We start from the raw sequence: 104543 nt of genomic DNA on the forward strand, positions 1-104543 counted from the left end.
GCGCCTGGCCAATTTTTGTATTTTTTTAGTAGAGACAGGGTTTCTCACCTGTTGGCCAGGTTGATCTTGAACTCCTGACCTCAGGTGATCTACCTGCCTCGGCCTCCGAAAGTGCTGGAATTACAGGTACGAGCCACTTTTTTTTTTATATAGACAAGGTATCACTCTGTTGTCCAGGGTGGAGTGCAATGGTACCATCATGGCTCACTGCAGCCTCAACCTCCCAGGGCTTAGGTGATTTTCCTACCTCCACTTCCTGAGTAGCTGAGACCACAAGCCACTATATCTGGCTAATTTTTGTATTTTTTGTGCAGATGAGGTGTCACCATGTTGCCCAGGCTGGTCTTGATCTCCTGACCTCAAGTGATCCACCCACTTAATAATCATGCTTCATAAAAAAATTTATATATGTATATGGGGGGGCCACTTGACAGAGTGAGACAAAAATTAAGTATAAAAGAGTGGTGGAATTAAGATTTGAAATAGGGTATTCTAGGCCAGGCGTGGTGACTAACACCTGTAATCCCAGCACTTTGGGAGGCCAAGGCAGATCATGAGGTCAGGAGATCGAAACCATCCTGGCCAACATGGTGAAACCCTGTCTCTACTAAAATTATAAAAATTAGCCAGGTATGGTGGCAGTTGCCTGTAGTCACAGCTACTTGGGAGGCTAAGGCAGGAGAATCGCTTGAACCTGGGAGGTGGAGGTTGCAGTGAGCCGAGATTGAGCCACTGCACTCCAGCCTAAGTGAGACTGTCTCAAAAAAAAAAAGTAGTGTATTCCAACTTTCTCTCCATTTAATCATTCTCCAAAACAGCTTAATACAAAAATATCTTAATGAGATATATATTTTATCAGATTAAAGATGAGGTAAAAAATTATAGTTGAAAGTTCATTTAGGTCAAATTGTATAGATCAGGGCTATTTCCAAGTGCAGCTAACTAAAACAGCCACAGATAGTTGTTTTTCTTTTCTTTTTTTCTGAGACGGAGTCTTGCCCTGTTGCCAGGCTGGAGTGCGGTGGTGTTGTCTCGGCTCACTGCTAACAAAATTATCTCCCCTCCCTTTTTTTTTTCTGAGATAGTGTCTCCCTCTGTTGTCAAGGATAGAGTGCAGTGGTACAATCATGACTCACTAAAGCCTTAACCTCTTGGGTTCAAGCAATCCTCCCATCTCAGCCTCCGAAATAGCTCAGACCATAAATACACACCACCATGTCCAGCTAACTTTTAAATTTTTTTGTAGAGATGAGGTCTAGCTATTAATATGTTGCCCAGCTGTTCTCTCCTGCACTCAAGCAATCCTTCCACCTCAGCCTCCCAGTGTTGAGATTATAGGTGCAAGCCTAAAATTGCCTTTTTTTTTTTTTTTTTTTTTTGTCGCCAGGCTGGAGTACAGTGGAATGATCTCAACTCACTGCAACCTCCACCTCCCAGGTTCAAGCGATTCTCCTGCCTCAGCCTTCCAAGTAGCTGGGGCTACAGGCGCGTGCCACCACACCCAGCTAATTTTGTATTTTTAGTAGAGACGGGGTTTCACCATGTTGGGCAGGATGGTCTTGATTTCTTGACTTCGTCATCTGCCCACCTCGGCCTCCCAAAGTGCTGGGATTATAGGCATGAGCCACCATGCCCAGCCACAAAAGTTACCTTTTTTGAAAAATAAAAGATAAAATAGCAAATTACCACATTTTCTAATATCATGGCCAAACCATGGAGCTATTATAATTAGTTACAATCTAATCCAGATCAAATATTTGCTTTTACCTCGATTATCTGTCTCTGTGATTATCATTGAGGGTGACTACCTCAGTTTTTGTTTATTGTTTCTGTTTTTGTTTGAGACAGGGTCTTGTTCTGTTGCCTAAGTTGGAGTGTAGTGGAGAGATCATGACTCACTGCTGCCTCAACCTTCTGGGCTAAATTGATCCTTCCACCCCAACCTCCTGAGTCACTGGGACTACAGGCACGCACCACCACACTCAGCTCATTTTTGTATTGTTTTGTAGAGATGGCATTCTACCATGTTGCCCAGGCTGGCTCAGTTTTCAATGTGGGCTGGTTAATGAGTACTGGAAGAATAATGTTGGGTCAAAAAAACAAAAAACCCAAATTAAGCTCTTTTAATAGTAAAGAATAGCCTCATGTAATATGACAATTTAGTAGTAACAACAACAAAAAAATACTACCTGATCTGCTAAGATGTTTTACAGGCAATAGACAAGGTAGCAGAAACTCTCACACATGTATTTAAGTCATGACTGAAACAGAGCTTCAGCAGAGGGTTTTCTAGGAGGCTTCAAAAATTCGGTCACAATCACCAGAGGCTGAGATAGAGGAGCTGTGGCTGATGTATAATCTTAGAAATAACCCTTACCAGCATTATCTTCACTCAAAAAAACAAACACACAAAAAAGCTTGATGGCTCTCCTTGACTTCTTTTATAATAAAGGAAATTTTTGCTCATTTATTTTTAATTGTATTCAACTCCTAAGCAGTGTGACCTTCTGGTAGAAGAACAACCAAGCATTAGGAAGCTCGCAATTGACAGCCTCAAGCCTGTCAACCTTGCTGAAGCTCTGCAACCGTATCAATTTCCAATGTGAACTTTTTTTTTTTGAGAGGGAGTCTCCCTCTGTCTCCCAGGCTGGAGTGCAATGGCACAATCTCAGCTCACTACAACCTCTGCCTCCCAGGTTCAAGAGATTCTCCTGCCTCGGCCTCCCGAGTAGCTGGGATTACAGGCACAGGCCACCATGCCTGGATAACTTTTGTATTTTTAGTTGAGATGAGGTTTCACCATGTTGGCCAGCTGGTCTCGAACTCCTCACCTCAGGTGTTCCACCCACCTCGGCCTCCCAAAGTGCTGAGATTACAGGCGTGAGCTACTATGCCCTGCCCATCGTGAACAATTGAGAACACTGTTGACCACTTGTGTTTGAGGTTTGAGACAGAGTTTCGCTGTTGTTATCCAGATTGGAGTGCAATGGCAGTATCTTGGTTTACCGCAACCTCCGCCTCCTGGGTTCAAGTAATTTTCCTGCCTCAGCCTCCCGAGTAGCTGGGACTACAGGTGCGCACCACCATGCCCAGCTAATTTTTGTATTTTTAGTAAAGACGGGGTTTCACCTCGTTGACCAGGATGGTCTTGATCTCTTGACCTCGTGATCCACCCGCCTCTCCTCCTAAAGTGCTGGGATTATAGGTGTGAGCCACCGCACCTGGACTTGAGGCCTTTTCAATAATAGTCTCCACTATTCCTGTGAGCATGGAGGGAGATTCCAAAAAGAAAATGACTTAGTATGTCAAAAGGCCATATTTTACAAGAATATCTACTACAGCCATATATTTAACCTGCAGCTTGATGAAATATTAAATGCTAGTTTCTCCAGTTTTTTTTTTGAAATGGAGTCTTGCTCTGTCATTCAGGCTAGAGTGCAGTGGCTTGATCTTGGCTCACTGCAACCTCCGCCTCCCAGGTTCAAGGGATTCTACTGCCTCAGCCTCCTGAGTTGCTGGGACTACAAGCACATGCCACCATGCCCGGCTAATGTTTTTTATTTTTTTTGCATTTTTACTAGAGGTGGGGTTTCATTATGTTAGCCAGGATGGTCTCGATCTCCTGACCTCATGATCTGCCCGCCTCCGTCTCCCATAGTACTAGGATTACAGGCATGAGCCACCACGTCCAGCCTCAGTTTCTCCAGTTTCTAAAATCACTTTAATTCTAGGGCCAGATGGAGTGGAAGCAATTATATCTTATAACTTTTTTTTTTTTTTTGAGACGGAGTTTCGCTCGTTACCCAGGCTGGAGTGCAATGGTGCAATCTTGGCTCACCGCAACCTCTGCCTCCTGGGTTCAGGCAATTCTCCTGCCTCAGCCTCCTGAGTAGCTGGGATTACAGGCATGCGCCACCATGCCTAGCTAATTTTTTGTATTTTTGGTAGAGACGGGGTTTCACCATGTTGACCAGGATAGTCTCGATCTCTTGACCTCGTGATCCACATGCCTTGGCCTCCCAAAGTGCTGGGATTACAGGCTTGAGCCACCGTGCCTGGCCTATATCTTGTAACTTGTTCATGGGATTCTGTGGGAATGCTGATACTTTTTTGAAATGAAGTCTCACTCTGCTGCCCAGGTTGGAGTGCAGTGGTACAATCTTGGCTCACTGCAACCTCCACCTCCACCTCCTGAGTTCAAGCGATTCTCCTATCTCAGACTCCGAGTAGCTGCAACTACAGGCGCCTGCCACCATGCCCAACTAATTTTTGTATTTTTATTGAAGACAGGATTTCACCATATTGGCCAGGCTGGTCTCGAACTCCTGACCTCATGTCGGCCCACCTCAGCCTCCCAAAGTGCTGGGATTACAGGTATGAGCCACTGTACCCAGCCGACAGTTTTAATTTACATACTAATGCTGAAAAACATTTTAGGAGGCAAAGAAGAACATTTATTGGTCTTAGCAATAAACACAGTACCAAAGAAAAACATGGACAGGAAGGTGTGAAAGGCTCTAGACAAAATGGTTTGGGTTGATTTTTTTCTCTAAGAATTTCCAATTATCCATCATTCACTGTAAAAAAAATACCATTTCAGTTGTGGAGTTGCATAGTCTTTTATTTTCCTAAAGATGACCATTCCATGTTTAATGTCTTCAGTAGAAGATCTGAAAATCAGTTAATAACCCATTTATTCCAACTCCACCTCTTCCTGGCAGTAATTCCTCATTCTGTTACTGGATTTCTTCCTTAGCCACCCACCTAACATGTCTTACTGTTCAGAGGATCAAAAGTAAACAAAACAAAACATTGAAACATCAGAGTTGTTTAAAACACTAGATTTCATTCAATGGCCCAATTGGACACTTGCTCATTGAAACTTATTTCTGCTTCAGCTCTAGTTATTTGAGAATTACAGGAATTCTTTTCACCAAAATATTAGCCTGACTCAAGAATTTTGAAAAGTTAGCTGCCTTAGCATTATTGCTGCCTGTAACCTCCAAAGACATCTGAACACCTAGATTTTAAATGTAGCAAAAAGTGGAAGAGAAACACAGTTTATAAGTCATTTAATAACTATAATTGCATAGAATTTACTCACTTTTCAACAACTTTTTCTGAATGAATACCAAATTTGTGAAACAAAATATATCCAATGGTGCTTAGGAGGGCTGTTAAATGGTGAGTTAGCTTTCCAGGTAAAAACTGTATCTGCATTAACAAAGAGAGGGGAATGCACAATAATCCTTGAGGTAGGTCCTATTATCCCCACTGAGTAAAAAAGGAGGCTCAAAAGTTTAACCCACAAAAGGTCACACAGTTGAGACTGTCAATGTCTTGGTGGGCAACGCAAACTAGGCCACTTTTAAAGCAAGATAATTTTTTTTTTTTTTTGAGACAGGATGTTGCCCAGGCTGGAGTGCACTGGCATGATCTTGGCTCACTGCAACCTCTACCTCCCGGGTTCAAGCAATTCTCCTGCCTCTCAGCTACTGTAGGCTCCCACTGCTACGCCCAGCTAATTTTTGTAGAGATGGTGTTTCACTATATTGGCCGCACTGGTCTTGGACTCCTGACCTTGTGATCTGTCCGTCTTGGCCTCTCAAAATGTTGGATTATAGGCGTAAGCCACTGTGCCCAGCTGATGGGAAGAATCTTCTATGGCTTAAAAAATAAATGTAGCAGTTGGGCGTGGTGGCTCACGCTTGTAATCCTAGCACTTTGGGAGGCCGAGGTGGGTGGATCACCTAAGGCCAGGAGTTCAAGACCAGCCTGGCCATCATGGTGAAACCCCATCGTAAAAAAAAAAAAAGAAAGAAAAAAGAAAAAAAAAAAAAAAAAACAAATGTAGCAATCCCATTCCTAGATATACACCCAAAATAATTAAAAACCAGTATTCAAACAAATGTTTGTACACAAATGTTCACTGAAGCATTATTCATGATAGCCAAAAGAAGGAAACAACCCAAATCATCAACAGATACTGGATTAAACAAAATGTGATATCCATACAATGGAATATTACTTAGCTGTAAAAAGGAATAAAGTACTGATACATGCCATAATGTTGATTAACCTTGAAAATATGATGATGGCTGGGCGCAATGGCTCACACCTATAATCCCAGCACTTTGAGAGGCTGAGGCAAGTGAATTACTTGAGGTCAGTTCAAGACCAGCCTGGGGGCCGGGCGCGGTGGCTCACACCTATAATCCCAGCATTTTGGGAGGCCGAGGCGGGTGGATCACGAGGTCAAGAGATCGAGACCATCCTGGTCAACGAGGTGAAACCCTGTCTCTACTAAAAATACAAAAATTAGCTGGGCATGGTGGTGCGCGCCTATAGTCCCAGCTACTCGGGAGGCTGAGGCAGGAGAATTGCTTGAACCCAGAAGGCAGAGGTTGTGGTGAGCCGAGATTGTGCCATTGCACTCCAGTCTGGGTAACAACAGTGAAACTCTGTCTCAAAAAAAAAAAAAAAAAAAAGACCAGCCTGACCAGCTGGGCACAGTGGCTCACACCTATAATCCCAGCACTTTGGGAGGCTGAGGCTTGTGGATCATTTGAGGTCAGGAGTTCGAGATCCAACCTGGTGAAACCTAGTGTCTACTAAAAATACAAAAGAAGCCAGGCATGGTGATGCATGCCTGTAATCCCAGCTACTTGGGAGGCTGAGGCAGACTTGCTTAAACCCGGGAAAAAGAGGTTGCAGTGAGCCGAGATCATGCCACTGCATTCCAGCCTGAGTGACAGAGTGAGACTCCATCTCAAAAAAACAAAAGACCAGCCTGACCAACATGGTGAAATCCTGTCTCTACTAAAAATATAAAACTAGCTGGTCATGGTAGCACATGCCTATAATCCCAGTTGCTTGGGAGGCTGAGGCAGGAGAATCACTTGAACCCAGGAGGCAGAGGCTGTAGTGAGTCAAGATTGTACCATTGCACTCCAGCCTGGGCAACAAGAGTGAAACTCTGTACCAAAAAAGAACTTATGCTAAATGAAAGAAGCCAGACACATAAAAAGGCCATGTATCTTTTGATTCCATTCGTATGAAATATCCAGAATAGGTAAATCCATAAAGATGGGGCAGATTAGTGGCTGTTAGCAGACGGAGGAGAAGGAACTGGGGAATAACTGCTTAATAGCTATAGGGCCTCCTTTGGGGGTGATATTAATGTTCGGGCACTAGAGACTAGTGATGGTTGCACAACACTGGGAATGTTCTGCCACTGAACTGTACACTTTAAAATGGTGACTCTTATGATATATGAATTTCACCTCCTTTAAAATAAATATAGAAAAATGAAGTAAGGATTGACCATAAAGCCTTAGATGAATAGCAGGTAATTTTCTTTTTCTTGGTTTGTCACAATTTCAGTGAGTTTTTTGTTTTTAATTTTAATTTTTGAGATGGAGTCTTGCTCTGTCCCCCAGGCTGGAGTGCAGTGGCATGATCTCGGCTCACTACAACCTCTGCCTCCCAGGTTCAAGAGATCCTCCTGCCTCAGATTCCTGAGCAGCTGGGGTTACAGGTATGCGCTAGCATGCCTGGCTAATTTTTCTATTTTTAGTAGAGACGAGATTTCACCATATTGGCCAGGTTGGTCTTGAACTCCTGACTTCAGGTGATCCACCTGCCTCGGCTTCCCAAAGTGCTGGGATTACAGATATGAGCCACCACACCCAGCCTGAGTTTTTGACAGTCATAAATCAATATGTAAAAAATAACCTGCCGGGTGAGGTGGCTCATGCCTGTAATTCCAGCACTTTGGGAGCCCAAGGCGGGTGGATCACCTGAGATCGGGAGTTCGAGATGAGCCTGACCAATATGGAGAAACCCTGTTTCTACTAAAATTACAAAATTAGCCAGGCATGGTGGCACATGCCTGTAATCCCAGCTACTCGGGAGGCTGAGGCAGGAGAATCGCTTGGACTCTGGAGGTGGAGTGGTGGTCAGACGAAATCACACCATTGCAGTCGGGCCTGGGCAAAAAGAGCAAAACTCCATCTAAAAAAAAAAAAAAACCCACTAAAAGTTCCAAATAAGGCATCAGTGGAGCTGAGGTCCTCTAATCTGTCTGGTTGGCAAAGCACCTAATAGTTTACAGTATAGAATAAGCTTTAAAAATGCTTTTAATTTGTATAAAGTACAAAACAAAAATATTGAGAAGCACATGATCCCCAGAATACTTAATTAAAATAAAGAAGGAAAAAAAAAAAAAAGAGAAGCACATGAAAGGATATAAAATGGCCAGAGCTTAAGAAATAAGCTAATATACACGCATATGGACATATCCACATATTTGAGCAAGCAGAGACATGTAAATACTCAGGAAATTTGCTTTTCCTCTTATTTTGTGTTTCTCCAAAAACTGAAGAGTAGATAACAGCTGACAGTTACCACCCTCTGAGTGTGACAAGAGGTCACACACAGGGAGGGCCTCTAGCTGCCATTTCCTATTGCTTCCCTGGTGAAACAACCAGGCTGGTAAGTCACTTTAGGAGACGCTCAACAGGGCTCCCATTGTTTCAACCTCAAAATTCTGAGATACAAGGGGCCCCATTCATACAGACAGCTTACAGGCTGGGGGATGGTCCCTTCATGTGCAGTCAACTTTTCAATGGGACACTGAATTTTCACAAACACTGACTTGCACAAATAGTGTTATTTTTTATAAAATGGTACAGAAATAAAATTCAAGATACTAAACTGGGAGCCAGGACACCTGAGTTTTACCTGTCAGTTCTCTAATGTAACTTTAAGCAAGTCACTTGCTCTTTCTGGACCTGTTTCCTTGTTTGTAAAAACAGAAATGATTTCTAAGATCCCTTGGAACTCTAAAATTCTATGAACACATATGAAGTCTACTGAGCTTGCTTCACTGTTCACTCCAATGAGTGGGGATAAGTTACAAGCAGAAAAATATCATTACTACACATCTTTTCATTCACTATCAACACTTAAACAGCCTTAATAAAAGCCAAGTCCACTTTGTTTTCTCTTTTAGACAAATCACAAGGAGCAGAGTTCAGTGAGTCCCTGTCACAGCAAGTTCAGGATCACTCAAGCAGGTAACCCCACACAATGCATAATGATGAAGAGCATAAACACAAGCCATAAGTATACTTTTATGTCACTTTTTCTTAGGTTATTGATGCATTTCCAGAATCTCTTCATTTCTTTGCATAACTGAAAACCCCCAGAGGAAAGACACCATTTACAATAAGAATGTGATCAATGTTACAAGCTTCTGCACCAGGTCATTTTTTTGTTTTTTCAACCTCAAAACTTGCCAGAGCAAGGACTTTGTCTCCAGAGCCTAAGAAGAAAGACACATAATAAACAAAAAGATTATTCAAGTGCAGTACAATTCCTAGTAAAGTGGGAAAAAAATCTATCATATAAACCAAAAATATAATTAGCCTCCATTACCAGTATATTAACGCCTACACGCTCCCATTGCCATCCCCATTTCCTTTCCTCTGCACAAACAACCCAGCTATAAAGGGAAATGTATTAGTTATAAATCCTTACTCCAGCTCTAGCTATGAAATAGAATATGTAAAATTTTATTTTAAAAATTTTTTGTGGTGGAGATAGGTCTTGCTCTGTTACCCAGGGTGGAGCAATGGCGTGATCTTGGCTCACTGCAGCCTCAGATGCCTGGGCTCAAGTGACTCTACTGACTCAACCTCTCGAGTAGCTAGAACTATAGGTGCATGCCACTACACCTGGCTAATTTTTTTCTTTTTAATTTTGTCGACAAAGTGTCTCACATGTTGCCTAGGCTGGTCTAGAACTCCTGGACTCAAGCATTTAATTTTAGTTTATTGTTATATTTACATCTATGTGACAAGTATTTTAAAAACATTAGACTGCATTAATTTATTTTTTATATTGGGAAATAAAACCAATACAACGGATTTATAAACAAAACAATTCTGGTTTCACTCTTAAGCTCAAGAAAAGGTTATTACATTATTTCGACCACACTCTCCATCAGTTTGGAGCAATAGCATATGACCAGCTTTCAGAAATATGAGGGCACTCACCAAGGTCTGTAGAGACTTTCTCAAACTGGCTGAGTATAGCACCTGCATTTGCCGACAAGAAGGCCTCATCATCTGCAGTCAGCTAAACAAAATGAAACAAAGTCTAGTTGAGTGAGTAAATGTTACAGGAGGTTCTAGAAACCAGTTAAGAATGTCTTAGGAGGCCGGGTGCGGTGGCTCAAGTCTGTAATCCCAGCACTTTGGGAGGCTGAGGCAGGTGGATCACAAGGTGAAGAGATCGAGACCATCCTGGTCAACATGGTGAAACCCCGTCTCTACTAAAAATACAAAAAATTAGCTGGGCATGGTGGCACGTGCCTGTAATCACAGCTATGCAGAAGGCTGAGGCAGGAGAATTGCCTGAACCCAGGAGGCGGAGGTTGAGCCAAGATCGTGCCATTGCACTCCAGCCTGGGTAACAAGAGCGAAACTCCGTCTCAAAAAAAAAAGAATGTCTTAGGAGGCTGGGCACAGTGGCTCACACCTGTAATCCCTGCATTTTGGAAGACTGAGGCAGGTGGATCACCTGAGGTCAGGAGTTTGAGATCAGCCTGGCCAGCATGGCCATGATGAAACCCCATCTCTACTAAAAATACAAAAATAAACTGGGCATGGTGATGTGTGCCTATAATCCAAGCTACTCAGGAGGCTGAGACAGAAGAATCACTTGAACCCGGGAGGTAGAGGTTGCAGTGAGCTGAGATCTCACCATTGGACTCCAGTCTAGGGAACAAAAGCAAAACTTTGTCTCAAAAAAAAAAAAAAGAGAAGGGGCCAGGCATGGTGGCTCATGCCTGTAATCCCAGCACTTTGGGAAGCTGAGGTGGGTGGATCACCTGAGGTCAGGAGTTCAAGACTAGCCTGGACAACAAGGCAAAACCCTGTCTCTACTAAAAATACAAAAATTAGCCAGGCATGGTGGTGGGCACCTGTAATTCCAACTACTTGGGAGGCTGAGGCAGGAGAATCACCTAAACCCGGGAGGTGGAGGTTGCAGTGAGCTGAGATCACACCACTGCACTCTAGCCTGGGCAACAAGAGTGAAACTCTGTCTCAAAAAAAAAAAAAAAAAAGTGTCTTAGGACCACAAACTAGACCACAGATCAAAATGTTCTGTATGAAAAATTCATACTTTTTCTTTGTATCTAATATATTAAATACTGGTACCTTTTCTCCAAGTTTCCTGAGAGCTGTTAGTATCTCCACTTTCTGTTGAGTGTACAGGTCTCTTTCCAGCTTTCCTACCATCAGATCTCTATCCATCTAAGATGTATGAATGCAAGGCATATGTTACTTAAGTGAAAAACATTCTATATACAAAATACAGCTTTCAGACCTGCTATTTTAAAAAAATCCTCTGTCTGATTAATATTGTAAAGAACTACAGGAATAAGCCAAGGCAAATATAATAGAAAGGTTAAATGCTTATCCAGTGTGAATATCCTTATGGAAAAGCAAAAAAAAATAAAATAAATAAATGTTAAATGCAGTTCTAATAAATTATCTAGTAAAATATCACCCCTTCCACCTGAAACAATAGCGTGTACTATACATTGGGATTATCCAAAGCACTTTTATGCCTATTACTTCACTTAATCCTCATAACAACCATAAGAGGTAGGGACTATCATTGTCACCTTTTTATGGACAGAGAAACCTAGGCACAAAGGGGATGAATAAAATAACTTGTCCAGGCCTCGTGCAATGACTTGCACCTGTAATCTCAGCACTTTGGAAGGCTGAGGTGGGTGGTTGCCTGAGCTTAGGTGTGTGAGACCAGCCTGGCCAACACGGTGAACTCTGTCTCTATGAAAAACACAAAAATTAGCCAGGTATGGTGGTGTGCACCTGTGGGCCCAGTTACTTGGGAGGTAGAGGCAGGAGAATGGCTTGAACCTGGGAGGCGGAAGTTGTAGTGAGCCAAGATTGCGCCACTGCACTCCAGCCTGGGCAACAGAACAAGACCCTATCTCAAAAACAAAACAGAACAAAAAACACAAAAGGCTAGGCGCAGTGGCTCACACCTATAATCCCAGCATTTTGGGAGGCCAAGGCAGGTGGATCACTTGAGGTCAGGAGCTCAAGACCAGCCTGGACAACATGTTGAAACCTTGTTTCTACTGAAAATACAAAAATTGGCCAGGCATGGTGGTGTGTGCCTGTAGTCCCAGCTAGGGTCTGAAGGAGGCTGAGGTAGGCGAATCGCTCGAACCCGGGAGGTGGAGGTTGCAGTGAGCCAAGATCGTGCCACTGTACTCCAGCCTGGGTAAGAGAACAAGACCCCATCTCAAAAAAAAAAAAAAAAAAAAAGGAACAAAAAAGCCTATAAGCAGACTTCTGGAAGTATCAGGTTCATAAAGATACTTGAAATTCTTAGATGAGATAGGCCACACATGCATATAAGCAATGTTGCTAATGAATTCTCAATGTGATTTCAAATTAGAGCTCCAGAAGTAAATGGTAAAACATTAAAGGTGGAGTCCAGGCAGAAGTGGTCAGTGGCAATTTAAACTGCTATATGTTGTTTAAAGCCCTACATTTCTTATCCACCATAATTGCTCTAAGTACTAATTTTGTCAGAAAATTGTCAGTTGTGGCTCTAAAATCAACTGGCCAACTTTTAAGCCATAGGATATCATAATGAATTGGCCTAGGAAATGAAACGAACACAGCAACTGAATCAATTTAAAGAAATTTTACCTCTGCTAACCTTGTCCGAAGCTGACCTGGTTGTTTCTTTGCAAATAATCTGATGACTTCTGGGGTTTTAAAGGCCTGGCTGATAGCTGCCTGAATAGCCTAGAAACACAAGAAGGCAAAAACTAACCAAAACAGTCAAACAAATCAGAAACTGCAATAACTGATAGATGGCTGTTTAATCTTTGTTTATCAAGGTTTACTGGTCCCTGTCACTGGAAGCAATTACATAACTAAACGAAGATCTGGAAGGATATGTTGTTTATGCATAAGCAGACACTCATGTAGAAATTACGCCTTGGGTGGCCAAGGCAGGAGGATGGCTTGAGCCCATAAGTTTGAGACCAGCCTTGGCAATGTTGCAAGATCCTGTCTCTAAAAAAATTTTTAAAAATAGCCAGGTAGGGGGCCAGGCACGGTGGCTCAAGCCTGTAATCCCAGCACTTTGGGAGGCTGAGGCAGGTGGATCACGAGGTCAAGAGATCAAGACCATCCTGATCAACACGGTGAAACCCCGTCTCTACTAAAAATACAAAAAATTAGCTGGGCATGGTGGTGCGTGCCTGTAATCCCAGCTACTCAGGAGGCTGAGGCAGGAGAATTTCCTGAACCCAGGAGGCAGGGGTTGCGGTGAGCCGAGATCGCGCCATTGCACTCCAGCCTGGGTAACGAGAGAAACTCAGTCTCAAAAAAGAGAAAAAAAAAATAGCCAGGTGTGGTGGTGCATGCCCGTCGTCCCAGGTACTTAAAAGACTGAGGGGTGAAATGCACCACCCCAGCACGCTAGCCTGGGTGACCCTGTCTCTTTAAAAAAAAAAAAAAAGGCAAAGTCTGGTCACGGTGACTTATGCCTGTAATCCCAGTACTTTGGGAGGCTGAGGCAGGCGGATCATGAGTTCAGGAGTTCAAGACCAGCCTGGGCAATATGGTGAATTGTAGTAATACAAAAATTAGCCAGATGTGGTGGCGCATGCCTGTGGTCCCAGCTACTCAGGAGGCTGAGGCAGAATAGCTTGAACCTGGAAAGTAGAGGATGCAGTAAGCTGAGATCACGCCACTGTACTGTAGACTGGGTGAAAGAGCAAGACTCCGTCTCAAAAAAAAAAGAGCCAAGCGTGCTGGCTCACGCTTGTAATCCCAGCACTTTTGGAGGCTGAGGCAAGTGGATCACGAGGTCAAGAGATCAAGACCATCCTGCCAACATGGTGAAACCCTGACTCTACTAAAAATACAAAAATTAGCTGGGCTTGGTGGTGTATGCCTGTAGTCACAGCTATTTGGGAGGCTCAGGCAGGAGAATTGCTTGAACCAGGGAGGGGAGGTTGCAGTGAGCAAGCCACTGTACTCCAGCCTGGCGATAGAGCCAGACTGTCTCAAAAAAAAAAAAAAAAAAAAAATTACATGCAAAATGTAAAACATGGTATATTTTCTATCAGAAATATACTTAATCTATTACTATTATTATTTTGTATTTAGAGATGGGGGTCTCAATATGTTGCCCAGGCTGGTCTTGAACTCCTGGGCTCTAAGAAATCCTCCTGCTGCATGCCTCAGCCCTGGAGTAACTGGGATTACCAGCAGGCACCACCACACCGGCTTGAAATATACTTATAAAAAAGCTGGGTATGGTAGTTTATGCCTATAATCTTTGGGAGGCTGAAGCAGGAGGATCACTTGAGCCCTGAAGGACAAGGCTGTAATGAGCCATGATCGTTTCTCTGCACTCCAGCCTGGGTGACAGAGATAGAACCTGACTCAAAAAAAAAAAAAAAACCGGCCAGGCACAGTGGCTCATGCTTATAATGAGCACTTTGGAAGGCAGAGGTGGGAAGATAACTTGAGGTCAGGAATTCAAAACCAGCCTGGCCAACATTGTGAAACCCCACCTCTACTAAAAATATAAAAATTAGCTGGATGTGGAGGTGGACACCTATAATCCCAGCTACTTGGATGGCTGAGTAAGAAGAATTGCTTGAACCCAGGAGGTGGAGGTTGCAGTGAGCCAAGACTGTGCTGCTGCACTCCAGTCTGGGTGACAGAGTAAGATCTGTCTCAAAAAAAAAAAAAAAAGACAAAAAACAAAGTCAGGCCTCTCACCCATATGTTATACTTACCAACTGCATTCCACTTAGTTCATCTACCAAAGTCATATTTCCGGACATAATTTTCTTCAGTGAATCATTAAATTCACTTAGTTGCTCCAGAGTTTCCTTTTTGGTTTCTTCATATTCATCTGTATCAAGTTCCTCTCTGAAGTAGGTAAACATCATGATATGGAAAAATATAGAGTTCCAAGTGAAAAATGTAATCTTTGTACTTGTACATTAGAGAAAGGCTGAAGGGAAATATCAAAATGCTAACAATGAATGTGTTCACATAGTAGCAGTATGGGCATTTTCCTACAATATGGTTACTTTGATAATTAAACATTTTTCTTTTACCAAAAGGAGGCATACTAAAAGAGACCACATAATAAGGTCATGTGCCTTAGATCACACCTGTAATCCCAGCACTTTGGGAGGCTGAAGTGGGCAGATTACCTGAGGTCAGGAGTTTGAGGCCACTTGGCCAACATGGTGAAACCTGTCTCTACAAAAAAACACAAAAATTAGCCGGGAGAGGGGGTGGTAGTGCATGCCTGTAATCCCAGCTACTTGGGAGGCTGAAGCGGGAGAATCGCTTGAACCTGGGAGGTGGAGGCTGCAATGAACTGAGATTCGCCACAGCGCTCCAGTCTGGGCAAGACTCTGTCTCAAAAAAAAAAAAAGTAGTCCTTTGTGCAAGTAAGGCCGAAACTACATTCCAGAAGTTCAAGTAGTACCTTCTCAGCCTGACAGCAGGCAGGGCTGTTTTAAATACTAAAGATAAGGTAGGTGTTATTTCTACCTCAACCTCAAGATTAAGTATTTTGCCCAAGTTCACAGGTACTTGGTAATTAACTGAATGAGTTTCATAACCCAGCCTTTATGACTCCAAAGCCTGCAATGAGTTTACTTCTCTATAGACAAAGCACTGTGAAGAACACTACAGGGGAATGCAGAATCACAGATGGGGCTGCATCCATGGAGCTAGCTGCAGAAAAAAAGCCATTTTGGCTGGGCGTGATGGCTTATGCCTGTAATCCCAGCACTTTGGGAGGCCGAGGCAGGTGGATCATGAGGTCAAGAGATCGAGACCATCATGGTGAAACCTCGTCTCTACTAAAAATACAAACTTGGCTGGGCACAGTGTCTCACGCCTGTAATCCCAGCACTTTGGGAGGCTGAGGTGGATGAATTGCCTGAGCTCAGGAGTTCAAAGCCAGACTGGGCAACACGGTTAAACCTGTCTCTACTAAAATACAAAAAATTAGCCAGGAATGGTGGCATGTGCCTGTAGTTCCAGCTACTCAGGAGGTTGAGGAAGGAGAATGCTTGAACCTGGGAGGCGGAGGTTGCAGTGAGCTAAGATCATGCCACTGTACTCCAGCCTGGGTGACAGAGCAAGACTCAACCTCTCCAAAAAATAAATAAATAAATAAATAAAATACAAAAATTAGCTGGGCATGGTGACATATGCCTGTAGTCCCAGCTACTTGGGAGGCTGAGACAGGAGAATCACTTGAACCTGGGAGGTGGAGGCTGCAGTGATCCCAGATAGTGCCATTGCATTCCAGCCTGGTGACAGAGCCATCTCAAAAAAAAAAAAGAAAGAAAGAAAGCAAGCAATTTTACAGCTTAACAATATACAATTAAACTCTTACCTGCATTCCTCCAGATCTTGTAATTGCTGCATTAGTCTATCCAACTGTTCTTCTAAATTCTGCTTTAATTTGCTTGTCTCTGTCTTTCCTCTGGAAGCCATTTTAATCTCTATGTGAAACAATAAACCCATATACTATATGAAATTAACATAACAGTGCAATTTTTTTAAGTTTTACTTTTTGTAGAGATAGGGTGTCGCTATGTTTTCTAGGCTGGTCTCAATGTCCTAGCCTGAAGTGACCTTCCCATCTTGAACTCCCAAAGAGGTGGGATTATAGGCATAAGCCATCACACCCGGTCCTCAGTACAATTAAAAATAGGCAGCTGGGTGCAATGGCTCATGCCTGTCTATAATCTCAGCACTTTGAGAGCCTGAGGTGGGAGGACTACTTGAGCCCAGGAGTTCGAGACCAGCCTGGCCAACATAGTGAGACTTCATCTTTACAAAGAATAGAAAATCTTAGCTAGGCATGGTGTTGGCTGCCTCTAGTCCCAGCTACTCAAGAGGCTGAAGTGGAAGGATTGCTTGAGCCCAGGAATTTGAGGCTGCAGTGAGCCATGATCTTGTCACTGCACTCTTGCCTTGCTGACAAGAGCAAGACCCTGACTCAAAAAACAGACTATACTCTTTCTTAGCTACAGGCGTGTGAAAGATAGTTATAGAAAGAAAATCAATTTAGATATAAAAGTTTACACTCATATAGTAATAACAATCCATAAAAATGCCTGAAAGCCTTCATTATGTGACTTGACAAATTAATTAGAAGTCTTCATTATTGGTCTATCTTACTCTAAACAAATTTGATAAATGGAAATACAGGTATATAAAGAAGTAGACCAAATGTGGTTTTGCTTTATGAAGTGAATCACTATAGCTTTTTTTTTTTTCATTTTTATAAGTATACTCCAGGACCCGAAAACTCCTGACATTATCTCATTGGTCTTATGTATATTTACCAAATTACTTATGAGCATGAACATCCCTTTTTTTTCCTGAGATAGGGACTCACTCTGTAACCCAGGCTGGAGCATAGTCACACAGTCACAGCTCACTATAGCCTCAACCTCTCGAGCTCAAGCCATTTTTCCACCTCAGCCTCCTGAGTAGCTGGAACTACAGGAACACGCCGTCATGCCTGGCTAATTTATTTTTTTGTAGAGATGGGATCTCCCTGTTGCCCAAGCTGGTCTTTAACTTCCGGGCTCAAGGGATCTTCTGACCTCAGCCTCCCAAAATACTGGGATTACAGGTGTTGAGCCTCCAAGCCCAGCTGATGAACATCTTTTTGGTGGGTGGATCACCTGAGGTCCGGAGTTTGAGACCAGCTTGACCAACATGGAGAAACCTCACCTCTACTAAAAATACAAAATTAGCCAGGCCTGGTGGCGCATGCCTATAATCCCAACTACTCTGGAGGCTGAGGCAGAAGAATCGCTTGAACCATTGCACGCCAGCCTGGGCGACAGAGTGAGACTCTGTCCCCCCCACCAAAAAAAAAAATTGGCGCAAATCATCAATGATATGCAAGTATAAACAAGTATTATATCCTGAAGTGTAATTTATTATAGCTACATTTCATGTATAATAGTTTAGTGCATTTTTCCTGGAAATTGTTCATTTTAATATTTTTCTTAAGTCTGTAGAACTGGCCAGGCACGGTAGCTCACGCCTGTAATCCTAGCACTTTGGGAGGCCGAGGTGGGTGGCTCACCTGAGGTCAGGAATTCAAGACCAGCCTGGCCATCATGGTGAAACCCCATATTTAAAAAAAAAAAAGTCTTTTTAGTAGAACTTTCCAGTAAAAGTTGAGGCAAATCCAAGATGCAACTGACAATGTCTTTTCAGATTTAGTTTCCTACAGTCTAACAACACTGGATGACTTGCTGTTTCAAAAATGTCACACGCTGGGTGCGGTGGCTCACACCTGTAATCCCAGCACTTTGGGAGGCCAAGGCGGGTGGATCACGAGGTCAAGAGATCGAGACCATCCTGGTCAACATGGTGAAACCCCATCTCTACTAAAAATACAAAAAATTAGCTGGGCATGGTAGTGCGTGCCTGTAGTCCCAGCTACTCGAGGCAGAGGGAGGAGAATTGCCTGAACCCAGGAGGCGGACGTTGCGGTGAGCTGAGATCGCACCATTGCACTCCAGCCTGGATAACAAGAGCAAAACTCTGTGTCAAAAAAAAAAAAAAGTCATGCATTCTTTTTTCGTTGAGACAGAATTTCGCTCTTGTTGCCCAGGCTAGAGTGCAGAGGCACTATCTCGGCTCACTGCAACCTCTGCCTCCCGGGTTCAAGTGATTCTCCTGTCTCAGCCTCCTGAGTAGTTGGGACTGCAGACATGCGACACCATGCCTGGCTAATTTTTGTATTTTTAGTAGAGATGGACGGGGGGGTTTCACCATGTTGGCCAGGCTGGTCTCAAACTCCTGACCTCATGATCTGCTCACCTCAGCCTCCCAAAGTGCTGGGATTACAGGCATGAGCCAGTGCGCCTGGCCAGTCATGCACTCTTTTGAGCCTGCATTGTTTTTTTTCTACCTACGAAGCCCAGTTCATTCATTTTTCAAAGTTCAAGTCACCTTTTCTACAAGGCCTTCCTTGATTTCCTCCCACTCGCTAGGTAGTGAATCATTTGAGTAGGGATTTTACCTTTTCTTTATACAGCAGTATCTAGCACAATCTTGAGCAGACAAAAAGTTCCAAATAAATAACTGGTAGTTGAGTAATGAGAATTGACTGCTGCTTCTTTAGCATTCAAATCTCTTTTTTTTTTTGAGATGGAGTCTCACTCTGTTGCCAAGGCTGGAGTGCAGTGGTGCAATCGTGGCTCACTGCAACCTCCGCCTCCCTGGTTCAAGTGATTCTCCTGCCTCAGCCTCCTGACCAGCTGGGATAATAACAGGCGCTCACCACTACACCCAGCTAATTTTTGTATTTTTAGTAGAGACGGGGTTTCACCATGTTGGCCAGGCTGGTCTCAAAACTCCTGACTTGTGATCCACCTGTCTCGGCTTCCCAAAGTGCTGGGATTACAGGTGTGAGCTACCATGCCTGGCCTTTTTTTTTTTTGAGACAGAGTCTCACTCTGTTGCCCAGGCTGGAGTGTGCAGTGGTGTGATCTTGGCTCACTACAACCTCCGCCTCCTGGGTTCAAGCAGTTCTCCTGCCTCAGCCTCTCCAGTAGCTGGGACTACAGGCATGCATCACCACACCTAACTAATTTTCATATTTTTAATAGAGACAGAGTTTCACCATGTTGTCCAGGCTGGTCTAGAACTCTTGACCTCTGGTGATCCACTCGTCTTGGTCTCCCAAAGTGATGGGATTACTGTCCTGAGTCACTGCGCCCAGCTCAAATCTTATTCTCTATTTAGCACTTATTTCTGCCTTCAATTATATGTGATTTTATTATAATACATTATCCCTCTCTTAACTAAACTCTGGAGAACAGAGTATGACTCTGATTCCTCTCTTAGCTTTCTCAGTACCTAATACAGAATAGAAATTCAATAATTTGGTCAAATTTATAAAGGCTCAATATATTTTTGTTTTTTGTTTTGAGATGGAGTTTCACTCGTTACCCAGGCTGGAGTGCAATGGCGTGATCTTGGCTCACTGCAACCTCCGCCTCCTGGGTTCAAGCAATTCTCCTGCCTCAGCCTCCCGAGTAGCTGGGACTAGAAGTGCGCACCACCATGCACAGCTAATTTTTGTATTTTTAGTAGAGACGGTGTTTCACCTTGTTGAGGTGATCGATCTCTTGACCTCGTGATCCACCTGCCTTGGCCTCCTAAAGTGCGGGGATAATAGGCATGTCCCACCGTGCCCGGCCAAGGCTCAATATATTTAAGGAGCTAAAGCTATTCTGAATACATTTAGGTAAAAATGTTTGTACTTTAAAAGCCTTAACCTGGTGCTACATTAATTGGGATTTACCCCAGAAAGATTAACTCATTGGCACCACCTAGTAGTCACTAATGGTGGTGCTTTTTTTTTTTTTTTAAGCTGGAGTCTTATTTTGTCACCCAGGCTAGATAAGAGTTCAGTGGCAGGATCTTGGCTCACTGCAACCTCTGCCTCCAGAGTTCAAGCGATTCGCCTGCCACAGCCTCCCGAGTAGCTGGGATTACAGGCGCGTGCCACCATGCACGGCTAGTTTTCTTGCGTTTTTAGTAAAGAGGGGATTTCACCATGTTAGACAGGATGGTCTCGATGTCCTGACCTCGTGATCCACCCGCCTCAACGGTTGTTTTTTAATTTTTTTTTGAGACGGAGTTTCGCCCTTGCTGCCCAGGCTGGCCTGCGATCTCGGCTGAAGGCAACCTCTGCCTCCCGGGTTCAAGAGATTCTCCTGCCTCAGCCTCCTGAGTAACTGGGATTACAGGCATGCGCCATCACGCCCGGCTACTTTTTGTATTTTTAGTAGATACGGGGTTTTTCCATGTTGGTCATGTTGGTGTTGAACTCCCGACCTCAGGTGATCTGCCCGCCTGGGCCTCCCAAAGTGTTGGCATTACAGGTGTGAGCCACTGTGCCAGGCTAAGGTGGTGCACTTTTACCGAAACTACAGAAACTGCTCTCAGACACTGTAATCTGGAGTGGAGGGTACTGTATTCATGCTCACCTGTCTCTTAGTACTCTGATCTCTGCAGGGTGCTGACCAGTCTCAAATTGCAGAAACCTCCAGTTTTTGACGTTCCGAGTGTCATAAACTTGAGGAAAATGAAATTATTCATCAAGAGTACAAAAGGCTCAAAGTTCAAACCACCTGGGGGTGGAGATGGCTGGAAAAAAGGAAACCATTAACAAGTAATTTTATTTGCTATAAATAAACTTGCCCTAAGGCAGTTCAGATAACTTCCACTAGAGCAGCCCGAGACACCACCGGCGGGGGCACTTTCTCCCCCGACTGCGCCTACTGCAGCCTTTCTGAGGTTTTTCCTAGCGAGGCCGAGGTTTTTGAGGAAAACCCCGCATCCGGACACGCCTTCAGGGAAGGCGTCGAACCCAGAGGTATAGAAAAGGTGAGGGCGGAGAGCACGTCTCTTTCTAGCTGAAAGTGAGCAGCGTTTGGCCCAGCACCAACCGGAATGGGTGAAGAATCAGCTCCGGCCACTGCAGCAAATCCCACCCTACGCGGGCACTTGAAGCTCCGGCACTTACATCCCGCGGTGGCGGGGCTCCACCAGGCCCCGGTTGCCACCAGAGGTAGCCGTAAACGCATGGTCCCCGAAACGCCTTCCGGCCCTCCCAGACAAAAACTGGAACAACCTTCTTAGGTCCCCGGGATCCCCGCTGTGCCGCCGGCCCGCCAGCGAGTCGCAGAGTTTGGGGCCAGGGGCCCCGCCTACCTGAGGGCCCCGGCCTAGCGGACCGCGCCGGAGGAGCACTTCCGTCGGACGCACGCACTTCCGGCCTCCTGGAACCAATGAGAGTGCGGCCGAGGTGTTCCCCTCGCTGGTGTCCGGGCTGCGGGTGGTCTCCGGGAGCATTGGGGCCGGCGGACAGTGAGGGCGCGGTAAGCTCCCCGTAAGGAGTCCCTGAGAAACTGGTCTCTAGGAGAGTCAGTCCAGGACCCCTTTTCGTTCCAGACATCGAGGAGTACAAGACAGTGGAGTCTTTAGGGTAGAACATGACCCCAGGCAGGCTCATATTCAGGTTTGGGGCAAGGAGCATTGATTGACCCTTAACATTTTTTTCAGTGGAACCAAAAACTTCGGTAAAATTGCTTCTGACCTTCGGAACGGATGGATTCACCTTCGGTAGGAAAAATCCCTTTCCAGAAAAGTCCTGAGGTCTGGCACCCTTAGGCCTAACGGGGGATGGCTGGGCGTCAGAGGAGGAAATTCTTCATTCTGAATGACTTCCCTTTCCTCCTAAATCCTTCTTTCCAAGTCTGTAAAAGAGCACCTCCGCGTTCCTGGAAGTGGTTTGCCACTCATGCTCCTTGAGAAGGAGGTAATGAGTTGTTGGGCAGCACTTAAAAAATTGCCCTTGACCAGCTCAGTGGCTAACACCTGTAAACCCAGCACTTTGAGAGGCCGAGGTGGGAGGATCGTTTGATCCCAGCCTGGGCAACATAGCGAGACCCCCATATCGAAAACTTAAAAATAAAGTTACTCAGAAACTGGGTGGAAATCATTTAATGATGTTCTCAGTCCATCTTCCTGAAGTAGTCCACAGGACATCAGTGTTCATGGTAGAATTGTTCATAGGGGCAGTCTCATTTTTTTTGAGACAAAGTCTCACTCTGTCACCCAGGCTGGGGTGCAGTGGCATGGTCTCGGCTCATTGCAACCTCTGCCTCCTGGGTTCAAGCAATTCTCCTGTCTCAGTCTACCTAGTAGCTGGGATTATAGGCGCGTGCCACCACGCCCAGCTAATTTTTGTATTTTCAGTAGAGATTCGGTTTCACCATGTTGGCCAGGCTGGTCTCGAACTCCTGATGTTGTAATTCGCCTGCCTCAGCCTCCCAAAGTGCTGGGATTATAGGCGTGAGCCACCGCGCCCGGCCCAGCATGTGCAGTCTTAGAAGCAATGGAGATATCTGCGTCACTCAGCAGTTCTATGCTAAGGGTGTTTTTATATACCTTTAGGTTCTCCATAGAGTTAATGGATAATGAAAACATATTTTCAGTGCATAAGAGAAATTCATTCTGAAACAAAAATAGAATATACACCTTCAGACCGAAGGCAGAGAAGAAACTGGAGAAAAGAGAAATAATATTAGGAAACCATGGGAGAGAGCACTGGGGAAAGTAACCTCCAGACTGGGAGTCACTGGGAAACCAGATAAATGCTCCTTGGCAGCTGGTGGAGTTGAGGACACTTCAGCTTGGACTTGGGATGGGAGCCCAGAGAACCCAAGTTGCTCCAGCTAGGCAGGGAAATTGCTGGCCACATGAAACTTGAGCGGCTAACAAGAAGTACCGGGAGCCAAAGACTCTCTGAACAGTTGGTCCTCTTTTAAATGTCTGCCTTAAATAGCTTGTACCATTGTTAAGTCTTGCATGAAGGGTAAGAACATGAACTTTCAGAATCAAAGCTATTACTCTGGGTGTAGTTGTTTTGGAGTAAGGAAGTAATTAAGGTTAAATGAGGTCATAAGGGTGGGGCCCTGATCCGATAGGACTAGTATTTTTTTTTTTTTTTGAGACGGAGTTTCGCTCTTGTTACCCAGGCTGGAGTGCAATGGCGCGATCTCGGCTCACCGCAACCTCCGCCTCCTGAGTTCAGGCAATTCTCCTGCCTCAGCCTCCTGAGTAGCTGGGATTACAGGCATGCGCCACCATGCCCAGCTAATTTTTTGTATCTTTAGTAGAGACGGGGTTTCACCATGTCAACCAGGATGGTCTCGATCTCTTGACCTCGTGATCCACCCGCCTTGGCCTCCCAAAGTGCTGGGATTACAGGCTTGAGCCACCGCGCCCGGCCTAGTGTTCTTTTTTTTTAGAGAAGGAGTTTCGCTCTTGTTATCCAGGCTGGAATGCAATGGCGTGATCTCGGCTCACCACAACCTCTGCCTCCTGGGTTCAAGCAATTCTCCTGCCTCAGCCTCCCAAGTAGCCGGGACTACAGGCATGTACCACCATGTCCAGCTAATTTTTGTATTTTGAGTAGAGATGGGGTTTCACCTTGTTGACCAGGATGGTCTTGATCTCTTGACCTCGTGATCCACCTGCCTCGGCCTCCCAAAGTGCTGGGATTATAGGCGTGAGCCACCATGCTGGGCCTGAGCTAGTGTTCTTAACAGAAGAATTAATGGAGAGCTTGCCCTTTACTCCTCCATACTGAGGAAAGATTATGTGAGGACATAGCAAGAAGGTGGCCATCTACAAGACAGGAAGAGACCTGCTACCACAGACCAATGTGGCCAAAAGCTTGATCTTGGACTTCTAATCTCCAGAACTATGAGAAAGTAAAATTCTGTTAAGTCACCCAGTCTGTGGTATTTTAAATATGACTGCCCAAGAAGACAAATCCACCATCTATATGCAGATATATCCAAATCTCTAGTCTGTTGTACGTCTGTACCTCTCCCCTGAACTCGGCTTGTTCTCCCATTTGCCTATTTAGTATCACCACTTCGATAGATATCTAATAGGTGTCTCAGACTTAACTCGGTAAACTCAACTCCTAATACTCCCCTCAAGCCTACTCCATAGCCATCTTACTCTTCTTTTTTTTGGAGACGTGCGGGCTTGCTCTGTCGCCCAGGCTGGAGTGCAATGGCATGATCATGGTTCACTGCAGCTTTGAACTTCTAGACTCAGGTGATCCTCCCACCTCAGCCTTCCAAGTAGGATGTGAGGGCAATCTGGCTGTGACATCTGTCATGCTGTTGATCACCAGGGTTGATCTGGCTGGCTAGGCGGGTGTCCCCTTCCTCCCTCACGGCTCCATGTATGTCCCTCCTGAAGCTGCACCCTCCATCAAAGAGAATGACCGTCCCCAGTAGAGGAGGACTGGTCTTCGGTCGGGGTATATGAGTAGCTGCACTCCCCTGCTAGAACTCCAAACAAGCTCTCAAGATCCCAGATAGCTGGTACTATAGGCATCATGCTTCACTATCATTCCCTTCTCAATTAAAGATAGTGCTGTTCTTTTAGCTGCTTAGGCCAAAAACTTGTAGAGTCATCCTTGACTCTTTCTTTCACAGCCCACATTTCCATCCATTGCAAATCACATTGGAGGTATGTTCCAAATACACCCAGAATCCAAATGACTCTTACCACTCTGCTGCCACCATCTGGGCCAGTCAGCATCACCTCTCACATGGATTATTGCGGTAGCCTCCCATCTTGTGTCTTCACTTGCCCCCTTGCCTCTCCCTGCGCTTTGTTTTCAGCATCAGCCACCAGAGAGATCCTTAAAAATATGTCAGATCATGTCACTTCTCTGCCCAAAGCCCTGCAGTGTCTTCCTCTTTCCTCTCTGTGTCTGCTGTTTCTCCTCCTTCAGTTCTGTTCCAGGCATGCTGGGCTTCATCTGTTCCTGCGGCATGACAGACCCGCATCTGCCTTGGGACTCTTGCATTACCTTTGCTTAGAACATTCTTGCTGGATGATGTGGCTCATGCCTGGATTCCCAGCACTTTGGGAGGCCAAGGTGGGCAGCTCACTTGAGGTCAGGAGTTTGAGACCAGCCTGGCCAACGTGGCAAAACTGTGTCTGTACTAAAAATACAAAAATTAGCTGGGTGTGGTTTTGAGCACCTGTAATCCCAGCTACTCAGGAGGCTGAAGGGGGAGAATTGCTTGAACCCAGGAGGTGGAGGTGGCAGCTAACTGAGATTGCACCACTGCACTCCATCCTGGGCAACAGAGTGAGACACTGTCTAAACAAAAATTGGTTGATGAGGTCTAGAGAATGTAAAAGCTGTGTTGTTTCTGAATCATTTCTATCAATCATGGTAATAGAATTACTTCAAAGGAATTTCATTCTTACTGTGTGATTGCTCCAGTTTCTAATTCCTAACTTAGTGCTGTGTCTAGGATGTGGAAGGTGATCAGAAAATATTGGTGGCGTCAAGGGATAGTGGGTATATATTAGGTAACTTCCTCTCCAGAAGAGAGCAAATGAACAGTTGTTTCCACTTGCTCAGGTGCTATGCCTATCATAGATGCTTTGGGAGATTTTATACTGAATATGTTCCTCTTGCCCATTAGTACTGTTTTTTGTTTTTTTGAGACAGAATCTTGCTCTGTTGTCAGGCTGGAGTGCAGGGGCACTATCTTGGCTTACTGCAACTACAGGCACGTGTCACCATGCCCGGTTAATTTTTTGTATTTTAGTAGAGGTGGAGTTTCACCATGGCCAGGATGGTCTCGATCTCCTGACCTGTGATCTGCCCGTTTCAGCCTCCCAAAGTGCTGGGATTACAGTTGTGAGCCACCGAACCCAGCCAGTACTATTCTTTTTCTCAAGAAATGGAGTTCTACAGGCAAGGTGGCTCATGCCTGTAATCCTAACACTTTGGGAGGCCAAGGCGGGTGGATTGCTTGAGCACAGGAGTTCGAGACCAGTCCAGGTAATATAGTGAAACCTTGTCTCTACCAAAAAAATTACAAAAAAGTAGCCAGGTCTGGCGGGGCATTCCTGTCATCCCAGTTTCTTGGGGTGAGGGCCGAGGTGGGAGGATCGCTTGAGCCTGGGAGGGAGAGATTGCAGTGATTGTGCCATTGCACTCCAGCCTGGATGACAGAGCAAGACCTTGTAAGAAAATGAAGTTGTATCCAGTCCTTAATGACACTGAGCCCATCTGTGAGTAACTAGTCCCTACCAAAAATACTTCAGAATTTTTTTATTATTATTATTATTATTATTATTTTTATTTTTAAACAGAGTTTTACTCTTGTTGACCAGGGTGGTCTCAAATTCCTGACCTCAGGTGATCTGCCTACCTCGGCCTCCTAAAGTGCTGGGATAATAGACATGAGCCACCGTTCCCAGCCCCACTGCATTTTTAAAGAAGCAATAAATTGATTTTGTTCAAATACAGAGTCTGAATTACTGGGTTCTTTTGAAACTAAACTTAGTTGCTAAGATATCTATTTTCCTTTCTCTTTTGCAGCACTTATTTCTATGGCAATCTCCTAGCTGATGCCAGTAAGCTTCATTGAACAAAAAATGAGGTTTAGAAAGTCAAAATAATCATTGTGAAATAATCTCCTGTTTGTTAGGAGATCTTTATTTGAGGGGAATTTGGTTATGATGTCAGTCCTGTGATTTCAGCAGGACTGTTCTTTTTATCTGTTGTCAGTGAGTGTTCATTAATACTTAAATGCAACTTTCTTTTTTTTTTTTCTTTTGGGACAGAATCTTGCTCTGTCAGGCTGGAGGGCAGTGGAGTGATCTTGGCTCACTGCATGCTCTGCCTCCTGGTTCAAGAGAGTCTCTGCCTCAGCATTCCAAGTAGCTGGGATTACAGGCACCCATAGCCACACTTGGCAAATTTTTGTATTTTCAGTAGAGATAGGGTTTCGACATGTTGGCTAGGCTGGTCTTGAACTCCTGACCTCAAATTATCAGCCCACCTTGGCCTCCCAAAGTGTGGAGATTCCAGGCATTAGCCACCGCGTCCGGCATAATATAATTTTCTACTAAATGACTGGTTTTGACATGCTTCATGTCATTGGCTCTGCTGTTCAGCTGAAATAGCAGGATAGGAGATGATCATGTGATTGCTGACAGGTGGCAGTGCTGCTGGGACAGGCCCAGCCTTCCAGAGACGTGTATCTCAGGCAGGAAACACAGGACCCAGATGGTTCAGACTGCTGAGTTAGCCTCTGGCCTTCGACAGGTCACCCTGACCAGCCAGATCAGCCCCAGGCCTGAGAAAAGCACTGCAGGATGAAGAATGGGATCTCATTAAATGCAGGGAGGTAACATGAGAAGGATGGCTTTTCATAACCCATCCTAACCCTTCCTTCCCCTATTCGCTTTGCTTTGCTTTTCATACTTCTTAGCTTCTTGGATCTCTTGCTTTAAGTGGAACTAGAGTGGCTGGGTGCGGTGGCTCACGCCTATAATCCCAGCACTTTGGGAGGCTGAGATGGGCAGATCACTTGAGGTCAGGAGTTCAAGACTAGCCTGGCCAACATGGCAAAAACCCGCATTTACTAAAAATAGAAAAATTAGCCAGGCGTGGTCTTGCACGCCTGTAATTCTAGTTACTCGGGAGGCTGAGGCAGAAGAATCGCTTTAATCCAAGAGGAGGAGGTGGCAGTGAACCAAGATCATGCCACTGTACTCCAGCCTGGGCAGCAGAGTGAGACTCCGTTTCAAAAAAAAGATAAAAGGGAACTGGAGCTTAATATTCCCCTTGCAACATCACAGTGCTGGTTGAGTAGTTACTTGCCTTGAAGGACTGGTAAGCCTTTGACAAGGACAGGTTACTTGGGAAGTTTTCTTGCTTACCTGAAGAAGCTAAGCTGCTCACCGACAGCAGCACAGACAAGTAGGAAAGTTCAGGGGTTGTTTTTTCCTATAGTTGAGAGAGAAAAGACACTGTAAGGAATACTTGGTCTTTTAATCGGAATGTGTTAAAAATATTTTGCCACAAGGATTTAAATGGAGTTGCCAATTTAGTATGAGAGAGAAGTCTTGCTGTTTACTGTGTCAAACCCAACCCGGCAGCTTCACTGTTTGTTTGTTTGTTTCTTCTGATACAGGATCTTGCTTTATCACCCAGGCTGGAGTGCAGTGGTGTCAGCATGGCCCACCGCAGCCTTGACTTCCCCAGTTCATGTGATCCTCCTGCCTCAGCCTCCCAAGTTGCTGGGACTACAGGCATGTGCCACCAGGCCCAGCTAATTTTTTTTTTCTTTCTTTCTTTTTTGTTTATTTAGAGATGGGGTTTTTCCATGTTGATCAGACTGGTCTCAAACTCCTGACCTCAGGGGATCCACCTGCGTCGGCCTCCCAAAGTGCTGGGATTACAGGTGTGAACCACTTTGCCCAGCTGTTCCCCACTCCCCCCCCCCCCCGCTAATTTTTCATTTTTGTAGAGATAGGATTTTGCCACATTGTCTATGCTGGCCTTCATCTCCTGGGCTCAAGCAACCCACCTGCCTTGGCCTTCCAAAGTACTGGGATTATAGGCATGAGCCACTGTGCCCAGCCTCAGTTTCACTGTTGATTAATATCTTAACTACTTTTCAAAACTCTAGTAAAGTAGAATTCACCTACAAAAAGAAAAATCTCTTGTGGAATTTTTAAACTTTCCCCAGTGAAATGTTTTACCGGTAGCACGTGCCTAATTAGGAATTTCATCTCTACATATTTCTATTTTTGGTGTCAATAGAAAATAAATATCGAAGGCATATTATTTATAGCCAGACTTTCAGATTGATATGAGCCTTCAGAAATTCAGTATTTAAAAACATACAGAATCTGTTGCCAAAAGTGTTAACACCACCGTGCAGACTCCTTCACTGAAGGATCCTACAGCAAATGCAGAAAATATCCCCTTCAGTGCCTGTGGCACTGGCTGCATCTGAACAAACAGCACAGTAAACCCTGAAAGGACAGAGGAACAGCATCAGTTTTTAGGTTTAATCATCTCAGAAACCTTTTAGGTTTAATCATCTCGGAAACATTCTTTTTTTCTTCCTTTTTTTTTTTAGACAGGGTCTCACTCTGTCACTCAGGCTGGAGTATAGTGGCTCAATCTTAGCTCATTGTGACCTCTGCCTCCTGGGTTCAAGCAATTCTCCTGCCTCAGCCTCCCTAGTAGTTGATATTATAGGTGTGCACCACCATGCCTGGCTAATCTTTTGTATTTTTAGTAGAGATGGGGTTTTACTGTGTTGGCCAGGCTGGTCTCAAATTCCAGACCTCAGGTGATCCGCCCGCCTTGGCCTCCCAAAGTGCTGGGTTTACAGGTGTGAGCCACTGTTCCTGGCTAGAAACATATTTTTGAATGCAAACCTAAATACAGTTTGTTTCCTTACTTTCCTACTGTGGAACAGAAATGCCCAGTCTAGGCAGACTCATTTTTCCTTTGACATAGGTTGTATGCTTTTTTTTTTTTTTGAGAAGAAGTCTTGCTCTGTCACCCAGGCTGGAGTACAGTGGCATGATCTTGGCTCACTGCAGCCTCTGCCTCCCAGGATCAAGCAGTTCTCCAGCATCAGCCTCCCTAGTGCTGGAATTACAGGCACATGCCACTATGCCTGGCAGAGTTTTGTATTTTTTTAGTAGAGACAGGCTTTCCCCATATTGGCCAGGCTGGTCTCGAACTCATGACCTTGTGATGCACTCGCCTCAGCTTCTCAAAGTGCTGGGATTACAGGTGTGAGCCACCGCATCTGACCTTTTTTTTCTTTGAGACAGGGTTTCACTCTTGCCCAGGTTAGAGTGCGGTGTCGTGATCTCGGCTCACTGCAACCTCCATCTCCCAGACTCAAGTGATTCTCCTGCCTCAGCCTCCTGAGTAGCTGGATTTCAGGCAGGTGCCACCATGCCTGGCTAATTTTGTATTTTTAGGAGAGACAAGGTTTCACCATATTGGCCAGGCTAGTCTCAAACTCCTAACCTCAGGAGTGAGGTCAGGAGCATTCATTTATAGTCATGGTAAAGGAACCAAGGTTCTCAAGAGAAGTGAGTTGCCCAGAGCAAAGATGAATCCAGTGCCAGAATAAGAACTGCTCCACCTGCCTTGGCCTCCCACAGTGCTGGGATTACAGGCGTAAGCCACCATACCCGGCCCTATTTTTTCATTTTTAAAAATCTGAACATAATTTTTGCTGAAATTATACATCACTCCTGGAAGCACATTCAAAGAAAAATATAACTAAGATCCATTAGCTAAAATATTTCTCAAACTTCTCCACATTTCAGAATGTTGAGAATGGAGACCAACTCTTCTGTGTCTTTTTGGTTTTTTTGGAGATAGGGCCTCCGTCTGTCACCCAGGCTGGAGTGCAATGACATGACTCACTGCAAGTTCCACCCAGGCTTAAGTAACCCTCTTACCTCAGCCTCCGAAGTGCCTGGGACTGCAGGTGCATGACACCTTGCCCAGCTAACTTTTTCTATTTTTTGTAGAGATGTCTCACCATGTTGCCCAGGCTGGTCTTGAACTCCTGACTTCACACGATCCTCCCACCTCAGCCTCTCGAAGTGCTGAGAGGGGTTATAGACATGAGCCATTGGGCCCAGCCCTATATCAGTTTTTGACTTCAAGTTGTCATTGTCCTTGTTTTTCTACCCAGAATCATCTCTTGATCAGTAACTATTTATTAAATGAAAACTAAACCTGATTCTTTAATATTATAACTGTAAAGAATTTTACAACAGAAGGAATTTGTATTTAACTTAATTTGGTTTCTTACTCAAATTATAGAACAACTAAAAGAGAGGCTGGGTGCAGTGGCTCACGCCCGTAATCCCAACACTTTGAAAGGCCAAGGTGGGTGGATCACCTGAGGTCAGAAGTTTGAGACTGGCCTAACCAAGGTGGTGAAACCCAGTCTCTACTAAAAATACAAAATTAGCTGGGCATGGTGCACATGCCTGTAATCCCAGCTACTCGGGAGGCTGAGGCAGGAGAATCACTTGAACTCAGGAGGCAGAGGTTGCAGTGAGCTGAGATGGCACCATTTCACTCCAGCCTGGGCAACAAGAGTGAAATTCCATCTCAAAACAAAACAAACTAACTAACTAAAAGAGATACTTATGAAGTTTTTAAAGATTCCCTTCACCTGAATTTTAGATGTGAGTTTTGTTTTTTTTTTTAAGTTTTAGTCTGTGAGTTCCTGAAGAGCAGAGAGCCCTGTCCTAGAATTTTTGTTCTAGCAGTGTCTGGCTACTATTTGTAGTAGATATACTTACCAATTGTGAAGAAGGTAAAGATGATATTACCAACCAGGCAGTACAGGAGAGGTTGGCTGCAGTATCGGGAAGATCTGGGCCTAAAAGTCCGTACACTGGGTGATACATTAATTTACTACTTATTATGAGAAATCTGTGGCATAAGCCTAACACCAGAAGGTGCTAATCCTTGAACTGTCATTCTTATTCTGGCACTGGGTTCATCTTGGCTCTGGGCAACTCACTTCTCTTGAGAACCTTGGTTCTTTTACCATGACAGTAAACGAATGCTACAAAAACAGTTCAGAAGTAATAGTAAGAGTTATTAATGTCATCATTGGTAGATAAATAATGTTTACCATTTTTCTTTTTCTTTTCTTTCTTTTTTTTTTTTTTTTGAGACAGAGTTTCCCTCTTTTTGCCCAGGCTGGAGTGCAATGGCTGATCTTGGCTCACTGCAACTTCCGCCTCCCAGGTTCAAGGGAATCCCAGCCTCCTGAGTAGCTGGGATTACAGGCATGCGCCACCACACCTGGCTAATTTTGTATTTTTGGTAGAGATGGGGTTTCTCCATGTTGGTCAGGGTGGTCTTGAACTCCCAACCTCAGATGATCTGCCCACCTTGGCCTCCCAAAGTGCTGAGATTACAGGGTGAGCTACAGCTCCTGGCCTTGTTGACTATTTTTAAAATTCATGTTAATTTGCAGTTTTGGTGAAAAAATATTTCATTGGAATTCTGACCTGTAGTAAGGAAAAATGACTTACTATGCGCAGACTTTCTGTAGTAGAAGCTGGTAAGTTTGAGTTCAGCGAATTACAAGGTGTGTTGCAGCTTCCTCTCTTTCCCCATCACTTAAGTAGATTCTCAGTTTTCAAGTTGTTTTAGAATTAAAGTTATTAACTGACTGTTTCTGCTAAAAATAATTTCCAAGACAGAATCTGAAATAACATATTAAGTAATAATCAGGTTGGGCATGCCTGTCACCCTCAGCCTGCAGTTATTAGTTAATGCTAGACTGTTGGGACTGGTCTCCAGGGAGTCTGTAATTTGAGACATTGGTCCCTTCATTGTCTCCCATTTAATGGCTTCCTATGGCAGAAGAAGTAAGTGTGGATTAAAAGCTAAACTCGGTGTACCCATGGCTATCTTCACCGTATTAAGATTTTTGGCTTTTCAAAGAAGTGAAGTAGGTGATTGCCCTTGATAATAGGGCAGAAAAAATGGGGCAGGCTGCAATTAAACATATAAGAGGAATCCCAGAGAGCACTCAAGCCATCTCCACAGGTAAGAAATGCACGTTGAGCTGCCAGGTATAAGAACCTACCTTAGTAGAACACAGAACTGGAGAGCCAGACTGGTAATCCCAACCAAGAACACTGTCACTGGCTGCATGGAACACATTGAATTACATTTTACATTACTCGCTTAGTGATGAAATAGCTTCCAGAAACCAAATTCAGGTCTGTTTGGTGAAAATGTTACATTTAACTACAGAGATTTAAACAGAATGAAGATGAATTGAGATCCATTGCATTCTAACAAAACTACATCTAATAATACTTCAGTAAGAATATTAATAATAGCTACCACTTATTGATCTCCTGTTATGTAGAAGGCTTTGTTGGTACTGATTTTTCTGAGACGGAGTTTTGCTCTTGTTACCCAGGCCGGAGTGCAATGTCACGATCTCGGCTCACCGCAACCTCCACCTCCTGGGTTCAGGCAATTCTCCTGCTTCAGCCTCCTGAGTAGCTGGGATTACAGGCACACACCACCGTGCCCAGCTAATTTTTTGTATTTTCAGTAGAGACGTGGTTTTACCATGTTGACCAGGATGATCTCGATCTCTTGACCTCGTGATCCACCCGCCTCGCCTCCCAAAGTGCTGGGATTACAGGCGTGAGCCACCACGCCCGGCCTGATTTTTTTATTTTTTGAGAAGGAGTTTCGCTCTTGTTGCCCAGGCTGGAGTGCAATAGTGCGATCTTGGCTCACTGCAGCCTCCGCTTCCCGGGTTCAAGCAATTCTCCTGCCTCAGCCTCCCGAGTAGCTGGAATTACAGGCACGCACCACTATGCCCAACTAATTTTTGTATTTTTAGTAGAGATGGGCTTTCACCATGTTGGCCAGGATGGTCTTCAACTCCTGACCTCAGGTGATCTACCCGCCTCAGCCTCCCAAAGTGCTGGGATTATAGCTGTGAGCCACCACGCCTGACCAAATCGTTCCCATTTTGACTAATCATTCTAATTCCCTTCTTCACTCCAAACTATTAAATTCACCTTATTTTATTAATTGGGTTTAGCCCTGAATAACTTTAGGGCATTCACAGAAATCAGATATATCCTCCAAAGACAGATTTATCCCCAATAAATATGCAGTTTCAAAATATATCCCCAGGAGTATTTAATGGCAGCATTGTTGGAACAAGAACATAGTTACATACTTAAAGGTACTGTTTTGAAAGAAATAGCATCCTTTTAGAGATGTAAATCCTGAGAGGTGGTGAGGTCAGCCTCATTATTTAACTGTTAACCAACATAGGTTTAATACTGAGCATCCCGAAATATGTGACAGGGAAAGCCAAACAGAATTACTTATTGTTTTGAGAAGTTATTTTTAACAAAACAGACTTTTTAGCCAGAAGTGATGGCGAGTGCTTATAGTACTAGCTACTTGGGAGGCTGAGGTGGGAGGATCTCTTGAGCCTGGGATTTAAGGGCTACAGTGAGCAATGATGGTTCCACTGTACTACACTGCTCTGTACTAGGCAGCAGAGTGAGACCCTATCTCAAAAACAAACAAACAAAAAACCTGGCTTAATGTTTATAAAATGTTATGTTAGGGCGGGGCGTGGTGGCTCACGCCTATAATTTCACCACTTTGGGAGGCCGAGGCGGGCGGATCACGAGGTCAAGAGATCGAGACCATCCTGGTCAACATGATGAAACCCCGTCTCTACTAAAAATACAAAAATTAGCTGGGCATGGTGGCACGTGTCTGTAGTCATAGCTACTCGGGAGGTAGGAGAATTGCTTGAATTCAGGAGGCGGAGGTTGCGGTAAGCCGAGATCGCACCATTACACTACAGCCTGGGTAACGAGTGAAACTCCATCTCAATAAATAAATAAAATAAAATGTGATGTTCATATTTACACCCCTATGTTTTTAAAGCTTAAAGATCAATTATTTTGGCCAGGTGTGGTGGCTCATGCCTCTAATCCCAGAACCATGGGAGGCCAAGGCGGGAGGATCGCTTGAGGCCAGGAGTTTAACACTAGCCTGGGCAACACAGCAAGACCCCATCACTACCAAATATATATATTTAACCAGGCCAAAGTGCAGTGGCTCAATCTCAGCCTCCCAAGTAGCTGGGATTCCAGCCACATGCCACTGTTCCAAGCCCAAGATTAGTAAATTTAAATTTAAAAGTAAAATTTAAGCCTCAAGACTGCCACAGAAATAAATGGACTCCTTATTGTCACAGTGAGCTGGGGAGGGACACTTGCAGCCTGAGCTGGTGAGTTCTCAGCAGCCAGCAGTGCAAGCAATAGGCCGTGTGGGCCAAACAAAAGTGAATCATGGTGACACTGGGCCCAGAGTACCTGGAGCAAGACAAGAAGGACCCAGGGCAGTCCCATTAGAGTTTCCAAACTACTACACCCATTCATCACAGCCCCCCCAGCGTGTGCCCTGTAGGGATATGGAGGAAGTACTCTTCAGGAAAGGGACAGATCCTAGTTCTTTAAAATCCACCTTTGGCAGCAATAGGAGCTCACCGTAACCTTAACTCTTCTGTGGCTCTGAAGGTTTCTAGTCTGGTCTGAGCTCAAGTTGGCTGTGTTAACAGTTAATGGAACTGAGCTGGATATTTGAGAGGTTATAGATGTGACAAGAGAGAAAGACAGCTTCCTTTATGCTGAGAGATCAGCTTCCCCCAGCCTCTCCCCATCCCTTGGGCATCACCTGGAAACCTGAGCTCATCCCCAAGGATAGGGCGAAAAGCTCTTTGTTCCATCCTTCCCTGAAGTCTGTTTCAGAACTGTAGCAGCTCCCTTGAGGACCCATGGCTCTTATACTAAGCCTTACTCTCCTTCCATCTCTCTCTTGGGAATGTTACCTGAAACATGAGATGGGTGGGCATGTATGACGCCAGCTGTCTGTCTGGTACCACAACCCAGCCCCTCCCCTGGTCTTTGAGAGCATGCTCAGTGGCTGGCGGATACGCTCATTTCTCTGTAGGCCTCAGGGTACCATGGGCATGTTATATTCATCACCACATCCCATAATACCACAGGTAGTTTTTGTGGGAATTAGGGGCCTGGGGTAGGGATGAAAGGGATGGGTACAGGCCCCAAGTGAATCCTGGTATTATACTTAGGATGATAACTGAAAGGTAAGACATTTAAACCATTTTTAGTGATGAACTCATTTTTTCTAGTGTCATGCTGACCACTACTGAACCTTCTCCTTTATTTCCTGTTAGCAGTGTCCCTGTGATCCCACCACTGTGCCTTATTTTGAGAAGGCCCCAAGTATATTTCTTTTTTTTTTTTTTGAGATGGAGTTTCCCTCTTGTTGCCCAGGCTGGAGTGCAATGGCCCAATCTCAGCTCACTGCAACCTCCACCTCCTGGATTCAAGCGATTCTCTTACCTAAGTCTCCTGGGTAGCTGGGATTACAGGCATGCGCCACCACGCCTGACTAATTTTTGGATTATTAGTAGAATGAGGTTTCTCCATGTTGGTCAGGCTGGTCTCGAACTCCTGACCTTGGGTAATCTGCCTGCCTCAGCCTCCCAAAGTGCTGGGATTACAGGCATGAGCCACTGCGCCCAGCCTATTTATTTCCTTTTTTTTTTTTTTTCTGAGACAGTCTCACCCTGTCGCCAGGCTGTAGTACAGTGGCATGATCTCAGCTCAGTGCAACCTCTGCCTCCCACGTTCAAGCGATTCCCCTACCTCAGCGTCCCAAGTAGCTGGGACTACTGGTACATGCCACCATGCCCAGCTAATTTTTTGTATTTTAGTAGAGACAGGGTTTCACCATGTAGACCAGGCTGGTCTTGATCTCCTGACCTTGTGATCCACCCCCTTCGGCCTCCCAAAGTCTGGGATTAAAGGAAGAACCACTGCGCCTGGTCCCCAAATATGTTTCTTATTTCTGTTCCCACTGACTCTATTTGTGGCTGCTTGTTTCACCCTGCCAATGAATTCCATATCATCACCGTCATTGGTAACATCACTTTCTTAAAAAATTACAGCTACCATTCACACACTGGGCCAGGCAATATGCTAACTCCTTGCCATGTATTATCCTCAGAATTAATCCTCAGAATCACTGAGATTGGTCTTCCCATTATCCCCGTTTTACAAGATGAACCTAAAGACAGAGTTAAGAGATCAAGATCACACAACCGAATAAGGCTTTTTAATGCCCATGTCATAGTATTTTTAGAATCCTGTTGTCACTCCATTGCTCAGAAGCGTTCAAAGGTTCCCATTGTCCAAGGGGTTAAAGTTTACATTTCTCAACTCCTTAGCTATGAGAGGGCTCAATTCCAGTCTACACTGTTCCAGTTTATTTCCCGTTTTTCTTCTTGGTGAGACAGCTTAAGAGTCAGGAAACCTAAATTCTAGCCCTGATGCACCATTCACTAGCTTTGTCCACTGAGAGCATAAAATGGAACAAAAGCAAGTTGGTCAGCCTAACAGTTACGACTGACTGCTGTTGGGCTGCAGAGGAACAGTCATGACACAGGTGTTTTGAGTACTGCCAAGTCTTTGAAGTACTCAGTGAGGCATTGCACAGCCTTAATTTCCAGATTCGTTTTTAACCCATTATTTATTTTTTGGGATGTTCATATTAGTGAAAAATTAGGAAAACCTGAATGTCCAAAGGTCAAAGATTAACTAGAAAAACTAAATAACTGTAGATGATCATTTGGAACATGCTAGGTGCTTTTGGCCAAATTATTATATTATTTGTGTGTGTGTGTGTGTGTGTGTGTGTGGTGAGGATCAAATGACAATGCGTATGAAAGTTTTTTGTTTGTTTTGTTTTTTTTGAGACAGTTATCCTATCACCCAGCCAAGAGTGCTGAGGTGTAATCTTGACTCACTGTAACCTCTGCCTCCTGGGTTTAAGCAATTCTCATGCCTCAGTCTCTCAAGTAGCTGGGATTATAGGTGCCAGGCACCACACCTGGCTAACTTTTTATATTTTTGGTAGATATGGGATTTCACCATCTTGGTCAGGCTGGTCTTGAACTCCTGGCCTCAAGTGATCCACCTACCTCAGCCTCGCAAAGTGCTGGGATTACAGGCATGAGCTACTGCACTGGCCGAAAGTATTTTTATAAAGCCAGGCATGGTGGTTCACACCTGTCATCCCAGCATTTTGAGAAGCTGAGGTGGTAGGATCACTTGATCCCAGGAGTTCAAGACCCAGGGCTCAAGAGATCCTTCCACCTCGGCTTCCCAAAGTGGGAAGCAAAGCCTGGGCAACAAAATGTGACTCCATCTCTATAAAAAATAGAAAAAATTAGCTGGGTGTGGTGGTGTGTGCCTGCAGTCCCAGCTACATGAGAAGATGAGGCAAGAGGATCCTTGAGCCCAGGAGATCGCAGTTGCAGTGAGCCACGTTCACGTTGAACCTCCCAGCTTTCCCAGCTTGGGTGATAGAACAAGATTCTGTCTCAAAAAAGAGAGGCTGGGTGTGGTGGTTCATGCCTGTAATCTTAGCACATTGAGAATCTGAGGCAGTAGGATCAGTTAAAGCCAGGAGTTTTAGGCCAGCCTGGCCAAAACCGTGAGACCTTGTCTCTACAAAAAAAATTTATTTTTGAGACAGAGTCTCACTGCCACCCAGGCTGAAGTGCAGTGGTGCAGTCTTGGCTCACTACAATCTCTGCTGCCTGGGTTCAAGCAATTGGGATTACAGACGCTGGCCACCACACCTGGCTAATTTTTGTATTTTTAGTAGAGATGGGATTTCACCATCTTGGCCAGGCTGGTCTTGAACTCCTGACCTCATGATCCACCCGCCTCTGCCTCCCAAAGTGCTGGGATTACAGGTGTGAGCTGCCATGCCTGGCCATTTTATTGATTTTTTAAAAATTGCTTGTAGGCCACAGTGATTCACACCTGTAAGCCCAGCACTTTGGAAGACCAAAGTGGGCAGGTTACTTTGAGTTTCTGGGCCTAGGAGTTTGAGACTAATGTAGGCAATATGGCAAAACCCCATGTCTACAAAAAAACAATTAGCCAGGGCCAGGCGTGATGGCTCATGCCTGTAATCCGAGTGCTTTGGGAGGCCGAGGCAGATGGATCACGAGGTCAGGAGATTGAGATTATCCTGGCCAACATGGGGAAACCCTGTCTCTACTAAAAATACAAAAAAAATTAGCTGGGCGTGGTGGCACACACCTGTAGTCCCAGCTACTCAGGAGGCTAAGGCAGGAGAATTGTTTGAACCCAGGAAGCAGAGATTGCAGTGAGCTGAGACCGAGCCACTGCACTACAGCCTGGGTGACAGTGCGAGACTCCATCTCCAAAAAAGAAAAAAAAAGAAGAGGCTGGGCGCAGTGGCTCACGCCTATAATTCCAGCACTTTGGGAGGCCGAGGCAGGTGGATCACGAGGTCGAGAGATCGAGACCATCCTGGTCAACAAGGTGAAACCCCGTCTCTACTAAAAATACAAAAATTAGCTGGGCATGGTGGCGCGAACCTGTAATCCCAGCTACTCGGGAGGCTGAGGCAGGAGAATTGCTTGAACCCAGGAGGCAGAGGTTGCGGTAGGCCGAGATTGTGCCATTACACTCCAGGCTCGGTAACAACAGCGAAACTCTGTCTCAAAAAAAAAAAGAACAGCTAATACATGCCTGTAGTCCCAGCTACTTGGGAGGCTGAGGTCAGAGGATCACTTGAGCCTGGGAGATGGCGGTAGCAGTGAGCCAAGATTGCACCACTGTACTCCAGGCTGGGCAACAGTGAGATCCTGTCTCAAAAATCAAAAAACAAGAGAGATTAAAAAAAATTAAAAAACAAAAGACAACTGTAGTAACATAATGTGCAACATTAATAATAGCTGTATTCATAGCATGTTTGCTAATTGCCAAATGTAGTTTTATGTCCTGGATCTGTGTTGTTTTATTTAATCCACACAACACTCAGGAGGTAGGTAGTATTATTTGTTCCATTTTAAGATTGATAAAAACTGGGACAAGATGGGCATTGTGGTTCATGCCTGTAATACCAGCAGTCTGGGAAGCCAAGGTGGGTAGATCATTTAAGGTCAGGAGTTTGAGATCAGCCTGGCCAACATGGTGAAACTCTGACTCTACTAAAAATACAAAAATTAGCCAGGCATGGTGGCAGGGACCTGTAATCCCAGCTATTTGGGACGCTGAGGCAGGGTAAATTGCTTGAAGCCAGGAGGCAGAGGTTGCAGTTAGCACCACTGCACTCCAGCCTGGGTGATAGAGTGAGCATCTGTTTCAAAAAAAAAAAAAAACAACAAAAAACCTGGGACAAAAGGAAGGTAAAGTTAGGGTTAGGTTGCCCAAGGTCATACAGTTGGAGCTGCAATTTGAAGCCAGGTAGCCTAATTTCAGGGCATAGGCTCTTAACTATTCTGTATACTTTCTTGTGGAATCTGACTAATCCAAGCAGAAAGACCTGTAGTACTGATAGGCTACTGAACAGTGATGGCCCCTGTGCACAAACCCTACCTACCCACTCAGCCTGTCTATCAGCTCTTTTTGAAGAAACTTTAAAATATTGGTAGAGAAATAAAGATAATCTGATGGGGAAATAAGAGTAGGATACCATCAACAGGAATATTCAGAGGATAGGGCTCTTGGAAATTAAGAGTGTAACAACAGAAATGAAAACTAGACAGATTGGAGGATGAAATTGAAGCTATCTGGAAATTAGAGCATGAAGGCAGGCAGTGGAAAATACAGAAAAAATGATTAAATGTTTCAGCTCTAAATAATAGAGATTTTTAGCCCAGGCACGGTGGCTCACACCTATAATCCCAGCACTTCAGGAGGCCAAGGCAAATGGATCACTTAAGACCAGGAGTTTGAGACCAGCCTGGCCAACGTCATGAAACCCCATGTCTACTAAAAACCCAGAAGTTAACTGGGTATGGTTCTGCATGAACCATACTGAATTCAGTATGGTTGAACCTGGGAGGTGGACGTTGTGGTGAGCCAAGATCACACCATTGCACTCCAGCCTGGGCAATAAGAGCGAAATTTCATCTCAAAAAAGAAAAAAGAAGTGACATTATAAGCACATAATATAGAGTTAGGCAGTAACTGCCAGAAGAAATAGCTGAAAAAGTTAAAAGTGGTTGCCTCTGGGAGCTGGATGGAAGGGATGGTGAATGGGATATGATTGATGGCTGTTGGTTTTCATTAAGGGCCTTTTCTCCTTATGATTTTCTAGACCTTTATATATGAATTAGTTGAATAAAAAAGTTTAGGCTGGGTGAGGTAGCTCACACCTGTAATCCCAGCACTTTGAGAGACTGAGGCAGGCAGATCACGAGGTCAGGAGATCAAGACCATCCTGGCCAACATGGTGAAACCTTGTCTCTACTAAAAAATACAAAAAATTAGCTGAGTGTAGTGGCACCTGCCTGTAGTCCCAGCTATTCAGGAGGCTGAGGCAGGAGTATTGCTTGAACCCAGGAGGCAGATGTTGCAGTGAGCCAAGATCGTGCCACTGCACTCCAGTGTGGTGACAGAGGGAGATTCTGTCTTAAAAAAAAATTAATAAGAATTTAAAATTGGATACCTTGCATTTAATTACTTCATTAGGTTATGGAAGTTTCAGTGGAATAATTGATATGAAAAAGAGGTTTGTAAATTATATACTGTTATTCAGTGGGAAGTTATGATGTTACTGTCATGTTGACGAAAAGGCAAAAATGCTGTATTTGGTAGATGATAATGTATTAATTAACTGTGGCCGCAATAGTGCAGGTCACAAAACTTGAGTAACACATGATAATAAACGCTCATTTTTGCTTTTGAGAGTAGGGTCAGCTTGTGGGCTTGACAATCTGAGCCAGGTTTGGTTGCTCTCACTTGGGTTTGCTCATGTGTCCGAGCAGATGGACTGTAGTTGTTGGCTGGTGGGGGATGGCCGTGTTCCCCACATGTGGAACAGTTGGATGGCTATCAGTGAGAGCATCAGCTTTCTCCCACGTTCTCTGGCATCCTCCACACTATTACTTGTGCCACATTCTCTTGGCAAAAGCAAGTCAAAAATGTGGGGAAGTCACTTACACCTCTTCATGGTAGGAGCTGCAAATTCACATTGAAAAGGAGGGATGGGCCGGGTATGATGGCTCATGCCTGCAATCCCAGCACTTTGGAAGGCCAAAGTGGGCAGATCACGAAGTCAGGAATTCGAGACCAGCCTGACCAACATGGTGAAACCCTGTCTCTACTAAAAATACAAAAATTAGCTGGGCATGGTGGTGTGTACCTGTAATCCCAGCTAATCAGGAGGCTGAAGCAGAAGAATTGCTTGAACCCAGGAGGCGGAGGTTGCAGTGAGCTGAGATCAGGCCATTGCATTCCAGCCAGGGCGACAGAATGAGATTCCGTCTTGAAAAAAAAAAAAAATGAAAAGGAGGGATAGACATGGAAGCATTTTTACAGGTCACTTAGCATCATGATTGAAGCCAAAAAAAATTTTTTTTTTTGAGATGGAATCTTGCTCTGCCGCCAGGCTGTAGTGCAGTGGCGCAATCTCAGCTCACTCAACCTCCGCCTCCCAGGTTGAAGCAATTCTCCTGCCTCAGCCTCCCAAGTAGCTGAGGTTACAGGCATGCGCCATCATGCCCAGCTAATTTTTATATTTTTAGTAAAGACAGGGTTTCACCATGTTGGCCAGGATGGTCTCGATCTCTTGGCTTTGTGATCCACCTGCCTCAGCCTCCCAAAGTGCTGGGATTATAGGCATGAGCCACTGCTCCTGGCCAAAGTCAAATATTTTTCATTCCTTTATTAGGAATGAGAACATGGAAGGACATCAAAAGATCTTTAACTGGGCTGAGCGTGGTTAGTCATTCTTGTAATCCCAGCACTTTGAGAGGCTGAGGTAGAAGGACTGCTTGAGCCCAGGAGTCTGAGACCAGCCTGGGCAACATAGCAAGACTCCATTTCTACAAAAAATAATTTTAAAAATAACTAGCCAGCCTATTGGTATGTGCCTGTGTTCCTAGCTACTTAAGAGGCTAAGGTGGGAGCATCACTTGAGCCCAGGAGTTTGAGGGTGCAATGAGCTGTAGTTGCACCACTACACTCTAGCCAGGGTGATGGAGCAAGACCTCATCTTAAAATATATATATAACTGAATGTATTTTTTTTTCCTTTGTAGACAACAAGGGAGGTGTCACAGTTTTTCATTTAGATCAACAACTTCAAGTTCTTACCATGGAAAATTCTGAAGAGACTGAAGTGGTTCTCCTTGCTTGTGGTTCCTTCAATCCCATCACCAACATGCACCTCAGGTTGTTTGAGCTGGCCAAGGACTACTTGAATGGAACAGGTAGGAGCAGTAACTAAAGGTGGCTTAAGACTAGAGAAGCAATATGCCTGGGTCTGTTTCAGGATACACATTTGATCGACTGGGCACAAATATGCTGTCATGCTCTCTTGTATAGTTACTTGTTAGCCAAGAAAGAGGGTGAAGTATGAGGGCAGAATTGAGCATCTGGCTATGGCCTATAGAATAGAAGGTACAGTCAAGTACAGTGGCTCACACCTATAATATAATCTCAGTGCTTTGGAAGACTGAGGTGGAGGATCCCTTGAGGACAGGAATTTGAGACCAACATGGGAAACAGAGAGAGTCCCCATCTCTACAAAAAATTAGTCGGATATAGTGGCATGTGCCTGTGGTCCCAGCTACTTGGCAGACTAAAGTAGGAGGATTACTTGAGCCTGGGAGGTGAAGGCTGCAGTGAGCCATGATCACACATTTGCTCACCAGCCTGGGCATCAGAGCAAGACCCTGACCACCCTCCCCCCAAAAAAGAAGCAATTTGTTTTTGTCATCCCTGTGCTTAAGCTACTTCAGACTTTCCCATTACTTAAGGCAAAAAGTGAAAGCTTGTACTTAGCATACATAAAATCTCCAGAATCAGGTATAGCCTTTTAAAATTTTTCATAAACAATGCATGAATAGGCTGGGGGGGCATGGTGGCTCACACCTGTAATCCCAGCACTTCGGGAAGCAGAGGCGGGCAGATTACCTGAGGTGAGGAGTTTGAGATCAGCCTGGCCAATGTGGTGAAACCCCACCTCTACAGAGTCTTGCTCTGTTGCCCAGGCTGGAATGCAGTGGCACGGTCTGGGCTCACTGCAACCTCCACCTTCCAGGTTCAAGTGATTCTCTTGCCTCAGCCTCTCGAATAACTGGGATTACAGGTGTGCACCACCACATGGGCCTATTTTTGTACTTTTAGTAGAAATGGGGTTTCACCATGTTGGCCAGGCAGGTCTCAAACTCCTGTTCTCAAGCAATCCTCCCACTTTGGCTTACCAAAGTGCTGGAATTACAGGCATGAACCACCATGACATGACATAATATGACATGTTTAATGTGTATCCTTCCAGTCTTCTTTGTATGAATTTATATGCAAACATTTGAGTGTATAGACAGATTTTTTGTGTTCGTTTGTTTGAAATGGTTCTCACTCTGTCACCCTGGCTGGACAGGCTGGAGTGTAGTAGCATGTTCACAGCTCACTGCAGCCTTGACCTCCCGGGCTTAAGTGAGCCTCCTGACTAAGCCTCCTCAGTAGCTGTGGCTATAGGCATGCCACCACATCTGGCTAATTTTTTTCTTTTTTGTAGAAACTGGATCTCACTGTTTTGCCCATGGTGGTGTTAAGCTCCTGGGCTCAAGTGATTCTACTGCCTCGGTCTCCCAAAGTACTGGGAATACAAGTACGAGCCACTACACCTGTCCTAGATTTTTTTGTTGCATAAATGATCATATAATATGCTGATAGGTAGATGGATGGATGGATGCTAAAGCTCACTAATAATTCTAATAACCAGGGAACTAACTTAAAAAGTTATATATATTTTACCTATCACATTGAGAAATGGGCTTTTACATATACTTTAGTTGGACAATACAAATTAAGGCTTTTGGCTGGGCGTGGTGGCTCACGCCTGTAATCCAAGCACTTTGGAGGCCAAGGCGGGCTGATCACCTGAGGTCGGGAGTTCAAGACCAGCCTGACCAACATGGTGAAACCCTGTGTTTAAAAAAAAAAAAAAAAATTAGGCTGGGCGCAGTGGCTCAAGCCTGTAATCCCAGCACTTTGGGAGGCTGAGGCGGGTGGATCACGAGGTCAAGAGATCAAGACCATCCAGGTCAACATGGTGAAACCTCGTCTCTACTAAAAAAAAAAAAAGTACAAAAAATTAGCTGGGCATGGTGGTGTGTGCCTGTAATCCCAGCTACTCAGGAGGCTGAGGCAGGAGAATTGCCTGAACCCAGGAGGCGGAGGTTGCGGTGAGCCGAGATCGCGCCATTGCACCCCAGCCTGGGTAACAAGAGCAAAACTCTGTCTCAAAAAAAAAATAAATAAATAAATAAAAAATAAAAAATTAAGGCTTTTTACAAAGTAATTTGGCAATATCAATAGAAATTTAACTGTACAGGGGAATGAGGTGAGGTACAGAGTTTCAATTGGGGAAGATGAAAACATTCTAGGAATGAGAGCAACGGTTGCACAACAGTGTGCTTGCACTTACTGTCATAGAACTGTATACTCAAGTGATTAAAATGGGAAATTTTTGTGTTATTTATATTTTACCATAATTACAGTCAATTAATTGACCAATCTGCTAATAAGCTGGAATCCCCAAAGAAAGAGAATCAGTGATTATAAAACAATATTCCCCAGGCATGGTGACCCATGCCTGTAGTCCCAGCACTTTGGGAGGCTGAGGCAGGCAGATCACTTGAGGTCAGGAGTTCGAGACCAGCTTGGCTAACATAGTGAAACCCCATCTCTACTAAAAATAACAAAAATTAGCCAGGCATTGTGGCACACATCTGTAACCCAGCTACTTGGGAGGCTGAGTCAGGAGAATTGGTTGAACCTGGGAGGCAGAGGTTGCAGTGAGCTATCATGCCACTGCACTCCAGCCTGGGCAACAGAGCAAGTCTCTGTCTCAGAAAAAAACAAAGCAAAACATAGTATTGATCATAATATTTCCCATGCATAAAATCTAATTTGTTATACCTAATGTGAAACCTAACTCTTTATCCAGGCAGATACAGAGTTGTCAAAGGCATCATCTCTCCTGTTGGTGACGCCTATAAGAAGAAAGGACTCATTCCTGCCCATCACCGGGTCATCATGGCAGAACTTGCCACCAAGAATTCCAAATGGGTGGAAGTTGATACATGGGAAAGTCTTCAGAAGGAGTGGAAAGAGACTCTTAAGGTCCTAAGGTACTCATAGTGGAATCAGCTTTGTCAGTTCTGTGTAAATGGCTAGGCAGCTTGTTTTTACCATGTTTCCATGTTGCTTATATCTGTGAACATACAGATTTGCAAAACTGTCACATATAAGCCATTCCTGTGGAAGGTTACTATACGACTGTAGAGCACAGTACCAGAGGATGGGTATTCCTTAGCCCCTCTGTGTCTTTCATTATGTTTTAAGATGTTTGTGGTCGGGTGTGGTGGCTCACGCCTGTATTCCCAGCAGTTTGGGAGACAGGGGTGGTTGGATCACTTGAGGTCAGGAGTTCGTGGTGGGCGTGGTAGTGTGTGCCTGTAATCTCAGCTACCTGGGAGGCTGTGGCAGGAGAATCGCTAGAACCCCAGGGGGAGGGGGAGGTGTCAGAGGTTACATTGTATGCTTGCTACTATGTGTTATCACTATTAGAAAATAGAGGAAGCAGCGGGCACCGTGGCTCATGTCTATAATCCCAGCACTTTGGGAGGCTGAAGCGGGTGGATCATGAGGTCAAGAGATTGAGACCATCCTGGTCAACAAGATGAAACCCCGTCTCTACTAAAAATACAAAAATTAGCTGGACACAGTGGTGCGCGCCTGTATTCCCAGCTACTTGGGAGGCTGAGGCAGGAGAATTGCTTGAACCCAGGAGGCGGAGGTTGTGGTGAGCCGAGATTGTGCCATTGCACTCCAGTCTGGGTAACACAGCGAAACTCCGTCTCAAAAAAAAAAAGGAAATAGAGGAAGCTGGCCTGGCCTGTCTGTGCCCCAAATGAGAGAAGCAAAATTGCAGGAAGATGTTATTATTATCAGTCTTTCTAAGTATAAAAGTGACAGGCAGATAATTTAAGGAAGAGAAGCATCAAGTGCTGCTTGATCATGGACAGGCCTGATTTGTATGCTGCTTCCATGACTGCATCTGGAGAGAGTCACAAATCTCTGTGCCCATACCTTTGAAGCAGTTCTAGTTAAGGGTTCAGAGACCAGAGCAAGTGACATCTAATTATTATTATTATTATTACTTTTTTTTTTTACGGAGTCTCACTTTGTTGCCCAGGCTGGAGTGCAGTGACGTGATTTTGGCTCACTACATCCTCTGCCTCCTGGGTTAGGAGCAATTATTGTGCCTCAGCCTCCCAAGTAGCTGCGGTTATAGGTGTGTGCCACCATGCCTGGCTAATTTTTGTGTTTTTTGTAGAGATGGGTTTTTGCCATGTTGCCCAGGCTGGTCTTGAACTCCTGACCTCAGGTAATCCACCCACCTTGGCCTCCCAGAGTACTGGGATGATAGGCATGATCTACCGCACCTGGCCCTCCGTTTTTTTTTTGAGACAGAGTCTCGCTCTGTCGCCTAGGCTGGAGTGCAGTGGTATGAACTCACCTCACTGCAACCTCTCCCTCCTGGGTTCAAGCAATTCTCCTGCCTCAGCCTCCTGAGTATCTGGGATTACAGGTACCCGCCACCACCCCTGGCTAATTTTTGTATTGTTAGTAGAGATGGGGTTTCATCATGTTGGCCAGGCTGTTCTTGAACTTCTGTGCTCAGGTGATCTACCTGCCTCAGCCTCCTAACACCTAATTATTCCTTTTTTTTTTTTTGAGTTTCACTCTTGTCACCCAGGCTGGAGTGCAATGGCGTGATCTTGGCTCACTGCAACTTCTGCCTCCCAGGTTCAAGCAATTTCCCTGCCTTAGCCTTCTGAGTAGCTGGGATTACAGGCACCATCACCACGCCCAGCTAATTTTTTGTATTTTCAGTAGAGATGGAGTTTCATCATGTTGGGCAGGCTGGTCTTGAACTCCTGACCTCAGGTGATCTGCCTGTCTCAGCCTCCCAAAGTACTAGGATTACAGGCCTGCCACTGGGCCCAGCCGACACCAAATTACTTCTTAATGTTATTTTGATTAAAAAAAATTTTTTTTTCTTTTTTTTGTTGGAGATGGGGTCTTGCTATGTTGCCTAGGCTGATCTCAAACTCCTGGCCTCAAGCAGTCCTCCCACCTAGGCCTCCCAAAGTGCTGGGATGACAAGTGTGAGCTACCATGCCTGGCCTATTGTTATCTTGAGTTTAAAATAAAAGGGCTTTCTGAAAAGACTTTCTGTTTAGTATCTATTCTTGGAGTTCTGAACCTTCCAGTTACCAACTACATCAGTTAGGATTCAGATGAGGAAATAGAAACCACTCTGGGTATTTTAAGTGGAAAGAGATTTGAGTTCTTAGTCAAAAAGTACTTAAAAGTAAAAGAACTGAGTCTGAGTGTGGTGGCTCATGCCTATAATCCCGACACTTCGGGAGGCTGAGTCAGGCAGATTACCTGAGGCCAGGAGTTCAAGACCAGCCTGGCCAACATGGCAAAACCCCATCTCTACTAAAAATAAAAAGATTAGTTGGGCATGGTGGTGCATGCCTGTAATTCCAGCTACTCCGGAGGCTGAGGCAGGAGAATTGCCTGAGCCTGGAAGGTAGAGGTTACATTGAACTGAGATTGCACAACTGCACTCCAGCCTGGGCGACACAACAAGACTCTGTCTCAAAAAAAAAAAGTAACTGGAGAAGTGGAAGTCAAGATCACTTCTCCAAAGTTATAGTCAGAATTCAACAAACCAGTTTTGCTTCTGCTGCTATTGAACTGTCTCAGTTTCCTGAAGTTAATGATGGGATGGTGGATTTCAGAGTCTAGCCACCACACCCACACTAGAAAGGATGACTTGTCAGGCTCCACAGCCCCAGGATGATGGTATCTGTCCTCCTCCTACCTTCCACAACTCTCAGGAGAGAATCTCATTAGCAGAATTGCAGTCACGTCCAGAACCTGCTGCAAGGACCTCTGGGAAGGGTGCTGGGCAGCATTGGGGGCTGAGCCAGTATAGTATCTTGCACAGTGATCTCTTAAGAGGACTTACTTTTCAGACTTGGCAGGGAGAACAGTCTCCACTACTTGATGGCAAAAAATTCTCCCATGAGGGACCAGGTTCCTGGGCCACTCTTACAAGCCCTAACCAACCCTCTGGCTTTATAGTAACCTTATGGCCCATTACATGGTCAACTCAGCTGTTCAGAAGGGTTGGGATTTAGGGGGATAAAGGACCCACAGTTGGATCCCACAGATGTAGTTGATGTTATTTGGGTAACATTGCACAGTTCGTAAACAGTGGGTACCCTGGTGCTAGCCCCGAGTAAAGCTATACACAAATCCTGCTTAGAGCCCCTTCCTTTGAGGCCTCAGGCACTTGCCCCTCTAGGACCTTCTCCTTGGCATTGTGTTAAGCCACACTCTTCAGTGGTCAAGAGTGTGGGCTCTGGACTAGACTGCTGAGGTTCAAGTCCTGGCTCTGCTATTAATACTTATAAGTTAAATGACCTTGGGCAAATTAGTCAGTGTCCTCTCTCAATGGGGTTAACAAAGAATTTTGATATAAGGGTGGCAATAATACAGAGATGGGGTTTCACTATGTTAGCCAAGCTGGTCTTGAACTCCTGACTTCAGGTGATCTGCCTGTCTCAGCCTCCCAGTGCTGGGACTATAGGCGTGAGTCACCATGCCTGGCCAATTTTGTTTTATAATCACTGATTCTCTTTCTTTGGGGATTCCAGCTTATTAGCAGATTGATCAATTAATTGACGAAACTATGGTAAAATATAAATAACATAAAAATTTCCCATTTTAACCACTTGAGTGTATAGTTCTATGATAGTATGATAGTGAGACGCCATCTCTCAAAAAAAAAAGTTAGGCTGGGCATGGTGGCTCACGCCAGTAATTCCAGAACTTTGGGAGACCGAGAGGGGCGGATCACTTGAGGTCAGACGTTCAAGACCAGTCTGGCCAACATGATGAAATCCCATCTCTACTAAAAATCAGAAAAAAATAGCCCAGCATGGTGGTGTGGACCTGTTATCCCAGCTGCTTAGGAGGCTGAGGCAGGAGAATTGCTTGAACCCAGGAGGCAGAGGTTGCAATGAGCTGAAATTTTGCCACTGCACTCACTCCAACTTGGGCAACAGAGCAAGACTCCATCTCAAAATAGTAAATAAGCCAGGCATGGTGGCTCACGCCTGTAATCCAAGCACTTTGGAGGCCAAGGCAGGCGGATCACCTGAGGTCGGGAGTTCAAGACCAGCCTGACCAACACAGTGAAACCCCATCTTTAAAAAAAATAAAAAATAATAAAAAGAAAAATAAATAAATAAATCATGTTAATGATACTCTAATGGGGCATTGTGAGAAAGCAGAACATTCTATTGTTCTGTTGTTTTATAGACACCATCAAGAGAAACTGGAGGCTAGTAACTGTGATCACCAGCAGAATTCACCTACGCTAGAAAGGCCTGGACGGAAGAGGAAGTGGACTGAGCAAAAACAAGATTCTAATCAAAAGAAATCCCTAGATCCGAAAACAAAAGGTTTGTATGTTTTATCAGGACTCATGGACTAGAGCTGATAAGATTCTATGGCTGAGCAAACCCCTGTGTATTTTTTTTGTTTTTTAGAGATAGGATCTCATTATGTTGGCCAGGTTGATCTTGAACTCCTGACCTCAAGCAATCCTCCCACCTTGGTCTCCCATAGTATTAGGTTTACAGGTGTGAGCCACTACACCTGGCCTGTATTTTCTTTTTTTTTTTGGTTTTGAGATGGAGTGTTGCTCTGTTGCCCAGGCTGGAGAGCAGGGGCACAGTCTCAGCTCACTGCAACCTCTGCCTCCCAGGTTCAAACAATTCTCCTGTGTCAGCCTCCTCAGCAGCTGGGACTACAGGCCTGTGCCACCATGGCCTACTAATGTTTTGTATTTTTAGTAGAGATGGGGTTTCACCATATTAGCCAGGATGGTCTCGATCTTCTGACCTCATGATTTGCCCACTTCAGCCTCCCAAAGTGCTGTGCTGGGATTATAGGCATGAGCCACCATGCCCAGCCTAGCCTATATTTTCATTTTATATTGCATACTTGGTGTCTGGAAAATGCCCCTTGTGGTTTCATGAAGCGAAGGAGAGTAAAAGGCACCCGAGCTAATTTCTCCTGCAGTGGTCTCTAATTTTTGAGGTGTTCTGGATCTCTTTTGGGAATCTGATTCTTACAAAAACGTATTCTTTTGTTTTTTTTTTTGAGACAAAGTTTTGCTCTTGTTTCCCAGGCTGGAGTGCAATGGTGTAATCTTGGCTCACTGTAACCTCTGCCTCCTGGGTTCAAGCAATTCTCCCACCTCAGCCTCCCAAGTATACACCACTACCCTGGGCTAATTTTGTATTTTTAGTAGAAACAGGGTTTCTCCATGTTGGCCAGGCTGATCTCAAACACCTGACCTCAAGTGATCCACCCGCCTTGGCCTCCCAGAGTGCTGGGATTACAGGCATGAGCCTGTAATCCCAGCCCCAACCCTCATTCTTGAAAAGCACATGTATACCTTCATTTTGATACAATGGGTTATTAGAAAAGTAAACCCCTTTCCACTTGGAGGAGGTAGGGGGGAAGAAAAAGCAAACCCTGAAGCTCTGTTTTATTCTTCTCAGCTGCACCCAAGGTCAAGCTGCTGTGTGGGGCAGATTTACTGGAGTCCTTTGCTGTTCCCAATTTGTGGAAGAGTGAAGACATCGCCCAAATCGTGGCTGACTATGGGCTCATATGTGTCACTCGGGCTGGAAATGATGCTCAGAAATTTATCTATGAATCAGATGTGCTGTGGAAACACCGGAGCAACATTCACGTGGTGAATGAATGGATCACTAATGACATCTCATCAACAAAAATCCGGAGAGCCCTCAGAAGGGGCCAGAGCATTCGCTACTTGGTACCAGATCTTGTCCAAGAATACATTGAAAATCATAATTTGTACAGCTCTGAGAGTGAAGACAGGAATGCTGGGGTCATCCTGGCCCCTTTGCAGAGAAACACTGCAGAAGCTAAGACATAAGAATTCTACAGCATGATATTTAGGACTTCCCGTTTGGGGATCTGAAACAATCTGGGTGTTAGTAACTGAGGAAGGAAGATGTGATCTGTTGCCTAAACTAAAGCTTAAGTTGAGTAAAAACTGGCCTGGTGTGGTGGCTCACGCCTATATTCCCAGCACTTTGGGAGGCCAAGGCAGGCAGATCACAAGGTCAAAGGATCGAGACTGTCCTGGCCAACATGGTGAAACCCTGTCTTTACCAAAAATACAAAAATTAGCTGGGCATGGTGGTGCACACCTGCAGTCCCAGCTACTCGTGAGGCTGAGGCAAGAGAATCGTTTGAACCCGGGAGGCAGAGGTTGCAGTGAGCCAAGATTGCACCACTGCACTCCAGCCTGGCAACAGAGCAAGACTCTGTCTCAAAAAAAAAAAAGTTTAGTAAAAATCAATGGTAAGTTAAAATAAGGGTTTTTTTTCTTCTTTTTATCAGATGTTGCTAAGATGAATGTTTTCCTTATGGTCTTATTTTAATCTCTATCTTTAAAACATTAAGAGAAGAAATTAGTAGCACACAAAAACCAGAGTATTTTCAGTGAAACTAGCTGCAAATAAGTTAAATAGTCCATCCTGGCCAGGCATACTGGTTCACGCCTGTAATCCAAGCATTTTGGAGACCAAGGCAGGCGGATCACCTGAGGTCGGGAGTTCAAGACCAGCCTGACCAACATGGTGAAACCCCGTCTTGGAAAAAAAAAAAAAGTCCATCCTAACTCTATCATATAAAAGAGGCAAAATGTGAAAAGCAAACATTCATTTAAAATTCTAACTTTGGAAAAAAATATATATAAAATACATATATATATAATATATAAACTACATATATATAATACATACACATATATAATATATATAACACATATATAATATAATACATATATAATACATCATATATATACATATATAATACATATAATATATATTATATATAATATATATAATATATATATGTATAAAAGGGGGGGTGATGAAAAAATAAAATTCTAATTTTGGTTATGAAGGGAATTGACATTTAATGTATGCCTATTGCTGGACAATCAGCAGCCAGGGTAGACAAAAAGGAATTCTTTTTTTTTCTTTTGAGACGGAGTTTAGCTCTTATTGCCTAGGCTGGAGTGCAGTGGCTTGATCTTGGCTCACTGCAACCTCCACCTCCTGGGTTCAGGCGATTTTCCTGCCTCAGCCTCCCAAGTAGCTGGGATTACAGGCGCGCAACACCATGCCTGGCTACTTTTTTGTATTTTTAGTAGAGATGGTGTTTTACCATGTTGGCCGGGCTGCTCTCAAACTCCTGACCTTAGGTGATCCACCTGCCTTGGCCACCCAAAGTGCTGGGATTAAAGGCATGAGCCATTGAGCCCAGCTAAGAAAGGAATTCTTACAGTAGTGATCTTGTAAAATGTACCATTGATAAATCATCTCCAGTTACACAAAATAAAGGTTGTGTATACGTCTGCCAGAAACATTGTACCAATAGTTCTCTGTGACACATACAGAGAATGTCAACTCAACTTTGGCAAGACCTATCTGCCTGGAGCTCCACCTTTGGAGGTGTAGGGAGTGGAGGTCCAAGCCCTCATATGTTTAGAAAGGTACACAGGTATTTCTGATGCCCACCAGAGGGAGAGAGCTGCTGCCTTACACTTTATACACATTCACTTAGCCTTGCTGTGAGTCATGCTCTAGCCCTGGCCATTCATCCTCTCTTTATCTGTCTTCAGGAACAACTTCAGAGATGACATCATGCTACCTTGCGTTGAGAGAACCACAGAGAATGAGGGATCTCATTCAAAGATTTTCTAAGGCTGAATACTCTTAGCCCTTATTGATAGATTAATCAGAAGACGTGAGTGGGATGCAATGGGGCATGCTCTGTAATCCCACCTATGTGGGAGGCTGGGGCAGGAGGATAGCTTGAGCCTAGAAGTTTGAGACCTGCCCAGGCAAAATAGTGAGAACTTGACTTAAAAAACTCTGGTGTTTCTGAAGAGTCCTGCTGATTCTGTTCCAGCCTGCTGTGAATCTGCCATTTTTGAATTTAAGCAGAAAAAGGGTCTATTTCCTCATACTATTCTAATACATTTAAATAGTATTAATTATTTTTGTTATTGTTGTTCTTTTTTGAACAGTGGTTCAGAAGGATAAATAGTATTAATTATAATACTATTCTAATACATACAAAATAGAATAATTTGCCTTTTTTGCAATTTCTATTTCATACCTACACCACTCCAGATGAAGGGTTTGTAACTGTGGAATTAAAAAATGCTTAGAAATTTGCAATTGTATAGTCAGATGTGAATTTGCAGTTTAAAAAAGGAAAATATTAAACACACTTAAACAAATGTATGTGCTACAGTTTCCAACTTACTAAAGCCACCCAGCCAACTCTGAGATACAGGGAGGATACAAAGCCTGACACCTGGCTGGGCACTGTGGCTCATGCCTGTAATCCCAGCACTTTGGGAGGCCGAGGAAGGTGGATCACCTGAGGTCAGGATTTTGAGGCCAGCCTGGGCAGCATGGTGAAACCCTGTCTCTACTAAAAATACAAAAAATAAGCCAGGTGTGGTGGCGTGTGCCTATAGTCTCATCTACTCAGGATGCTGAGGCAGGAGAACTGTTTGAACCCAGGAGGTGGAGGTTGCAATGAGCCAAGATAGCGCTATTGCACTCTAGCCTGGGTGACAGAGTGAGACTCCGTCTAAAAAAAATAAAAATAAATAAAAAATCTGACAGCTAGCAGGTTTCAGGATCCATCTGCCAAGTCAATGAAAGGCTAGAGCCTCAAATCCTACAGATGAGAGTCATTTTTCTCCTCCTTAGCTTCTTAGAGTTTAAGAGAGTTGAAGCAGCCCTGAAAAGTAATGATTGAACAAGATGAAGCCGTCAGATTTCCCTGATTTCTTCAGGGAAACTATACCTAGTGCATCTGAAGTGCTGTGTGAACTGCAGAAGGTTCCAATGCTGGAAACTTCTCTCATACTGTTGTGCCTTCCTATTTAGAAGTGCCCGTGCTCTGCTCAGCTGTGACTGTATTGACCTCAGGATCTCACTGGACAAGGCATGTGGAGACCCTTGCAGGAGCCCTGGTAAGGGTGAAATGATCCTTTTGTTGTTGTTGTTTTTTTGAGATGGAGTTTCACTCTTGTTGCCAAGATCATGTGTCATTGCAACCTCCGCCTCCAGGTTCAAACGATTCTCCTGCCTTCGCCTTTCAAGTAGCTGGGATTACAGGTACCCACCACCATACCAGGCTAATTTTGTATTTTTAGTAAGACGGGGTTTCACCATGTTAGTCAGGCTGATCTTGAACTCCTGACCTCAGGTGATCCACCTGCCTCGGCCTCCCAAAGTGCTGGGATTACAGGCGTGAGTCACGCCTGGCCTGATCCTATCGTTGCACTATTTATGGAGCAACAACTTTGTACAGAGAATGAGCTTTGTACAGAGAACGAGCTTGGCTTTTTCTCCGAATGCCGAGGATGCTGCTGATGCTGCCACGTAATAGCATAATTTTGGGCGTTCTCAAGGACAGAACTTCCCCTTTGAATAGTGGAACAATGAATTTCACCGGGGAATACATACTGACTGATGTGAAGAAAATATGCCATTGTTTATTCCCTCCTGCGTCATTTCCATGATGTGCTTTTGTACTGTGAGTTTAGAGGAAATGTGTGATGCTGGCATTTTGTTTGGCTTGTTTGATGCTGGGGGTTTTATATGTTGTAAATTTTACCCCTTACATTGTGTAATTTGAATGGAGCAAACAAACCTGCAGTAAAAGTCCTTTATTGGCGTCTTGGTTCGGATGGATGGAGGGCCTTTGTGATAGTGTTTGCCTTTGTGAACAGCAGACCTTTCAGATGAGAGAAGTGGGTTTTCCTTGGTGATAGAGGGGTAGAGATTGAGCCATGGGGATGATTTAGGTTAAAGAATGCTTTTTTTGGCCATCTTGAGGATCTAACAACAGAGTAGAAGGAAGCATCCCCTAGGTCAGCATTCAGAGTGGTGAGGGGGCTTTTATCTTCCTTACCCAAGCCTCTCTTTTCATTTTTCTCAAAGTCCAGAAGTTGCTCTATGATGAAATAGCCTCCTTTAATGTTTATTTCTGGGTGCCACAGGAGCTCCATTCCTCTGCCATTCTCATAATTCTTCCCAAAGGCCTATGATCTAAAAATTTCACCAGGGCATCCACTTAGCTGTGAGGCTGCATACAGTCTCCACTTCTGAAATCTGAACTTAGTTTATCAGTGGTGCTGTCTGAACTTCATAATGCCAACATTTACTGAACACTTACTGTGTGCCTGGCTTGTGCTCCTGAGTGCCTTATATCATAAGAAAACAGGAAAATTAGGGGACTGGTGTAAATGGTGAAGCTAGGCCTGAATCTCAGCTTTGTCTTCAGAGCCAGCACCCCCAATCTCACTTTCTGTCAAATACTACTTTTCAAAGAATGAAGTTGTAGCCAAATCTTGACATTTTCATTTACCCTAAGTGAGGACAAATGAAGCTTTCAAGGAATTGAGACCGATGTGTTCAGTCCGCCCAGAAGGACTAGGCTGAACTTGCCCAGTGTTAGCAGTTCCTTGGAACTAGGACAGTGGAATCACAGGGAGAAGGTGATATGGGCTATAACTAACTTTTTTCTTTTTTTTTGCTTCTGAGACAGTTTTGCTGTGTCATCAGGCTGGAGTGCAGTGGTGCAGTCTTGGCTCATTGCAACTTCTGCCTCCTGGGTTCAAGTGATTCTCCCTCCTCAGCCTCCCAAGTAGCTGGGATTACAAGCGTGAGCCACCATGCCTAGCTAATTTTTGTATTCTTAGTAGAGACAGCTTTTCACCGTGATGGCCAAACTGGTCTCAAACTCTAGGCCTCAAGTGATCCACCCCCTTCAGCCTCCCAAAGTGCTGGAATTACAGGTGTGAGGCACCGTGCCCCACCCAGATAGGGTTTTTGACTTGTTGCGGTGGTGCCTGGTCCCAGTATTCTCCGTTTTGACTCTGCAGGGATGATCGCTGTCCCCTTGCCATCCTTTAATGAAACTGTCATCTCAGTTTTAGAACTGGAATTCAGATCCATTTCTGCCTCACATGTCTTACCAAGTGTAAATGACTTGCCATGGACAGTGTTTCCCAAATCAAGTTAAGCTGCCCAGTAAACTTTTCTTTTTTTGAGATAGAGTTTTGTTCTTGTTGCCCAGGCTGAGTGCAATGGCATGATCTCGGGCTCACTGCAACTCATGCCTCCCGGATTCAAGTGATTCTCCTAACCTGACAATTACATTGTAAAACATTAGGGAAAACAGCAAACATACAGAATTAGTGATAATAGTATAATGAGCCCCTACATACCCATCACCAACTTTAAGCATTACATTTTGCCAATCTTCCTTCATCTATACTTGTTTTATTTTGCTGGAGTCTTTTATTTGTACTTGTTTGTTTATTTTTGAGATGGAGTGTCACTCTTGTTGCCCAGGATGGAGTACAATGGCGTGATCTCGGCTCACTGCAACCTCTGCCTCCCGGGATCAAGTGATTATCCTGCCTCAGCTTGCTGAGTAGCTGGGCTTACAGGCACCCACCACCACACCCAGTCAATTTTTGTATTTTTAGTAGAGACAGGGTTTCACCATGTTAGCCGGCTGGTCTCGAACTCCTGGCCTCAGGTGATCCATCTGCCTCGGCCTCACAAAGTGGTAGGATTACAGGTGTGAGCCACTGAGTCCAGTTGCTGGAGTCTTCTAAAGTAAATCCCAGATGTATAATTTTACCCATAAATGCTTCATTGTGAGAAATGCTAGAGTCCAATTTGTACATTAAAACAAGGGTATGTTGGCTAGTACCAGGTGTGATGGCTCAGCCAGGCTTGGTGACTCATATCTGTAATCCTAGCACTTTGGGAAGCCAAGGTGGAAGGATTGCTAGAGCCCAGGAGTTCAAGAACAGCCTGAATAACATAGCAAGACCCCATCTTTAGAAAAAAAATAATATGTACTGGCTGGGCACAGTGGCTCATGCCTGTAATCCTGGAATTTTGGGAGGCAGAGGCAGCAGATTGCTTGAGCCCAGGAGTTCGAGACTAGCCTGGGCAATGTGGCAAAACCCCATCTCTACCAAAAATACAAAAATTAGCTGGGTGTATAGGTGTGTGCCTATAGTCCCAGCTACTCGGGAGGCTGAGGTGGGAGGATGGTTTGAGCCCAGGAGGTGGAGGTTACAGTGAGCTGAAATTACGCCATTGTACTCCAGCCTGGGTGACAGAGCCAGATCCTGTCTCAAAAAAACAAAACAAGGCTGGGTACAGTGGCTCATGCCTGTAATTCTGGCATTTTAGGAGGCCGAGGTGAGTGGATCACCTGAGGTCAGGAGTTCTAGACCAGCCTGGCCAACATTGTGAAACTCCATTTCTAATAAAAATACAAAAAATTAGCTGAATGTGATGGCAGGCACCTGTAATCCCAGATGTTTGGGAGGCTGAGGCAGAAGAATTGCTTGAACCCCGGGTGGTAGAGGTTACAGTGAACCGAGATCACGACACTGTGCTCCAGCCTAGACAACAAGAGCAAAAACTCCCTCTCAAAAAACAAACAAACAAAAACAAAGTAAGTGTACTAAGTCATGCGTGGTGGTTCCCACCTGTAATCCCAGCTTTTGGGAGGTCAAGACAGGAGGATCACTTGAGCCCAGGAGTTCACCAGGCATGGTGGCTTATGCCTGTAATCCTAGCACTTTGGGAAGCTGAGGTGGGTGGATCATGAGAAAAGGAGTTCGAGACCAGCCTGGCCAAGATGGTGAAACCCCATCTCTACTAAAAATATAAAAATTAGCTGGGCGCATTGGCAAGTGCCTGTAATCCCAGCTACTCGGGAGGCTGAGGCAGGAGAATCGCTTGAACCCGGGAGGCGGAGGTTGCAGTGAGCCAGGATTACACCATTGCACTCCAGCCTGGGTGACAGAGTGAGACTCCATCTCAAAAAAAAAAAAGACTCTGGTCTAGAGTTTTAAAAGGAAAGAAAAAAGACCAGCATGAGCAACATAGTGAGATCCTGTGTCTAACAGGATTTTTAAAACATTAGTCCCAGGTACTTGAGAGGCCGAGGTGAGAAGATTGCTTGAGCCTGGGATACAGAGGCTGTAGTGAGCTGTGCTCCACTGCACTCCAGCCTGGACAACTGAGACCCTGTTTTAAAAAAATAAAATAGTGCAGCTAAAAGTACTGATGTCACCAAAGCAGAAGACCCAAGTCTGCAGCCATACTCTTCTTGTTGAGACAATAATATTCATCAAGTGATTTTCGAAGTTTTTATTTACTTATTTCCCACTTCATAAGCTGGGCTAGCGTGAAGTAGTACTTTGTTTAACATTTGTATATTCAACAACCGAAACATGTTCAAAACTGAACCATAATTTCGCTCTCAAATAGATAAGTAATGGTAATAAAGTTGAGTAAGAAGAAAGGGGACCTTGGCCGTAATCCCAAGGGGGACATGCCTTTAATCCCAGCACTTTGGGAGGCCAAAGCACTTGTGGATCACCTAAGGTCAGGAGTTCAAGACCAGCCTGGCCAACATGGTGAAGTCCATCTTTACTAAATGTACAAAAAAATTAGCTGGGGAGCCAGGTGCAGTGGCTCACGCCTGTAATCCTAGCACTCTGGGAAGTCAAGGCAGGCGGATCACAAGGTCAAGAGACCGAGATCATCCTGGCCAACATGGTGAAACCCCGCATCTACTAAAAATGTAAAAGAAAAATTAGCCAGGCATGGTGGTGCATGCCTGTAGTCCCAGCTACTCGGGAGGCTGAGGCAGGAGAATTGCTTGAAACTGGAAATGGAATTTGCAGTGAGCCGGGATTTTGCCACTGCACTCCAGCCTGGCCATACGGAGAGACTCCATCTCAAAAAAAAAAAAAATTAGCCAGGATGTTGGCAGGCACCTGTAGTCTCAGCTACTCAGGAATCTGAGGAAGGAGAATTGCTTGAACCTGGGGAGGTAGAGGTTGCAGTGAGCCAAGATTGCAACACTGCACTCTAGCCTGGGTGACGGAGCAAGACTCCATCTCAAAAAAAAAAGAAAGGGTACCTTTTTTTTTTGACACAGTCTTGGGTTCAAGTGATGTTCATGCCTCAGCCTCCTGAGTCGCTGGGATCACACATGTGCCACCCAGCTAATTTTTGTGTTTTCAGTAGAGATGGGGTTTTTTCAAATTGGTCGTGCTGGTCTCAAACTCCTGGACTCAAGTGATCCTCCTCCCACCTCTGCCTCCCAAAATGCTTGGATTACAGGCATGAGCCACCATGCCCAGACAAGAGTATCTTATGATATTGATAGGGAAAGGAGGCAGAGAAATTCAGGGCAGAAATTTGCCCAGAAGAGGGCAAGTGCCCAGTGAGGGCTCCCCACCCCAAGCCAAAAAGCCTGATACTATGGCCCAAAATAAGAAATTACATCCCTGTTTGCCCTCTTGAATGTTGCCTTGTCCTGTGCCCATAAAAACCCCAGGCTCAGCCAGGTATGGTGGCTCACACCTATAATCCCAGCACTTTGGTAGGCTGAGGTGAGTGGATCATAAGGTCAGGAGTTCAAGACCAGCCTGTCCAACATGGCAAAACCCCACCTCTACTAAAACACAAAAATTAGCCAGGTGTGGTAGCAGGCACCTGTAATTCCAGCTACTTGGGAGGCTGAAACATCAGAATCATTTGAACCCAGGAGGCGGAGGTTGCACTGAGCCAAGATCACACCATTGTACTCTAGCCTAGGTGATATAGCAAGACTCAGTCTCAATAAACAAACAAACAGCAGAGAGAAGAGAAGCAGCTGGATGTTGGAGACTACGGTTGGACGGTGGAAAGAAGTGGCTTGACTTTAGAGAGATAGCTTAATGGTGTGGCTTTGAAGAGGAGTCTGGATGGGGACTTCAGGGAAATATTAGCTTCCTGCTCCATCCCCTTTTCAGCTCCTCTTCCCACTGAGAGCCACTTTCTTTCTTTCTTTTTTTTTTTTTTGAGGCGGAGTTTCACTGTTGAGACGGAGTGCAATGGCATGATCTCAGCTCACTGCAACCTCTGCCTTCTGGGTTCAAGCAATTCTCCTGCCTCAGCCTCCCAAGTAGCTGGGACTACAGGCGCGCACCACCACGCCCAGCTAATTTTTGTATTTTTAGTTGAGACGGGGTTTCACCTTGTTGACCAGGATGGTCTCGATCTCTTGACCTCGTGATCCACCCGCCTCGGCCTCCCAAAGCGCAGGGATTATAGGCGTGAGCCACTGTGCCCAGCCGAGAGCCACTTTCATTGGCAATAAATTTCTGCGCACTTACCATCTTCAATTCATTTGTGCTACCTCATTCCTCCTGGACACTGGACAAGAACTTGGGTATAAAAGGCTGTCATACTGACCCTCCACTGAGCTGTTAACACTTAAGCTGTCCATGAGCAGTAAAGCTAAAAGGGCATTATAACACTCCTTCTGGGGCTTCAGGGCTCACCAGACCCTGCTGCGGGGCCCACAAGTTTTGCGCCTGCGGGAGCCCAAAAGCGCTCAGCCCAGCTCCTGCGCCTGCTCACCTGCATGCTCCCTGTCCCATGAGGGTTGCAGCACAGCAGGTCCAGGTGAGTGGAATTGCCCCTCCCAGCGCCAAAGCAGCTGGCTGGTTCCAGCGCAGCTACATTCCAGTTCCCGTCAATGAAGGGGTCAGGGAAATATCCTGCCTCAAAATGTATCAGAATTTTTTTCATTACCAGTAGCAGGAAGCTCAACTCAAAGTGTTTTGAACAATAAGGACATGTATACTCAGAAGCACAGACAGAGGGCAGGATTGAAGTTTCATAGGTTTGTAGGTGCAGTGAATCAACATTGTCACTGAGGACCCGGGTTCTGTCCATCCGTCTACTGTTCTAGTCACAGTGTCTTAAATCTAGTGCCCTTGAGTTATGAGAGGGTCGCCAGTAGCCAGGCTTCCTTGTTCATGTTCAGGAGTGACTCCCTATGGCTACCCATGGCTCTCTTAAAAATCAAAGAAATGTCTTTCCCAGCAGCCCTATCAAAATCCTCATTGCATCTCACTGGCTGTTTCAGTTCAGTCATTGAAACCTGCTTCTCCCTAAAGCCAATCACTGGGAAAGCTAATACGGTTTCTGGGATTGGTTTAGCCAGAAACTAATCCAGGCCTACCTTCAGGAGCTGGACCTAAGTCCCTAATGACACTGCTGTCTTGCAGTAGGGAGAGGAGATATGGATAGTGTGGAGTGAGTCCACCACAAGGTCCACGCCAGTCTTTGCTGAACCAGCATCAGACTCCATCAAGCAACACAAGAGTGATCCCGTGATAAAGTGCCCCTCAGCAATCCCCGTCCATTGCTGTCTAGGAGGAGCAATGCCTGTATACAGGTTCAGAACCTCAGTCTTGGGTGTAATCTGCTGGTTTACTTTGCCAGTACCAAACGAAAAGAAAGAAAGGGCTCGGAGTTGGCCAAATAAGTTTTTCCTCTCCTTCCAGAGGTAACCTTGAGTCCTATCTAGAAAGATATTAGAATTGTAGAGGAAAATATGTCTCCTTATCCTATGGCAAGTGGAATATGTGTCCACTTCAACTGAAATTCAGTCTTGTCCATAATAGATGACCCTTGCTCAAGCTGGCCAGAAGCCATGCCAACCAGCACGAAGGTTAAAACTATTATTAGTTTTTTTCTGTGATTTTCATTTTCCGGCCAAGTTTTAGAACAATAAGATTTTAAGGATAGGAAGGAAGTAAGATTTCTGCATATCCTGTTCACTTAGTCATCTGGAACTTTTTTTTTTTTTTTGGAGACAGTCTTGCTTCTTTGCCCAGGAAGGAGTGCAATGGGGTGATATTGGCTCACTGCAACCTCTGCCTCCCAGGTTCAAGCAATTCTCCTGCCCCAGCCTCCCCAGTAGCTGGGATTACAGGCATGTGCCATCACGTCTGGGTAATTTTTGTGCTTTTAGTAGAGACAAGGTTTCACCCTGTTGGCCAGACTTGTCTTGAACTCTTGACCTCAAGTGATCTGCCTAACTTGGCCTCCCAAAGTGTTGGGATTACAGCCGTGAGCCACTGCACCAAGCCTGGAATCAATGTCTGAGAATCAACAGCTAGCTCCTTATGGGCAAGGTGATGTTACTCTGGCTTCTCAATGAAAATGGCATTTCTCCTTTGGAAAAGGTCATACTCAGTCAGTCAACAAACATTTATTGAGTACTTGCCAGGCACCATGCTAGACCCTGGAGATACTGGAGTGGTGAATGAGATGAACATGGTCTCTGCCCTGGAAAGTTTCATGGAAAAGGCAGTCAGTAAACAAGAAAAAAATAATTATGGATTATAATAATGATGAAGTACATAAGCAGAGATGTGATGTGGAATAAGTATTAGGAACATATCAGAAGGCTGTTCTGAGAAGGTGACTCAGGTTCTTGAAGACATTTAAATACTTTTCTGTCCAAATTTTAAACCAACTGAAAAATAAGCCCGAAAAAAGAAAAAAAAAGCAACAGGAGGGCTGAGCACAATGGCTCAGCTGTAATCCCAGCTACGTCCTTCATTGTTATTATAATCCATAGTCCATATTCACAACTCCGGAGAATTGCTTGAACCCAGGAGGTGGAGGTTGAACCTGGGAGGTGGAGGTTGCAATGAGTGGAGTCAAGTAGTGATAAAAAAATTGTCACTTCAGCCTGGGTGACAAAGCGAGACTCTGTCTCTAAATAAATAAATACTTTAGGTTTAGATTTTTTTTTTCAAGACATGGTCTCACTCTGTCGTTCAGGCTGGAGTGCAATGGTTCTATCATGGCCCACTACAGCCTCAACCTCCCCGGTTCAAGTGATCATCCCACCTCAGTCTCTTGAGTAGCTGGGACTACAGGTGCATACCACCACATGCAGCTAGTTTTTTTATTTTTTGTAGAGATGGACTGTTTGGCTGGGCACAGTGGCTCATGCCTGTGATCCCAGCACTTTGGGAGGTCGAGGCAGGCGGATCACGAGGTCAGGAGATCAAGACCATCCTGGCTAACACGGTGAAAACCCACCTCTACTAAAAATGCAAAAAATTAGCCGAGTGTGGTGGCATGCGCCTGTAGTTCCAGCTACTCGGGAAGAGTAGCTGGAGAGGCAGGAGAATTGCTTGAACCCAGGAGGTAGAGGTTACAGTGAGCCGAGATTGTGCCACTGCACTCCAGCATTGGGTGACAGAGTGAGACTCCATCTCAAAAAAACAAAAAAAAAGAGTTGGGTGTTGCCACCTTATTCAGGCTGGTCTCAAAATTCTGGGCTCAAACGATCCTCCCACCTCGGCCTCCCAAAATGCTGGGGTTACAGGCATGTGCCACCACACCCAACCTAGGTTTAGAATTTTTCATACATTACCTCTATCTAGTTGACAAAAATGGTTCCGTGCCTGCTGCCCCAAGAGCAAGCATTGATTCCAGTTTATCAGGGACTTTTCCAATGTTAGCAGTGAGAGTTCCATGTCCCAGGCACTCCTTCAGCCCTGGTTGCTCCAAACCTACGAGAATGAGCAGAGGCCAGGTGTGTTTCGGGAAAATCCCTCTCCATGGAGACCATGACTAGAAAAGACTGTTCCCCTAATATGACTTTTGAGCTGGAAGCCAAAGGAGCTAACCAGACAAAAACCAGGAGGGAAAACATCCCAGAAAGAGGAAACACCAAATACCAAGACTCTGAAGGAAAGGGGTTGATCTCTGCCCAAAAGCACCACCACAAAACTGATGTGATTGGAGTGACTGAGCTGGGGAAGACAGGATGTAATGCTGGTGGAGGAGTAGCCAGGAGCCAAATCAGGAAGGACTTTGTGAACCTAACCACGGGAGAGAGTGCAAATTTCCTCTAAAGAAAAATAGGGGCCGGGCCTGGTGGCTCACGCTGTAATCCCAGCACTTTGGGAGGCCAAGGTGGGCTGATCACGAGGTCAGGAGATGGAGACCAGCCTGAACAACATGGTGAAACCCCATCTCTACTAAAAAATACAAAAATTAGCAGGGCGCTGTGGTGCCTGCCTGTAATCCCAGCTACTCGGGAGGCTGAGGCAGGAGAATCACTTGAACCCAGGAGGTGGAGGTTACAGTGAGCCGAGATTGCACCATTGCACTCCAGCCTGGGCGACAGAGCGAGTCTCCGTCTCAAAGAAAAAAAAGAAAAGAAAAATAGGACAATACTGAAGGGCTGTAAACAAGGAGTGAGAAGATCTGAGTTATATTCCTTAAAAGCTTGTGGTGGCTGTCTATGAAGAATGAATTGAGGGGTTCAGAGGAGAAGCAGTGGGTCCAGATATAAGACTTTTGTAAGTAGTCCTGGCAAGAAATGATGGGGACTTGGGTTAAGATGGGAGAACCAATAGGACTTGCTAAGGGATTGGATTTCAGCCAGCGGAGATGGAAATTCGCAAATCTACTAGATTCTTAGCTTGAGCAACCAGGTGCCTAATGGTGGAATATATGGAGACAAAGAGAGCTGGAAAAAAATTCGTTCTTACTCTTTTTAACTTAGATGTGTCAAATTTCAGATGCCTTTAAAATAGCCAAGTGGAGACATCAAGTAGGAGGCGAGCAGTGGCACTGAACGTGGAGGCAGGTTACCTGGGTATGAATCCAGACTCTTCCAACTGTATGACCTTGGGCAAGTTAGTTAACCTCTATGCCTCAGTTTTTAGCTCTGTCAAAGGGAGATAATAAAAGAACTATTGGAGACGTAGGATTTTGCAACAAATAATAATACACATAACATTCAACGAATGTTAGGGTTTTTTTGTTTTGTTTTGTTTTTTAAGACTGAGTCTCACTCTGCCACCCGGGCTGGAATGTAATGGCATGATCTCTGCTCACTGCAATCTCCACCTCCCAAGTTCAAGGGATTCTTTTGCCCCAGCCTCTCCAGGAGCTGGGACTACAGACACGCGCCACCACACCCGGCTAATTTTTGTATTTTTTAAAGTAGAGGTGGGGTTTCACCATGTTGGCCAGGCCTGTCTCGAACTCTTGACCTCAGGAGATCCATCTGCCTCAGCTTCCCAAAGTGCTGGGATTATAGGTGTGAGCCACTGTGCGCAGCCAAATGTTAGCTTCTGAATTTTGCTCTTGTTGCCCACGCTGGAGTGCAATGGCATGGTCTTGACTTACTGCAACCTCCACCTCCCAGGTTCAAGCAATTCTCCTGCCTCAGCCTCCCAAGTAGTTGGGATTACAGGTGCCCACCACCACACCCAGCTAACTTTTTGTATTTTTAGTAGAGATGAGGTTTCACCATGTTGACCAGGCTGGTCTTGAACTCCTGACCTCAAGTGATCAGATCCATCACCTCGGCCTCCCAAAATGCTGGGATTACAGGTGTGAGCCGCCGTGCCTGGCCTGTTAACTTTTATTATATTTAAATCTGGAACTCATGGGAGAGGTCAGAAATTGACATATAAATCTTGAGCTCAACACAGTGGCTTACACCTGTAATCCCAGCACTTTGGAAGGCCACGGCTGGAGGATCGCTTGAGCCTAGGAGTTTGAGACAACCCAGGTAACACTGGGATACCTCATCTCTATAAAAAATTTTAAAAAGTAACCAGGCATGGTGGCACATGCCTATAATTGTAACTACTTGGAAGGCTGAGGGAGGAAGATCACTTGAGCTCAGGAGGTTGAGGCTGCAGTGAACCATAATCACATCACTGCACTCCAGCCTGGGCAACAGAGCAAGACTTTGCCTCAAAAAATAAATAATCAGGCTGGGCACAGTGGCTCACGCCTGTAATCCAAGCACTTTGGAGGCCAAGGCGGGCGGATCACCTGAGGTCGGAGTTCAAGACCAGCCTCACCAACATGGTGAAACCCCATCTTTATAAATAAATAAATAGATAGATAGATAAATAAATAAATAAACAAAATAATCAGGCCAGGCGTGGTGGCTCACGCCCATAATTCCAGCACTTTGGGAAGCTTAGGTGTGCAGATCATTTAAGGTCAGGAGTTCAAGACCAGCCTGGCCAACATGGTGAAACCCTGCCTCTATTAAAAAAATTACAAAAATTAGCCAGATGTGGTGGTGGGTGCCTGTAATCCCAGCTACTCAAGAGGCTGAGGCAGGAGAATTGCTTGAACCCAGGAGACGGAGGTTACAGTGAGCCAAGTTAATGTCATTGTATTCCAGCCTGGGTGACAGAGTGAGACTCCGTCTCAAAAAATAAATAAATAAAATAAAATAAAATAAAAATAGGCCGGGCGCGGTGGCTCACGCCTATAATCCCAGCACTTTGGGAGACCGAGGCAGGTGGATCATGAGATCAAGAGATCGAGACAATCCTGGTCAACCTGGTGAAACCCCGTCTCTACTAAAAATACAAAAATCAGATGGGCATGGTGGTCCGCGCCTGTAATGCCAGCTACTCGGGAGGCTGAGGCAGGAGAATTGCTTGAACCCAGGAGGCGGAAGTTGCGGTGAGCCGGGATTGTGCCATTGCACTCCAATTTGGGTAACAAGAGCGAAACTCCGTCTCAAAATAAATAAATAAACAAATAAATAATCAGGGTGGACACAGTGGCTCATGCCTGTAATCCCAGCACTTTGGGAGGCTAAGATGGGCAGATCACCTGAGGTCAGGGACCAGCTTAGCTAACATGGTGAAACCCCTTCTCTACTAAAAATACAAAACATTAGCTGGATGTGGGCGTGCATGCCTGTAGTCCCAGCTACTCAGGAGGCTGAGGCAAGAGAATTGTTTCAACCTAGGATGCCAAGGGTGCAGTGAGCCGAGATCGCATCACTGCACTCCAGCCTGGCGACAGTGCGAGACTCCGTCTAGAAAGAGAGAGAGGAAGGAAGGAAGAAAGGAAGGAGGGAGGGAGGGAGGAAGGAAGGCAGGAAGGAAGAAAGGAGATAGAGAGAGAAAGAGAGGAAGGAAGGTGTTAAGTAAGACTCTTATTTATTGAGACCGTGAGAGTTACGTTGAGGGGAATATTGTTATTTGAAGCTGCCGTTATTCAATGCCATGAGTTTGAAGGTCCTCCATTGGTCATTAACATGTAAGCAAGAAACAAAGTGTGGCCCGGAACAGTCTGGCGCGTGCCCATGAGAAAGCAGGAGGAGAGGAAGCCCCAAAGAAAACGGAGTGGGGGGCTGCTGCGCACTGTGGGCAGAGCCGGGATCACGGGGCGGAGGCGGCCAGGAGCTCGGCGGCTTCTAGCGGCGAGAGAGCCCCACGCAGCGTCACCTGCGCCTCCCGCGCGGCCCCCACCCCGGCCCCGCCCCTCCCCGCCTGGTTTATAGGGTCCGGCCCAAGCCTCCCGCCAGAGTTTGTCCGGCGACCCCTGACCATGCCCGCCGATCTCAGCGGTACCTGGACCCTGCTCAGCAGCGACAACTTCGAGGGCTACATGCTGGCCCTAGGTAGGGCAGAGGGGAGGCCGCGGGGCCTCGGGGCTCGCGGCGGTCTTGGGGTCGGGCCAAAGGCGGCTAGGCCTGTCTGTCCGTCCGCTATCCGTGCGTCCGCCCTGCTGCACCCACAGTCGCCCAGGCGCCCCCGAGTCCGCAGGTCCTGGGTACCTCCGTCCATCGGCCCCGGACCCCGTCCTTCGGTGTCCCCGTTCGTCCTTCACCACGCCCACCCGTTCCCCTGTCCCCACGCCGGTCTCTCTGTGCCCCCGGTCTCCCCGGAACCGCCCCCCTGCCCACTGTCCCCGCGTTCCCGCGTCCAGCCCCACGTCGGTCTTTACCCGCCTGCTGTCGCCAAACTGAGACTGCAAACTGGGGGTCCCGCCGGGGAGGAGGCGCCCGAGCCCGAAGCCCCTGCCCGGCGAACTTCCCCACAGCCGCCTTCTGCGTGGACCCCGGGATCCCGGGGGTGCCTTAGCTCCGGCGGCGAAGTCCCCGCAGCCTTGGCGCACAGGGAGCGGGTCGGGGACTCAGAATCCTGGCTCCCGCGGACAACCCTGCAGGTCCTGGTCCCCGCGGGAGCCAAAGCCTGGTTTGGTCCCCGGCGTGCCCCGACCGCCGCCTCCTGCGAGGCCTGGGGGCCCGCGCTGTGCTTCCCGCCCTTACTGGGGTGCCAGCAGTGCGCGGACTCTCGCCTCATTGCAACCTCTGCCTTCTCCCCTCTCCCCACCGCTTCCCGGTTCAAGTGATTCTGCTGCCTCAGCTTCCCAAATAGCTGGGATTAGGGCTTGCGCCACCGCGTGCGGCTAATTTTGTACATTGGTCAGGCAGGTCTCAAAACTCCTGACCTCAGGTGATCCACCTACCTCGGGCTCCCAAAGTGCTGGGATTACAGGCGTGAGCCACCTCACCGGGCCATGAGTGTAGTTTTTCTGGTAGCCTTAGGAATCTGGGAAGTTGCCATGCCAACTGATCTCTGAACCCTTGACCCGCAGACAATTTTTGTTTTCTTAACCTTAGGGTCTATCTTAGTTGATAAAGGGGCATTTATTTTGGTCTGTCATATCCCAGGAGACAAGAAGAGTGTTTGTTCCTCTGGGTATGGGAAAGGCACTTCTCACTTGAGAGTCTTATCTCCAGAGGAAAAGCAAGAGAATTCTTTTATGGCTTGCTTCAGGTACCAGGGCAGAAGAAGGTCTGAGGGTGACCTTCCTGCCTCTGCTATTTCCTCAAATGCCAAGTGATATGGTTTGGTTGTGTCCCCACCCAAATCTCATCTTGAGTTGTAGCTCCCATAATTCTCATGTGTTGTGGGAGGAACCTGGTGGGGGATCACTGAATCATGCAAGCAGTTTTCCCCATACTGTTGTGGTAGTGAATGTCTCATGAGATCTGATGGTTTTATAAGGGTTTTCCCCTTTCACTTGGCTCTCATTCTCTCTTGCCTGCCATGTAAGACATACCTTTCACCTTCTGCCATGAATTTGAGGCTTCCCCAGCCACATGGAGCTGTGAGTCCATTAAACCCTGAAGTGCAATGGTGCAGTCTAGGCTCACTGCAACCTCCACCTCCCAACTAATTCTCCTGCCTCAGCCTCCTGAGTAGCTGAGATTACAGGCATGTGCCACCACGCTTAGCTAATTTTTTGTAATTTTTAGTAGAGACAGGGTTTCTCCATGTTGGTCAGGCTGGTCTTGAACTCCTGACTGAAGTATTGAAATGCGAGATTATAAAATTAACACCAAGACAAAAGTATGCCAAATTGCAGGGTCTTTATTGCCGGCGACCAGAGAGGACTCACGTGTCTCCAACCCGTGGCCCCATAAGGAGGGTGACAAGACCTTTTTATGCCCACCTCCGGGGTGAGGGTGTGGGGTGGGGGTGAGGGTGAAGGGATTCAGACATTCTGAGGGCTAGGGGATTCCATAAATCACCTCCTGGGCAGAGAGGAGGGTGTGGGTCCAGACATTCCAAGGGCTATGGGACTTGTTGTCACTTAGATTGTTACCTAAGTGGTTTACAGAAGTCAAGATAAGTGGTGGAATCCACAGATCTTAGTTACTTATTACAAGTCGCAGGGTCCAGGATGGAATTAGCTTGGGCTGCTTATTCTGGTCATTACCAGTAAACAAAGGCCAGCAATTCTGGCAGTTACTGATAAGAAAAGGTAAGCAGCTTTACATAGTGAGCATTTTGCAGAGCAAGTTAGCAGTTTTATTTACAGAAGCCAAGGCCAGCAGTTATTGTGAGGAGAATGGGGCAGCCGTTACAACTTATTTTTTAAAAACAGCTTTGTCTTTATAAAATAGTGTTGTTCAGGCTCTAACTCTAGGCCAGCTATAGCACATTTCCCCCTGTTCTTTTAACATGCATTAAATATTTAATAGGTTTCCTCTTCTTGACACAGGGGCCCATAGTTGGATCTCAGAACCATTAACTTGACAGAGTCTGTTCTTTCCTGGATAAATTTGAGGAGCATGTTTAAAAGGCATGGTCCAAATGTTAACCCTAGGACCATTAGGACCAAGGGTCCTGCTAATCCAGTGAGCAGGGATGTCAGCCAGGGGGACCAAGAGAACAGTTTTTGGGTTCTGAGGTTTCTCTAAGTTGTTTTCTTGTTTCTACGTTTTGTCTAACCATTGCAAGGCTGTCTCAGATGATTCCAGAATTATTTGCATAGAAGCAACATTGTTCGCCGAGAGCTGCGCACAGTCCTCCTTCCTTCAAGAACAACAGGTCTAACCCCCTTCTATTTTGTAATACCATCTCAGCCAACGAGTCCACTTGTTCAGCTAATTTGGTGATGGAATTCTCCAGATGGGTAATATCTGCATCTATTTGGTGTGACAGAGTTTTAAAATTTTGGTCCCCAGTGACTAAGGCAGATATTCCCATAGCTGTGGACCCTGCTATTCCAAGTCCCACCAATAGGGGTATAATTATGGGGGCCTGTTTCCAACGTCTGTTGGTATCGGGTGCTATGAGAATTTTACCCTGAGGTTCGCTATACATATTTACCTGGGGCAATATATACATGGGGGTGCAAAGATTGGGTCTGGAGGAGTTGCTGAACTGGAAAGTGGAAATGCAGCTGGTAAGGCCAAAAGTGCAGGCAAACCAAGCAGAGTCTGGGGCAGTGTAGTAAAAACCTGTCCGATTATAACTCAAAACGAGGGTGTTTTTGCAATAACCTCGGTATGGGGAGTTAGTGAGATTATAGTTAGGGGAATGGAAACATCTGCGTTCTCCTTCTAGATCTCCTAGGGTTATGTGGAACTGCCTTTCAGCACGTGAAGTACCTGAGGGAGCTATATCAGATTGTTCTGCTAGGCCTACGTAAAACAGTGGCTGTGGATTTAAGCATAGCCAGCAATCTTTACCTAGGCCTGGGTTTGTCTGGTTGAGCAGGTGGTGTGTGGAGGACAAGAAGTTTAAAAGGTTCAAGCCTTCTGTGTCTGGGGCGGGGGGCTTCTGTGAATAGGTTAGGAATGGAGGTGGCAGGACTTGGAATGGGGGCTAGGCTGGGAGTAGGGGTAGCTGGGCTAGGAGTAGAGGATAGGTTGGGAGGAGGGGTAGTAGAACTAGGAGTGCAGGCTATTCGGACCTTGGGGAAAGTTTTTGGGGGATTTAGGACCTTAGTTACGGGTCCCACTGGGCGGTCGAGCCTGGGTAATGGTATATGCTGGATGGTGAAGATGTTTCCCTTGTCCCACCCCCTAATATATACTCGAAGTCCCCAGGTACGCCCCGTGGCCCATCTCCCATCTGGATATAGGACTGCTATTTTGAGTGCGTTACAAGAACCAGTGTAGCAGGGGTTTGGGGGAGAGTCTTGGGTGAAAGAAATGAAAGAATCTTTGTTTGCAGCATATCCTGATATAGTGGAGATAGTCTCACAGCCCCAGTGGGGGCAGAAGAATTTCTCTAAGTTTTCACAATTCCACCTCTTGTGGGGTGGACCCTGGGCATAGATATAGCCCCATAGTTTGAAGCTGTTTTTTGCCCCCCACACTACCACACCCGGGTTTGGTTATGTCTAGGGTCGTTACTCTGCCTCCTCAAGTGAAGCCTGCCCTTTTTCTTCTGACACCTGTTCCCCCCTGGTTAAGAGTTGCTCCCAAGAGGGTGCAAAGGTCCAGGGAAAAAGGTTATGGGGTCTCTGGGAATATATTCCAGGGTTACGTTGACAAGGGTGGATCCCCTTCCAGTTTTAGAACTAACATATCCACCAGTGGCCCCTTCAGTAAGGATCCACCGGTAATAGGTGGGTGTCAAGGCGGGGTCCCCTCCGAGGGGCTACACCAGGAATTGGGGGGCAAGGAAGGTTACTGTGAGGAATGCGAAAGTCTTGGCTTTAGGTGATCTGCTGAAGCCGAGGTCACTCTCCATTGTGCGTCCGGGGGCAGTCTTGACATGTGAGTGGTGAATCCAGGCAGTTAATTCGTCCACTTTGATTGCCGTGGGGGTGACCAGGATCATGGTGTAGGGTCCTTTCCAGCGAGGAGTTAGGCCAGAGGCGGTGAATCTGTTTACCAGGACCTTGTCCCCTGGCTGGAAGGGGTGTACTGGCTGGTCAGTGAGGTCCACTGGAGTGGGTTGAGTTCCCCTGATGAGTGGTTGCACCTGGGACTGAACAGACTAGAGCGCCTGCAGGGACTTAAGGAGTGTATGGTTATGGATTTCAACATGTATGCTGTTCGCAAGTTTGGGGAGTAAGGGAGGGGGCCTTCCAAACATAATTTCAAAAGGAGTGAAGCCTTTCTTATAGGGAGTGCATCGGGTATGGAGGAGAACAAAAGGAAGCAGGTTGACCCAGTTTTCACCAGTCTCTAGAATAAATTTTGTTAGTCTCCTTTATGGTCTGGTTCATCCTTTCAACCTGCCCTGAACTCTGGGGGCAAGAGGCACCGTGTAGTTTCCAGGATATGCCCAGGGCCTTGGCCAGGCCCTGTGAAACCTGTGCTGTAAATGCAGGGCCATTATCTGTTCCCAGCATCAGGGGCGGCTGAACCGAGGAACCAGGTCCTGTAACAATCTTTTTGTTACTACCAGTGCGGTCTCTGACCTAGTAGGAAAGGCCTCGACCCATCCAGAGAAAGTGTCCACAAACACAAGGAGGTATTTATAGCCGCATGCTGGGGGCTTTATTTCAGTAAAATCTACCTCCCAGTGTTCCCCTGGGCTAGTGCCCCTAAGTCTTATTCCTGCCTGACTAGTCCTACTGCCTCCTGGATTTACCCTGGCACATACACCACATTGAATAGTAGTTTCTCTAACAATCTCATGCAAATGTGGAATGTAGTATCTGGCCCTCAACAGCTAAGTGAGTTTTGTTTGTCCTAAGTGAGTGGCCTGGTGTGTGTCCTTAACTAGAGCCCATCCTAGAGTCTCAGGGAGTACAATCCTTGTGTCTGGTAGAATCCACCATCCTGTGGAATCTTGTCGTGCCCCCTGTTCCTTAGCAAAGCTCTCTTCATCAGGTGAATACGTAGGGGTAGGGGGCAGGGTTGGGGCCAGCAGAGTCACAAGAAGAGTCAGAGGTTTTACTGGCCCCAAGGCTGCCTGTCTGGCTTGCAGGTCAGCTGCCTTATTTCCCCTTGCCTCTGGTGAATCTCCCTTCTGGTGTCCTTTGCAGTGTATTAATGTCACTGCCTTGGCCTTCTATATAGCTTCTAGCAGAGCTAGGATTTCCTCTTTGTTTTTGATGATTTTTCCCTCTGAGGTAAGCAACCCTCTTTCTTTATAAATGGCACCATGCACATGGGTCGTAGCAAAGGCATACCGGCTATCCGTGTAGATATTAACAATTTTTCCCTCCGCCCAGTCCAAGGCCTTTATCAGAGCTATGATTTCTGCCTTTTGGGCTGAGGTTCCGTGTGGAAGAGCCTGAGCCCAGATAACCCGCTCTAGAGTGACCACAGCTGCCCCGGTGTACCTGACTCCGTCGATCATGAAACTGCTGCCATCTGTATACAGTACCTCTTCTGGGTTCTGTAGGGACGTCGGTGAGATCTGGTGGTGCAGCGTGGAGGACATCTATTGTCTGTTGGCAGTCATGTCTGGGCTCCTCTGGCTCGCTGTCAGGTAACAATGTGGCAGGGTTTAAAACTGTGGTTTTTGAAACATTATGCAGGGCTGGTCCAAAAGTAAGGCCTGGTATTGGACTATGTGGGCATTAGACATCCATTTTCCTGGAGCGCCATGGAGTAGTGACTCTACCGCGTGGGGTGCCACTAAGATTAACTCCTACCCCAAAGTCAGCTTGTCTGCCTCTTTGACTAATAGGGCTGTGGTTGCCACCACTCTTAGGCAAGCCAGCCATCCGGAGGCTACAGGATCAAGTCTTTTAGAGAGGTAGGCGACTGGCCGGGACCAGGGTCCCAGATTCTGGGTGAGTACCCCCTTAGCAATCCCCTGTCTTTCATGCACAAATACCTGGAAGGGCTTAGAGATGTCGGGCGAGACCAAGGCCGGGGCCGTAGTCAAGGCTTCTTTTAGCCTGTCAAAAGCCTGCTGTTCTGTTACCGTCCAAGTCAAAGGCTGGTCCCTCCAATACAAGCATACAAGGGTTTCGCTATTTCAGCAAATCCCAAAATCCATAGCCTACAGTACCCTACTGCTCCGAGGAATTCCCGAACTTGGCATTTGGTGGTAGGGGTGGGTATCTGCAGTACAGCTTGGACTCAGCTGGGTGCCAGTGCTCGGTTTCCCTTTTCTGTGATATAGCCCAGATAAGTGACTCTCGACTGGCATATTTCGGCCTTCTTGGCTGAGACCTGGTAGCCCAAAGTCTGTAGGGTCCTTAGTAGGGAAAAGGTGGTCTCCTTACAGTCCTCCTGGGTTTTTGTGGCCAAGAGTAAGTCATCCACATATTGGAGGAGGGCACACCCTGGGTGCTTGGCTCGGAAGGCTGCGAGATCTTGGCTCAGCGCCTCATCAAACAGAGTGGGGGAATTTTTGAAACCCTGCGGCAGTCTTGTCCAAGTGAGTTGCCCAGAGACCCCTGTATCCGGGTCAGTCCATTCAAAAGCAAATATGGGCTGGCTGACTGGGGCCAGCGGTATACAGAAGAATGCATCTTTCAGGTCCAGGACCATATAGTGGAGGTGGTCCAGGGGCAATAGACTCAGGAGGGTGTACAGGTTTGGGACTGTGCGATGAACAGTTTCTACCCGTTTATTTACCTCCCTTAAGTCCTGCACAGGCCGATAGTCCTGTGTGCCAGGTTTTAGCACGGGGAGCAGGGGAGTATTCCAGGGAGACTTACAGACAATGAGGATTCTTCCCTTTAAGAGCCTGGTGATGTGTGGAGCAATTCCTCATCTGGCTTCCTGGCTCATAGGGTATTGTTTCACCTGGACTGGAGTTGCCGTTGCCAATAGCTGGACCACGACTTGGGTGCGGTGACTTGCCAAACCCAGGGGACTTTTTTCGGCCCATACTCCCGGTACATTTTCTTGAAACTGGCGGAGGAGGTCTGGTGTCGGTGGTTGACCTGCCTCTAAGGATAAAGCTTCCTGCAAGAGATACTCATCTGACAGAGCACAGGTGATGAGGCTCTGCTGAGACGGCCCTGTGGCTAAGGGAGGAGGAATTGAGAGGCAAGCCTGACCCTCGCTGAAAGAAATATTTGCTTTCAGTTTGTGGAGTAAGTCCCGTCCTAGGAGTGGGTACGGACATTCAGGGATGACTAAGAATGAGTGGGTGACAGTGCTGTTCCCCAGATCAGCAAATTGATTGGTGGTCCAGGGGCTAGTTGTGGTTTTTCCCGTGGCCCCCTAAATAATTGTTCTTCTGCTGGATAGTGGTCCCAGAGGCTGAGTAAGGACTGAGTGGGCCGCTCCTGTGTCGACCAAAAAACTGACAGTTGTGCCCCTAACTTTTAAAGTGACCCTGGGCTCCTGGGGGCTTAGTTGATAAGAGCCCACGGTCTGTCAGTCCTGGGTTTCTAAGCTGAAAATGGCTCTTGGCTGTCTCTCCTGTGTTACCCCTTGCCTCCTTCTCTCTGGACATTCTTTTCCCCAATGTCCCTCTCTTTGGCAGAATGCATATTGGTTAGGCCCTAGCTTGGGCCTTTGTCTCCCTGGACCCCTCTGCTGGGTTTCTGGTCCTCGGGAGAGAACTTGGGTTTCCTTGAGTACTGCTATCACTACCTTAGTAACTCTCTTACCTTGCTTGGCCTCTAGGGTGTCTCTATTGTTAAAGACTTTTTGGGCGATCTCCAACAACTGAGTTAGATTTATTCCCTGGAACCCCTCTAATTTTTGCAATTTTCTTTTGATGTCTGGGGCAGACTGGGAGACGAAAGCCAGATTGATGGCCCGCTGATTCTCTGGGGCCTCAGGGTCAATAGGGGTGTAGGTGTGGTAGGCATCCTATAGGCGCTCAAGGAAAGCGGCTGGGGACTCCTGCAGACCTTGGGTCACGGTCCCTACCCTGGAGAGATTGGTAGGTTTCTGGGCTGTCCCCCTAACCCCCTCTAACAAGTACCGGTGAAAATTGTTCAAGGCCTGCATGCCTGCTGGGGTGCTTGGGTCCCATTGGGGCCTGGTGGAAGGGAAAATTTCATTAATTTGTTCCTGGCAGTCTTCTACTGATCCTCCCCTCATCCCAATTATTGCTTTATGGGCTTCTTGTCTAATTCTACTTCTCTCCTCTGTGGTGAACAACACCAGGAGTAGCTGCTGGCAGTCATCCCAGGTTGGACGATGGGTTTGTAAAACTGACTCCAGGAGTCCTGTGAGTGCCTGGGGCTTTTCGGAAAATGGAGGATGTTGAGCCTTCCACTTATACAAATCACTAGAGGAGAAAGGGATATGAACAAAGGAGGGGCGGCCCCGGCTGCTGCCATCTGTGCAAGGTGCCTCCTGGAGGGGCAGCAGCTCTGGTGGGTGTGTGGCCCCGCTTCGAGTGTGGAGAGGAGATAAGGGCTGATCATTAGTGCTGTCCGGAGAGGGGTGTTGGGACCCCGTTCCCAAGGGCCGAGAATACGGTGGAGGCAACTCTTGGTCCTCTGCAGGGCCTGGAAGAACAGCCGGTGCTGAGGGGCCCTTCTCTGGGCCTGCTAGCATAACCTGAAGTCCAGCACACTTTATGCATTTTCAAGCCAAGGAGGAGGGTGCTGGATCAGTCTCAGCCATTGATCAATGTATGGAAATTGATCAGGGTGGCCTGGGGACCCTGTCACGATGTTCCAGACAGCCTGAGTTATCTTGGGGTCATATGTCCTCATATCTGGCCAGCCTACCCCAAAGGCTGGCCACTCTAACTCACAGACAGTCCAAAGCCTCTGTGGAGTTAGCTTAACACCATACTGGCCAGATAACCCTGTTTTAAAATTTGTTGGCATGCATCAGAGGGGGATGCATGGTCAGGACTGTGACGAGCCCATTTTCGCTGTCTTCTTTTGGGCCCCTTGCTTGCTACTCATGTCTTTCTTTTCCTGTGGTATAGCCAATTTTGGAAAGCCTCAAATTCAAATTTGACCCCCTTTAAAGCAGGTTTTAGCAGGGCTTCTGCAGCCAGGTCCTGCAAGGACCAGACAATTGAATTGGTAGGTCTGTCTCTAGTCCTAGTCAAAGGAACAGGGGGTAAGGGCCAGGGTAAGGTGGCAGTCTCTCTCCCCACGGACCACAGTTGGTGAGAATAAGCTCTATGGAGGTTCAGTGCTGCTTGGGCATGATCCTCTCGATTATAGGCTCTCCTATCCAAGGCCCATGAAAAGTGGGGATGTGGCAAAAGAGATGAACTAATAGATCAACTGGGTGTGTGTTTTGTACCCACCACAATTTGTAGAGTGAGCGAAAGAGTTGCCAATCTGTCTTTAGTGGTTTATGGGCCTGCTAGCATAACCTGAAGTCCAGCACACTTTATGCATTTTCAAGCCAACAATTGGGATGGTGCCAATATGCCCCCCTGTGATGCACCACTGGGCACTGCCCATAACAACATTGGACACTTTCCTGGCAGAATAGGCAGTTACCAATTTTCCATCCCAGCCTGAAAAAGAGCACTCATAGACCCTGATCTAGCACTTTGTTTCCTATGACCCCAAAGAAACTACTTCTGAGGTGTTGAGGGCACAACTGCCTCCCTGACATGGAATCAGACCCAGCCCGGGCAAAAGTACTCTTTTCCTGGTGGAGGTGGCTGGGAGAATTTACAGGCACAATGATCACAACAAGGAAGAGAATAAATACAACTAGAGTTAAGACTATCTGCCACATGGCGAAGTAGGGAAGAGTGAGGCCTCAGTGATAGAAGAAAAAGATAAGGAAAAAAGAGAAAAGAGTAATTTCTGCTGGGGTATAAACAATAAAAGTTCCCTGCATCCAGTGGTCTGTCAACCACTGCAAGATATCCCCTCCCTCAAAGGATGATGGCCTGAGCCAGTGTATGTCTGCTAGCCAGAGTCTAATAAAACTGACAAATTTACATATGAGACAGGACCACACACAAGAGTGACAGACAAAGGGTGGGCATCCCCCAGATGGGAGACCAGTCTGTTGCCTACCCAGCCACGCCTCCGGAGGGGGTCTTTCAGGGGCATCTTGGCTAAGGTGTACTCATATAACTCCCGGGCCTGGTCACTTCAGGAAGGAAGTCAGGCTCGACCTGACAGCTCTGGAGTGAATCACCGTTATGCCTTATGACGATCCTGTGGAACCGCGGGTGAAGGCCCACACAAGCCCCGTAGCTTTTCAGCCATGGGGCTACATATATACACACTCACTCTCTCACTCTCAACGAGTTTATGGAAAACAATCAAATGCTGACACCCACTATGCCAGCTACCAGAAGGCTGCGAATGCTGATACCCACTATACCAGCTACCAGAAGGCTGCGAATGCTGATACCCATTATACCAGCTACCAGAAGGCTGATACCCACTGCACCAGCCGCCAGAAGGCTGACACCCACTGTGCCAGCCACCAGAAGTGACGTCTCGGTGAGGCTTGCCAGGTCAGAGTTGCAATGACTGCGTCCAGTCCCCTGACTCAGGCCCCCCTTGAACTAGTTCCCAGATTCCAAACTTACCTCTGGAGGTTTCTAGGACCCTGAGGAATTTTGGGTGAATGTCGGCTGGGTGGTCCCTTATCCTCCACGGTGGCACCCTGGGGCCCTGGGGCAACTCAGGGGGCACCTCCCCTAGAGGCCTTTTGAGGTGGCTTTTGTCTGGTGATAAACAAAAAGAGAATAGATCTTGCTGGGGCCTCCAAATGAAGTATTGAAATGCAAGATTATAAAATTAACACCAAGACAAAAGTATGCCAAATTGCAGGGTCTTTATTGCTGCACGACCATAGAGGACTCATGTGTCTCCAACCTGTGGCCCCGTAAGGAGGGTGACAAGACCTTTTTATGCCCACCTCTGGGGTGAGGGTGTGGTGGGGGAGGTGAAGGGATTCAGACATTCTGAGGGCCAGGGGATTCCATAAATCACCTCCCGGGCAGAGAGGAGGGTGCGGGTCTCCGGACATTCCAAGGGCTAGGGGACTTGTTGTCACTTAGATTGTTACCTAAGTGGTTTACAGAAGTCAAGATAAGCGTTAGTTTACACATTGTCTGGGCAGAGGTGGAATCCACAGATCTTAGTTAGTTACTTATTACAAGTCACAGGGTCCAGGATGGAATTAGCTTTGGCTGCTTCTTCTGGTCATTACCAGTAAGCAAAGGCCAGCAATTCTGGCAGTTACTGATAAGAAAAGGTAAGCAGCTTTACATAGTGAGCATTTTGCAGAGCAAGTTAGCAGTTTTATTTACAGAAGCCAAGGCCAGCAGTAATTGTGAGGAGAATGGGGCAGCCGTTACAACTTATTTTTTAAAAACAGCTTTGTCTTTTATGAAATAGTGTTGTTCAGACTCTAACTCTAGGCCAGCTATAGCACACTGACCTCAGGTGATCCACCTGCCTCAGCCTCCCAAAGTGCTGGATTACAGGCGTGAGCCACCATGCCCACTATACTTCTTTTTCTGTATAAATTACCTACTCTCAGGTATGTCTTTATTAGCGGTGTGAAAACAGACTAATACATTAAAGTGCCATGTTTTGAGGTAGCCTATCCTGAACCCCATAAATCCGATGCAGTTTTCTGAAAATGAGCAACTTTGTTTCAACTTTAGATCTAATTTGTTAAAGTACCAAGTACTTGCATCAATTTGTTAAAGTGCTAAGTACTTAGGTCACACTTACAGCACTAGAGTGGTTGTTTACATAATACTGTAATACATTTTATCTTAAGAATTAAGTGGAGTGCTGGGCACGGTGGCTCATGCCTAGAATCCCAGCACTTTGAGAGGCCAAGGTGGGTGGATCACCTGAAGTCAGGAGTTCGAGACCAGCCTGGCCAACATGGTGAAACCCTGCCTCTACTAAAAATACAAAAAATTAGCCAGGTGTGGTGGCACACGCCTGTAATCCCAGCTACTCGGGAGGCTGATGCAGGAGAATCTCTTGACCCAGGAGGTGGAGGTTGCAATGAGCCGAGATTGTGCCATTGCACTCCAGCCTGGGTGATAGAGGAAGACTCCATCTTGGGGGAAAAAAAAGAATTAAGCTAGCAGACTAGGTGCGGTGGCTCACGCCTATAATCCCAGCATTTTGGGAGGCTGAGGTGGATCACCTGAGGTCAGGAGTTCAAGATGAGAAACCTCATCTTTACTAAAAATACAAAAATTACCTGGGCATGGTGACTTATGCCTCTAGTCCCAGCTACTTGGGAGGCTGAGGCATGAGAATTGCTTGAACCTGGGAGGCAGAGGTTGCAGTGAGCTGAGATCATGCCACTGCACTCCAGCCTGGGCAACAGAGTGAGACTTGGTCTCAAAAAAAAATAGTAAATTAAAAAAAAAAGAACAGAGCTAGCAATTCTGAATTTTACTGATTTACTTGAATATACAATTTATATACTTTTTCATGCACATGTAAGGAAAATACATGCCATAAAAAATCACAAATATAGTGCTTAGATCCTTAAATTGTAGGGTCTAGGAAAATAAGAAGAAATTGCCTCTTTTTTATGAGTAGAAGTGAGGTGAATACCTGTTGGTAGTGATGCTGAGATTCAAATAAGTCACCAGCAAACACGCAGCACACATCTCATGATGTGCTCCAGTTGCCATCTCATTTGAGAGCAGAAAATCACTCCCTTTTATCTAAAAACTGGAACTGATCCTGCAGCTCCCACCGGGGCTCTGGTATCCCTTTCTCCCAGTGTCTGCCAATCCGCAGGGAGAAGAAAGGCAACTTGTCCTTGCACAAAGAAGAAAGTTTACTTTGGCTTTTGGGGATTTTTTTGAGATAGGTTCTTGCTCTGTCACTCAGGCTGGAGTGCAGTGGTGTGATCATGGCTCACTGCAGCCTTGACTTCCTGAACTCAGATGATCCTCCCACCTCAGCCTTCCAAGTAGCCAGGATGCCGCGCGCATACCACCACACTTAGCTGATTTAAAAATTTTTTTTGCAGAGACTCTGTCTTGCTACGTTGCCCAGGCTGGTCCCAAACTCCTGGCTGCATGTGATCCTCCTGCCTCAGGCTTGCTTGGGTTTTAATAGCTGGAGGAGCTGACCTGGGATTTGGGAGTTCCTGGTATACCCCATGATAGCCAAGGACACCCAGGGTGCAGTGCCTCACGCATGGAGAAGCTGCATGTTAATGCCCACAGATATTGACCAACTTGTGCAGGTCCTTGCCTTTAGTCCCATTACGAACCGGAGAAGATGGTGGTGTTACCAACTTGCCCCAGGTCACTGTGTAGGCTGGGATCTATTTATTTAATTAATTAATTGAGTGATTTATTTATTTTTGAGACAGAATCTTGCTTTGTTGCCCAGGTTGGAGTGCAATGGCACAGATCTTGCCTCCCTGTAGCTCCATCTCCTGGGTTCAAGCGATTCTCCTGCCTCAGCCTCTCAAGTAGCTAGGATTACAGGTGCACGCCACCCCAGCTAGCTGATTTTGTATTTTTAGTAGAGACAGAGTTTCACTATGTTGGCCAGGCTGGTGTCAAACTCCTGAGCTTAGGTGACTTGTCTGTCTTGGCCCCCTAAAGTGCTGGGATTACAGTCGTGAGCCACCACACCTGGCTCAACACTGGGATTTAAAGGGATCCCCTCCTGCCTTCAACCCCACGTTGCCTCAAAATTAGAAGTGGCTTTGAGATGATAGGTTAATATGAACATCTGTACTTAGATAAGTGTATATTTGTGTGGGCTCCTTTGAGACCCTACCCTCAAGTGTGTATGGTTACACATTTGTAATAGCATGTGCATCAGACTGTTCCCTCTCACTCACCCTACGCTCCTCAGAGTTCCTGAAACATACTGGCACACCCTTCCTCAGAGTCCCTGGGCTACCTGGATTTCTGCCATAAACTATTTTCCCAGAAATCTGTGTGGCTTGATTCTTCACTTCTTTCAGCTCCCTGCTGAGACTTCACCTGACCATTATTTAAAATAGTAGTGTTTCTTTCTAGCGAAGTAATATGCTCAAAGGCACTAAGTGCAACTGGGAATCTACACCCTGATCTTCATCTTGTTAGCATTCCATGTTTCCCTGCGGAACTTTTTTTTTTCTTTTTTGAGACGGAGTTTTGCTCTTGTTACCCAGGCTGGAGTGTAATGGCGCGATCTTGGCTTACCGCAACCTCCGCCTCCTGGGTTCAGGCAATTCTCCTGCCTCAGCCTCCCGAGTAGCTGGGATTACGGGCACACGCCACCATGCCCAGCTAATTTTTTGTATTTTTAGTAGAGACGGGGTTTCACCATGTTGACCAGGATGGTCTTGATCTCTTGACCTCGTGATCCACCCGCCTTGGCCTCCCAAAGTGCTGGGATTACAGGCGTGAGCCACCACACCCAGCCTGGAACTCTTCTTTAAAGCTTATTCAAGGTGGCTCACACCTGTAATCCCAGCACTTTGAGAGGCTGAGGTGGGAGGATTGCTTGAGCCCGAGAGTTCAAGACCAACCTGGGCAACATAATGAGACCCCATCTCTACAAAAAAAATGTTTAAAACATTTCCAGTTTGGCCGGGCACAGTGGCTCACACCTGTAATCTCAGCTCTTTGGGAGGCCGAGGCAGGCGGATCACCCAAAGTCAGGAGTTTGAGACCAAACTGGCCAATATGGTGAAACCCCATCTCTACTGAAAATACAAAAATTAGCTGGGCGTGGTGGCAGGCATGTGTAATTCCAGCTACTCGGGAGGCTGAGGAAGGAGAATCGCTTGAACCTGGGCAGCGGAGGTTGCAGTGAGCCAAGATTGCGTCATTGCACTCCAGCCGGGGGGACAAAAGTGAGACTTTGTCTCCAAAACAAACAAAAAATTTCCAGACATGGTGGCATGTGCCTGTAGTCCCCGCTATTTGAGAGGCTGAGATAGGAGAATCACTCGAGCCTGAAAGGATTGCACCACTGCACTCCAGTCTGGGTGACAGAATGAGATCCTGTCTCAAAAAAAATACATATTAGTATATAGCTGGGTGTGGTGGTGCAAGCCTATAATTCCAGTTACTCAGGAGGCTGAGGCAGGAGAATTGCTTAAACCCAGGAGTGGAGGTTACAGTAAGCTGAAATGCCACTGCACGCCCCCGCCAAAAAATATATATATACACACATATATATGGAGAGAGAGTAGTATATACATTAATTCAGTGGCTTTCGAATTTTGTTTTCATTGTTGTTGAGAAATGGTTCAAATGCTCTCTTAATTCAAAGTGTAAATACGTGAGGCAGAAAAAGGCAGTGTTGAGACCAAGGCTGGGTTGGGAGGCTTAAGCCCTGTCCCCTTGGTTTTCTTTTTCTTTTGGTGGCCTCTGGGGTGATTTTCAGAACTATTTCTGCCATGCCCAGCTAAAAATCCATTACCCAAAGCATAGCTAGACTAATTAATCTTTCCCAAAAGCTGTGCAAGCTTTTAAAAAAAAATTATTATTTTTTCACCTGCCAGCACTATGACAGTTTATGTATTTTTTTTTATAGAGACAGGGTCTTGCTATGTTGCTTAGGCTGGTCTCAAACTCCGGAGCTCAAACAATCCTCTTGTCTCTGTGTCCCAGAGTCCTGGGATTATGGCACCTAGGATGTACAAGCTTTTTTTTTTAATAAATAATGAGAGTACGGGTCACAGTTTACTGACTAATCCACAGTTAGTATTCATCATTGTAGGAGCTGCTAGCATTCCCTCCTTTGTCTTTTTTTTTTTAGACAGAGTTGCCCAGGCTGGAGTGCAATGGCACAATCTTGGCTCACTGCAACCTCCACCTCCCGGGTCCAAGTAATTCTCCTTCTTCAGCCTCCCAAGTAGCTGGGATTACAGGTATGCACCACCACACCCAGCTAATTTTGTATTTTTAATAGAGATGGGGTTTCTCCATGTTGGTCAGGCTGGTCTGGAACTCCTGATCTCAGGTGAGCCACCCACCTTGGCCTGGGATTATAGTGTGAGCCACTGCCCTCAGCTATGTGTGCAAGCTTTTTAATCAAGCTGTGGTTGGATGGTTCCCCCGGATGTGTTTTCGGCAGCAAACAACATTGAAGTCGTACAGGAAACACTAACAGTTACATGCAGTGATTTTGAGAACAGTTGCCAAATTCTTCACTTTTGTACCTCAAGTGAATGTTAAAGTATTTTTTCTTTCTTTCTTTCTTTTTTTAAAGATAGGGTTTTGCTGGGCACGGTGGCTCACGCCTGTAATCCTAGCACTTTGGGAGGCCGAGGTGGGTGGATCGCCTGAGGTCAAGAGTTCAAGTCCAGCCTGGCCATCATAGTGAAACCCCATCTTTTTTTTTTTTTTTTTTTTTAAAGATGGGGTTTCACTATGATGGCCAGGCTGGACTTGAACTCTTGACCTCAGGCGATCCACCCACCTCGGCCTCCCAAAGTGCTAGGATTACAGGCGTGAGCCACCGCACCCAGCTCAAATATTTTTTAAAATTATTTTTAAGGTATCGACTTCACCACTCGTAAGATAGCCAAGTTGCTGAAGCCACAGAAGGTGATCGAGCAGAATGGGGATTCTTTTACCATCCACACGAACAGCAGCCTAAGGAACTACTTTGTGAAATTTAAAGTTGGAGAAGAATTCGATGAAGATAACAAAGGCCTGGACAACAGAAAATGCAAGGTAAAATTTAAAGCAATGCTGGGTGTGGGGTGGCATATGCCTGTAATCTCAACACTTTGGGAGGCTAAGGTGGGCGGATCACCTGAGGTGGGGAGTTAGAGATCAGCCTGGGCAACACGGCAAAACCCTGTCTTTATAAAAAATACAAGAATTAGGCAGGCATGATGGCAGGGGCCTGTAATCCCAGCTACTTGGGAGGCTGAGGCAGGAGAATCCCTTGAACCTGGGAGGTGGAGGTTGCAGTGAGCCAAGATCATGTCACTGCACTCCAGCCTGGGTAACAGAGTGGGACTCTGTCTAAAAAAAAAAAAAAAAAATTAAAGCAACAAGTAAGCTAACTTGGCATTCTCCTTGGTAACAGTTGAGGACCCTGCCAGAGCAGGATAGCCAGTATTTTCTCCTCTTCTCATGTAGAGCTTGGTTATCTGGGACAATGACAGACTCACCTGTGTCCAGAAGGGAGAAAAGAAGAACAGAGGCTGGATCCATTGGATCGAAGGGGACAAACTCTACCTGGTATTTGCCACATTTTGTTCTTATTTTTAATGAGATGATACGGTATTAGAGGAAACATCAGGCCAAGCATGGTGGCTCATGCTGTAATCCCAAAACTTTAGGAGGCCAAGGTGGGTAGATCACTTGAGGTCAGGAATTTGAGACCAGCCTGGCCAACATGGTGAAACCCCATCTCTGCTAAAAATACAAAAATTAGCCCGGTGAAACAGCCGAATATTCTGACAAAGGCAAAAAGATAGCATGCAAATAGTCATGGAACAATTTTTACCTATTATACATAATAGCTACTTTAGATAGATGATAGATAGATAGATAGATAGATAGGCATAGAGAGACACAGTAGCTGACATCTTTAGAGTGATGACTTTGGACCCAATTACTGTGCTCAATCCTTTAAGTGCATTATCTCATTTAATATTCATCACAAGCCTGTGAAAAGGACACTATTTTTCCAACTCACAAATAATGAAATTGGGATTTTGAAATTCCCCAAGGCTACTGTCAAAAGGATCAGAATTCAGTTTAAAAGGGTTTATTCAGACTGGGCACAGTGGCTCATGCCTGTAATCCCAGCACCTTGGGAGGCCGAGGCAGGTGGATCACTTGAGGTCATGAGTTCAAGACCAGACTGGCCAACATGGTGAAACCCCATCTCTACTATTAATAAAAACACAAAACTAGCTGGGCGTGGTGGTGCATGCACGTAATTCCAACTACTCAGGAGGCTGAGGCAGGAGAATTGCTTGAACCAGGGAGCAGGAAGTTACAGTGAGCTGAAATTGTGCCACTGCACTCCAGCCTGGCAATAGAGTGAGGTTCTGTCTCAAAAAGAAAAAAAGGCGGGCAGGAGTTTATTCCAGCACGAAGCTGAGGACAGTCATCCAGGATATACAGACTCCAAAGGAATGGGGTCAGTACACCCAAGCTGAAAAGTTAATGTCTTACTTTTTTCTTTTGAGACAGAATCTCTCCGTCACCCAGTGTCACCTGGGCTAGAGTGCAGTGGCACGATCTCAGCTCACTGCAACCTCTGCCTCCCTGGTTCAAGCGATTCTCCCACCTCAGCCTCCTGAGTAACTGGGGTTACAGGTACCTGCCACCAGACCCAGCTAATTTTTGTATTTTTAGAAGAGATGGGGTTTCACCTTCTTGGCCAGGCTGTTCTCAAACTCCTGGCCTCAAGTTATCAGCCCACCTAGGCCTCCCAGAGTGCTGGGATTACAGGCTTGGCCATTTGTAATAAAAATTTAATTTCTTGGAATATGACTCTCAGAGTTTTTCTTTTTCTTTCTTTTTCATTTTCTCCTTAGACTTTTAAGCTGTTGGACTTGAGGTGTTTTTCCTTAATGGCTTTACTGAGGTATAATTTATGTACCATAAAATACATCTATTATAAGTATACAGTTTGATAATTTCTAGTAAATGTATACAGGTGTACAACCATTCCCACAATCCAGCTTCAGAACAAGTCAATCACTCTAAAACGTTCCCCCGAGGCCATGTGCTGACAACTATTATTTTATAGCCTTTTCTTTTGCTCTTTGTTTTTGATTTTTTGTTTTGTTTTGTTTTCGAGACAGAGTCTCGCCCTGTCATCCAGGCTGGAGTGCAGTGGCGCCATCTCAGCTCACTGCAAACTCCGCCTCCTGGGTTCAAGCAATTCTCCTGTCTCAGCCTCCTGAGTAACTGGGACTACAGGAGAATGCTATGATGCCAAGCCAATTTTTGTATTTTTAGTAGAGACAGGGTTTCACCATATTGGTTAGGCTGGTCTTGAACTCCTCACCTCAGGTGATCCACCCACCTCGGCCTCCCAAAGTGCTGGGATTACAGGCATGACCCTGTAATGTTTTTACACTTGGCCTGCTTTTCTTTTTGTTTTTGAGTCTCTCTGTCACCAGCCTGGAGTGCAGTGGCGCAATCTCGGCTCACTGCAACCTCTACCTCCTGGGTTCAAGGGATTCTCCTGCCTCAGCCTCCCAAGTAGCTGGGATTACAGGTGCCTGCCACCAAACCCAGCTAATTTTTGGATTTTCAGTAGAGATGTGGTTTTGCCATGTTGGTAGGCTGGTCTCAAATTCCTGACCTCAGGTGATCCGCCCACCTCGGCCTCCTAAAGTGCTGGGATTACAGGCGTGAGCCACTGTGCCCCACCAAGGTCTTACTTATATCGACAAAAAACAAAGAAATTTTGCAGGATTACAACATTTTCTCTACAAAGCTGTTTTATGAGTTACAGCAATTTGATTAGTTACAACTTAGTTTTTCCTTTTTCTTTCCAGTTTAAAGAGCATATTTAACATTCTTTATTTCTTTTTCTTCCCCTTCATTCTTGCTGCCATCTTAAGAGTATATTTAACATTCCATCTTAGACAATGTGACAGCCATAGGTTTTCGTATAAGAGAAGGAAGAGGTTCCTTGCTTTGGGGAAAAAAAAAAGAAGAAGAAACAGGGAAGTGAATCTATAATTAAGATCAGCAATGGAGGGGAGTCTTCTCTGGTACCCTTTAGTCTTTTACAAAACAGTGTAAGTAAAGAAAAAGGCTAATCTATAATCAGAGAAATTATTATACAGCTGCCTCTAACATGACTCAGGTTCCATAATCACATTCCTGTAAGACTCAAAATAATTTAAAGTTTCAACAGCTTTGATTTTGAAGTATGTATTTTCACACTGTAGAGTGAAGATTCAAATACGGGTCTGACAAGAATGTGTGTGCTCTCAGCTCTGGGCTTTTTTGTCTCACTGTATGTGTGAAATCTAGGTGAGACTCATGACAACAAAATTATAGCAGTTTCCTTAAAGTTGGGCCTGGGTAGTCTTTGATTACAAAGGCCTTGAAGATATTTTTATTCTAGATGGACAAATCTCATACTCTTCTGACAATAAAAACAAAGTAAGAGGCCAGGCGTGGGATTATGGGCTCACATCTGTAATCCCAACACTTTGGGAGGCTGAGGCAGGCGGATCACCTGAGGTCAGGAGTTCGAGACCTGTCTAGCCACCATGGTGAAACCTCGTTTCTACTAAAAATGCAAAAATTAGCCAGGCATGGTGGCAGGCGCCTGTAATCCCAGCTACTCAGGAGGTTGAGGCATAAGAATTGTTTGAACCTGGGAGGTGGAGGTTTCAGTGAGCCAAGATCTTGCCACTGCACTCCACCTTGGGGGATAGCCCAAGACTGTCTCCGTAAAAAAAAAACAAAGTAAGAGGCCAGGCGCGGTGGCTCACACCTATAATCCCAGCACTTTGGGAGGCCGAGGCGGGTGGATCATGAGGTCAAGAGATCGAGACCATCCTGGTCAACAAGGTGAAACCCCATCTCTACTAAAAATACAAAAATTAGCTGGGCATGGTGGTGCGCACTGTAGTCCCAGCTACTTGGGAGGCTGAGGCAGAAGAATTGCTTGAACCCAGGAGGTGGAGGTTGCGGTGAGCCGAGATCCTGCCATTGCACTCCAGTCTGGGTAACAACAGCGAAACTCCGTCTCAAAAAAAAAAAAAAAAAAGGAAACAAAGTAAGAAAATTGCCCTCACAAATATGTAATACAGAATTGCAAAGAAAAAAATATATATGTTTGAGGCTTTAGGTTAGTTGGTTGTAAGAAGTAATGTTCAAATGATGTACAACAGTTGGGTGTGGTGGCACTCGCCTGTAGTCTCAGTTATTGGGGAGGCTGAAGCAGGAAAGAGCCTGTGTCTCTTAAAAAAAAAAAAAACAGGCCAGGCACAGTGGCTTACTACTGTAATTCCAAGCACTTTGGGAGGCTGAGGCAGGTGGATCACCTGAGATCAGAAGTTTGAGACAAGCCTCGTCAAAATGGCAAAACGCTGGCAGGTGCTTGCAATCCCAGCTACTTGGGAGGCTGAGGCACGAGAATCGCTTGAACCTGGGAGGCGGAGGTTGCAGTGAGCAAAGATTAAGCCACTGCACTCCAGCCTGGGCAACAGAGTGTGATTCTGTCTCCAGAAAAAAAAAAGAAAAAAATCATGGTAAGTAAGAATCATTCCATGAGTATCTTTAGAACAAAGGTGCTTCTATGCCCGCTTTGGCAGATTTCCTTGATATGCTAGAGAAGGATGTACATCATTTGGCATCTCTCTTTCTTTTACTTTTTCTTTTTTGTTGTTTTTGAGACAGAGTCTCGCTCTTTCACCAGGCTGGAGCGCAGTGGCATGATCTCGGCTCACTGCAATCTCCACCTCCTAGGTTCAAGTTATTCCCCTGCCTTAGCCTCCGGAGTAGCTGGGACTACAAGGCACGCATCACCATGCCCAGCTAACTTTTTGTTTTAGTAGAGATGGGGTTTCACCCTGTTGGCCAGGATGGTCTCCATCTCCTGACCTCATGATCTGCCTGCCTCAGCCTCCCAAAGTGCTGGGATTACAGGCGCAAGCCACTGTACCTGACTTTTTTTGTTTTTGTTTTTGTTTTTTTAAACAAAGTCTCATGAGCCACCATGCCTGGCCAATATTTTTAAATTTATCATGGTGGCTGGGTGCAGTGGCTCATGTCTGTAACCCCAGCACTTTGGGAAGCCTCGGTGGGTAGATCACCTGAGGTTAGGAGTTCAAGACCAGCCTGGTCAACATGGTGAAACCCGTCTCTACAAAAATACAAAAATTAGCCAGGTATGATGGCAGGCACCTGTAATCCCAGCTACTTGGGAGGCTGAGGCCGGAGAATCCCTTTATCCGGGAGGCAGAGATTGCAGTGAGCTGAGACTGAGCCACTGAACTCCAGCCTGGGTGACAGTGGGAGACTCCATCTCAAAAAAAAAAAAAAATTGGTTGCTGGGCATGGTGGTTCACTCCCATAATCCCAGCACTTTGGGAGGACAAGGCAAGAGGATCACTGGAGTCCAGGAGTTTAATACCAGCCTGGGCAACATAGTGTGACTCTGCCTCTACAAAAAATTGGCCGGGGGCAGTGGCTCATGCCTGTAATCCCAGCATTTTGGGAGGCTGAGGCAGGTGGATCATCTGAGGTCTGGAGTTAGAAACCAGCCTGGCTAACATGGTGACACCCTGTCTCTACTAAAAATACAAAAATTAGCCGCTGTGGCGGTGGGTGCTTATAGTCCTAGCTACTTGGGAGGCTGAGGTAGGATAATTGCTTGAAACCAGGAGGTAGAGGTTGCAGTGAGCTGAGATTGAACCATTGCACTCCACCCTGGGTGACAAGAATGAGACTCCATCACAAAAAATTAAAAAAATAAAAGAAATATTAGCTGGGTGTGGTGGTTTGCGCCTGCAGTCCCAGCAACTTCGGAGGCTGAGGTGGGAGGAGCACTTAAGCCCAGGAAGTTGAGGCTAAGGGGAGCCGTGACTGCACCACTGCACTCCAGCCTGGGCGATAGAGTAAGACCCCCATCTCCAAATTTTAAAAAGGATCTTTTGTGAGCTAATGACATGACTGACTACTGAGGGTCCTTAAATAGCTTCAGGATGGGGGCTGGTCACCAGAAAACCCAAGCCAAGATCAGAGGGTTGGAACTTTCAGCCTCATTCCTGAGGGAAGACGGGCCTGGAGATCGAACTAATCACCAATAACCAATGACTTAATCAATCATTCCTATGTGTCTAAATGTCCACTAAAAACTAAACAATGGGGTTTGGAGAGCTTACATGTTGGTCAACATTCATGTGTGTAGTGAAAACATTGAGGTGCTGGGAGGGTGGCATGCTCCCCGTTTGCACTTTGCCCTATGCATCTCTTCCATCTTGCTTTGTCACCAGGCTGGAGCACAATGGCACAGTCTCGGCTCACTACAACCTCCGCCTCCCAGGTTCAAGCGATTCTTCTGCCTCAGCCTCCTGAGTAGCTGGGACTAGAAGCACATGCCACCACACCCAGCTAATTTTTGTATTTTTAGTAGAGATGGGATTTCACCATGTCGACCAGGATGGTCTCGATCTCTTGACCTTGTGATCCGACTGCCTCAGCCTCCCAAAGTGCTGGGATTACAGGTGTGTGCCACCACGCCCAGCCAGGCTGTTTCTTTCTTTTTTTTTTTTTTTTTGGAGATGGACTCTTGTTCTGCTGCCCAGGCTGGAGTGCAGTGGCATGATCTTGGCTCACTGCAACCTCCGCCTCCTGGGTTCAAGTGATTCTCCTGCCTCAAGTCTCCCAAGTAGGTGGGATTACAGGCGCCCACCACCATGCCCAGCTAATTTTTGTACTTTTAGTAGATATGGTGTTTCACCATGTTGCTCAAGCTGGTCTCGAACTCCTGACTTCAGGTGATCTGCCCACCTTGGCCTCCAAAAGTGCTGGGATTACAGGCATGAGCCAGCATGCCCAGCCACATCAGGCTGTTTCTGAGTTATTTATTTTATAATACACTGGTAATACTAAGTAAAGGGACTTTCTGAGTTCCGTGAGCCCTTCTAGCAAAAGATCAAGCCCAAGGAGGGGTTGTGGGAAAATAGGATTTGTAGCTGGTCAGTGAGAAATATAGGAGGTCCAGAACTTGCAACAGGTGTCTGAAGTTGGGGGCAGTCTTCTTAGACTACATCCTTAACCTATGTGGTCTGTGCTAACTCTAGGTAGTTAGTGCCAGAATTAAACTGGATTACTGGACACTCAGTTGGTGTCAGAGAGTTGGAGAAGTGGGGTTGGAAAAGACACCACACAATTGGTGTCAGGAGTTTAAAAACCCACACATTTGGTGTCAGAAGTGTTGAGAGTAGGCCAGGTCCCGTGGCTTATACCTGTAACCCTAGCACTTTGGGAAGGGGGCAGGAAAATCCTTTGAGGCTAGGAGTTCAAGAGCAGCCTAGGCAGCAGCGAAACCCTCTCTCTACAATAAACACCAAAATTAGCCAGGCACAGTGGCATGTGCCTGTAGTGTCCTGGCTATTTGGGAGACTGAGGGGGGAGGATCGCTTGAGCCTGGGAGGCAGAGGTTACACTGAGCCGAGATCTTGCCACCATACTCCAACCAGGACAACAGAGTGAGACCCCATCTCAAAATAAAAAATAAAAAAAGAATAAAAGAAAAAAAGGGTGTTCCAGAAAAAGGGTTAGGGGTTAAAATAAAATAAAATAAAAAATAAGTGTTGAGAGTGAAAACAGACCACATACAAACTCATCTTCTTCCCTTTCTCCTGACACCCTAGGAAATGTTCTGTGAAGGTCAAGTGTGCAAACAGACGTTCCAGAGAGCCTGATCCATACCCAGCAGCAGAACCCACTTGTGGCTGCAGCTTTATGCCAAATTACATTGCAGACGGAACAGACGTTTATCTATCCCATTTGGTGACGAGGACTCACGGCTGGAGAGAGTCACACAGCCTATAACCTGAAATCACCTAGATTACGGGGAAACTGCTCCACTTCAATAAACCTGTACAAATGACTCTGAAGTTTTTCCTTTTAAATTTAGCAAATTCCAGCATTTAAACAAATCTTTGAGGCCAGGCACGGTGGCTCAAGCCTGTAATCCCAGCACTTTGGGAGGCTGTGGGGGCAGATCACAAGGTCAAGAGATTGAGACCATCCTGGCCAACATGGTGAAACCCCTAATTTTTTGTAAAAATACAAAAATTAGCTGGATGTGGTGGCATGTGCCTGTAGTCCCAGCTACCCAGGAGGCTGAGGCAGGAGAATTACTTGAACCTGGGAGGCAGAGGTTGCAGTGAGCCAAGATTGTGCCACTGCACTCCAGCCTGGTGCCTGACAACAGAGCGAGACTCTGTCTCAAAAAAAAAAAATTAGCTGGGCATGGCAGCACGTGCCCATGGTATCCCAGCTACTCAGGGGGCTGAGGTGGGAGGATCACTTGAGCCTGGGGCACAGAGGTTACAGTGAACTGAGATCTCACCACTGCACTCCAGCCTGGATGACAGAGTGAAACCGTGTCTCAAAAAAAAAAGAGAAGAAAAGTAAAGGAAGACTCTTGCATCCTAGCCACTCAAGAGTCTGAGGCACAAGAATCACTTGAACCCTGGAGGTAAGGGTTGCAGGGAGCAGAGATCATACCACTTGCACTTCAGCCTGGGCGACAGAGTGAGGCCGTGTATCAAAAAAAACAAAAAAAAGAAAATCACTAAGGGGAAACTTCTGGGGTACGGAGGATTCTAGCTAAACCCACATAACAGGATTCTTGCTGTGGATAGACCATGGTGATCAGACATCATTCCAGGGTGTGGTGGAGGATGAAGAAGCCATCTGATATGGATGGTAATCAGACATATTGAAGGTGATCACACATTGAGGGTTGTGGGGTTCTTGCCAAATGACTTAAGCAGAATTATTTGCTAAAACTGGATTTTACAAGGAAGTGCACAGGTGAGCCTTGGAGAAGTTTCAGGAGCCAAACTAAAGTTTGGCCAAGCAAAGACTCTTTGTCATTACCAAAAGGAAATTTCCTCAACTATGAATAATAAAAAGTTTTTTTTTTTTAGACAGTCTCCTGTCTCCAGGCTAGAGTGCAATGGTGAGATCTCAGCTCATGGCAACCTCCATCTCCTGGGCTCAAGCAATTCTCCTGCCTCAGCCTCTCAAGTAGTTAGGATTACAGGTGCGCACCACAACACTGGCTAACTTTTCTGTATTTTTAGTAGAGACAGGGTTTCACCATGTTGGCCAGGCAGATCTCCAACTCCTGACCCCCAGTGATTCACCTGCCTCAGCCTCCCGAAGAGTTGGGATTACAGGTGGGAGCCACCGCACCTGCCCAGGATTTCTTTTATGTTGAGGGGACTGAGAAGCCATTGGAATATTTGGGGTCACAGAAGAGACATAATCTTTGTGCATGTACAGGCACGTGTGTGGTGGCGCATGCCTATAATCCCAGCTACTGGGGGGCACTGAGGCAGGAAGATCATTGAACCCAGGAAGCGGAGGGTGCAATGAACCAAGATGGTGCCCCTGCACTCCAGGCTGGGTGACAGAGTGAGACTCCATCTCAAAAAAAATTCCCATGGGCCAGGCACGGTGGCTTATGCCTATAATACCAGCACTTTGGGAGGCTAAGGTGGGTGGATCGCCTGAGGTCAGGAGTCCGAGACCAGCCTGGCCAACATGGTGAAACCCTGTCTCTACTAAAAATGCAAAAAAATTAGCCAGGTGAAGTGGCACACGCCTGTAATCCCAGCTACTTGGGAGGCTGAGGCAGGAGAATCACTTGAACCCAGAAGGCAGAGACTGCAGTGAGCCAAGAGTGCGCCATTGTACTCTAGCCTGGGCAACAAGAGCGAAACTCCTCTCAAAAAATACAAAAACAAAAACAAAAACCTTTTCATGAAATTACTACCAGATGTTGGCCCTTGAGCACCACCAGCTGGAAAGCTTCATCGTTAGCTAAGAAATATCTTCAAAGCAGGTACTTCCATGATCCACATACACTGGATGCTCTTAAAGAAAAAAAAAAGCAGGGAGAGGAAGATAAGGGAGGAAGAGGAGGAGAAAGAGCATTTCAGTTCTGCTTGTAATAATTTTTTTTTCAAACAGTCTCACTCTGTCATCCAGGCTGGAGTGCAATGGTGCAATCTCCACTCACTACAACTCCACCTCCCGGGTTCAAGCTATTCTACTGCCTTAGCCTCCAAGTAGCTGGAATTACAGGGAAGCACAACTGTAGCAGGCTAATTTTTGTAGTTTTAGTAGAGATGGGGTTTCACCATGTTGGCCAGGCTGGTCTTGAACTCCTGACCTCAGGTGATCCACCACTGTCTCAGACAGTGAAATTCAGTTTATGTATATATTTATATATATAAACTGCCTCAGCCTCCTGAGTAGCCGGGATTACAGGCTATATAAAATATATATATATATATGTGTGTGCGTGTGTGTGTGTGTGTGTGTGTGTGTGTGTGTTTTGAGACAGAGTTTCGCTCTATTGCCCAGGCTGGAGTGCAGTGGCGTGATCTTGGCTCACTGCAACCTTGGCCTCCCGGGTTCAAGTGATTCTCCTGCTTTAACCTCCTGAGTAGCTGGGACTACAGGGGCACGTCCCCATGCCCGGCTAATTTTTGTATTTTTAGTAGAGACGGGGTTTCACTATATTGGTCAGGTTGGTCTTGAACTCCTGACCTCGTGATCCACTCACCTGGGCCTCACAAAGTCCTGGGATTACAGGCGTGAGCCACCATACCTGGTCAGTCAATATATTTACAGTAAACACCTTTTTTTTTTTTTTTTTTTTTGTGAGACAGAGTCTCCCTCTGTCACCCAGGCTGGAGTGTATTGGTGAGATCTTGGAGATCTTGTCTCACTGCAATCTCCACCTCCCAAGTAGCTGGATTACAGGTGCATGCTAATTTTTCTATTTTTAGTAGAGACAGGTTTCACCATGTCTCCCAGGCTGGTCTCAACTCCTTTTTTTTTTTTTTTGAGATGGAGTCTCAAAACAGTCTTCTAATCACTATCAATAAACAAGCTAAGCTGAGCAGGGTGGCTCATGTCCATAATCCCAGAACTTTGGGAGGCTGAGATGGGTGGATCATCTGAGGTCAGGAGTTCGAGACCAGCCTGACCAATATGGTGAAACCCTGTCTCTACTAAAAATACAAAAATTAGTTGAACATGGCCTGTAATCCCAGCTACTGGGGAGGCTGAGGCAGGAAAATTGCTTGAACCCAGGAGTTGGAGGTTGCAGTGAGCTGAGGTTCTGCCATTGCACTCCAGCCTGGGCGACAAGTGTGAAACTCTGTCTCAAACAACAACAACAAAAACAACTAGCTTTGGGTTTAGGTTGAAAGTAACAGGCACATTCTCAATCCTCTTCCTCCTGTGAAAATATTTTCTGTGATTACCAGAATCATTAGTCATAGGCTGGGTGCAGTGGCTCACGCTTGTAATCCCAACACAGGTGGGATCACCTGTGGATCACCTGAGGTCAAGAGTTCGAGACCAGACTGACCAACATGATGAAACCTCGTCTTTACTAAAAATGCAAAAATTAGCTGGACGTGGTGGCGGGCATCTGTAATTTCAGCTACTCAGGAGGCTGAGGCAGGAGAATTGCTTGAACCGAGGAGGTGGAGGTTGCAGTGAACCAAGAGATGGCACCACTGCACTCTGGCGAGACTCTGTCTCAAAAAAAAAAAAAAAAAAGAATTGCTAGTCATAAAATTATAGAATAACGTTTTTTGTTTTCCTCCTGTGATGAGATGTGCGTTTATCTCATCACTTTGGGAAGTGCTTATCTGAGTATTAAGAATGACAGACAAGGGAGGGAATGCTAGCAGCTCCTAGAATGATGAACACTATCTGTGGTTCATTCAGTAAACTGTGCCCTGTATTCTTGTTAAGTCTGGTGGAATGGATATTATTGTTTTTTGTCTTATTTTGCCCCAGCCATGTTACCCGGAGTGGCACTGACCACGCCCCTAGTTCTGTGGGTGGTTTCTGATTGGTTTAATTTTGGTTGGCATTTCTCACATGAATAGGTGATTTGCTTGGGAGCAAGTAACATGAACACAGTTGGTCCAATCAGAGTGAGGAATTTTTTTTTTCTGGGAGGGAGTTTCACTCTGTTGCCCTGACTGGAGTGCAGTGGTAGGATCTTGGCTCACTGCAACCTCTGCCTCCCAGGTTCAAGCAATTCTTGTGCTCAGCCTCCCATGTAGCTCGGATTAGAGGCAGGCATTACTACACTCAGCCAATTTTTGTATTTTTAGTAGAGACAGGGTTTTACCATTTTGGTCAGGCTGGTCTCTAAATCCTGGGCTCAAGAGATATATCTGCCTCGGCCTCTCAAAGTGCTGGGATTACAGGCCTGAGTCATCACACCCTACCAGAATGAAGAATTTTTTTTTTTTTTTTTGGACACAGATTCTCCCTCTGTCGTCCAGGCTGGAGTGCAATGGTGCGATCTGGGCTCACTGCAACTTCTGTCTCCAGGTAAAAACGATTCTCCTGCCTCAGTCTCCTGAGTAGCTGGGATTAGAGGCAGGTGCCACCATGCCCAGATAATTTTTGTATTTTTAGTAGAGACAGGGTTTCACTATGTTGGCCAGGCTGGTGTCAAACTCCTGACCTCGCGATCAGCCCATCTTGGCCTCCCAAAGTGCTGGGATTACAGGCGTGAGCCACCGCGCCTGGCCCAGAGTGAAGGCTTTTTATATATTTTATTTTATGTATTTATTTATGAGATGGAGTTTTGCTCTTGTTATCCAGGATGGAGTGCAATGGCGTGATCTTGGCTCACTGCAACCTCTGCCTCCTGGGTTCAGGCAATTCTCCTGCCTCAGCCTCCTGAGTAGCTGGGATTAAAGGCACACACCACCGCGCTCAGCTAATTTTTTGTATTTTTAGTAGAGATGGGGTTTCACCATGTTGACCAGGATGGTCTCGATCTCTTGATCTCGTGATCCACCCGCCTCGGCCTCCCAACATGCTGGGATTACAGGCGTGAGCCACTGCGCCTGGCTTGGGATTTGTATTTTTAGTAGACAAGGTTTCACTTTGTTGGCCAGGCTGGTCTCAAACTCCTGACCTCAGGCGATCTACTCGCCTCCGCCTCCCAAAGTGTTGCAATTATAGGCATGAGCCAGTGTGCTGGGTCCTTCTCTAGATTTTTCTTGGAACTTCTTTTACGGCACATAACACTTTGTATGATGTATCACAGTTCTGTGTTTTATCTCTGTCCTTGACTGTGAGTACCTTATGCACAGGGTCATATCTAGTTTTGTTTATTTATTTATTTTTCTATTTTAAGACAAAGTCTCATTCTTGTTGCTTAGTCTGGAGTGCAATGGTGCCAATGGCACAGTCTGGGTTCACTGTAATCTCCGACTCCTGGGTTCAAGTGGTTCTCCTGCCTCAGCCTCCCAAGTAGCTGGGATTACAGGCATGCACCACACCTGGATAATTTTTGTATTTTTAGTAGAGACAAGGTTTCACCATGTTGGCCAGGCTGGTCTCGAACTCCTGGCCTCAGGCAATCCACCCACCTTGGCCTCCCAAAGTGCTGGAATTATAGGCGTGAGCCACTGCACCCAGCTGGCCTTTTTGTTTTGTTCTGTTGTTTTGCTTTTTTGTTTATTTTAAGAGACAGGATCTCATGGTGTTGCCGAAGCTGGACTCAAACTCGTGGACTCCAGTGACCCTCTGGCCTCAGCCTGAGTAGCTGGGACTCTAGGTGTGTGCCACCTATATTCTTTGTATCTTGCACAGTGCTTCAGCCCTTGCAGGTGTTTAATAAGTGGTCACCAAATGCAAGAATAGGTGAGATCATGTAAGCTGCACTGGCTGTCTTTCCTGACATTACCAAACACATCTGCTAAGCACAGCAAACATCCGGTCATTAGGCATAACCATGAAATCCCATGGAAAGAAAATCCCACTCCAAGCAAGAGGAATTCTGAATCCTAAAGCCAGGTAAATTTCACAATGGACAAAATTTAAATAATAACATTTAGAGGCTGTAAGTCAATCACACGTGTTTGTGCAGTGGCACAGTCTCAGCTCACTACAACCTCTGCCTTTTGGGTTCAAGTGATTCTCGTGCTTCAGCCTCCCCAGTAGCAAGGATTACAGGTACACACCTAAGTTTTTTGTATTTTTAGTAGAGACGGGTTTTCACCATGTTGACCATGGTGGTCTCAAACTCCTGACCTCTGGTGATCTGCCCAGCACGAGCCACCCTGCCTGGCCAGAGTCTTTCTTATCTCCTTTGCTGGCACCTTCATGACTCCTTGCTTCCGAATGATGAAGACCCCAAGGGATCAGTTCTCAGTTGAGATCTCTCTCTCTCTCTCTTTTTTTTTTTTTTTTTTTTTTTTGAGACCAGTCTTGCTCTGTTGCCAGGCTGAAGTGCAGTGGTGCAGTCTTGGCTCACTGCAAACTCCGCCTCCTGGGTTCAAGCTATTCTTCCACCTCAGCCTCCCGAGTAGCTGGGACCACAGGTGTGTGCCACCATGCCTGGCTAATTTTTGTATTTTTAGTAGAGACAGGGTTTCACCATGTTAGTCAGGATGGTCTTGATCTCTTGACCTTGTGATCTGCCCACCTTGGCCTCCCAAAGTGCTGGGATTACAGGCATGAGCCACCACACCTGGCCCAGATCTCTTCTCTTGATATAGTCACGCCTTTGGTAATCTCATCCTGCCTCAAAAATTTACATTTCATTTATGCACCAAAGATGCTCAATTGTCTACTTGACACCTTTACTTCAAGGTTTACCAGATATCTTACACTTAACATAACCCAAACTGAACTCTGTATCTTCCCTTCCAAGTCTGATCTGCCGATAGCCTTCTCTATCTCAATCAAAGGCAACTCGCCCTTCTACAAATAGTTACAGTTATCCTTTGCTTCTCTCTTTTGTATTTATTGTCACACACCATCCACAAATCCTGTTGGCTCTTCTTGAAAATATATCCAGAGGCTAGGCGCGGTGGCTCCTGCCTGTAATCCCAGCAATTTGGGAGGTTGAGGCGGGCAGATCACGAGGTCAGGAGATCGAGACTATCCTGGCTAACATGGTGAAACACTGTCTCTACTAAAAATACAAAAATTAGGCCAGGTGTGGTGGCTTACGCCTGTAATCCCAGCACTTTGAGAGGCCAAGATGGGTGAATCACCTGAGGTCAGGAGTTTGAAACCAGCGTGGCCAAAATGGTGACACCCATCTCTATTTAAAAAAAACAAAAACAAAAATTAGCTGGGTGTGATGGTGCGTGCCTGTAGTCCCAGCTACTCTAAAGGCTGAGGCAGGAGAATTGCTTGAACCAGGGAGGCAGAGATTGTAGTAAGCTGAGATCGCGCCATTGCACTCCAGCCGGGGTGACAGAGCAAGACTTTGTTTCAATGAAAAGAAAGAAGAAGAAGAGAGAAAGAGAGAATGAAAGAAATATTCAACCACTTCTCCCTACCTTTATTGCTGCCCTGTTGGTTTGAACCCCCAGTACCTGGCCCTTGGATCACTATACCACTCACCTGAGAACTGGTCTCTGTTCGTTTTCTTCTTTCTTCTTCTGATCTGCCCGCCTTGGCCTCCAAAGTGCTTGGATTACAGGCATGAGCCACCATGCCCGGCCGCTTCATTTTTTTTTTTGAGATGGAATCTCGCTCTATTGCCCAAGCTGGAGTGCAATAACATGATCTCAGCTCACTGCAACCTCTACCTCCTGGGATCAAGCGATTCTCCCGCTTCAACCTCCTGAGTAGCTGAGATTACAGTAATCTGTCACCATGCCCAGCTAATTTTTTTGTATTTTTAGTAGAGACGGGATTTTTCCATGTTGGTCAGGCTGGTCTTGAACTCATGACCTCAGGAGATCCACCTGGCTCACCCTCCCAAAGTGCTGGGACTACAGTTGTAAGCCACCATGCCCGGCAGGTGTCTGTGCTTCTACCTATGTTCTCTGTCTTAATCTGTTTAGGCTACTGTAACAAAATACTGTAGGCTGGCCACAGTAGAGTTTTTAAAATTAGTATGTTTTTAAAGATTACACTTGTAATCCCAGCACTTTGGGAGGCTGATGTAGGAGGATCACTTGGGGCCAAGAGTTTGAGACCAGCCTGGGCAACATAGGGAGGCCCTGTCTCTACAAAAAATAAAAAAATGACCTGGGTGTTGTGATGCGTGCCTGTAGTGTCAGCTCTACTCAGGAGGCTGAGGTGGGAGGATTGCTTGGACCCAGGAGGTTGGGACTGTGGTGAGCCAGTGGCCATGCCATTACACTCCAGCCTAGATGACAGAATAAACCCCTATCTCAAACAAAGAAATATGTAAATGAAAGGAAGTTGGTGTTCCTACCACAGGTGTGTCCAGTGAGGAGAGGGAGTGTGATGTGCAGACGAGAGGGGATAACGCTGGACCAAAGGCCTTCAGAAGGTGAGAGGGAAAGGAATCCAGAGTCCAGATGAAGGAGTTGATCTCTGACAGCAGCAGAAATAACAGCATATCCTGTCAGTTGTAAGTGGTTTTGTAGATCTAAGAGGATCAGGAAGCTTGCTGGCTCTAGTTTTATAGATTATCAGGAAGATTATCAGAAAAACATATCTCGACCCAGTGGGCTCTCTATGTTCTGGCACTTGAATAAAAGCTATCCTAAAATATTACAAATTCCAGAATTTACCTTCACAAACACCTTTTCTTTTTTTTTTTTTTGAGTTGGAGTTTTGCTGTTGTTACCCAGGCTGGAGTGCAATGGCACGATCTCGGCTCACTGCAACCTCTGCCTCCTGGGTTCAAGCAATTCTCCTGCCTCAGCCTCCCAAGTAGCTGGGACTACAGGTGCGCACCACCATGCCCAGCTACTTTTTGTATTTTTAGTAGAGACGGGGTTTCACCTTGTTGACCAGGATGGTCTCGATTTCTTGACCTCGTGATCCACCCGCCTCAGCCTCCCAAAGTGCTGGGATTATAGGCGTGAGCCACCGCGCCCGGCTTTTTTTTTTTTTTAAAGACAGGGTTTCACCATGTTGGTCAGGCTGGTTTTGAACTCCCGACCTCAGGTGATCCACCCGCCTTGGCCTCCAAAGTGCTTGGATTACAGGCGTGAGCCATCGTGCCTGGCCCACAAACACCTTTTCTTTAACTAGAAGGCTTGTTTTCGGATATGGAATCTTGCACTCAGGCTGGACTGCAGTGGCACCATCTAGGCTCACTGCAATCTCTGCCTCCCGAGTTCATGTGATTCTCCTGCCTCAGCCTCCTGAGTAGCTGGGATTACAGGAGTGTGCTACCATGTCCAGCTAATTTTTGTATTTTTAGTGGAGATGGGGTTTCACTGTATTGGCCAGGTTGGTCTCGAATTCCTGTCCTCAGGTGATCCACCCACTGAGGCATACCTTTTATTTCAGTCTCATGTTTCAGTTTGTTCTATCGTCTCCTCCTTTATTTGTTACCAGTTAAAAAAACATTTCTTTTTTCTTTCTTTCTTTCTTTTTTTTTTTTGCTAGTTTCCAGGTAATTCTAATGACTAACTAAGGTCTTGATGCTTGGTAGTTCCCAAGGGAGGCAGACAGAGTATTGTGCAAAGGAGGTAACGTAATGCTTAAATGAAAGAAACTGAACCAAACAGTAAAAACATGGGCTACATATTACAGACAACTGTGAGACCCTGTTATTTAGGATATTATGGAAAAGATTCTCCTAAGGAAAGTGGTGGAAACTCATCACTTAGACAAGTTAGAACACAACTATAAAGGTACTAAAAATTGTATTAGAGAGATTCGTTCTGTAAAAGACCCTGGGGGCTGAGTGCAGTGGCTCATGCCTGTAGTACTAACACTTTGGGAGGCTGAAGCAGAAGGATCACTTGAACCCAGAAGTTTGAGACCAGCCTGGGTAACATAGTGAGAGACCCCATCTCTACAAAAATTAACAAATTAGCCTGGTATGGTGGCATGTGACTATGATCCCAGCTACTTGGGAGGCTGAGGTGAGAGATTTGTTTGAGCCCAGAGGTGAGACATGTTTGCACCATTGCACTCAAGGCTGGGCAACAGAGCAAGATCCTGTCTCAAAACAAACAAACAAACACCCTGAGAAGTACATTATATGGCTAGAGACTTCTTTTCTAATTTTTCTATTTTTTTTTGAGATGGAGTCTTGCTCTATTGTCCAGGCTGGAGTGCAGTGGTGCAATTTCGGCTCACTGCAACCTCTGCCTCCCAGGTTCTAGTGATTCTCCTGCCTCAGCCTCCTTAGTAGCTGGAACTACAGGCATGAGCTGCCACACCCAGCTCATTTTTTTTTTTTTTTAAATGAGACAGAGTTTCACTCTTGTCACCCAGGTTGGAGTGCAGTGGCGCGACCTCAGCTCACTGCAACCTCCATTTCCTAGGTTCAAGTGATTTTCCTGCCTCAGCCTCCTGAGTAGCTGGGATGACAGGTGCCCACCACCATGCCCAGCTAATTTTTGTATTTTTAGTAAAGACAGGGTTTTACCATTTGGCCAGGCTGGTCTCGAACTCCTGGCTGGGTGTGGTGGCTCACATCTGTAATCCTAGCACTTTGGGAGGCCGAGGTGGGTAGATCACCAGAGGTCAGTTCAAGACCAGCCTGGCCAACATAGTGAAACCCCATCTTAAAAAAAAAAAAAAAAAAAAGCTGGGCATGGTGGATCACACCTGTAATCCCAGCACTTTGGGAGGCCAAGGTAGGTTGATCACCAGAGGTCAGGAGTTCAAGACCAGCCTGGCCAACATGGTGAAACCCCATCTTAAAAAAAAAAAAAGACTGTCTTAAAAAAAAAAGCTGGGCATGGTGGATCACACCTGTAATCCCAGCACTTTGGGAGGCCAAGGTGG

General features: G+C 45.9%; 4 protein-coding genes and 1 long non-coding RNA gene across 12 annotated transcripts; 2 read left to right on the forward strand and 3 right to left on the reverse strand.

The window, feature by feature from the left end:
- Positions 1–8120: 8120 nt before the first annotated feature.
- Positions 8121–21293, reverse strand: LZIC (leucine zipper and CTNNBIP1 domain containing). Its single transcript, XM_009000384.5, has 7 exons — positions 21131–21293; positions 16498–16606; positions 14870–15005; positions 12759–12857; positions 11226–11321; positions 10059–10140; positions 8121–9325 (listed from the first exon to the last, which is right to left on the reverse strand). The coding sequence occupies exons 2-7, from the start codon at positions 16596–16598 to the stop codon at positions 9267–9269; spliced, it is 573 nt and encodes a 190-aa protein (XP_008998632.1). The 5' UTR covers positions 16599–16606; positions 21131–21293; the 3' UTR covers positions 8121–9266.
- A 78-nt stretch (positions 21294–21371) lies between these two features.
- NMNAT1 (nicotinamide nucleotide adenylyltransferase 1) lies at positions 21372–56090 on the forward strand. Of its 6 annotated transcripts, XM_078330329.1 has the most exons (6): positions 21984–22024; positions 22209–22268; positions 43222–43392; positions 46137–46320; positions 50594–50736; positions 51844–56090. In XM_078330329.1, the coding sequence occupies exons 3-6, from the start codon at positions 43278–43280 to the stop codon at positions 52242–52244; spliced, it is 843 nt and encodes a 280-aa protein (XP_078186455.1). In that variant the 5' UTR covers positions 21984–22024; positions 22209–22268; positions 43222–43277; the 3' UTR covers positions 52245–56090. The 6 variants fall into 6 exon arrangements, 5 of the variants coding, with proteins under 5 accessions (XP_078186456.1, XP_078186455.1, XP_078186454.1 ...); XM_078330330.1 differs by lacking the exons at positions 21984–22024; positions 22209–22268 and adding an exon at positions 21372–21530; XM_078330328.1 differs by lacking the exon at positions 22209–22268 and having other exon boundaries at positions 21984–22164.
- LOC144576930 (uncharacterized) lies at positions 27161–35404 on the reverse strand. The gene is made up of 5 exons (XM_078330333.1): positions 35331–35404; positions 31842–31936; positions 29395–29525; positions 28425–28491; positions 27161–27850 (listed from the first exon to the last, which is right to left on the reverse strand). Exons 1-5 carry the CDS (start codon positions 35402–35404, stop codon positions 27774–27776), a joined length of 444 nt encoding a protein of 147 aa, XP_078186459.1. The 3' UTR covers positions 27161–27773.
- A 5166-nt stretch (positions 56091–61256) lies between the features above and the next one.
- On the reverse strand, positions 61257–66051 carry LOC108592507 (uncharacterized). Its single transcript, XR_004745720.3, has 3 exons — positions 65802–66051; positions 64676–64814; positions 61257–63573 (listed from the first exon to the last, which is right to left on the reverse strand). It is a non-coding gene; the product is annotated as an uncharacterized LOC108592507 (long non-coding RNA).
- Positions 66052–68600: 2549 nt separating this feature from the next.
- RBP7 (retinol binding protein 7) lies at positions 68601–93690 on the forward strand. 3 transcript variants are annotated; one of them, XM_078330331.1, is made up of 5 exons: positions 68601–68698; positions 74682–74768; positions 85633–85811; positions 86226–86327; positions 93452–93690. In XM_078330331.1, exons 1-5 carry the CDS (start codon positions 68626–68628, stop codon positions 93500–93502), a joined length of 492 nt encoding a protein of 163 aa, XP_078186457.1. In that variant the 5' UTR covers positions 68601–68625; the 3' UTR covers positions 93503–93690. The 3 variants fall into 3 exon arrangements, with proteins under 3 accessions (XP_078186457.1, XP_078186458.1, XP_002750317.1); XM_078330332.1 differs by lacking the exon at positions 86226–86327; XM_002750271.6 differs by lacking the exon at positions 74682–74768.
- Positions 93691–104543: the final 10853 nt, after the last annotated feature.

Source organism: Callithrix jacchus, chromosome 7, assembly GCF_049354715.1.
Source record: "Callithrix jacchus isolate 240 chromosome 7, calJac240_pri, whole genome shotgun sequence".
Classification (NCBI taxonomy): Eukaryota; Metazoa; Chordata; class Mammalia; order Primates; family Cebidae; genus Callithrix; species Callithrix jacchus.

Coding starts and splice junctions, on each gene's coding strand:
- LZIC (XM_009000384.5), bottom strand. CDS start 16,598: ATGGCTTCCAGAGGAAAGACAGAGACAAGCAAATTAAAGCAGAATTTA. Junction 11,322..12,758: donor TTCGGACAAGGTTAGCAGAG/GTAAAATTTCTT, acceptor CATACATCTTAG/ATGGATAGAGATCTGATGGT. Junction 9,326..10,058: donor GAAAGTCTCTACAGACCTTG/GTGAGTGCCCTC, acceptor CTTTCTTCTTAG/GCTCTGGAGACAAAGTCCTT.
- NMNAT1 (XM_078330326.1), top strand. Junction 43,393..46,136: donor GGACTACTTGAATGGAACAG/GTAGGAGCAGTA, acceptor CTCTTTATCCAG/GCAGATACAGAGTTGTCAAA. Junction 50,737..51,843: donor CCTAGATCCGAAAACAAAAG/GTTTGTATGTTT, acceptor TATTCTTCTCAG/CTGCACCCAAGGTCAAGCTG.
- LOC144576930 (XM_078330333.1), bottom strand. CDS start 35,404: ATGATTCACTTTTGTTTGGCCCACACGGCCTATTGCTTGCACTGCTGG. Junction 29,526..31,841: donor CTTTACCTTCTTCACAATTG/GTAAGTATATCT, acceptor CTGTCCTTTCAG/GGTTTACTGTGCTGTTTGTT. Junction 28,492..29,394: donor CACTTTTGGCAACAGATTCT/GTATGTTTTTAA, acceptor TCTCAACTATAG/GAAAAAACAACCCCTGAACT.
- RBP7 (XM_078330331.1), top strand. CDS start 68,626: ATGCCCGCCGATCTCAGCGGTACCTGGACCCTGCTCAGCAGCGACAAC. Junction 85,812..86,225: donor TGGACAACAGAAAATGCAAG/GTAAAATTTAAA, acceptor CTTCTCATGTAG/AGCTTGGTTATCTGGGACAA. Junction 86,328..93,451: donor AAGGGGACAAACTCTACCTG/GTATTTGCCACA, acceptor CTGACACCCTAG/GAAATGTTCTGTGAAGGTCA.